Source organism: Microtus oregoni, unplaced genomic scaffold (assembly GCF_018167655.1).
Source record: "Microtus oregoni isolate MIOR12 unplaced genomic scaffold, Mior012 000050F_ref0000143, whole genome shotgun sequence".
Taxonomy (NCBI): Eukaryota; Metazoa; Chordata; class Mammalia; order Rodentia; family Cricetidae; genus Microtus; species Microtus oregoni.
Window position 1 is genome coordinate 1,048,861 of NW_024543256.1, and position 138,650 is coordinate 1,187,510.

At 42.0% G+C, this 138,650-nt stretch overlaps 3 protein-coding genes across 3 annotated transcripts; 1 reads left to right on the forward strand and 2 right to left on the reverse strand.

Annotated features, from left to right (window-relative positions):
* Positions 1 to 21,144: 21,144 nt before the first annotated feature.
* Positions 21,145 to 22,101, reverse strand: LOC121437070 (melanoma-associated antigen 10-like). The gene has a single exon (XM_041636923.1). The coding sequence runs from the start codon at positions 22,099 to 22,101 to the stop codon at positions 21,145 to 21,147; it is 957 nt and encodes a 318-aa protein (XP_041492857.1).
* A 27,826-nt stretch (positions 22,102 to 49,927) lies between these two features.
* LOC121437263 (medium-wave-sensitive opsin 1) lies at positions 49,928 to 70,979 on the forward strand. The gene is made up of 6 exons (XM_041637124.1): positions 49,928 to 50,024; positions 55,119 to 55,415; positions 57,831 to 57,999; positions 60,083 to 60,248; positions 68,606 to 68,845; positions 70,869 to 70,979. The coding sequence occupies exons 1-6, from the start codon at positions 49,928 to 49,930 to the stop codon at positions 70,977 to 70,979; spliced, it is 1,080 nt and encodes a 359-aa protein (XP_041493058.1).
* A 428-nt stretch (positions 70,980 to 71,407) lies between these two features.
* Positions 71,408 to 101,635, reverse strand: LOC121437044 (testis-specific protein TEX28-like). The gene is made up of 4 exons (XM_041636906.1): positions 101,624 to 101,635; positions 99,650 to 100,371; positions 72,877 to 73,012; positions 71,408 to 71,764 (listed from the first exon to the last, which is right to left on the reverse strand). Exons 1-4 carry the CDS (start codon positions 101,633 to 101,635, stop codon positions 71,408 to 71,410), a joined length of 1,227 nt encoding a protein of 408 aa, XP_041492840.1.
* Between the last annotated feature and the right edge of the window lie 37,015 nt (positions 101,636 to 138,650).

The window sequence follows — 138,650 nt, forward strand, 5'->3', positions numbered from 1 at the left end:
CAGTGGACACACAGTGGACACATTGTGCTAGGCTTCAGGTCCCAGCATAGACTTGTGAAATGGGTACCTGTAATTTGAGGCCTGATCCTCAAATGCCTTTGGGCGGCTGCCTTTAAAAAAACCTTTTCAAATTGGGGCTGTCTGAAACCATATGTACATGATTTCTAGATACTGTGCTCCTGCCCCGCTGTCTGTCTTCTCTCACTGTTTGCTATTCGTCTGCACTTCTATATTCCTGGTGTATGATCTGGTCATGCTGGAATTCTCCCTGCAATGAATCAGTTCTCCATGCCCCCCTACTCTGAGCTACATCGGTGTTCTGCCCTTATGTTTCCCTTACAGCATCTTCTGATCTGGCCCTCAATGGGACCACCTCTATTCACTGGCTTTTGCAGCCTACTCCAGGATTTTTATATTGATCAACTGACACAGTTTCCTGGAAAAAGTTTTGTTTGTCTATCTGTTAATATATATGTATAAATAATATGGCCATAGTATACTTGTCTTATGTCTGTGTATGTATGTGTGCTTGTTTTAAAATCTGTAAAACTTGTAACTCCAAATTACAACAGCTCTGGAAAAATACAGACACATGGATAACCACCATTTGGGTTAAGCTCAAAGCAGTAACATCAGCAAGATCTTTAGTAAGGGTTCCCACGTGTGCTGGCCCTACCAAGGAGACATTCCACCCCCAATATACTTTGGCTTACTGAAATATTCCTTCTAATCTTCTTGCCTCTACTGACATTGGTAAGCTGTACCTAATTGGGTAAACTGTATGTCTAAATTTAACTTTTATGTCTAATTTAGATATACCTGACAGGTAACACGGTACCCTGATTCTCAAGTGCTACAGATATGAGAATGGCATTTAACAAAAGAGCTTCTTGTGATAGAGAGATATGCCAACTCCAGCAGCATCTTATAGCTCCTTCAGGGGATGCATGGCTGCAGAAGAACTTCCTCCTGGAGGCTTGCCTTTATATATGGCAAAGCTACTCACATAGCAAAAAGCTGCCTGGACCCTGCCTAAAATGGAAATTACTACACCATCATCTCATCTTGCCAAGACTGGTAGACCGAACCCTACCTCCACAGGAAAATCTGTCAACAGCTTCTTGGGCTTAACGGCTAAAGGCAAGTACTGCTTCTGAGACTGGTGTTTGCCAAAGACCACAGAGAGACTTGGGGTTGCCTGGGTAGCTGGAAGAAAAGCTGTCTCACTTCTGCTCATTTACTTATCCCTCTCACATCTGTCTGATGATATTTGAGATTTAAGGTACTGATAGCTTATTACTACATTAGTTAAATTTCCTGCTAAAAGTACAAACAGATGTGCCTCTTTCACAGGCTTTTTTCAGATGTAACTTCAGAGGTTTAAAAATTTAAATTTTCTTTAACTGTCTTCTAAAATGTTCATGCCTTTTAACCTAAAGCCACAGCCTCTTGCTATGACACCAAGATGTGAATGTGTTCAAGCTGTCTTACAGATACCTGCAGGTTCCTGGGAAAAGTTCTGCTGCTATATCAAGAAATCTGGTCTGGTGAAAACTAACAGTCTCCAGAGCCTATTTTGACCCCACCCATTTGTGAGCATATTTTACAGGTCACTCCTGCTGCCTGGGCCTAGGCCAACCTGCAGAGGGCCCTCCAGATAACACCAGCATTTCTGCACCAGCTCCTGGGACTTCACCATAGGTACCATCTTTCCTGGCTCAAATGGACACCTACCCAACAACTGAAATCTGGTTTTAAAGGGCACATCTGCTCTCATTTCATTCATTCATCCTTGCCTCTCCTGTACAACCAGGGCACTTCTCTGGTCCTTTCATTCTGGCAGTTAGTCACCCTTCCCATGACTAGCCCCATTTATAGGGCCAATAATAGCAATCTATTTTTTCTCCTAGCAACCTGCCTTCTCATCTCTCTCAAGAAACAGATGCCTTGAGGTCTCCAGGATAGTAGTTACCTGGATGTCTCTCCAGCTACATCTCCTGCTGAGTGTGAGCTCACCAACCCCCAACTCTCCCTTCCCCTACATCGCCAATGCCCGCAGGAAGTAGCCAAACTTGAACTGGTACCCCTATACCCAAAGAGTCTGGAATGTTTGGGTGGAAGTTTCACCTCAGCCACTGGCATCCCTATATCCAAAGATTCTGAAATGTTTGGATAGAAGCCACACCCCAACCCCAAGCATCCATATATCCAAAGAATCTGGAATGTTTGGGTGTAAGTTCCACCCCAAGCCCTCTTCCCTGGGAGTTCTCTCAGTCCAGATTCTGCCCCCGAGAAAGCCCACCAAATGATGGCCCCTCCACAGAGATGCTCGAGGCCACTCATACAGGGTATTTAAACTGCTCCCCAGAGAACAAACACATGGTTTTTTGGTCTTCTTTTCCTGTTTCCTCTCTGGGGGGGGGGCTGTAAAGCCCTTTGGGAGTGTTTGTATCCATTAAACCTGGGCTTTTCTAATTTGATTTGATTTGGTCTGATTCAAATTATTGCATAAGCAGAGAGGCTTATTGGGGTGAAGGAATTTTCATTCATATCCCACATTATGGTGGTTAGTTTTTTTATTTTATTTACTTTTTGGTTTTTCAAGGCAAGGTTTCTTTATGTAGCCTTTACTGTCCTAGAACTACCTCTGTATGCCAGGTTGGCCTTGAACTCATAGACCTCTGTGTAGTTGGAAGTTTCTACCCCACCAGTAGCTCCCAAATAAACACATTGAGTTTTATATCAGTTACATATGCTCAGCCATGGGAAGTACTCTACAACACATGGGCACAGGAGACCACTTCCTACGTATTACCCCAGCAGCACAGACATTAAGGGCCTCATTGAATAAATGGGACCTCCTGAGACTGAGAAGCTTCTGTAAAGCAAAGGACACTGTCACTAAGACAAAAAGGCAACCCACTGACTGGGAGAAGATCTTCACCAACCCCGCAACTGACAAAGGTCTGATCTCCAAAATATATAAAGAACTCAAGAAACTAGACCGTAAAAGGCTAATCAACCCAATTATAAAATGGGGCACTGACCTGAACAGAGAATTCTCAACAGAAGAACTTCAAATGGCCAAAAGACACTTAAGGTCATGCTCAACTTCCTTAGCGATCAGGGAAATGCAAATCAAGACAACTTTAAGATACCATCTTACACCTGTCAGAATGGCTAAAATAAAAAAACACCAATGATAGCCTTTGCTGGAGAGGTTGTGGAGAAAGGGGTACACTCATCCATTGCTGGTGGGAATGCAATCTTGTGCAACCACTCTGGAAAGCAGTGTGGCGGTTTCTCAGGAAATTCGGGATCAACCTACCCCTGGACCCAGCAATACCACTCTTGGGTATATACCCAAGAGAGGCCTTATCATACAACAAAAGTATATGCTCAACTATGTTCATAGCAGCATTGTTTGTAATAGCCAGAACCTGGAAACAACCTAGATGCCCTTCAATGGAAGAATGGATGAAGAAAGTATGGAATATATACATATTAGAGTGTTACTCAGCAGTAAAAAACAAGGACTTCTTGAATTTTGCGTACAACTGGATGGAAATAGAAAACACTATCCTGAGTGAGGTAAGCCAGACCCAAAAAGAGGAACATGGATGTACTCACTCATATTTGGTTTCTAGCCATAAATAAAGGACATTGAGCTTATAATTCACGATCCTAGAGAAGCTAAATAAGAAGGTGAATCCAAAGACAAACATATAGGCATCCTCCTGAATATTAACCTTCATCAGGTGATGAAAGGAGACAGAGACAGAGACCCACATTGGAGCACCGGACAGAAACCTCAAGGTCCAAATCAGGAGCAGAAGGAGAGGGAGCACGAGCAAGGAACTCAGGACTGCGAGGGGTACACCCACACACTGAGAGAATGGGGATGTTCTATCGGGAATTCACCAAGGCCAGCTGGCCTGGGTCCGAAAAAGCATGGGATAAAACCGGACTTGCTGAACATAGCGGACAATGAGGACTACTGAGAACTCAAGAACAATGGCAATGGGTTTTTGATCCTACTGCACATACTGGCTTTGGGGGAGCCTAGGCAGTTTGGATGCTCACCTTACTAAACCTGGATGGAGGTGGGCGGTCCTTGGACTTCCCACAGGTCAGGGAACCCTGATTGCTCTTCGAGCGGATGAGGGAGAGGGACTTGATCGGGGGAGGGAAATGGGAGGCGGTGGCGGGGAGGAGGCAGAAATCCTTACTAAATAAATAAAAAAAAACAAATGCTCAGCCAATAGCTTAGGCTTGTTACTAGCTATTTTTATATGTTTTGCCATGTGGATTGATACCTTTTCTCAGTAGGACATACCCCATCTTCTCTCTGCATCTTCTGGCAACTTCTGACTCTGCACTTCTTCCTCCCATCATCCTCTTAGACTGGCTGTCCTGCCTATACTTGCTGTTTAGCTATTAGCCAATCAGTTTTTTTTTTTTTTGGTTTTTTTTTTTTGAGACAGGGTTTCTCTGTGGTTTTGGAGCCTGTCCTGGAACTAGCTCTGTAGACCAGGCTGGTCTCGAACTCACAGAGATCCGCCTGCCTCTGCCTCCCGAGTGCTGGGATTAAAGGCGTGCACCACCACCGCCCGGCCAGCCAATCAGGTTTTTATTAACAATGAGAACAATACATATTTACACTGTGCAAAGAGTGTTCCACAGCATTTCACCCTTGTTGTCTAATTGAAAAAAGGAGGTTTTTAACTTTAACATAGTAAAATTATATGCAACAAAAAAGTTATTAAGTAAGAACTACAATTATATCTTTATGCCATTTGTATCTGACAAAAATTAAAAAAAATGCTCTATTATCTATTTTATTTTTGTGAGTCTAAAGTTTTATACCTAATTTACCTTCTATCATAACAAAGGAAGATATAACTATAACTATCTAGTCTTAGTTCCATCAAAGGCCCCAGAAGGATGAAATGTTACCTAATGACAGGGACATCAGGCTGTCTGGAAAGTCACCCTAGGTTCTTCTGTAACATTGAGGCACCACCTCTGGCCTACAGGCCTAGTATATCTGACAGACATATCTGAGGAGCAGGGAATTTTGAAGGACTGGCCTATCGTGCCTTGGCAAAGTTCGGCACTCAGTTTCTTTAGCATCCTGTTAGTCCAGTTTAGATAGTATACTGTCAGTAATTGAGGCAAGGACTGTTTCTTTGCCCAAATGGCTAGCTTTTGCCATAAAGAAAACAAACTACTATCTATCTATCTATCTATCTATCTATCTATCTATCTATCTATCGTGCTTTGGGGAAAATAGACTCACAAAGCTGGGAACTGGCCATGTTCTGCTTTATGCTACCTGACCCAGTCTTTATAACCCAAGAGAGCATACAACTTCTCTCTCTCTCCTTTTAAGAGATCATGTCCACAGACAAGAAGCCACACCTTAAGGCCAGTACACCAAAGCTATTGGCGGAATGAATTCCCACAAGTTTCTTCAATGTCCATCATCTTCTTTGAAGTTGATTGGTGCTGCCAAGAGCAGATGCATCTCACTGTTAATAGAGATGGCTTAATTTAAGTTTTTTAAAAGCTATCTAGAAACCAGCCTAAGCTAAAGCCAAGCATTCATAATTTGTAAGTCTCTGTGTTATGATATAGGGGCTGGCAGTCCAAAAAAGCCTGCTACAGTTCTCTGGAAATTCAAAGTCAGCCTGGTCTACATAGTGAGGTTCAGGCCAGCTAGGACAACATAGTGAAACCCTGCCCCCAATAAATAACTCTTAAAACTTAACAACAATGACAAACAACCCAAATTGGGTTGAAATGATGGTTCAGCCATCAAGAGCAATTGCTCTTCTTGCAGAGGACCTGAGTTTACTGCTTGCCTGTCACCCATATGGTGACTTACAACTGGGAACTACAGTTCCAGGGGATATGATGACCTCTTCTGACCTCTGTTGGTCCCAGAAATGCACATATATACATGCAGGTATAACACTTATACACATAAAGTAAAAATAAAAATAATAAATAAATCTTAAAAAAAATCCTTCTGCCTCTGCTCCCCAAGTTTTAGAATTAAAGGTGTATGCTGCCAAACACAGTTTCCATTTTTTCTTTAATAGATACTGGCAATAGTTTTTTTTTCCTAGAAATATGTTCATCACAACTCTATTTTCAAATACACTGATAAACAGCTATTCACAATATCCTTGTTTTAAAATCTTGAGGTCTGGTGGTACTGTAGCTCAGTTGATAGAATGTTTATCTAGCACTCACGGAATCCAGGGTTCAGTCTCCAGAACTCCATTAGACCAGCTGTGATTGCACACACCTGTAATCCTAATACTCAGAAGGTCCAAAGTCCACAGTTGTCCTCAGCTAGAGAGAAGGTTTAAGACCAGCCAGGCTACTTCACATGTTTTCCGAACACAAAAACAACAAAACAACCACTCCTCCCTTCATTCCAGTTTCAGGTTATTCATCACTTTCTATTTGCCATTTGATTTCCCTTGGCATTTCCGCTTCCTGCTAATGAAATTTGTAACTAGAATTTAAACTGCCAGGAAAGGGGCTGAAGAGATAGATGGCTCAGTGATCAATAGCACTGCCTGCTCTTGGGAGGACCTAGATTTCTGATTCCCAGCACCTACATGATGGCTCCCATTTGCCTGTAACTCCAGTTCCAAAGGATCCAATGCCTTTTTCTGGCCTCTGTAAGCATTACACATATGTGATACACATACATACTCGCAGGCAAACACCCATACACATAAAATAAAAATAAAATATCAAAAAATTAAAGAATGACACCAAGATTCTATGCATTTCATTCTAAACTTAAGATAAAACACAATTTCCTCCAAAATTAAACAGAACTTCATTATAAGAAAACACTGGGGCCGGGCGGTGGTGGCGTACACCTTTAATCCCGGCACTCGGGAGGCAGAGGCAGGCGGATCTCTGTGAGTTCGAGACCAGCCTGGTCTACAGAGCTAGTTCCAGGACAGGCTCCAAAACCACAGAGAAACCCTGTCTCAAAACTCCAAAAACAAAACAAAACAAAAAAAGAAAACACTGGATTGTCATATTTTCAAAACACTTGGCTTCTATTATTTCTGACAGATGCTAATAGTTATGTTAATCATTATTTCTAATTAAGTCTCCTATACCTTCCAGACATGGTACAACATGCCTATAATTCCAACACTCAGGAGGCTAAGGCATGAAAAGAAAGAGTTCTAGGTTAGTCTGGGCATAGAAAGAAGGGAAGGAGGGAAGGAAGGTAGGAAAAGGAGACGAAAAAACAGAAGAAAGACAAATAACAAAGTAAAGAAGAAAGTTCCCTACATCTGGTGTTTTTTGGAGATGTTTCTGGGTTAAACCCACACACCTCATAAACACAGAGTAGTTTTCTGCTGCTTTGAGACAAGTTCTCACTATGCTGTTTGTAGTAATAAGGGGCGGCGGGGCTGCGTCCCCAGCACCCCAGCCGACCGCACAGCTAGCTTATGCTCCGAAATAACAACACACAAACTGTATTAATTTAAACACTGCTTGGCCCTTTAGCTGTAGCCCTTACAGGCTAATTCTCACATCCCGATCAACCCATCTCTAATAATCTGTGAGCACCGGTCTTACCGGGAAAGATTCAGCATGTCTAACCTGGCAGCTTGCTTCATCACGTGCGTCTGCCTGGGAGCTGGGAGCATGGCCTCTCTCAGGCGTCTGCTCCTGAGAGGAGAGCTGTGGAGTCTGAGCTCACTTCCTCTTCCTCCCAGCGTTCTGTTCTGTTTACTCCTCCCACCTATCTTCTAACCAATAAAATGGGCCAAGGCAGTTCCTTTATTAGCCAATGACCTTCCTCCATCAGTTGTTCATGATAATCTTGAACTCCCGGGCTCAAACAATCCTCTGCTTCAGGCATCCAAGTAGCTGGAACTACAGGTTCTTGCCACCACACTTGACTGGCTGGCAGAGTTTTAGCCTGTGGGTAACTAACCTGTTGTATCTATTAAAGCAACTACCTATGTGCTCCTTTTGTTCTGAATCTTGGGAACTGTACCTTCTGCCAGCTGGCTGCTTCGATGCACTTGGACACATACTCAGTGTCTCTTTGGCTGATATCATAGCTTACACATTTTAGAGGTTTCCCCTAAAGTCACTGGCCTCAGGTTAGATGCTATCTAAACAGAACCTTGGCAGGGCACACTGAAGGGTTCCCGCTCTCTTCCCTAGGCCAAACTGCTGCTAATGTAGCGGCATACAGGAGAGTTGGGGAAGAGTCTTAGCCATTGAGCTGACTTCTATGATTTTTGCCTATAAACGTCTGAGAGCCACTGGTCCTTTCTGGTCCTCTGAAGTTTTTTGTTTGTTCCCCTTGTCATTCAATGAACAAAGCAAAAGCCCTATTTCTGGGGGACTGGAGGGCTGGCTTAGTTACTAAAGTGCTTATCTGAAAGAATGAAGACCTGAGTTTGATAACCAGAACTCAATTAATTAATAACAGCCAAGTGTGGCTGTTTGTATTTGAAATTCCAGTGCTGGTGAGAAAGAGACAAGAAGATCACTGGTGCAAACTGGCCAGACCGTCTAACCTATTTGGAAAGTTCCAGGCCAACAAGAGACCCTGTCATTTTAAAAAAGAAAGTGAATGGCACCTGAAGAATGACACCTGAGGGATGACCTCTGGCCTACACACACACACACACACACACACACACACACACGCACACACGCACACACACATATGCACAAACATGCACATACACGTATACACACACAAAGCACACACAAAGTCCTCTTTCTTGGAATCTGGGCTGTGTTCCAGTATATAAACATGACAAGGTCCCTTAGGATGTTTGTTTCCCAGTTTAAGCTGATGAGATGGCTCAGCAGGTAAAGGTACTTGCTGATAAGCATGGAGAGCTGGGTTTGATCATAAATTTAATCATAAATTCCAAATTGCTTAAATATTGTGTTGTAAGGGAAACACATGAGGAACTGGAGTGATGGATCAATGGTTTAGAGCACCAGCTGCTCTTCCAGACCTGAGTTCAACTTCCAGCACTCACATAACAGCACACAACTGTCTAGGAGTTCAGTTTCAGAGGTTCTAATGCTCTCTTCTGGCTTCTGTGGGCACCAGGCACACATATGGAGCACAAACATACATGCAGGCAAAACAGTGGTACACATAAAAAATGAATGAATTTTTAAAAAACGGATGAAATGAATAAGGCGGCAGATGTAGCTCAATGGTAGAGTACTTGTCTAGCATGCATGAGGCCCTAGATTCAATCCTCAGTAGCTGAAAGAAAAAACTCTCCAAATAAATTTTCTTAATTTCCATTTTAAAGATAGCTTAATGACTTCTTCGAATGTTATTTCAGTTTAAAATATAATGCAAACAAAATGTTTTGATTTTTTGCAAGATATTAGATATATTTTTAATTTCTTAAGGAGGCTTCATTAAATTGCAGCATGAATAATAAAAACCCAGAGACAGATATTGGGGTTCAAGGTAAAGATCAGAAAAGCAAAGTGGCCAACTATAGGCTCTTACCTCTACCTCAGACCAAAATGGGCGATTCTGCCTCCAGAAATTCTCAGACTGACACCTGTCTCCTCCCATCTTACATTCTTCTCTAGTGCTGGGGTTACAGGTATGCACCACCACCACCCAGCTTCTATGGCTGATTAGTGTGGCTGATGGCATTAAAAGTGTGCACCATCACTGCCTGGCCCCTATGGCTGACTAGTGTGGCTGCTTTGTACTTTGATCTTCAGACAAACTTTATTTATTAAGACACAAATAATATACCACTATACTTCCCCTTTTTGTCTAAAATAAAAGAGAAGGGTATAACTAGTATAAGAAAACTATATAAATTAAATACAATAACTATATACAATATATACAGGCAATAAATACATCAACAATGTCTACTCCATTTGCATTGGACAAATTAAGAGAAAATATTCCATATCTATTCTATCTTGATGAGTTCAAAAGGTTGTGCCTGATTCACTTTCTATTCTATTCTGATTTGCATTATCAAATTATCTTTTAATATTTATACACTTTACATCTCTTTAGTGAGTCTCCTTCTGTGGCTCTGCTTAGCACACAGTATTGACTGCTGACTATGGCTCTCTCAAATCTGTCCAGCAGGATACCCTACTAGTTTTGGGATGTGGTCATTGTTGGCCCTTCTATGAGAGCTAAGCCTCATACTTCAGAGAGTGGGGTTGCTAGAAAGGTGTGTCTAGGCTCCATGTGTGGAAATTTTCTCCGCTTTCTCAGGCCCTTTGTTCAGGTATACCTGCCCCCATGTTGGGCACCAAATGTTGTTTCACTGCCAGGCCTTGGCCTGGACTGTTGTGGAGTGATTGCAGAGCCACAGTCAGTAGCTGAAAGTGCAGTAGTTCCGGTGCAGATGCTTTGCTGACGATAGCACAACAGATAAGAGTTTACAAAGAACCAGGAAGAGCCCTGTACTTGTCAGAGATATGGCCTTGGTCTGGTAGGGGCGAGAACTACCTGGGTTACAGGCACATGCAGATTCCTGGTCTCCTCTCAAGCTTCCCATTTGTTAGGAAGAAAACAGGGACATTCCCTAAGGTGGGAAGAGACAGGAGTTCAGGATTCAGTCTGAGGTTTCATAGAAACAGTGTTCAGTCTGAGGACTTGTACAGACAGGATACTTGTAGAGACAGGTCTGAGGATTTCGTAGAAGAAGAGCTAGTGGCTGGCTGCTCTGCTTCTCTGATCTTTCAGCTGTGACTCCGGGTTTTTATTATTAAGATCGAGTAGATTCATGCTACATTTGGCACCCAACTTTAGGGACGAGTTCACAAAAAACCTCTTGCCTATGACTTTGCAGCCACCGGCACAGGCTGAAGCTACACACAGCCAGAGTCCCTGCCCCACTACCTAGGTTTCCTTTCCTCTTTTCCCCAAGCCTGCTGAGTGTGTCTGAATTTTTCTCTTACAGCCTCTCTGTGGCAAAGTCCACAGGCACTTGCTCTCCAAATGCCACAGGAGTTACCTGCTTTTGCATGTTTCCCCAGAGCAGACGGCTGTCTCTTTGGCTTGTTTTCTCCTGGTGGGTTGTGAGCCTTTCCTGGACCCCCTTACTGGGCTGCTGCCAAACTAGGTGGCTGCCTTGAAACCTGCTTGGGCTTCTCCTGTTCTATGCAGCAGCAGTCAGCCTCACACTTCATCGTTATCTGAATTATTATTGACCTCAGATTTCATGAGGCAACTAACTGTGAATTCTTAAAGGGAGGAATTAGCTAAAAGAGAGTTTTTCCCACATCAAAAAATAGGAAACACTATTACAAAGGAGAGAGTTAGGTCTCTGTATGATTATGCAATTTGTGATTTAAAATTGGAACAATTAGATCAATTAAATGAAGGGATAATCAGCTTAACTGGGATTGACATAATGTTAATTATCATCTTGATAATTCTTGGTTTATCTCTATAAAAGTTGGTTGATATGAGTGCCAAGATACAGGCCTTAGAAAAACTTATTAAAACAGATCATAGAGATATTCAAATCCAGGCAGAGGAATTTAAAGGAGAACCAATGCCAGCCATTATAAGGTTAGAGAGGAACAGTAAGTGATGGTCTCATATGGTATGTGTTCACCTTTTGTGAAGCAGGTGTTAAACTCTTGGTCAACTTGAAATAGAATTATCACTCAAGACTGAAAAGACTTGGTTACAGCAGTCTTGGAGCCTCATCCCCAATTACATTGGAGGACCTGGTAGAAAGATGAGGTCAAGACCACTGAGCAACAAAGTAGGACTAGCAGTGTGGAAATCTTCCAAGACCAACTTCTTGGAGAAGGAGGTTATGCTAATTTAGAAAGGCAATCTCTATATGATGGCCACACCCTGGCTTTATGTTGTATAGCAATTTTAAATGCCTGGGAGAGAATTGAAGAAGTAGGAAAGAAAATTGAGTCATTTACTAAAGCCATACAGGGCCAAAAAGAAACCTTCACTGATTTCTTACAAAGATTGACTTCAGCGGGAAATGGAATGATACAAAATTCAGAAGCTGGACCAATAATAATTGAATCCCTATCTTTTGAGAATGCTGATGCACAATGCAAAAGGATAATTTAGGCCTATAAGGGCAAGATCATCAGCACCTTGGAGGAATAGATACAAGATTCAATCAATATTGGATCTCATGACTATGATGATATTTGGATAGGAGAGGTAATTTCCAGAGGTAGAAGAAAAATGGAAATGTCAGATGTTCCAATTGCAGTAAACAAGCTCACCTAAAAAGCTCATTGCAAGCAGGACATTCCTAGAAACAATCTTTTTTCTAAGCACAATTGATAGAATGCCCCTCCCTTCAGGATTATGCAAAAGGTGTGACAAAGGTGGGGATTGGACTAATGAATATAGATCAAAAAGGGACAGTCAACACAACATTTTGCCATCCAGAAACTACTTCAGAGGCCTCTTGCAGGCCCCCATGTGAAATTAGGTTCAGTTGTTTTCTGTCATCATAGAGGAAACTCTTTCTCAGAGCAATTAAAGAACCTAATGCCTATGCTAAGAAACCTCACTGTTCTTTAGAAAATAAAACAAAACTTTCAGGAGAAACCATGAATCAAAATTGATAAAGATTAGATTTAAACAAGAGAGACCTCTTTGATTATATAGGGTGATAGTTCATCAACCTAAACTAACGTATATGATTAACAAATGCTTCTCATTTGTTCGTATATAACTTGCAAAAAGGTATCCTCCCCCAAAATAAGGGTTGTGGAAAGGTTTTGTTTCTGACTTTTCAGGAGAATGAAGGAATCTGAAGACCACTGGACAAATGAGACTTCTTGTTGTAGGAGGACGCTTGTTTGTCCCTGGCTGCTCTACTGTGAAATAACCACACAGCAACTGTTTTAGTTAAATCACTGCTTGGCCCATTAGCTCTAGCTTCTTATTGGCTAAATCTTACATCTTAATTTAACCCATTTCTAGTAATCTGTGTGTCACCACGTGGCTGTGGCTTACCGGGGGGGAAAGTCCCATCCAGATCCAGCGGGGCTACATGGCTTCTCTCTGACTCTGCCTTCCTTCTGCCAGCATTCAGTTTAGTTTTCCCTGCCTAGCCAAGTTCTGCCTTGCTATGGGCCAAGGTAGTTTTCTTTGTTCATTAACCAATAAAAGAAAAACATATGCAGGCGGACCTCCCGAACCAGACTCTGAAGAAAATGGACAAAGCATACAGAAAAAACAAATGTCCCAAGAAAAGAGTAAATTTTCCTATTGGTATATCACATTTCCAACAGGATAAAATTTCATAAATCTTTCCAAATGTTTGTTTCTGTAGGTCTCTACAGACATATAATGCAAATGCCCTTCTTTTTTTAATTTATTTTTATTTTTTATTTTTTTTTAAATTTATTTATTTATTAAAGATTTCTGTCTCTTCCCCGCCACCGCCTCCCATTTCCCTCCTAGTCCCAGTCCAACTCGAATTAAAGCTGGCTTTGTAGTGGGAGTGTGGCTCTCTTCTTCTCTAAAGCCAAGCATGGCTGTTTAAGTAAAATCCAAAATCTCTGTTTCATGTCAGATGAGCCACCTGATATGGAACAGAAGATCAATAATATTTTATTGCCACTAATTTCATAATCCTTTGATTTTGTTTTGACTCTTTAAAGGGTTTCTTAAGGTATAAACATCTCCAAACTAATAAGATTATTATACATGCATATTTTTAAACTAAAAAGTCATGATATTAATGGCGATATAGAGTACTAATTCTAGAAAAAGGCTCCATCTACCTTCCTGTATATGATTTCAGGTTTGAGTCTCTGTCAGTTTTCTGCAGTGAACCATGAGCACACATAATAGTAATCTTTGAAGTCTCCAAAAGAATGATGGGGCCTCACAAACATGATTTCATCAGGACAATGATAGCACCACTAAGCTGAAAAATGTCTCCTAAATATCGGCTTTGGACTACAAACTGCTCAGGACAATTTCAAGGTGGCTAGTTGAGATGGTCCAGGCTCACAGATTACTCTAGCCAGGACTTGGGACAAGCTCTGCACTTTCCCATTATGCAGAGACTGGACAACAAATGATACGGCTACCGCCTCAGGACTTGGAAATTAACCAAAAAATTTCTTTTCAGGATCCCCTCAAGATGCCATTACCCCTAACACAGGAGAAAGTAATTTTAAGAATGCAGCACCAGAATTCCCAAGAGGTCTGGTGGTGATTTTATGCATTCGGGGATTATGGATATTTGTCATTGGTCAGGGTGGTTTTTTTTGTTTGTTTGTTTTTGTTTTTGTTTTTCGAGACAGGGTTTCTCTGTGGTTTTGGAGCCTGTCCTGGAACTAGCTCTTGTAGACCAGGCTGGTCTCAAACTCACAGAGATCCGCCTGCCTCTGCCTCCCAAGTGCTGGGATTAAAGGCGTGCGCCATCACCGCCCAGCTGGTCAGGGTGTTTGGATACAAGTTGTATTCAAATTGGTAATGGTCAAGGAAAAAAATTGAACAAAGGCGTTTAGATTCAGGGTTCTTGTTTTGAAAAGAAAAGGGGAAAAAGGGGAAATAGGGGCTGGAGAGATGGCTCAGAGGCTAAGCGCACTGACTGCTCTTCCAGAGGTCCTGAGTTCAATTCCCAGCAACCACATGGTGGCTTACAACCATCAGTAATGAGATCTTGTGCCCTCTTCTGGCCTGAAGGCATACATGCAGGAAGAACCCTGTATACATAATTAATAAATAAATCTTTTAAAAAAAGAAAAAAGAAAAGGGGGAATAAGGATATGATGAGATATAAGGGAAGATTATTGACTCTACTCTGAATTTAAAAATGGGGCTATAGAAATAGGATTAAAAAGTACATTATTCAATCTATTTTTTGTTTGTTTGTTTTTTGAGACAGGGTTTTTCTGTAGCTTTGGAACCTGTCCTGGAACTAGCTCTTGTAGACCATGATGGCCTCAAAGTCACAAAGATCCACCTGCTTCTGCCTCCTGAGTGCTGGGATTAAGAATCTACTTTTAAAACAAAGATGCCACTACTAGTTTTAAATATTTTACACAGATATGGATTTTTGTATATTGACACAAAGTTAAGATTATGGTCATTAGAACATACTGTACATACATTTCTAATCTTGTTCAAGGTATCGTACTTACACAACACACTTAACAAGGTAATACAATCTTTTAGCTCTTGAAAGCTATTGTTACCAATAATAAGGAAATTCAAGTTAGCAATTAGACACCTATTACATTTGAAATTGTAGTCATGTTAGGCATTTTCTTCAAGATCAAAAAGATAATATTTTAGGTAGACAGGTGGTCTTCAAACACTTCAGAGATCTGCAGAATATGGTATTATAGATGTTTTAACAGCATAGATTTATTTTATGACAAAGATATGTCTGCTCTTGGTTTCACCAATCTACTTCAGAGATGATGGTGGGCATCAGAGAACCTCCAAATGGAGCTAACTTTCTTTGTAGCAAAAGTAAGTCACTGGGCAAGAGAGCACTTTTCCCTCAACTGTTGACAGTTTGCTGTCCAGTTAGACAAGCAGGACACAAATGAGAGTGACTATACCAAACCTTGCCAAGACAAGGTTGGACAGTCCTTCAAAAATACTACTTCATAGAAAAGTCTGTCAAATATTCTAGGCCTATAGACTTAAGATGGATGCCCCAACATTACAGAGAAACCTTGGGTGACTGTCCAGGCAGTCAGCTGTTTCTGTCATTTTTCACAAATTTTGGAAATCACTTGCTTGTACTTCCTGCTTATTACGTTAATATTATTTCCTTCTCAAGTGTCTGAGGGAGTGAAGACTAGATAGTTATAATTAAATTTTTCTTTGTTTACCACACTCAGAAAAGAATTTTACTAAAGGAATGTCAAGTGTATACGGTTGAAAGACATTAAAAGATATTTTTCAGTTGGTAAGGTGTTGCCTGAGGTTTCTGTCCCACCCAGTCCTGCAGTCATTCAGACCAAAGAAACACACAGAGGCCTACATTAATTATAAACTTATTGGCCTATTGGTTCAGGCTTCTTATTAACTCTTATAATTTATATTAGCCCATTGTTCTTGTCTGTGTTAGCAACATGGCTTGGTACCTTTTTCGGAGAGGCAGCCACATCTTGCTTGCTCTGTGTCTGGCTTCCTCTGTGTCTGGGTGAGGACTGCAGACTGAAACTTCCCTCTTCCCAGAATTCTCTTTGCCCCACCTCTACATCCTGCCTGGTTGCCCCACTTATAGTTTCTGATGTGGGAGTGTCATATATCAATCTGTTGATTTCATTGGTTAAGTAATAAACAAACTGCTTGGGCTCATAGTGATTGTGTACATGTAAAAATGTAATATATATAAGTTGTTAATGTATAATCATTAATAATAGTCAAGTTTGTAGTCGTGTTAGTTAGATTTTCTAGATGTGCATAGATATATTTCAGATAGGCATTCTTCATATCTTTCAAAGACTACAGAATATGAAATTTTAAATGTTTTAATAACTTAGGGTTATTCATGACAATGAAACAAGTCTGCTCCTGGCAGCACCAATCTACTTCAAGAAGAAGATGGGCATCGAAGAGGCTCATTATGGAGTTTGATAGCCATTTGGGCAAGAAACTGCTCTTGCCTGGACTGTTGCATAAACTGGACACAAAGAACCCGCAGAGAGAGGATTGCTAAACTTGCCTAAAGGTGAGATAATTTTTTGGGGTTCCTGATTCATGAAAGAGTCTGTGAGACATTCTGCAGGACACAACAGATAGTGACTGAACTGACTTTGAAATGTCTGCTTCATGGAAATGTCTCTGGATACCATGGGTCTGTAGGCCGATGATGGATGCCCCAACGGTACAGAGAAACTTTGGATGACTGTCCAGGCAGCGAGATGTCTCTGTCATTTCTAGAGTTTGAAAGTTGCTTTTTTCTTGTTTGCTTAGGTAATATTGTAGTTAAGAATAGTTAGTTATAGTTATAGTTTTCCTTAGTTATGATAAAGATTATTGTAATTTTTACTTGATAACTGTTTTGTTATATGTAATTTTGCTATGTTAAAGTTAAAGCCTTTTTTTGTTTAAACAGAAAAAGGGGAAGTGATGTGGGAGTGTCATATATCAATCTGTTGATTTCATTGGTTAAGTAATAAACAAACTGCTTGGGCTCATATCTTAGAACATAGGTGGGTGGAGTAAACAGAACAGAATGCTGGGAGGAAGAGGAAGTTAGCTCAGAGACTCGACAGCTCTCCTCTTGGGGGCAGACACCTCAGAGAGACGCCATGCCCCACTCCCAGGCAGACACACGCGATGAAGTTCCGACCCAGGATGGACATAGGCTAGAATCTTCCCGGTAAGACCGGTTCTCACAGATTATTAGAGATGGGTTGATCGGTATATCTGAATTAGCCAGTAAGGGCTAAAGCTAAAGGGCCAAGTAGTGTTTAAATGAATACAATTTGTGTGTTGTTATTTCGGGGCATAAGCTAGCAGGCGGCCGGGGTGCTGGGGACGCAGCCCTGCCTCTCTTATTACTACAAATCAGCATTTACTTAAAATACAAGTGACAGGGAGGGTACAGACTATTGTTCCACAGCAGTAATACACGTTAGAATAAAAAGTGAATTATGCACAACATTTGGACTCACCAAGATGGGATATGTAGTGGAATACTTTATCTGAATTTGTCAAATGCAAATGGAATAGACATTGTTGATGTACTTATTGCATGTGTGTATTTTATATAGCCATTGTACTTATTGGACATAGATTTTCGTATATTTGTTATAATGTTCTTTTTTATTTTAGACACATAATGGGGAAATGTGACAATTTTGTTTGTACTTTAACAAATAAAGCTTGCCTGAAGATCAGAGTGTATAGCCAGCTACACCTGTTAGCCAAAGAAGCCAGGCAGTGGTGGCAGACACCTTTAATCTCAGCCAGCAGAAGACAGAGGCTGAGGGATCCCTGTGAGTTCAAGGCCACTCTGGGCTACTTGAGATTGAATCAGCGTAAATGAGAAACTAACCCAAGCAGTGGTGGCTCACACCTTTAATCCCAGGACTGGGGAGGTGGAAACAGGAAGGGATATACCTGGGAGGAGAGAGGAATATACAGCAGGAGGAGACAGGAGCTCAAGGCATTCAGTGTGAGGACTTGTAGAGAGACGATACCCCATTTAGTATGAGGATTTTGTGGAGGTAAGAACAAGGGGCTGGATGCTCCGCTTCTCTGGCCTTTCAGCTTTCATCCTCTAATATCTGACTAGGGGTTTTTATTGTTAAGACCAATTAGAATCACATGACAATTCCCAATGCTGGAGCCTCTGGGTTCCTCGGATGGTTAATGGAATGCCCATCAGGATGGCCGGATTATCTGTCTGCCAGTAAAGTCCTGGTTCCAAGTGGCTTGTGTGAGAAAAACTATAGTGAAAGGTGGACATGGGATAGCTATGGAAACAAAATGATATTCCATGAATAAATGTCACTAAATCCTCCCACTCACTGGACACATGTTGAAATCTGGGTTGCAACTATACCAAATATAAGTGAGCTAAAATGCAATCTTAAGGCTGGGTAGATGGATCAGATGATAAAAGTGATAGCTGCTCATGCCTGGGGATATCATTTCTTTCCCTGCTACCTGCAACATAGTAGGATGCAGCAGGGTGCACAACTACACTAAAGATAAGTGAGCTAAAATGCAATCTTAAGGCTGGGTAATGGACCAGATGATAAAAGCGATAGCTGCTCATGCCTGAGGTTATCATTTCCTTCCCTGCAACCTGCATTATACTGGGATGCAGCAGGGTGCACCTGTAATCCTAGCACTACTTTGGTGGGATTGTGAGAAGCAGAATGGGTCAGAACCTCGCAGGTCAGCCAGCCTTGACTACACACTCCAACAGCAGCAACAAGTGAGATCTTGTCATCACAAGGTGGAAGGAAGAGCCAACTTGATATATGTCCTCTGGCATCCCCACCAGCACTGAGCGATGCATGTATACACCCTCACACTGTAGGCCCATATTTTTGTATGGCACAAGAGCCATAAGCCTGGTCTGAGCTGATCACATAACTCTGTAGACAAGCTGTCTCTGTTTAATAATAGCCAGGATGTGTTGTTCCTAGTTTTTTTTTTGTTATAAATGTAGATTATCTGAGAAGAGATGTTGGCTGAAGCTGATGACTTAAGAGTTAAGAGATTTGGTGTTCTTTTCTTTGAAATTTGGAGGATGTCTTATAGAGATGTTAATTTATGGCCTACATGACTGTTAACATATAGGTAGATGTGGACATGACTTGAGCCATGTACTTGGTTGTCTAGGAGACAGCCTAATGTGTTTTTTGCTCAATTGATGTGATGATATATAAGGTGTTTGGAGAATAAACGAGAAATTTTTGAGAGAGATCTTGTCCTTTTATGATGACCGTGTAAGCTGTGTCACTCATGTATACATAGACGAATAATTTTATTAACTTAAACTTGTCTGGGGCTGGAGCTTTGACTACGAACTTGCTGTTCTTGCAGAGGACAAAAGTTCAGTTTCCAGCACTTACATGGAGACTTGCAACAATCTCTAACTCTGGTTTTATGAAATCTGGTTTTATGCTCTCTTCTTTCCTCTGAGTGCACCAGGGTCATGTATGATACATTACCATGTAGGCACAACACTAACACACATTATAAGCTGTTAAAGTTATTTTGGTAGTCAGCTCTGTCTCTCTTGACTAGGGATGCAGAAGTGATCTTCCTGGGAGTTCTAGGATTCACATTCTCATAATTGTACCACATGGGTCAGAAATCCCTTGCAGAGGGTGGGGGTAAACCATGCAGTACATGGGCTGTGTTGATCTGTAACTCTAGCACCAGGACATGATTACTCTCTGTACATTTTGAATTTGTTTGAGGGGATGAGGATACAACCCCCCAGTTGTGTTATCCAAGTGTTCAGTATTCATCTGTAACTCTAGCACCAGGACATGATTACTCTCTGTACATTTTGGATTTCTTTGAGGGGATGAGGATACAACCCCTCAGTTGTGTTATCCAAGTGTTCAGTGTTCATCTGTAACTCTAGCACCAGGACATGATTACTCTCTGTACATTTTGGATTTCTTTGAGGGGATGAGGATACAACCCCTCAGTTGTGTTATCCAAGTGTTCAGTGTTCATCTGTAACTCTAGCACCAGGACATGATTACTCTCTGTACATTTTGGAATTTTTTCAGGGGATTAGGATACAACCCCCCAGTTGTGTTATCCAAGTGTTCAATCACTGAGTGACACCCCAGCCTGAGTCCTCCTTGCCAAGTCCACCAGCAACAGTGACCGCTCAGAGGAGTTTCACTTCTCACAGTCCTAAGTCATTCACATCTCCTCCCAAGGGCCTGGTCCTGCCTATTATTTCTGAGACCCATAATGAAATGCCTTGGCTTACACCACTGACTACTCTCACCCTAGGGGACCTCTCTGCAGAGTTCCTGTGCTTACACTTGTGACCTAAGGGGAATTCCCACGTTCTTTCTGACAGGGTTGTTGCTGTTGAACTTGACTTTTTCACAGAAAAGGATGGATAATCCGTTTGTCACGTCTCATTGGTAGCACAGGTCCTTTCACAGAGCAGGTGCTTGCTCAGTGAAGGGATGGGGAAGAGACTGCATTCACCTGATTTTAACTCTCATTTTCACAAGTTAACCAGAATAGGAAGCTAAAACTAGTAAGGCAATCAAAAATAATTTTATTCTTTTTTCATGAAAATCCCAAGTCTTTCCCATTGAGTGGGTAATCCCAATTAGAATGCCACAGTATCTTGAAACATGTTACAAGTTAGATATGAGTCATTCTCAAGTGTTTACAGAATGATAAAATTCTCCTAATCAGCATAAACAATACATGTTTTCCTAATTCCATTTGTAAAATGAAAACATCTCCACCTAATGAACCTTGCAGTAAAAGTAGCAACATTTTGAAATACCAAGAATGCCCAAATCACCCAGTCAGAACAACAAGAAGAAAAGGTTCCCACCTCCTCCGACCTGCACTTCAATGAGGTTACAGCTCTTAGATGTGACTCCGCCCAACCTGATGTTGGTTGGAAATTGCCAGTGCACTAGAATGTGTGCTGGTCAGGGCAAGAGTGCCACTGTTTGGGGGATCGCGGCCTCAGACCTCTCAATCTCATCTCTCTGCATAGGGAAAACGTACGATATGGGATCCTGCTTAACAACTCTGGCAAAAAACTTGAAGACTTCCACCTTGGTGGTTTCAGCATGGGCTCTCGGGCCCCACAGGAACTCATGGCTGAGAGGATCACTATCTGGCACCGGCCTGTACTCCAGATACCCTTCCTGCACAAAATGTTCAGTGATGAGTCTCCTGGGCTCCCCGCACAAGAAATGATCCCTCCCAGCATAGAGCCCCATCCTATTCAATATACGCCACAACACCTCCTCACTGACACAGTCGTCCTCTATGAAGATGATGCACAGTATGACTATTACCAGGCCTGTCTTGGGTATGCCTGGGAAACCATGCTGCATCCCATCATAGGTGATCCCAAGAGCATGGACAAGAGAGTAGGAGTGGACAAGGGGGTTCCCAAGGGGGTTATTTTCTATTATCTCAAGGCCAAACATCAGCCGCATGCAGTCAGCGGCCTTCGTAAAGATCACGGAATAGTGTGCCTCATGATCTCCGATGACCATGTGCAGAATTTCTGCCCTAGTCGTTATCTCCTTCCTCCTGTACTTGAGGAGTAGGAAGAGAACCAAATCCACACTCTTGCTATTGAGCCCATTCTGCAGTGGAGGCTCGGGGTTAGCGACATGGCTAGCTTGATTGCCAGAGGCCTGAGCAGACGGTGCCACTGCAATGAAGCCCATGGCGGTGGGAGAAGAGGCTCTCTGAGCACTGTGGGGAGAACTCAGCATTCCTCCAATGGACACACCCCCTGAGGTAGTGGCAGTGGACTCCTCCCCTGCCTCAGATATGGGGACCTGGGCTCCCACCAGACCCCTTGCCTCCCTTTGGGACTGAGCGCTGTCAGGGATGTGGAGGCCCTGGCTGGTCTCGGTAGGATCCATGCTGAGTTCTCTTGGGAACACAGGCAGGACAGGCAGGTGCGGTTCACAGAGATGAAGACTCACAGACCTGGGGGAGGAAGGGAGAGGATGAGAGGACTCTGACAGTTATTCCCTGGGCAACTCTCAAAAAGCACCTGTCACAGGATTTTGCCTGGGGAGTGCACTTATGGCCAAAGTACTCTGGTACTGCTTGTGCCTCTGAGAGGCTGGAAGCTCCCCAGGTGTGTGCTTCTTCTCGTGTAAAGTCTCAAAACAAGTCTCTGTGTCTCTGAGAGGAACAGAAGGCAGTGAGGACACCTTAGACCTCCTGACACCTGTTCGTGGGGGCAGAAGTTAAGAGAGCTAAAAGAGCTAGGTTGATTCAGTGTGAGTCATTTGGTCTAGAACAGTCTACCAGCCCGATTCTCACCTATACCAATGGCTTGTTCCAGGAGCTTCCCTGTGACCCCTGGGTCCCACGTCTTTAAGGCAAGAGACAATGCCTATAAGAAAGAAAGAAGAATGGGAGAGGGGAAGAAAGTCTCCATTTTCCCACAGCCATCAGGAAGGCAGGTAGGTAGGCAGTCCTCTCTATCTTTGGCTGATGGGACTCTTTCAACTCTCACCATGATTCCTCACAGACCCGAACCTCCCTCTGATGACCCAGGCCAAGGTGCTCTTAGCAGGCACCTCAGCTCCCTTAGACTATTCCCTGGAACCAGGGCAGAAGACTCAGCCCTGCAGCCCCTCCCAGGACTGTCTGTGAGACAGGGCTTCAGGGAAGTCCTTGGAGGGACCACTGTCTCCTTCACTTGCCTCCTGGGATCCTTTCCTGGAACTTCCCAGGGGCTGACTTAACCAAGAACTCGGCTCAGACAAGGTCTCCTGCTCCGGTGAAGTTCCATACCTGGCGGCCCTATAACCATCCTCTCAGGAGAAAAGAGCTGGTGGCACAGCTCATCAACTCCTGTGGGGGAACAGCCATGATGGCCATGTGTTCAGGGCTCATCTCTACAGGGCTCCCATCTCTACAAGGACTCTAGCGCGCTGAAGTATGCAAACCCTTGGTGCCCCTGGGCATCGAATCCGGGTCATACCCAGCCAATGAGGTCCTCTGGCTCTTTCCTTCAGATTCAGTCCTCAGGGGAGGCCCACACTCTGCAGAATCCCGCTGCTCTCCAGACGTGGCTGCCACTGCTGATCTGATATCAACCCTAGGAACAAAACCATCATTCCCGGTAGAATTCTCAACCCAAGTCATGCAGTCCAAGGAAGCCAGGCACAGAAGACCCCACTCGCACCCTCCCACCCATCCCCCCTCTCCCCCCCCCCGCATGAGATGAGGGGTGCCCATGCTTTATGAAGTCTTCTTGTTTGGGGAACAGGGCCCTCTTTGCATGTTCATTTCCGACCGTGACAGCTCACCTGGAGTCCTGATGGAAAATGGATATCACCTCTGGCGATCAGGCCTGCTCCCCTCTGGGCTGTGGTGGTCCCCGACGCTGAAAAGGCTCACAGCCTTGAGAAAGGACACAGATGTGAATTTGTCTCGACTCTGGATATGCCAGGGCCCCGACTGCTCAAGACGGACAAAGGGGGCAGGCCCTGCATTTTCTCACACATTCTGAAGTTTCCTTCCTCCTTGTTCCTCACAACGCCCTTCCTGACTCTCAGATCCATCTTTCAGGTCCAAGCCACTTGTGAGCGTCCACCTCATCCCCTCAACCCCAAGTCAGAGGTGACACCTGCGTTCCACAGTCGACACCATAGCTAGTCTGTGCTGACAGCAAGGGCTGCTTTTATATGTCTTATATCAGAGGTCTGACTGTTTCCTCCTTGATGGCCCTGGATCCTTCCCACTACATCTCTAAGGCCTTATCCTAGGATAAATCCCCCTCCTCCTTCACAGAGTGCAGTAGAAGGAACGGCACAGCGCATACAAGGAGGAAGGAGGGGGAAACAGGTTAATTCCTCCAGGTGCACCACAGTGGAAATACCATCTGGGTACCTTCTAGGCAGAGTGCATTTCTTCAGTCCAGTAGGGTCCCACAGACATGCTGAATGCAAAGCCAGTGTCAGGTTAACCGGACCTCTTAAAAGTCACTCCTTTGAGAGGAGCGGAGGTGGTGGCACAAGCCTTTTATCTCGACACTAGCGAGGCTGAGGCAAGCAGACCTCACTGACTTCGAGGCCAGCCTGGTCAACACAGCAACAATGCGGCATGGCCGTCACCCTTCTAGTCAGGTCAGAAAACGGCTCCAGGCTCCCAATTCCAGGGAGCAGGAAGAGCCCTCTGACCAACTCCCAGGCACCACAGAATAGGACTTTAGCGCCCAAGGTGCCCAATGTGGCACGAGATGCCTGACGGTCTCCCTCCTGGAAACCTCACAAAATGTCTCCAAGCCCCCCAGGCCCCGGATGTAGGAAGCCCAGCCTGATGGTCTCCCTCCTGGGAACCTCACAAAATGACTCCAAGCCCCCAAGGCCCCAGACGTAGGAAGCCCAGCCTGATGGTCTCCCTCCCGGGAACCTCACAAAATGAATCCGAGGCCCCCAGGCCCCAGATGTAGGAAGACCAGCATGATGGTCTCCCTCCCGGGAACCTCACAAAATGACTCCAAGCCCCAATCCCCGGATGTAGGAAGCCCAGCCTGATGGTCTCCCTCCCGGGAACCTCACAAAATGACTCCGAGCCCTGCTAGGTCCCCGGATGTAGGAAGCCCAGCCTGATGGTCTCCCTCCTGGGAACCTCACAAAATGACTCCGAGCCCTGCTAGGTCCCCGGATGTAGGAAGCCCAGCCTGATGGTCTCCCTCCCGGGAACCTCACAAAATGGCTCCAAGCCCCTCAGGCCCGGATAGAAGGAGCCCGCTTTGTCCTTCATCCTTCAACCTTCTAGGCCCTTAGGAAAATGGCTCCAAAGCCCCATTGCCTGATGCCAGAGGCGCCTCGTCCATCCCTCACACCCTTCAGGGCCCTCAGAAAATGCCTGTGAGACCCTCAATGCCTGGATACCTGGAGCGCGATGTGGCCGACACCCTTCTGGTCCCAAAGAAAGATGGCTCCGAGCCCTTCCAAGTCCCCGGATATAGAAGGACGACCCTGGCTGGGTCCTTCTGGAGCCTCACAAAATGGCTCGGAGTCCCACCAGGTCCCCGGATGTGGATGCTGCCGAAGCTTGAGGAGGCTTCTTCCCACAGTCGCTCTCAACTTGGATGGAGGACTGTGAACACATACAGTCGAGACTGTTTGGTCTAGGCCTGTGTGCTTTAGATGTGGCTTCTGGGACCCCACGTCCATTAAGCTGGGCATCTCAGACCCCACGTCCATTCAGCTGGGCTCCTGAGACCCCACGTCCATTCAGCTGGGCTTCTGAGAACCCACGTCAATTCAGCTGGGCTTCTTGGACCCCAAGTCCATTAAGCTGAGCTTGAGAACCCACGTACATTCGCCTGGGCCTTCTGAGACCCCACGTCCATTGAGCTGGGCTTCTCAAACCTCACGTCAATTCAGCTGGGCTTCTGGGGACCCACGTACATTCAGCGGGGCTTATCGGACCCGACGTCCATTCAGCTGTGCTTATCGGACCACACGTCCATTCAGCAGGGCTTCTCGGACATAACGTCCATTCAGCTGGGCTTCTGGGACCCAAGGTCCATTCAGATAGGTTTCTCAGACCTCACGTCCATTCAGCTGGGCTTCTGGGAGCCCACGTCCATTCAGCTGGGCTTCTGGGATCCCACATAAATTCAGCTGAGCTTCTCCAACCTCACGTGCATTCAGCTGGGCTTCAGAGACCCCAGGTTCATTCAGCTGGGCTTCTGAGACCCCACGTCCATTCAGCTGGGCTTTGGAGACTCCACGTCCATTCAGCCGGGCTTCTGACACCCACGTCCATTCAGCCGGTCTTCTGGGACCCCAAGTCCATTCAGCTGGGCTTCTCAGACCCCACGTCCATTCAGCTGGGCTTCTGAGACCTCACGTCTATTCAGCTGGGCTTCTCAGACCCAACGTCCATTCAGCTGGGCTTCTCGGACATCAAGTCCATTCAGCTGGGCTTCTCGGACACCACGTCCATTCAGCTGGGTTTCTGAGACCCCACATCCATTCAGCTGGGTTTCTGAGACCCCACATCCATTCAGCTGGGCTTCTTGGACCCCACGTCCATTCAGCTGGGCTACTGAGACCCCACGTCCATTCAGCTGGGCATCTCAGACCCCACGTCCATTCAGCTGGGCTTCTGAGACCCCACGTCCATTCAGCTGGGCTTCTGGGACCCCAGGTCCATTCAGCAGGTCCTCTGAGACCCCACGTCCATTCAGCTGGGGCTTCTGAGACCCCCATGTCCATTCAGCTGGGGTTCTCAGACCTCACGTCCATTCAGAAGGGCTTCTGGGACCCCACGTCCATTCCGCTGGGATTCCGAACCCCAAGTCCATTCCGCTGGGCTTGACACCCCACGTCCATTCAGCTGAGCATCTGAGACCCCAGGTCCATTGAGCTGGGCTTCTGAATGCCACGTCAATTCAGCTGGGCTTCTGGGACCCCACGGGCATTCAGCTGGGCTTCTGAATGCCAGGTCAATTCAGCTGGGCTTCTGGGACCCCACGGGCATTCAGCTGGGCTTCTGAATGCCATGTCAATTCAGCTGGGCTTCTGGGACCCCACGGGCATTCAGCTGGGGTTTTCAGACCTCACGTCCATTCACCTGGACTTCTGGAACTCCACGTCCATTCAGCTGGGCTTCTGGGATCCCATGTCAATTCAACTGGGTTTCTCCGAACCCACGTACATTCAGCTGGGCTTCTCAGACCCCACGTACATTCAGCTTGGCTCTTCGGACCCCACGTGCATTCAGCTGGGGTTCTGGGGCCCCACTTCCATTCACCTGGGCTTCTCGGACCCCACGTCCATTCAGCTGGTGTTCTGGGACCCCAAGTCCATTCAGCTCGGCTTCTGAGGCCCCACGTCCATTCAGCTGGGGCTTTTGAGACCCCAGGATCTCTCAGCTGGGCTTCTGGGACCCCACGTCCATTCAGCTGGGCTTCTGGGACCCCACTTACATTCAGCCTGGCTCTGAGATCCCATGTCCATTCAGCGGGGCTTCTGGGACCCCACGTCCATTCTGCTGGGCTTCTGGGACCCCAGGTCCATTATCTGGGCTTCTCAGACACCATGTCCATTCAGCTACGCTTCTAGACCCACGTCCATTCAGCTGGGCTTCTCCGACCCCACGTCCATTCAGCTGGGCTTCTGAGACCCCATGTCCATTCAGCTGGGCTTCTGAGACCCCATGTCCATTCAGCTGGGCTTCTCAGACACCATGTCCATTCAGCTGGGATTCTGGGACCCCAGGTCCATTATCTGGGCTTCTCAGACCTCACGTCAATTCATCTCGGTTTCTGGGGCCCCACGTCCATTCAGCTGGGTTTCTGAGACCCCACGTCCATTCAGCTGGGTTTCTCGGACCCCAAGTTTATTCAGCTGGGCTTGACACCCCACGTACATACAGCTGGGGTTCTCGGACCCCATGTCCATTCAGCTGTGCTTCTGGGACCCAGATCCATACAGCTGGGCTTCTGAGACCCCACGTCCATTCAGCTGGGGCCCCTGAGACTCCAGGTCCATTCAGCTGGGCTTCTCAGACCCCACGTCCATTCAGCTGGGCTTCTGAGACCCCATGTCCATTCAGCTGGGCTTCTGACACCCACGTCCATTCAGCTGAGCTTCTGGGACCCCACGTCCATTCAGCTGGGCTTCTCAAACCCCACGTCCATTCAGCTGGGGCTTCTGAGACCCCAGGTCCATTGAGCTGGGCTTCTCAGACCTCACGTCAATTCAGCTCGGCTTCTCAGACCTCATGTCCATTCCGCTGGGCTTCTAGGACCCCACGTCCATTCAGCTGGGCTTCTCAGACCCCAAGTCCATTCAACTGGCCTTTTGCGACCCAATGTCCATTCAGCTGGGATTCTCAGATCCCATGTCCATTCAGACGTGCTTCTCAGACCCCACATCCATGCAGCTGGGCTTTTGAGACCCCATGTCCATATTCCCCAATAAGCTTTTTGTCTCCACATCTCTGGGACCTCAGAAGTAGGCCATGAGAGAGAAGGTTGATGGTCCATGGGGAGGGGAAGAGGCTAGTTTCCACAGGACAACCCTTTTTGGGGCTGCACACACCACACTGACTTCACTAGGCTCCTGGGGACCCACTGACCACAGCTGGCCTTCCATGGTCCACTCAGGTCCTACTTGCACCCTGCAATTTAAGTGACCCTCATTCCCTCAGTGAGTGCCTTCCAGAAGGTGGAGCGTGGGCAGAGCAGTCATGGAACCAGATGGTTCCTGTTTGCTCATGTGGGCCCTGCTTGTGTCTATGCCGTCCACCGGCAAGGGCTGCCTCAGTAGGGACCCGCTTCTCCTCAATGGGCCCATTTCTTGCCTCCTAAAGTGCTCACCTCCACTCTGAAAGTGTGGCATGGCTATCTCTCTTTCTGAAAGCTCACAAAGTGGTCCCCACCCCTAACCAGACTGTACATGGTGAAAGGTGGAGGGGAGACTCCAGTCTGGCTATTGCAATGAGGTGACCCCCAACTTCCAGGTACCTCACAAAATAGCTCCAGCTCCCTGAGGACACGGATGAGAATATAGAGACCAAATCTACAGAGTTCTCATCCTCACAAGTCACCCCCTTTTGGTGGAGGACCACCTGCCTCCACGCTTCTGGTCAGTACTATGAGCATTTCTTCATCACAGGCTACTGTCTCACACATTTCATTAGCAGCTGCTCAGAACGGGGCCCAGTGCCTGGAGCCCTGTCCTTTTGACCCGTCTCTCCCCTTTCTGGGGATTGTTCTAGCCCACCTTTAATTCCAGGAAACAGAGGCTTGTTGATCTCTGTGTGTTCTAGGCCACCCTGGGATCCACAAGATTGAATCATTCTAAAAGAGAAACAGCCAAGTGGTGGTTGCTCACACCTTTAATCCAAGTCATAGGAGATGGAGATGGGAAGTAATATAGCTGGCTGTGTGTTTGGGTATGCTTACATGCACATGTGCTGTGGAAGCCAGATTGAATTTAGGTATCATTATCACCCTCCAACTTTTTAAAAACTGTTTGTATTATTAGTTTTGCCTACATGTATGTCTGTGCACCATGTGTGTGTCTAGCAGAGGTCAGACAAGGACAACAATCATGATGGAGGAAGGTCATTGGCTAATAAAGGAACTGCCTTGGCCCATTTTATTGGTTAGAAGATAGGGGGGAGGAGAAAACAGAACAGGGCGCTGGGAGGAAGAGGAAGTGAGGTCAGACTCCACAGCTCTACTCTCGGGAGTAGACACCTCAGAGAGAGAGACGCCATGCTCCCGGCTCCCGGGCAGACACACGCAATGAAGCTCCGACCCAGGATGGACTAGGCTAGAATCTTCCCGGTAAGACCATTTCTCACAGATTATTAGAGATGGGTTGATCGGGATATCAGAATTAGCCAGTAAGGGCTAGAGCTAAAGGGCCAAGCAGTGTTTAAATGAATACAGTTTGTGTGTTGTTATTTCGGGTAAAGCTAGCCGTGCGGGCGGCTGGGGTGCTGGGGACGCAGCCCCGCCGCCCTTATTACTACACAATCAGTGTTATAGAGGGTTGTAAGATCAAAATCATGTCCTGTGAAAAAGTAGCCAGTTCTCTTAACCACTAAGCCATCTCTTCAGCCCCTCTGCCCTTTTCTTTTTGAAGGCAGAGCCTCTCACTGAACCTGGAGCTCTCTTTTCATTGGGAGTTACATGCATGCCCAGCACTCTGAATCCAAACTCAGGGAATCATACTTACACAGCAAGTACTTTACCCACTGCCCCATCCCTCTAGCGCTCTCCTATGTCCTTTTCAATTAATCATTTGAAGCAGTGTTTCTCTGTATAGCCCTGGCTGTCCTGGAACTCACTGTGTAGACCACACTGATGCTGAACTCAGAGATCCCACCTACCTCTGCCTCCTAAGTGCTGGGATTGAAAGTGACTCTTGGTTTCTTTTAATTTTTAAATTAAAAAAGCAATGAGATTCCTGGATTCAGGAAAGAGCAGGAATGCAACAAAAATCTTAGTGTTTCAATTCTAAAAGCATTTAAACACACACACACACACACACACACACACACACACACACAAACACGCGCACGCACAAAGAGAAAAATGATTCTCTCTCCAAGCACAGTACAATCTACAATTTTCAAGAACCTAGAATGCAGACAACTGACAAACTGCAGATAAGGATGCAGAGTTTAGGACACCAAAAAACCAAACAAAACAAAACAAACCCCAACCAATTCAGGTCACCAAGGTGTGGCAAGGCAACCAGAAGATGCTAAGGGTCTCAGCGATCTCCAGGACATACCAACCCGGATCCAATTTAGCAGAACAATACCCAGCTGCGCTTGAAAACACCTGCATGCAGATGTGCGGGTCCACTCTCAAGGCCCTAGCCACTAAGGCCAGAGGAGCAAAAACTAGGAAAACGAAAGTGGGTTTGGAAGCCCAGGCCCTGCTGCGACCAGAAGAGGGCGCCCGAGAATCGAGGAAGCCACAGATCCTTGGGTTTCCGGGGCTAGCTGGCATCTTGGAGACTGCGTGTATTCAAACATCAACAGTGAGAACAAAAGTAAAAGAGCTGCATTTGCACAAAGGGGGAAAAAGCCCACAAAGCAAACAGTCTAGGCATTAGCAAGCAGAAGATCACCAGCAATGACTTTAAATATTCTCAGCGACCCTCATGGACTCACTGGGCTTGAATCTGTTCTTGTACTATGTAAATAAGCTATAAGGGAAATCCTGGAGTAAACAGCCATGCAGCACTAACATAGCCCTATCAGAGGCCTCAGTGCTAACTAGAATATTTCTTTTTGCTCAGGTTCTCACAGGCAAGAATTAGCAGTACCCTTCGCACTTAAAAGAGTAATTTTTCCCTTGCCTTATTTCACATTCATCATGGGTTGTGTACAGTTTAGTTTTTGTCAACTTGGTGCAAGCTAGGGTCATCTGAAAAGAGGGAACCTCAACCGAGAAAATGCCCCACTAGTCTGTGGGGCGTTTTCTTGATTACTGATTGATGTGGGAGAGCCCAGGCCACTGTGAGAAATTCCACCATGGGCAGGTGGTTCTGAGTAGTATAAGAAATCAAGATGAGGGTCCAGGGAGATGACTCAGCTGGTAGAGGCACTTGCTGCCAAGCCTGACAACCTGAGTTGAATAGCTAGGACCACATAGTGGAAAGAGAGTGCTGACTCACACGAGTTGTCCTCCAGTATCTGCACCTACACAAAGTAATAAAATATGATTTAAGAAAGAAGGCTGAGCAAGCCATGGGGAACAAGGCAGTAAGCAGTGTTCCTCCAAGGTTTCTGCTTTAGTTCCTGCCTGCAGGGTTCTATTAAAATTCCTGCCCTGACTTCCCTCAATGATGGACTGTGAGGTGGTTGTATAAGCAAATAAACCCTTTCCTCCCCAACTTGCTTTAATGCTGTGTTTTATGACAGCAAGAGAAACACTAACTAGGCTGAGATGCAGTTGGCAGTATAATGGAGAATTCTCTTAAGCTGTTTTAATACTAACTGTGATCAATTGAACACTACATAAAGTTCACCATGTTAAACATTTCTAACTTTATAGTTCTGTGGTATCACATATAACCACACAGTCATGAAACATCACCATCTAGCACCTGAACATTGGCATTTTGCAAAGTGAGACTCTGGTCCCATGAATCACAAACCACATGCTGTTCTCTCCTCTCTGGGCCCTGTCATCCATCCTTCATTCTGTTTTTATGAATTTGGCTACTCCAGGGACTGCATAGTAAATAAAGTTCAATTGTGAATGATTTTGGAAAATACACTCTTTTAAAAGATTCTTTGTAAACTAAACAGGAAATACTAACCAAGGGGAAATTCTGTACAGTCTAAGGTGTGACTCTACACTAGATTGTAAAAATGGATTGTTTTGGAATATGACACTTTTTCAAGCAAGAAAGTAAAATATCGAAAAGTTCAGTTTGATGGCATGTGACTATAGCCTCAGTTTGGGAAGCTGGGACAGGAAATAGGCATGAGCCCTGGAGTTTCAGAGCATCCTGGGCAACGTAACAAGACCACTACCTGAGGTTTTTTTGAGATTATAATATAATTATATCATTTTCCCTTTCCTTTCCTCCTCCAAACCCTCCCATATACCCCTTCTTGCTTTCTTTTAAATTCTTGGATTTTTTTTAATTAATTCCTGTTACATGTGTATCCCTAAATATAGCCTGCCCACTCTGTATATTACTTGTATCTATGTTTGGGGGAGCTGACCATATGGTACTGGATAACCAGTTGGTGTGCTATTCCCTGGGGAAGATTATTTCTCCCACCTTCTGTGTTCCTTAGTGTCCTGTAGTTCTTTGTGTAGGATTCAGGCCTCCTGGGATTTCCCCCATCTATGTTAGCATGGCTAGTGTTGTCGCCCTTGTTCTGTTCATGTTTGGGCAGCCATGTTGGTGAGACTTTGTGGGTGTAACTTCAGACATTCCTTGGTGCGGGACAATTGTCTATACTCTGTCAATTATGTTTTAAATAAACGCTGCTTGGCCAGTAGCCAGGCAGGAAGTATAAGCAGGACAACCAAACAGGAAGTACAGGCGGGTCAATGAGAACAGGAGAATTTTGGGAAGAGGGGAACTCCCTCTGGAGTCCTGTCCAGATATAGAAGAAGGAAGATATGTATGTGACCTACCCCGCTGAAAAAGGTACCAAGTCATGTGGCTAACATATACTAGAATAATGGGCTAATGTAAGTTATAAGAGTTAATAAGAAGCCTGAGTTAATGGGCCAATCAGTTTATCATTAATATAGACCTCTGTGTGATTTCTTTGGGGCTAAATGGCTGTGGGACCTGATGGGAGGACAGAAACCCGGTCAACAATTCCTAGGAAACACTATCTCACAGCAAGATTCTCAATACTCTGGCTCACAATCTTTCTTCCCCTTCTTCCTGCACCTTAGGTGCAGGAGTGTTTTGTAGCTATATCCAGTGAGAATGGGCTCCACAATTCTGCATTTTGAATGGGTATAGTATTCGGTAATGGACTCCATCTGTTGGATTTTTAAAAGAAGGCTTCAAACAACCAGGGATGGTGGTGTACGGCTTTAATCCCAGCACTGGGGAGGCAGAAACAGGTGTATGAGTTCAAGGCCAACCTGATTTACATAGTGAGTTTCTGGCTAGGGCTACATAGTGAGACCTTGTCTCAATAAAAAAAAATAAATTGGGGGCCTTAGCCAGAAGTCAAGGAAGGCCTGCCCACCTGCCCCACCTCCACCAGAGTCAGTGCAAGCAGACCCACATCACCTTGAGAAGTGACCACCGGTGACACAGCCCCAGCTGCACCAATTGGAGCAAAAGATGGGTAGACAAGGTAAGAACACACTCAACACCACAAGGAGTAACACAACAGCAGTAAACACTAGTGACCCTACAACAGCAAGACTTGAACATCTCAACACAGATGAAGCAGGGGAAAACTACCTAAAAAACAACTTTAGGAAAACACTTGAGGCCCTTAAAGAGGAAATGAAAAATTCCCTCAAAGAAGTGGAGGAACAGACAAGCAAAAAAATTGGAAGAAATCAACAAATCCCTTAAAGAAAATCAAGAAAAATCAATCAAACAGGTGAAAAAAAAAACAATTCAAGACCTGAAAACCAAAATAGAGACAATAAAGAAAACATAAACCAAGGGAGTTTTAGAAATGGAAAACATGAGTAAATGATCAGGAACCACAAATGCAAGCATAAACAGCAGAATACAAGAGATGGAAGAGAGAATCTCAAGTGCTGACAATACAATAGAGGAAACAGACACACGAGTCAAAGAAAACATTAAATATAACAAATGCTTAACACAAAATATCCAGAAAATATGGGACACCATGAAAAGACCAAACCTAAAAATAATGGGCATAGAAGAAGGAGAAGTCCAACTCAAAAGCACAGATAATATATTTAACAAAATCACAGAAGAAAACTTTCCCAACTAAAGAAAGATATGCCTATGAAGATACAAGAAGCTTACAGAACACCGAATAGACTGGATCAAAAAAAAAGTCTCCTCATCACATAAACATACAGAATAAAGAAAGAATATTAAGAGCTGCAAAGGAAAAAGGCCAAGTAACATATAAAGACAGACCTATTAGAATTACATGTCACTTTTCAATAGAAACGATGGAAGCCAGAAGGTCCTGGTAAAGCCTTCTGCAGACATGAAGAGACCACGGATGCCAGCTGAGACTACTATACCCAGCAAAACTTTCAATCACCATAGAAGGACAAACAAGATATTCCATGACAGAACCAGATTTAACCAATTCCTAGCCATAAACCCAGCCCTACACAAAGTACTAGAAAGAAAACTCCAACCCAAGGAAGTCAGCTACATCCACAAAAACACAGACAATAGATGATCTCACAGCAGCAAATCCCAAAGAAGGGGAAAACACATGATAACATCACCAACAATGAAAACTAAATTAACAGAAGATAGCAATTACTGATCATTAATATCCCTTAATATAAATGGAGTCAACTCACCTATAAAAAGACACAGGCTATCGAATTTGATAAGAAAACAGAATCTATCCTTCTGCTGCATACAAGAAACACACCTCAACCTCAAAGACAGACATCACCTCAGAGTAAAGGGTTGGGAAAAATTTCCAATTGAATGGACCTAAGAAATAAGCTGGTGTAATTATCCTAATGTCCAACAAAATAAATTTCAAGCTAAAATCAATCAAAACAGTTAAGGAAGAACATTTTATATTTGTCTCTGGAAAAATCCATCAAAAGGAAATCTCAATTCTGAACATTTATGCCCCATATCCAAGGGCACTCTCATATGTAAAAGAAATATTACTAAGGCTTAAATCGCAGATTAAACCCCACACACTAATAGTGGAAGACTTCAACACTCTACTCTCACTACTGGTCAGTTCTGCCAAGACAGAAAAATAACAGAGAAATAAGGGAACCACCAAATGTTATGACTCAAATGGACTTAATAACATCTACAAAACATTCCGGCCAAACATAAAAGAATATACCTTCTTCTCAAAACCTCATAGAACCTTCTCAAAAATTGACCACATACTTGGTAACAAAGCAGACCTCAACAGATACAAAAAATTGGAATAACCTCAGGTATCTTATCAATCACCATGGCTTAAAGTTAGAATTCAACAGCAACACTAATTTCAGAAAGCCCACAAACACATGGAGATTAAACAACGCTCACCTGAACCACCAATGCATCAATGAAGAAAGAAAGAAAGAAAGAAAGAAAGAAAGAAATTAAAGACTTCCTAAAATTCAATAAAATGACCACACAACATACCCCAAATTTATGGGACACAAAGAAAGCAGTGTAAAAAGCAAAGTTCATAGCACTAAATGCCTATATAAAGAAGCTTAAAAATTTCCACTTTAGTGAGTTAACAGAACACCTGAAAGCTCTAGGACAAAAAGAAGCAAACTCACCCAGGAGGACTAGACAACAGGAAACAATCAAATTGAAAGCTGAAATCAACAAAATAGAAACAAAGTAAACAATACAAAGAAGCAATGAGACAATGAGTTGGTTCTTCAAGAAAATAAACAAAATAGACAAACCTTTATCCAAACTAACCAAAAGGCAGAGAGAGAATATCCAAATTAGCAAAATCAGAAATGAAAAGGGGGACATAACAACAGACATGGAGGAAATCCAGATAATCATCAGGCCATATTTCAAAAATCTGTACTCCACAAAATTGGAAAACATAAAGGAAATGGGCACTTTTCTGGATAAATATCACTTAACAAAATTAAATCAAGACCAGATAGGCATATTAAATAGACCTATAACTGCTAAGTAAATAAAAACAGTCATCAGAAACCTCTCAACCAAAAAAAAATCCTAGGACCAGATGGTTTCAGTGCAGAATTTGACAAGATTTTCAAAGAACTAATACAAATACTCCTCAAATTGTTCCACACAATAGAAGAAGGAACATTGCCAAACTCTTTTAATGAGGCTACAGTTACCCTGATACCCAAACCACATGAAGACATTACTAAGAAAGAGAATTACAGACCAATCTCACTCATGAACATTGATGCAAAATCTCAGTAAAACACTGGCAAACTGAATCTAAGAGCACATCAGAAAAACCATCCACCATGACCAAGTTGTCTTCCTCCCCAGTGACTCAGGGATGGTTCAACATACAAAAATCTATCAATGTAATCCACCATATAAACAAATGCGGTACATTTACACAATGGAGTACTACACAACAGAAAAAAATAATGACATCTTGAAATTTGTGGGCACATGGATGTGTTGGAGGGAGGTACTTGTTGGTTCCCAGCCGCCCAGCTAGCTTAGACCTAAAATAATCACACAGAAACCATATTATTTAAATCACTGCTTGGCCCATTAGCTCTAGCTTCTGATTGGCTAACTCTTACATATTAATTTAACCCATCTCCATTAATCTGTGTATCACCACTTGGCAGTAACTTACCGGCAAAGTTTTGGCATGTCTGGTTCTGGCCAGGGCTCCAGTGAATCTCCCTAACTCTGCCCTTCCTCCTCCCAGCATACAGCCTAGCTTTCCCTACCTAGTTCTGTTCTTCCCTGCCATAGGCTCAAAGCAGTTCTTTATTCATTAACCAATAAAAGCAACATACAGACAGAATGTTTCCATCCCCAGCCTTAACATCTATTTCAACTTCAGTGTGAATCAAAACCGGAACAGAGATTTTTTTTGGGGGGGGGAGTTGAAATTATGTGTTAGATATTTTTAATAGATAAGATCTCTTCTAATTCTGGTAAGATGTATTTTTCTAAGAATTTGTCTATTTTACCAGCCAAATTGTCTGGAATAAAGTTGCTTATAATTAGTCTCCTTGAAAAATGTGCACAGTGTGCCTGAAGAGACTTAGTGGTTAAGAGCACTTGCTGCTCTTTCAGAGGACCCAGTTTCAGTTCCCAGCATTCACAAGGTGGCTCACATCTATAACTCTAGTTTTAAGGGATTTGATGGTCTCTTCTGGCCTCCATGGGCACTAGGTACACATTCAGTTCACATAATACATGCAGGCAAATACACACAGAAAATGAAAATAAGTTTTTGTTATTTTATTATTTTTAAAAACAATCCTTTTATTTTACATACCTAGTAAATTATATTTTTAACCACACAGATTTGAGACAATGGCTTCTTCTTGCCCTACATATTTCTCCCCTGGATTCTCTATATTCACACCATCCTATATTCACACCATCCTCTGTAGTTTTTATTTTTCTCCTCCCGCCACCCAGCTCATAAATAAATATGTGGAGACTTATTCTTACTTTTGAATGCCCAATCTCAGCTTGGCTTATTTCTAGCCAGCTTTTCCAATTTAAATCATTCTGTTTCTCTTTAATCACATTTTGCCTCTAGGCTTTTTTTTACCTTTCTTTACTCTATGTGCCTTTCTTCCCTCTTTACTCCATGGCTGGCTGTGTGTGGCTGCGCTGCTGGCCCCTGCTTTCCTCCTCTCCACATTTTCTCACTCCTCCCTCTTCTCTCAAGGCTAGATTTCTCCTCCTATTTATTCTCGCTGTCTGGCAGCCCCACTTAATTCCTCTCCTTCCTAGCTGTTCAGCTCTTTAGTAGACCAATCAGGTGTTTTAGACAGGCAAACAGCTAAACAAATGCAACACAAAATAATGCAACACATCTTTGCATCATTAAAATGCTCCACAGCATAAATGAATGTAACACACCTTAAAATAATATTCTACAACACTTCTCACATAAGCTAAAATTGGACCACCTGTGACCTTGAATTCTCCTGCTTATGAGTTACTAGGCCTTAGAGAATTTCTTAGGTCTGTATTTTTTTTCCTTGTTTGTAATTGTTTGTATTTGTTGTTTGGAAGAGTTCATCCCTTCTCACTGCACACCATATCATCTACATCCTGCTTTCCTTACCCCGTTCTCCATCCTGTTTATTGGCACTTCCTTCAAGAATGTGAGATCCCCTCTTCTGTGGTAAATATTATCCTTGACACCATGATTCAGGCATGGCATTCTAGAAGTAATGACTACTTTGCTCAAGGTCACAGATGTGGATGTGGCAACAGTCAGAAAAAAACAACATCTTACAAGGCTTGTATCAGACAGGGTAAAACCATGTGTTCAAGATGAGAATTTTGGATGATACAGAGGAGGAAGCATTGGCAGGTTGTGGGAAAACAGCTGCCAGAGTGGTAAGAAAATCAACTATCTTCAAGTTCTGAGATGAACCATGCAGAAAACACACAAAAATGATGAAATGATCCAGTCTTCACCTTTTTGTTTTTAGAAGTAGCCCAGGCTTGCCTTGAACTGGATATGTTGTTGAGTATACCTTTGAACTCCTGATCCTCCTGCTTTCACCCTCCAAATGCTAGAGGTGCAGGCCACACATGATGCTCTGTGGGTGTCACTCTCTCTGTGTCTATTTATCTCTCTTTTAATACTTTACTTATGGTGTGTTTTACAGGTGTCTGGAGTTCTTAGGGTAAAATAACTTTTTCAAAAAAGTCACAAGCAAGGGGCTGAGAAGACAGCTCACCAGTACAGTTCTTGCCATGGAAGAATGATGTAGTAATATGAGTGGCGGGGCTGCGTCCCCGGCACCCTAGCCGCCTGCTCGGCTAGCTTATGCCCCGAAATAATTACACGGACACTGTATTCTTTTAAACACTGCTTGGCCCTTTAGCTCCAGCACTTACAGGCTAATTCTCACATCCCGATCAACCCATCTCTAATAATCTGTGAGAACCGGTCTTACCATGAAGATTCTAGCCTAGTCCATCCTGGGTTGGAGCTTCATGGTGTGTGTCTGCCCAGGAGTGGGGCATGGTGTCTCTCTGAGGCATCTGCTCCCGAGAGGAGAGCTATGGAGTCTGAGCTCACTTCCTCTTCCTCCCAGCGTTCTGTTCTGTTTACTCCTCCCACCTATCTCTAACCAATGAGAGCCAAGCAGTTTCTTTTTACTTAACCAATGACCTTCCTCCATCATTTCCCCTTTTTCGGTTTAAACAAAAAAAAAAGGCTTTAACTTTAACATAACAAAATTACATATAACGAAACAGTTATCAAGTAAAAATTACAATAATCTTTATCATAACTAAGGAAAACTATAACTATAACTAACTATTCTTAACTCCATCAAAGACTCCAGAAAGATACAATATGACCTAAGCAAACAAGGAAAAAAGCAACTTTTAAAACTCTAGAAATGACAGAGACATCTCGCTGCCTGGATAGTCACCCAAAGTTCCTCTGTACCGTTGGGGCATCCATCTTCAGCCTTCAGGCCCATGGTATCCAGCAGACATTTCCATAAAGCAGGAAAATTCAAAGTCAGTTCAGTCACTATCTGTTGTGTCCTGCAGAATGTCTCACAGACTCTCTCATGAATCAGGAACCCCAAAAGATCATCTCACCTTAGGCAAGTTCAGTAGTCCTCTCTCTGTGGGTTCTCTGTGTCCAGTTTATGCAATAGTCCAGGCAAGAGCAGTTTCTTGCCCAAATGGCTATCAAACTCCATAACGAGCCTCTTCAGTGCCCATCTTCCTCTTGAAGTAGATTGGTGCTGCCAGGAGCAGAGTGTCTCATTGTCATGAAAAGTCCTAAGTTATTAAAACATTAAAATGCCATATTCTATATCTTTGAAAGATATGAAGAATGTCTATCTGAAATATATCTATGTACATCTAGAAAATCTTAACTAACATGAATACAAACTTGACTATTATGATTATCTATTAACAATCTATATTTCTAATTATACATTACATTTTTAAATGAACTACACAATCACAGTTCCTTAATCAAGATCAGAAACACATATACATATAACAAAATTGACCTTAAATTTAAATCACTAAAACAAAATCCATATCAATGTAAATTATTCATATCTCTATCATATCCCCCTTTAAATGAAAAAGAACGTTTATAAACCATATTTGGGAACATGGGCGCAGTTTTTTCTCTACAAACTGCTTCATGCTGAATGGGGGCGTCGTTAATTAGGTCTTTCATGGTATAAGCTGTGTGCTAGTTTCATCTCAGTTGGCAGTTGAGCAAAGCAATTTTTTGAAGGCGTGCACAGGAGCCATTCAGGAGGACGTGGTCTATCATACCACATTGGGATGGAAGCAATCCACAGACTCTCACCCTCTGTGAAAACAAAATAAGAAACTCCTTTCCAAAGTATCATATCCTTAGATCCAAATTCAAAATATCTATGTTGGATTAGTTCAGCAGCATTTATAAATAAATATCTTTTAGCAGCTGTTGCTCCTTCCTCAGCATTCAAATAATTCAAAGAGAGCATAATAGCATACAGTATCAAAATTCTCCGTGTATTTTCCATCTTTGTGCAGCTTTGTTTTAACCTCTATTTTGTTTATTTTTACTTTTAACTCTTTGCTTTTTGAGACAGGTTCTCTGTATCTTTGACCCGAAGTAACTCTGTAGACCAGACTGTCTTTAAACTCTCAGAGATCCACCTGTCTCTACCTCCCGGGCATTCGGGATTAAAGGTGTACACTACTACACCTTGAACTCACAGAGAACTGTTTGTCTCTGCCTTCTAGGCACTGGGATTAAAGGCATATGCTACCACACCTTGAAGTCACAGAGGTCAATCTCCCTCTGCCTTCCAAGTGTTGGGATTAAAGGTGTGTACTATCACACACAACAACTCTCTTCCTTTTTTTTGTTTTTTACTTTAAGAACTTCAACTTTTAGTCTGCATATATTTTTAACACACTGTAAACCATTTAAAAATTTTCTTTGTCTTTGAATCTCTCTTTACTGTATATCTCTCTTTTTGTGACCACATGAGTCTTTAATTTACCAAGCAATCTCAGTAGGATTAAAGGCGTGGCTTTGCCGGCTGGATCCAGCCCATTCCTTAGCTTTCCAGCCTCATGGCTGAGGTACTGGCTGTAGCCATGTTTACTGCCACAGCTCTATGGCATTTCAAGGTCCCTACCAGCAAGCGAGCTTCAGCAGCCTGTGCTTGCAAACCGCACGAACCGCCTGCATAAAAGAGTCAGAGTTTGCCCTGGCAGGACAGCCCAGAAAGCCAGCATTTTTAAACGGCGCAGCTTTTTTCCTGCTACGGCTGAAAACCGAAAAGCATGCGTTCAGCTTTTCGTCAACACCATTTAAGTGTTTCGTGGCAGGACCTCTTAATGAGCTTCAGGGTTTTGCAGCGAAAGCTGAGTCAGGAAGCCTCTATTAAATTGCAGCTACCAAGAAAACATGCTCTTCTCTTTCCCAAGCTTTCTCAGGCTTTCAGTGGATTCAGTTGTCCACACGTCTGGGCACCAATCTGTAGTAATATGAGCGGCGGGGCTGCGTTCCCGGCACCCCAGCCGCCTGCTCGGCTAGCTTATGCCCCGAAATAATTACACGGACACTGCATTCTTTTAAACACTGCTTGGCCCTTTAGCTCCAGCACTTACAGGCTAATTCTCACATCCCGATCAACCCATCTCTAATAATCTGTGAGAACCGGTCTTACCGGGAAGATTCTAGCCTAGTCCATCCTGGGTCGGAGCTTCATGGCGTGTGTCTGCCCAGGAGTGGGGCATGGCGTCTCTCTGAGGCATCTGCTCCCGAGAGGAGAGCTGTGGAGTCTGAGCTCACTTCCTCTTCCTCCCAGCGTTCCGCTCTGTTTACTCCTCCCACCTATCTTCCAACCAATGAGAGCCAAGCAGTTTCTTTTTACTTAACCAATGACCTTCCTCCATCAGAATGAGTTCAATCCCAGAAACACATGTAGTCATACATGCCTATAATCCTTGTTCCTGGGAGGTGAAGGTGAGAGGGTTCCTTGGATCTCTGGTCAGCCAATCTAGCCAAATCAATGAACTCCAGATTCCATGAGAGAAAAACAAAGGTGGGCCAGAGGCCTCCCCACCACAGATGGAAGGCACTATAATGAGCAAATACATAGAGAAATAGGAAAGACAAGTGGAGCACTTCATGTGCCAGTACAGATGCCAGAACTCCATACTGCTGCCTAAAGCCTTTGATGATGTCTGAGGGCCTTACTAAGTAAGCCCGCCCATCACTGGCCCTGGAAGAGCTGCCCCCACCCCTTGCTGGGGCCACGTGCTGAGAAGCTGACCCTGTCCCTTGCATGCTGCATTGTGGCCAAATAGATGGTGGTGTGAGTGGTAGAGCTGACCCCAATGGCCCTGCCTCTCTCCTGAGGGGAATAGGTTCTGATGGAGGCCCAGGATGAGCAATACAGCTACTACCCAGACCCACATGCAGAGTTTTGAGTTGGCCCATCCCAACAACTACCCCATCTATGACCTGCTGAAGCACATAAAGGGATCAGTCCTGCAGAACCATACCCAAAGGCTTTCTATGACTTAGTCCAACAGCAGGATATCTGAGAGGCATTTCAGTGAGGGTCCAGTATTGATGATGTAGCAGAAGCCAGAGGCCTTGGACCAGACCAACAACACATTGCAATGAACATTTGCAAGTAAAGCTGTTTAGGCAAAAGGGTCTACTGTGAGACACACTATTCCCAATGCCACTATGATGGACAAACTACTAAAATAAACAAATAAGTGATAAAGAGGTAGGCAAGATGCAGAAGCAAGTGGCTTTTTGTTTCTTTCCTTTTCTTTGGAGGTGGATACAAGGGTAGAGAGGACAAGCATGGAAGGATTGGTAAATGAATGAGATTGGGATGCATGATGTGAATTCTCAAAAAAACAATTTAAAAATTATGTTTAAAAATAAGGTGAATAAAAACTGAGGAAGACAGACAATATAGACCTCATGCTCAACACAGACATATACACACACCACCACCACCACCACCATCACCACCACACCACACCACACCACACCACACTATTTTTTAAAGCCAGGAAAAGAAATTAAAATACAATCATACTTTAGCATGTTAAAAAAATTCAATAGGTTTGAGTCTATTCCAAATCAAAAGTCAAGGGCAATGGATGATCCTTGCAAGCATGATTCTCAGTGAAAGAAACCAGGTAGCAAAGGACAAATATTGCTAATTTCACTTCTAGAAGGTCACCAGAGCAGCCAAACTCACATAAAGTAGAGGGATAGTTGCCAGGGTTGAAGGGAGAAGGAGCAGGGAGCTAGTGCATTAATGTGTTCTGAGTTTCAGTTTTGTAAGGTAAAAAAAATGTTCTGGAGATGGCTCCTGGGTTTGATGGTGCCTTGGTGATGTGAATATGCTGAACTCTATACTTTAAAACAATTAACACCAGAAAAAGCTACACTGCCTCTTTTTCCTGCTCTTAGGACCCTTTTCCTCTTACTGGGTTGTCTCGTCCAGCCTTAATATGAGGGTTTGTGCCTACTCTTATTGTAACTTGGTATGCTATGTTTGTGTATTCAAAAGCATCACCTCAGCTCCCTAACACCCGTTTATAGAAAAAGTCCAGATTGTCTGGCTGGGGGCTTCACCCCAGCTTCCCTGGGAGTTGCCTTAGTCCAAACTCCACCTCCGAGAAAGCCCACCAAACAGTGACCCCTCCCCAGGAAGGGTCAAGAAAGCCCGCCAAACAGTAACCCCTCCCCAGGGAAGGTCAAGACTACTCCCACAGGCTATTTAAACTACCCCCTAGAGAATGATCACCTGGTCTCCGGATTTCCCATGGCCTCCCTTCTCTTTCTCTTCCCATCTCCATGTTTTCCCAGGGCCACCTGGACACACTCCATTAAACATGGGCCTCTTTTATTCAGTCTGATTTGGTTTGATTGGGATTATTTGTGTTGGCAGAGAGATTTGGCATCTTAAGAAAATACTTAACAGTGTTCAGTTGATATCACTGGGAGGCCTGCTCTTTTCTGAAGGGAAGCAGAGGAGTAGATCTGGGACAAGAGGGGGTTGGGGCAGGACTGGGCAGAGTGGAGGGAGAGGAAACTGTGGTGAGATGTAATGTATGAAAGAAGAATTTTTCAAAAACTTAAAATTATTTTTCCACAAAAGGAAAAACAATGAACACAGCACACACACACACACACACACACACACACACACATATATATATCCACAATTTGGAACATGTCAAAGGAAACTACCAAATGGTTCCTCGTTCTCTAGCAAAATCAGCCACTGACTGTTACTGGTAAAGTCCCTGACCTATTAGATGGAGCTGAGAGCTGAATGAAGGTGACAGGCAGTCCCCAGAACTCCTAATAAGCTCTCCTTTGTACAATCATTTAGAAATAGTCAGATTAGAGACAAGTGTGACATCTAATCTTCTAGACTTCCAGGATACCAGCTGGCACAAGTATGGCAGATAATGCTGGGGTGGGTGGTACAGAGCAAGGATGCTGAAACCCAAGTTCTTTCTCTTTCCCCGACCCATGGCCCTGTTCCTCTACATTCCCATTTTTTCTCCACCTTTGCCATTCATCTCCCTTTCCAAGGCCCCTCTTCTTCCACCCACCCTCTTGCTGGAGCCCCAGAGATCTCACTAGAGCTGGGGAGCTCACATGCTCTTGCACATGTTTCGGGACTTTCTAAGGCAGTAATCAGCTTTAAGCTAAGTCAAGACTTGATCTTCTGTTAGCCTTAATCATCAATTAGCACCCCACAGTGCAAGACTTAGAACTCACTACCTTACTCCACTTCCTCTTTCCCCTCCCACCTCTATACTCCTTCCCCAGGATTTGGGGGCACTACAGTAAGATGCCATCAGCATAATATTACACAAGGTCAGGCAGGGCAAGCAGAGGGCTAGCTCTGGATCTCAAGTGAGGTTGGAAGCTCTCCCAAACACCAAACTCCTCTAAACTTATATAGCACTTTACCTTCACAAGGAGAGTTTACTGGGAGTTCTGAGGGTTTCCTGCCATTTTCATTCAGTTTTTAATTCCATCCAGCAGGTCAGAGACTCTATAGATAACAGCCAGCAGTTGATTTAGCTAGAGAATAAAGAACCCCTTGACCAATCACTTTCCAACAATGTGACAGTCCTGGATGTTCACTGCCAGAATGGAGAGTCAATTTGAGGGATCCTGGAAGAAATTCAACCAAAGCTTATGAAAACTCAGAGCAGCCACACAACTGCCTGGTGTGATTCAGAAAAGAAGCCACAGATCAGGGACCACAAGTTCACAGGGGTCTGGAAAGCTGACCTTCAAGGGGATATTGCTGGGCCCTAACAATCAACTGAAAGATGAGAGAGCATTGTGATGACATCTAGCCTGCTCTCCAAGTTGAAGAGTTAGATGGTCATTGTCATTGTTATTTTTTTTTTTTTCATTGTTTTTTTTTTATTTTTTTTCATTGTTATTTTTTAATCATTCCTAAGTGACTCCACAAGATTGGAATTATTAGGGCTTCTGCTGGATGTCTTTCACCTTCATTCAGCTCTCAGCTCCATCTAGAAGACAAGCTACAATACAAAATACTATTTGACCTTTGCCTTCGACATCTCCAAAATAGTGATAAAACACATAAAAAGTCTACCATTCTAGCCATTTTCACATGGAAAGTCCAATGGGAGTAAGCATGATTCTTTTGCTGGACAACTGTTGGTACCTTCAACTCCAGAACCTGTTCCCCTTGGACAACTAAAAGGATGCACCCATGAAGCACCACCTCTCAACTGCCCTGTCATCTGGTTCCTACCAATCACTGGCCTACTGCTATAAATCTGGCTACTCAAGGGACCTCCTAGAATTCACATGTTTGTCTTTTTTGCCTAGTTCATTTCATAGGGCTTCATGTCCTCACAGCCATTAATGTTACTGCATGTATCAGAATTTTCTCTTTTAAAAAATTTATTGATTATTTGGGAATCTCATATCATGCACCCTGATTGCACTCACCTTCTAGTCTTCCCATGTCTTCCCCCTCCCCTGTGACCTTCCCCCCAAAACAAAACAAACAAAAAGCAAAAACAAACAAAAATAACCAAATACATTTTGTGCTGTCCATATATTCACTGGAGCATGGTCAAATCTCTAGTGACCAGTCCCCCAAGAGAGGATGAATGAGCCTTGCTTCCCCACCAGAAACCATCAGCTGAGGGGATCTCTGCCCAGGTAGGATGGGACTAGCTCTCTCACAACCACAGGCTTCAAAGGGCAGCTCCAACCACAGGCATGCACATGGGCTTCTGTGGTAACACAGGCCACAGACATTAACAAGGCCCTTGGCCTTATCAAGATCACTGACCCACATCATAATTCTCAGCAGCAGCACTGACCACATGCCTTAACATGGCCTCAGGTGGTTTACACATGCCACTCACATCAACATGGCACCCCGAGGCAACAAATCCTGGGGACTCACCAAGACTGCAGGCAGTGGCACAGACTGTGTACATTCACATGGATCTCAGGCTGCCAAGTCTAACTATCCCTGAGACCCACATGATAGAAGAGAACTGACTCCCACATGTTGTAGAATATTCTTTTAAGGTATGTTACATTTGTTTATGCTGTGGGATATTCGTTTAATGATGCAAAGATGTATTGCATTCTTTTATATTGCATTTGTTTAACTCTGTGAAGCTGTGATTCTTTGCCTGTCTGAAACACCTGATGGTTTAATAAAGAGCTGAATGGCCAATAGTGAGGCAGGAGCAAGGATAGGCTGGGCTGGCAGGCAGTCAGAGTAAATAGGAGGGGAAATCTGGAAGGAAAGAAGGAGCAAGAAAAGGAGACAAGGACACTAGGGGCCAGCCACCCAGTCACCCAGCCACGGAGTCAGAGTGAAAGTAAGATTACAAAAGTAAGAACAGGAAAAATCCCAAAGGCAAACAGTAGACAGAATAATTTAAGTTAAGAAAAGAAGGCTAGGAACAAGCCAAGCTAACGCTAGACATTATTCATAAGAAAGAATAAGACTCTGTGTGTATTTATTTGGGAGCTGGGTGGCGGGCTCCCAAAAAAGCCAAAAGAGGAAAAAACAACAACATCACAAGTTTTCCTCTTATCCTCTACATACATGCCATGGTATGTGCTCTCCCTACACATAAACAAACAAATAAATAAATAAATTTAATTTAACATTTTTTAAATATTTATTTTTACATATATGAGTGTTTTGCTTGCAAATGTCTGTATACCACATGCATACAGAGCCCACAGAGACCAGAAGAGGGAATTATATCCCCTGGAAGTAGAGTTATAACCAGTTCTGAGTCCATGATCTGTGGTCTGTGCTTCCATCTGAAACCATGTGGATGTCTGTAATCCAAGTTACCGCTGGAGACCATTTGATGTCCATGGTCCCATGCTGCTGTTAAGGCCATGTTGATTTCTGTGATCTGTGCTGCCAATGGCTGCTATCGGCAAGGAAGTTTCTTTTACAGTGGTTTCTATAACTGCAGACTCATAACTGAGAACGAGAGACATTGAAGGTTTCTGTGACAACCTACCCCCTCCTAAAAGACAAAAAAGAAACAGTCCCAACAGGAAGCCATTGAAGAGAGCTCTTAAAAACTGGGATGGCTTCCAGCAGGGGTTGGGAGGGGTGAAGGAGACTCAGTTTTCTATAAGGGACTGGCCACTGGGAGTTTAACCATGTTCCAGTGAGAATATGGGCAACACAAACTGGACTTGTTGGGGTATTTTTGTGGAGAAACACAAGGGTGGGAGGGTGGACCTGGAGGAATGGGAATCGAGTGTGATGGGGCATATTGTACGAAATTCCCAAATAATTAATAAAAACAGTATGTTGGAGATAAAAACAAAATATAAATCTTTAAAAATATTCTGTATATTGGGAAAGGAGAGGGGTGGGCAAAAGAGGTTGTCTTTGAGCAGTGTGGAACTTTTATATCTAATTCCTCTAACATGTAAATCAATACATACTACTAAGATAGCTTTAATTTTTTAATTTATTTTTATTTCATGCACATTCATGTTTTGCCTGCATGTTGTCTGTTTAAAGATGTCAGGTCCCCTGAAACTGGATTTCCAGGCAGTTATGAGCTGCCATGTGGGTGCTGGGAATTGAGCCCAGGTCCTCTGGAAGAGTAGCCACTGCGTCTAAACACTGAACCATCATCTCTGCAGACCTTAAATTCTTAATAAAAGATTTATCATGACTAACAAAAATCAAAAGATACAGAGCAGTAGTTAGGGTAACTTTCCGTCTACCTCTTAAGTGGTGTTTTCCAAAATCCTGTATCACAAGTGCCCTCCAATTGAAAAGGTAACATCAATTTTGACCCCTTCCCAAAGAATTTAGAAATAAAGATTTAGTGTTTTAAAAAAAATGACTCCCATTTCCCCTCCTCCCGTGACCTGGCAATAACTTAGCCATTTTCTGTCTCAATAGATTTATCTTCTGTTTTTATTTGCCATCCTAGAATCTATGTGGCTTTTGGGGTTTGCATTCTTTTATTTAGCATACTATTTCAAGATTCATTTGCTTTGTAGCATAAAAACCACTTCATTCCTTGAGATGGAGGGATGATACTCCTTTGTGTGACCGATTTGCTCATTTGTTCATAGACTTTTGAGTCTCATCTGGAGAGTGCTGCTATGCACATATGTGTGTGAGTTTTGCACAGACATATGGTTTTCAGACTACAGCTGGGCAAGGCTGTGGCCGGAATTAAATTCCACACAGAGCCCCTAGCTTGGTACTGACACAGAGTGCATCAATTAATTCCAAGAGCCATTCTTGGGAGTGGAGGGGGTTAATTACAGAGATTCTACCTGGCTCCAGCCTTAAGCTTGGAGCCAGGAGTACTGAAGAATGATATCATGGAGGATGGGACATTAAGTCCACTAGCCCATGTGACTTTACTGAGCCCCAAAAGTCAACCTTAAGAAGGTTCCTCAAGGCAGCTGGATTTCAGGACCAAGAAGAGAGGAGCTGGTAGAACCCTTAAGAAGAGATGTGTTTCCTGAGGAGGGCACAGCAGGAAATTGGAAGGCTTTGCTTGTAACTGGCCATGTTCAAGGAATTAGTGGCTCTTGCTAATTGTGGAGCCAGTAGCAGTCACATTGCTATGAGCAAAGGAGGACAGTGAGGTGTCCTGTCTAGACACTGTCAAGAAGCAGGCAGCAGCCAGGTGTAGTCAAAGGACAGGCGTGATGTAGGCACTTTCAAATGCTGTGCCAAGCTTCTGGTAAGACCTACATGGGCCCCTGGTGATGGTAAGACCTGCAGCTGGTAGAGGTAGAGGAAAAGGACTGAAGCCGAAAGAGAGATGCACAGACAGGAACAGTCCTGCTAACACACACTGTGGCACAAATCCCAGAAAACAATCAACAAACAAAAAAAAAAAAAACAAAAAAACCAAAACCTCTATCCTGCAACACAGTCTTTTTCAGGCCTCTGTCTGAAAGGTTTCCAGGGGCTTTTTGGAGCTGCTTTCCTGCTCAACACTCTAGTCTACAAACCCCATCCTAGGGCCTGCCTGGCCTACAGTAGGAGAAAGAAATGGGAGACATACAGACTCCCACAAACTCTACTGCAAGCTAGGGGTGGAATGGGTGGTGGTGTGCATTATCCAGATTCCATTGTGGGCAAATGGCCCTGAGCCACCCCTGTGGGTTGAACTCAGGAACAGGGAAGTGAGGGTAGGAGGGGGTAATCTAAGTCCTAGGCCCAATTAAGAGATCAGATGGTGAAGGGTTTGGGAGCCCTTAAGGTAAGGAGTCCTGGACTGATCCTGCAGGCTGATATAAAGTTCTGTAACCCCACATGCAATGTGCCAACTCTGGCAGATTCCAAGAACAGTGTTTTCTACAGCCATGACCCAGAGGCTTACAGGAGGAGAGACACCAGACCACTATGAGGATAGCACTCAAGCAAGCATCTTCACCTATACGAACAGCAACAGCACCAGAGGTGAGCAACAGGTGCCCTGGAGGTTCAGTCACCAGACCAGGGTGGCTGTGCTAAAAGCTACCAGTCACCCCTAATTTCTCTCTTCTACATAACCCTATCTCCCTCAGCTTTAATGATGATGTCATCATGGACAGATAAAAGAACGCTCATCCTAAAACCACACGCACTTCCCCTAGCCTTTGGAAATCTGTGTCCTTGGAAGGGTTCATAAGATCTTTCTCCTTGGGAAATAACAGAGTCTGTCTTTGTATCCTCTAAAGCCTCAAAGATGTTTAAAAGGTGGTCTGGGGAACATAGATCCATTCAAAGAAATGGGAAAGTTTGGCAGGCATCTGAGTGTGCGGGACACCAGATAAGGAAACTGGAAAGGCTGTAGCAGAAGACAAATGACTATGTTAGAAGACGTTGTGAGAGTTATATTATCCAACCTAGGGCCCAAGGCACACCACCAAAGCTGTTCACTTCTGAGGAGGAGAGCTAACAAATGATCTTTCTATCTTGAGCAGTCCTAGGAACTGAGGACTCATTGGGGTAGCTTTAGAAGCTATGTATGCAAAAAGCTGGGGACTATCAAACGACTGAAGGCAGCCCCATCCACCAGCACCAGGTCTCTCCTTAAAGCTTCCCTAGAACCCTGAGTTGGCAACACCCTGCTCTGGGGTTGCCAGGGCCACCACTGTAGGAACAGGGACTTCAGGTCAGACTAGTTAGGTTTCTGTACCTCACCTCCACAGGGTTGGTGTGATTCCAGGTTTCAGTGAGGCACAACACCTCTGTTCTCTAATGCCAGGGGCTTTGTTTTGTGCAAAGCTTCAAGCATATTCAAAATAATAGGGAGAGTATCATGAAGTCAGGTCCTTGTTATTTAGTTTCCATGGTTTTTATCTTATTTCATCTGTGATCCTTCCACTCTCTTTCTTCCTGATTCTTTTTATTTTAGTTTTGCATTTTATTTATTCATTTGCTTGCTTATGTATTTATTGAGGGGGGAAGAGAGAGAGAGAAGAGTGTGTGTTGCATGTGGAGATCAGAGAACAACCTGGGGACATATGTGTAGAGGTCTGAGGATAACTTGGGGCAGTCAGTTCTCTCTTTCCACCATGTGGGGCTCAGGATCATTCTCAGTTTGTCCAGCTTGGCACCTAGCACCTTTACCTACTGACTCGTCTTACGGGCTCCTCCTGAATCTTAGACACAAATCTTTATGGGCTCCTCCTGAATCTTAGACACAAATCTAACGCATCATATCCTTTCTTTTGTGTGCAATTTGGATGTATCTCTAAGATGAAAGGACTCTACAAAACATAACTATGATGCCCTCCTAATACCAAAAGTTTAGCAATGTTTCCTGGATATTATGCATTATCTTCGTTGTTGTTAGAAATATCTTACTTTCAACTGGTCGTGGTAGCAGATGCTTGTAATTCCAATGCCTCAGATGTAGAAGCTGAAGGATCAAAAGTTCAGTCATCCTCTGATACGTATGGAGTTTGGGGCCAATCTGCCATGCATGAAACCCTGTGTCAAAGACGTAAATCAGCTAGTAGTAATGGTGCACACCTTTAGTCCTAGCTCTTTGGAGGCAGAGACATGTGGATCTCTGTGAGTTTGAGGTCAGTCTTATCTATAGCAAGTTCCAAAACAGCCAATGATATATAGCTCTCAAGACCTTGACTCAAAAAAAGTTTATGCTTTGGTTTTGTTTTACACATAAATTTAGTTATTTATCTGAGCAGGCATATACAACATACACATAAAGGTTAGAACTTGTGAGAGTGAGCTCTCTTCTTCCACTATGTGTGTCGCTGGGACCAAACTCAAATTGCCAGGTTTGAGGCAAGTGCCTTTACACACTGGGTCATCTCCACAGACCCATACTGTGTTTGTTTGTTTTGATTTTGAGCCAGAGCATTCTTATGCTTCTGAAGCCATCCTGGGACTTTATATCCCCCAGTGGCCTTGAATTCATAATCCCCTGACCCAGCTTCAAGAGTCCTGGGATTATAGGCATGCAGTACTATAACCAGAAAAAAAAAGTTGTTTGCAAATAGTTGATCTGAATGTCTAACTGGTAGCAGGGGCAAAATCCTTTGGCAGAAATAATAGAAGTGAGAGCAAGCCCTGGGTTAAGAGCTTCGATAGCAAAACTTTATTGGGACATCAACTCAAGCAGAACCCTGTCAACTTGAATAGAAAGGCTTCTCTCCAGACAAAGTGTAAAAAGCCGAAACGGTCCTGCCCTCTACCATGATCTATATGGTACTACACCTATAGTGCCCAGGCCACTACAGGACCAGTACTCGAGCTTGCGTGAAAAGTAGGATGTATGCTGGATTCTTCCCCCTCAGCTTCTAGGCAGGGTCTCCCTATATAGGCCTGGCTGGCCTAGAATTTACTATGTAGACAAGATTGGCCTCAAACTCATGACCAAATCTCCTGCCACTGCCTCCTGAGTGTGAGATTTTGAGAATGCACCACCATGCCCAGTTCTCTTTTCTTTTATTTCTCCATTCTCCAATAGTGATTTGGTTCACCAATAAAGACCATAGGTTTTACATCTCTCTCCTTTTCCTCCCAATAAGAATCTTGTTATCCAGGAATTAGAACTTAATGTCATATAATTTTACTCATTTTCTTTATGTCAGAACACATACAGACTCATCTCAAAAGAGTGATACCAGAACTACTATAAACAATAATATCTACTGGTCATGGTGGTACCTATCTGGAATCACAGAAATTGGGTGGGAGAGGTAGGACAATCATGTGTTCAAAACCACTTTCAGCTAAATAAGCAAGTCAGAGGCCAACCTGACCTATATGATACTTGTACTTACCCCCCCACACACACACACCAAGAAAAGATGACTAAGGGCTGGAATGACACCTCAAACTTTAGAAGCACTTATTTCTCCTCCAGGGGACCTACCTAGCATCCATATGGCAGCTTAAAAATCATCTGTACTTGACTGAGTGGTAGTTGTACATAACTTTAGTCCCAGCACTTGGGAAACAGAAGCAGAAGGATCTCTGTGGATCTGAAGCCAGCCTGGTCTACAAAGTAAGTTCCAGAACAGCCAGACCTGTTACCCAGATAAACCCTTTCTCTTACAAAAACAAACAAGCACAAAACCTGTAACACCAATTCCAGGAGATCTGCTTCTGGCCTCTCACGTAGTACATAGACATACATCCAGGCAAAACACCCATGCACATAAAAAAGTGATAATAAATTTTTAGGGGACTGGATAGATGGATTAACTGTTTACTCTTCTAGAGGTACCAGGTTTAATCCCCAGCATCCACAAAATGGCTCACAACCATCTGTAAGATCCAGTTCTAAGGGATTTTCTTCTGGCTTCTGTGGACATTACATTAGCATGGTGAATAGACACCATGCAGGCAAAGCATCTACACACATAAAATAAATAAATTTTTTTTAAAAAAAGTAAATAGGATTACTAAAGACGTAACATTTGTACCTGTCCTTTTACACTGGGGATATGTCATTAGGTTGTGTAGTTGAGACACTGTGCCTTCAATCCCTCTCTCTGGAGTCATGCTACTGACTGAATGTGTGCATTTAGGCTCACTTGTTTGGGTTTTGATAACCAGGGGTTCTGATGTGGGATTCCCCTCTGTACGCTGTGAATACCATTTGTTAGTAAAGAAACTGCTTTGAGCCTATAGCAGAGCAGGGCAGAATAGAGCTAGGCAGGGAACACTAAACCGAATGCTGGGAGAAAGAAGACAGAGTCAGAGAGAAGCCATGGAGCCACCAGAGACAAATGCACTGAAACTTTGCTGGTAGGCCATGACCTTGTGGTGATGCACAGATTAATGGAGACAGGTTAAATTAAGATGTAAGAGTTAGCCAATAAGAAGCTAGAGATAATGGGCCAAGCAGTGATTTAATTAATACAGTTTTTCTGTGTGGTTACTTCAGGAGTCTGAATGGCTGGGGAATGAACAAGTGGCCTCCAATAACAGGGTTCCATTTTTTTAAATATTTATTTATTATGTATACAATATTTTGTCTGTGTGAATGCCTGCAGGCCAGAAGAGGGCACCAGACCCCATTACAGATGGTTGTGAGCCACCATGTGGTTGCTGGGAATTGAACTCAGGACCTTTGGAAAAGTAGGCAATGCTCTTAACCTCTGAGCCATCTCTCCAGCCCGGGTTCCATTTTTTTTTAATGACAGACATACACCTCCACATATACAAAAAAATTGGAGTAACCCCCTGTGTCTTATAAGATCACCATGGATTAAAGTTAGAATTTAACAACAATACTACCCTCAGAAAGCCTACAAACTCATGGAAACTGAACAGTCAACTACCGAACCACCCCTGGGTCAAGGAAGAAATAAAGAAAGAAATTAAAGACTTCCTTAAATTTAACAAAAATGAAGGTACAACATATCCAAACCTATGGGACCCTTTGAAAGCAGTGCTAAGAGGAAAATTCATAGCACTAAGTGCCCACATTTAAAAAAAAAAAACGGAAAAAGCTCACATTAGAGACTTAACAGAACACCTGAAAGCTCTAGAAAAAAAAGAAGCAGACTCACCCAGGAGGAGTAGAAGGCTGGAAATACTCAAACTGAGGGCTGAAATCAACAAAATAGAAACACAGAAAACAATCCAAAGAATCAATGAAACAAAGAGCTGGTTCTTTGAGAAAATCAACAAGATTATTTTTGTTTTTTAAAAAACACTCTTTTTTATTTTACATAGCAATCCCAGTTTCCTCTCCCTTGTTTCTTTGATATTGTTGTTGTTGTTGGAGGACAGGCTCACAAAATTCTGAATTTTGCAGAATTCTAGCAAGCATAGGCCTCTGTGTGTACTTTCCTAGTGCTGTGAAACCTTATTATACAGTAGCAGAGATTGGGGCTTGTGACCCTGTCCAATTATTCTGGCAAAAAGCAGCAGTGGCAAATGTCTCTCTTTTATAAGGACACCAGTCCTTCTGAATTAGGGCTCACAGTGCAGGGCTCACATAGAGCAAGGAAAAGTGGGATCAAGATGCTGATGTGGCTGTTAAAGTTTTGTACAGTGCTTCCTTTATTCTGTACCTCTTGCCTCCAGGTCCCTTTGAAGGCCCCAATTATCACATTGCTCCCAGGTGGGTGTACCACCTCACCAGCACCTGGATGATCCTTGTGGTCGTTGCGTCTGTCTTCACTAATGGACTTGTGCTGGTAGCCACCATGAGGTTCAAGAAGCTGCGCCATCCTCTGAACTGGATTCTGGTGAACTTGGCAGTTGCTGACCTAGCAGAGACCACCATTGCCAGCAGTATCAGTGTTGTGAACCAAATCTATGGCTACTTCGTGCTGGGCCACCCTCTGTGCGTATTGGAAGGCTACGTTGTCTCCTTGTGTGGTAAGCTGAAGGAGACACAACCTGGTGTGCCTAAAAAAACCCATACTACAAACCCCAAGATTCACACATGTATGAAGCACAGTATATACTCATGGTAAAAGCTGGATCACAGGCAGCACAGGGGTTGGAGGACAGGCTCACAAAATTCTGAAGGCTTCTTCCACCTGAGCAAACATTTTCAACTGTTTGCTTGAGTCCAACATTGACACAGGCTCTAACTATATGTACCCAGTTTTAGACTGTGGGGCTCATGTGGGAAGAGATAGATCATGAGTCAGAGAATTCCAGAATCATATGAAGAGCAGGCTCTGGGCACCTTGCATGAACTTCTACCCAAATCAGAGATATGTGTGTTTTCATCCTGTCTGATTAATAATAATGGATGATCTGTTCCCAGGGAAAGACGCCAGAGCTTTTGAGATATTGACTGGATTCTGACACCTTTCTTTACAACCATCACTAAGACCTGTTTGTTGGCTATGATTTGCTTAGGTTAGGTAGCTAAAGGCTGATGAGATTATTCAATGGGGAAAGATGCTTGCTGCCAAGCCTGACGAGCTGCGTTTGATTCCTAGGACCCACACGGTAGAAAGAGAGAAACTCCTAAAAATTGTCCTCTAACCTCCACATACACTCCATGGCTACACACACATAAACACTCTAAAAAGTAATGATTAAGAAGCACCAGAGTGCTAGGCTCTGTGCTGGAAAGATCCCGGTAACTAGTTGGTAACAACACAGTGTCTCCATTACCCCTCTCTTACCTTATCTCTAAATGGGTAAGGAGAGTCCAAGAGTGATTATCTAGTCTTGAAGACAGGCTCTGCTGATCATATATGAGGATGGAGGGTTTAAATGCCATGTATATAAGCAGAGACTTTGAGAGGTCTGAACTGGGGGTGGGAAGCCCACAAATAGACCTGGTAGGAACCCCACTTGCGTAGCTGTGTACCCAGCAGGCATCTACCAGTAGCTGACCCTTGCTCTTTGTTCATCACCATTGTTTCTCCTTGCCCCTCACCCATTGGGCAGATTAAGTTCAGACTAGAGAGAGAGGTGGACAATACCTCAAATCTATATAGTAGAGTCATTAGGAAAGATCAAGTAAAGAAAGTCTATCTCCCAGGTTCCAGTGACTTCAATTAGAGATGTGCACCTTAGTGGTTGCATGGCCTTTCCCAAGTGGCATCCTCATATCTGGCTCTGCTTCTACTAGGCTTACCTTTGTCCTACTCATAGAGTGTTCTTTGTTCACCAATATACACAAAATTAAAATAAATATATCTTTTAAAATTATGCACTAAAACCACTAGCAACAGTGTTCTGTACTCGTATTTCAAATAAGGATCTGATATCTGACTACCAATAAAAATCCAGTTAAGTGACAATGAACAGGAATGACATTTTATAATGTCTGCCACCTCAATAGAGTGATGTGAAAACATCTGTCCTTTCTCTAGCGGACTGAGTCAGGAGTATTCTAACACTGCCTAGTTCATAATAGAAGGTAATACAGAGTGTCTTTTAGAAGTGAGGTGAATGAACAATACTTTTCCCCATCCTGGTTCATGGGTCTCTGAAGCCTGCATGCACACCCTTTGGGCATAAGAAAACAAGCAGGAAGGGTACAGATGACATGTTCTGTTTCTTTGAAGCAATGACACCTTAGTGTGGTCACGGCATTATGGATTTGGGCTTCTAGGAACTCTATCAAGGGCATCAGAGGAAGAAATTACCAGGGGCCAAGAGGACAAAAAGCTCTTGAAGGGCCCCAGTGGACACATAAGTACAAGGCCATAGCCTTTTTTCCTTCTTTTGGGGGCTGAGGTGTGCAGGTGAGGTTGAGGAAAGAAAGCTATGAGAGTTCTAAGGTACCAGCCTCAAGAGTCTATGATTCAGACTAAACTGAGAGCTAGGACATTCTGTTCCTGAGCAGAAGGATGATGAGAAAGAGAGTAGGAAGACATAGGGAAAGACGGTATGCCACTGAGTTTAGCAGGGAAGCAAAGCACAAGAGCCTGAAGGAGATGAGAAAAGAAGGTGAGACATACATGTCATAAAAATGGACTGAGAGCCGGGCGGTGGTGGCGCACGCCTTTAATCCCAGCACTCGGGAGGCAGAGGCAGGCAGATCTCTGTGAGTTCGAGGCTAGCCTGGTCTACAAGAGCTAGTGCCAGGACAGGAACCAAAAAAAGCTACGGAGAAACCCTGTCTCGAAAATTCCAAAAAAAAAAAATGGACTGAGAAAAGTCAATTCACCAAGAGGTCCACTTCACTCTGGACCTGAAAACATTTCAAAGGATTTGGTCTGGTAGCTATCAGAGACTCTTGAAAGCTGTTGGCTAGTAGGACGAAGTAGTGTGAACAATCGTTTGTTTGACTTGAAGCCCTGGTCTTTCTCTTCTCCACCATAGGCATCACAGGCCTCTGGTCCCTGGCCATCATCTCCTGGGAGAGGTGGCTGGTGGTCTGCAAGCCCTTTGGCAATGTGAGATTTGACGCGAAGCTGGCTACTGTGGGAATTGTCTTTTCATGGGTCTGGTCTGCTTTGTGGACAGCCCCGCCAATCTTTGGTTGGAGCAGGTAAGGGTGTAATGATGCGAGGAAAGTAGGCCCTGTAGGACCAAGTGGGGAGAGTCAGACTGTGATCTCCAGGAAGGTCAAGCCACTGCTGGTTTCTGGGCCTGTATGGCACCTTGCTTCTAAGGAGAGAGGAAACTCTCCCAGGTTCCCAGTGCAACATACACATGAATTGTAGATATATTTGCTATCAAAAGGGCCCTATGGCCCACTTCCTAGACTATGTAAATGTTTATCTCAAGTGTAAGAATCTCACAAGAAAACTAAGAAAATTAAAAATTCCCAACCTAGAGCTATAGTGTAAGTGAATACAGGGCACATTTAGATTTCAGCGCCCTCTTACAAGTTCTGTGCCACGCCTCTCATATATTTTAGCTTACCACCTTCAGAGGTCACTTGGGAGGTACACCAGGTCATCATATCCTGGCCAGGCGGGGGCTCATTCTTTCTGTGAAATAAGCCTTGTACAAAGTTTGTCTTTCTCCAGAACCACAATGGCTGCCAGAAACTAAGAATGTCCTAGTGCTAACCCTGATGGAGGCCCAGACTGGATCATCTAATTTCATCTCCATGGTTACCCAGTGAGAATGTTCCTTCATTACAGCCCTGGCATAATGGCCTCAGAAAAAATTCAGATTTTCATAGGTGTTTCTAAAAAGTAAGAGAAAGGTGAAGCCTCTTCACTTTCTTTTGAAAATTGTTGTAAGGAAGCCACTTGTTTGTTACCGGCTACCCAGACTTGAAATAACCACACAGAAATGATATTATTTGCAATACTGTTTAGCCAATAGCTTAAGCATATTTTTGGCTAACTCTTATATCCTAAACTAACCCAGCTCCATTAATCTGTGTATCACCACATGGTTGTGGCCTACCAGCAAAGTTTCAGCATGTCTATCTCTGGTGGTGGCTTCTTCTGACTCCGTCTTCCTTCTCCCAGCATTCAGTATAGTTTTTCTCACCTAGTTCTACTCTGCCCTATCAACAGACCAAGGCAGTTTCTTTATTCATTAACCAATAAAAGCAACACATATACAGAAGGACTTCCCACACCATTTCCCCTTTTCTTTTTAAATAAAAAGGAAGGTTTTAACTTTAACATAGTAAAATTACATATAACAAAACAGGTATCAAGAATTACAGTTACAATATTTATATCTATTTTATCTTTTATCATAATTAAGGAAAACTATAACTATAACCATTTATTCTTCAACTCCATCAAAGACTCCAGAAGGATATAATATTACCCAAGTAAACAGGAAGTACATTGTAAGCAACTTCCAAAACTCTAGAAATGACAGAGACATCTCTCTACCTGGACAGTCACCCAAAGTTCTTCTGTATTGTTGGGGCATCCATCTTCAGCCTACAGGCCCATAGTATCCAGCAGACATTTTCATGGAGCAAGACATTTGAAAGACAATTTCGCCTATATTGGCAATTTGTTAGTTACTTTCTTCTGTGTCCTGCAGAATGTCTGGCAGACTCTTTCATGAAGCAGGAACCCTAAAGGACCATCTCACCTTTAGACAAGTTTAGCAATCATTTCTCTGTGGGTCCTGCATGTCCAGTTCATCAAGAAGTCCAGGCAAGATCAGTTTCTTACCCAAATGGCTAGCAAACTCCATAAGGAGTTTTTTCAATGCCCATCTTCCTCTTGAAGTAATTGGTGCTGCCAGGAGCAAATGTGTCTCACTGTCATGAAAAGTCCTAACATTTTAAATGCTACATAGTCTGGAACCAGGTAGTAATGCTAATTGTACAATATTGGAAAAGTCTTCAGTGTCATAACAGCAAATTTTATATTACGCATAATTTGCCACAAAGAGAAGAAAGACGAAATGCAGCATATAATGGACAATGATTTAAAAATCCTACTCAAGAGTTTTAAGGTAATGAAAATGTTCTGAAAATACAGCACTGTGCAGATATGAAATGTCATTGACTTGTTCACTTCTCAGTGGTTAATTTCTTCCCCATGTAAAAACCCTTTGACTCTAATCAGGGGTATGCCCTGGCTGGTTGGGCAGGTTCGAGGTTGCCCCAGCTTGAATTAGGATGGGCTGCTGGCCCTTCTCTTTAGGTACTGGCCTTATGGCCTGAAGACATCCTGTGGCCCAGATGTGTTCAGCGGCACCTCATACCCTGGTGTTCAGTCTTATATGATGGTCCTCATGGTCACGTGCTGCATCTTCCCACTCAGCATCATCGTGCTCTGCTACCTCCAAGTGTGGCTGGCCATCCGAGCAGTAAGCCCTTCACCCTCCTGTCCTCATCCCGTACTAGTAAGATGTCCAGGCAAGCTCAGGGGCACACCTAGTAATTCTCCTGCCTCTACACTGCCATGATCACAAATCATTTTGAGACAGGGTTTCTTCATGTAGCTTTGGAACCTATCCTAAAACTAGCTTTGTAACCAGGCTGGCCTAGAACTCACAGGGATCCGCCTGCCTCTGCCTCCCAAGTATTAAAGGCATGTGCCACCACTGCCCAGCCTCACCTGGGTCTCTTAAACTACTTTTCTTTTGAGAAAAGGCCTCACTCTGGAGTCCTGACTGGCCTGAAACATGCTATGTAGAAGAGGCTAGATTCAAACTCAAAGAGATTCACTTGCCTCTGCCTCCTGAGTGTATACCACCACACCTGGCTTAAACTGTTTTATAATTCCCCCTTGTGTCTTAGTCACTGTTCTATTGCTGTGAAGAGACATCATGACCAAGACAACTCTTATAAAAGAAAACATTTAGTTAGGGGATTCTTATAGTTTCAGAGCAAGTCCATGACCATCATGGTGGGGAGCATGACAGCAGGCAAGAAGGCATAGCTGAGAACTTACATCCTAATCTGTAAATTGGAGGGAGGGAGGGAGAGAGAGAGAGAGAGAGAGAGAGAGAGGGAGGGGGAGGGAGGGAGGGAGGGAGAGAGAGAGAGAGAGAGAGAGAGAGAGAGAGAGAGAGTCTGGCATGGTCTTTTATGATTTAAAAAAAGAGACAGAAATTGGGTTTCAACCTGAAAACCAGAAAAGCAAAGCAGTCAAGCCACTAAAGAAGCCTTACCTTGAGACGCGGCGGAGCGGCGGCGGCCAGACTCGGCGGAGCAACACCACATACAGGAAGAGGCTTTCGGGGACCGGCGCAGAGGCAGACCCAAGCTGCGGGAACAGGCGTGCAATAAGGAGAGCAGATCGCCCTACTACAATCGAATCAAAGAGGTAGGACTTTGGTTGGCCAGGTCACTGGCACAAGGGGAGCCTGGTCCTGTCCTGAAGATCCTTCAGAGGGGTGAGAGGGTTCTTGGCCTGCAGCAGGAACCACGAAAGAGAGTGAGGGCATTTTGTAAGCGGAGCCCTTGGCCAGCAGGGAAACCTGATCCGGTTTTTAAAGGACCCATTGGATAGGATCAATAGGAGGAGATGGGCAGGCGCCAAGGCAAGAATTCTCCCAATAATCCGAAAAACAACATGAAAACATCAGAACCCAATGATCTTACAACAGAAGTATTTGAACAACCTAACACAGAAGAAATGGAAAAAATCGACTTTATGAAGATAATAGAGTCCCTTAAACAACATGTAAAAAATGCCCTTATAGAAATGGATGAGAAGTATAACAAAAAGTTTGAAGAAATGAGTAAATACGTACATGATACCCTGGGAAACCAAGAAAAAACCATCAAACAGGTAATGGAAACAGTTCAAGAATTGAAAACTGAAATGAAGGCAAAGAAGAAAATACAAACTGAGGACCAGCTGGATATGGAAAATCTAGGCCAACGAGCAGAGTCTACAGAAACAAGCATAATCAATAGAATACAAGAGCTAGAAGAAAGACTCTCTGATGCTGAGGACACCATAGAGAAAATAAACGAACAGATCAAAGAAAACAGCAAAGCCAACAAATTCTCAACACAAAACATTCAGGAACTATGGGACACAATAAAAAAACCAAACCTAAGAATAATAGGAATAGAAGAAGGAGAAGAGTCACAGCTCAAAGGCCCAGAAAATATTTTCAACAAAATTATGGAAGAAAACTTTCCCAACTTAAAGAAAGATATTCACTTAAATATTCAAGAAGCATACAGAACACCAAACAGACTGGATCAAAGAAAAACATCTCCTCGCCATATAATAATCAAAACACAAAATATACAGGTTAAAGAAAAAATATTAAGAGCTGCAAAAGAAAAAGGGCAAGTAACTTATAAAGGTAAACCGATCAGACTTACACCTGACTTCTCGATGGAAACTATGAAAGCCAGAAGGTCCTGGATAGAGGTTCTGCAGAAGCTAAGAGACCATGGATGCAAACCCAAACTACTATACCCAGCCAAGCTATCATTCATTATCAATGGAGAAAACAAAACATTCCAGGATAAGAACAAATTTAAACAATACGTAGCCACAAATCCAGCCCTACAGAAAGTAATAGAAGGAAAATCGCAACCCAAGGAATCCAACACTGCCAACACTGCCTACAATAACCCAGGCATCTAATGACCCTTCACGAGCACATCTCAAAGAAGGGAGACAATCTCTACTACCAAAAGCAATAAGAATAACCGGAGTAAACAACCACTGGTCATTAATATCACTTAATATTAATGGGTTCAATTCACCTATAAAAAGGCACAGGCTAAAAGATTGGATACGAAAACAGGATCCAACATTCTGCTGTTTGCAAGAAACACATCTCAACCACAAAGACAGGCACCTACTCAGAGTAAAGGGTTGGGAAAAGGTCTTTCAAGCAAATGGTCCTAAGAAAAAAGCAGGTGTGGCCATACTAATTTCTAACAAAACTGACTTCAAACTAAAATCAATCAGAAGAGACCGAGACGGTCACTTTATACTCATAACAGGAACAATTCATCAGGAGGACGTCTCAATCCTGAATATATACGCCCCCAATATAAAAGCACCTACTTATGTAAAAGAAATATTACTAGAACTCAAGGCAGACATCAAACCACACACACTAGTAGTAGGAGACTTCAACACACCTCTCTCTCCAAGGGACAGGTCAATCAGACAGAAACCTAATAGAGAATTAAGAGAATTATTGGAGGTAATGAAGCAAATGGACTTAACAGACATCTATAGAACATTCCACCCAAATAGGAAAGAATATACCTTCTTCTCTGCAGCTCATGGAACCTTCTCAAAAATTGACCACATACTCGGAAACAAAGGAAACCTCCACAGATACAAAAAAATATCAGTGTCCACCTGTGTCTTATCAGATCATCACGGATTAAAATTAGAAGGCAACAACCACGCTGCCCCCAAAAAACCGACAAACTCATGGAAACTGAACAGTCAACTACTGAACCACACCTGGGTCAAGGAAGAAATCAAGAAAGAAATTAAAGTCTTCCTTGAATTTAATGAAAATAAAGGGACAACATACTCAAACCTATGGGACACAATGAAAGCAGTGCTAAGAGGAAAGTTCATAGCACTAAGTGCCCACTTAAAGAAAACGGAGAATGCATACATTGGGGACTTAACAACACACCTGAAAGCTCTAGAAAAAAAAGAAGCAGACGCGCCCAGGAGAAGTAGAAGACTGGAAATAATAAAACTGAGGGCTGAAATCAACAAAATAGAAACACAGAAAACAGTCCAAAGAATCAATGAAACAAAAAGCTGGTTCTTGGAGAAAATCAACAAGATCGACAAACCCCTATCCAAACTAATTAAACGACAGAGAGAGAACACGCAAATAAATAAGATCAGAAGTGAAAAGGGGGACATAACCACAGACACAGAGGAAATTCAGAGAATCATTAGATCTTACTACAAAAGCCTGTATGCCACAAAACTGGAAAATACAAAAGAAATGGACATTTTTTTAAATAAGTACCACATACCAAAGCTAAACCAAGACCAGGTGAATGATCTAAATAGACCGGTTTCTCGCGAAGAATTAGAAATGGTTATCAAAAATCTCCCTTCGAAAAAAAGCCCAGGACCAGATGGTTTCAATGCAGAATTCTACCAGAACTTCCAAGAAGAACTAATACCTATACTCCTTAATGTATTTCACAATATAGAATCAGAAGAGTCATTGCCAAATTCCTTTTATGAAGCTACAGTTACCCTGATACCAAAACCACAAAAAGACCCAACCAAGAAAGAGAATTACAGACCGATCTCACTCATGAACATCGACGCAAAAATTTTCAATAAAATAATGGCAAACCGAATCCAAGAACACATAAGAAAAATTATCCATTATGATCAAGTAGGCTTCATCCCAGAGATGCAGGGCTGGTTCAACATACGCAAATCTATCAATGTAATCCACCATATAAATAAACTGAAAGAAAAAAACCATATGATCATTTCACTAGATGCTGAAAAAGCATTCGACAAAATTCAACACCCCTTTATGATAAAGGTCTTGGAGAGAATAGGGATACAAGGGTCCTACCTAAATATAATAAAAGCTATTTACAGCAAGCCAACAGCTAACATTAAATTAAACGGAGAAAAACTCAAAGCCATCCCACTTAAATCAGGAACACGACAAGGATGTCCACTCTCTCCATACCTCTTCAATATAGTGCTTGAAATTCTAGCAATAGCAATAAGACAACATAAGGAGATCAAGGGGATTCGTATTGGAAAGGAAGAAGTTAAGCTTTCGTTATTTGCAGATGATATGATAGTGTACATAAGCGACCCCAAAAATTCTACCAAAGAACTCCTACAGCTGATAAACAGCTTTAGTAATGTGGCAGGATACAAGATCAACTCCAAAAAAATCAGTTGCCTTCCTATACACTAAGGATAAGGAAGCAGAGAGGGAAATCAGAGAAGCATCACCTTTCACGATAGCCACAAATAGCATAAAATACCTTGGGGTAACCCTGACCAAGGAAGTGAAAGATCTACTTGACAAGAACTATAAGTCTTTGAAGAAAGAAATTGAAGAAGACACCAGAAAATGGAAAGACCTCCCTTGCTCTTGGATTGGGAGGATCAACATAGTAAAAATGGCAATTCTACCAAAAGCAATCTATAGATTCAATGCAATCCCCATCAAAATCCCATCAAAATTCTTCACAGATCTGGAGAAGACAATAATCAACTTTATATGGAAAAACAAAAAACCCAGGATAGCCAAAACAATCTTATACAATAAAGGATTGTCTGGAGGCATTACCATCCCTGACTTCAAACTCTATTACAGAGCTACAGTATTGAAAACAGCTTGGTATTGGCATAAAAACAGAGAAGTCGACCAATGGAATCGAATAGAAGACCCTGACATTAACCCACAAACCTATGAACACCTGATCTTCGATAAAGGAGCTAAAAGTATACAATGGAAAAAAGAGAGCATCTTCAACAAATGGTGCTGGCAAAACTGGATGTCAATCTGTAGAAGAATGAAAATAGATCCATATCTATCACCATGCACAAAACTCAAATCCAAATGGATTAAAGACCTCAATATCAGTCCGAACACACTGAACCTGATAGAAGAGAAAGTGGGAAGTACTCTACAGCACATGGGCACAGGAGACCACTTCCTATGTATAACCCCAGCAGCACAGACACTAAGGGCATCATTGAATAAATGGGACTCCCTGAGGCTGAGAAGCTTCTGTAAAGCAAAGGACACTGTCACTAAGACAAAAAGACAACCCACTGACTGGGAGAAGATCTTCACCAACCCTGCTGCTGACAAAGGTTTGATCTCCAAAATATATAATGAACTCAAGAAACTAGACCGTAAAAGGCTAATCAACCCAATTATAAAGTGGGGCACTGATCTGAACAGAGAATTCTCAACAGAAGAAGTTCAAATGGCCAAAAGACACTTAAGGTCATGCTCAACTTCCTTAGCGATCAGGGAAATGCAAATCAAGACAACTTTAAGATACCACCTTACACCTGTCAGAATGGCGAAAATAAAAAACACCAATGATAGCCTTTGCTGGAGAGGTTGTGGAGAAAGGGGTACACTCACCCATTGCTGGTGGGAATGCAAACTTGTGCAACCACTCTGGAAAGCAGTGTTTCGGTTTCTCAGGAAATTCGGGATCAACCTACCCCTGGATCCAGCAATACCACTCTTGGGAATATACCCAAGAGAGGCCCTATCATACAACAAAAGTATATGCTCAACTATGTTCATGGCAGCATTGTTTGTAATAGCCAGAACCTGGAAACAACCTAGATGCCCTTCAACGGAAGAATGGATGAAGAAAGTATGGAATATATACATATTAGAGTATTACTCAGCAGTAAAAAACAAGGACTTCTTGAGTTTTGCATACAAATGGATGGAAATAGAAAACACTATCCTGAGTGAGGTAAGCCAGACACAAAAAGAGGAACATGGGATGTACTCACTCATATTTGGTTTCTAGCCATAAATAAAGGACATTGAGCTTATAATTCATGTTCCTAGAGAAGCTAAATAAGAAGGTGAATCCAAAGACAAACACATAGGCATCCTCAGGAATATTAACCTTCATCAGGCGATGAAAGGAGACAGAGACAGAGACCCACACGGGAGCACCGGACAGAAATCTCAAGGTCCAAATCAGGAGCAGAAGGAGACGGAGCACGAGCAAGGAACTCAGGACCACGAGGGGTGCACCCACACACTAAGACAATGGGGATGTTCTATTGGGATCTCACCAAGGCCAGCTGGCCTAGGTCTGAAAAAACATGGGATAAATCCGGACTAGCTGAACATAGCAGACAATGAGGAATACTGAGAATTCAAGAACAATTGCAGTGGGTTTTTGATCCTACTGCACGTACTGGCTTTGTGGGAGCCTAGGCAGTTTGGATGCTCACCTTACGAGACCTGGATAGAGGTGGGCAGTCCTTGGGCTTCCCACAGGTCAGGGAACCCTGATTGCTCTTCGAGCAGATGAGGGAGGGGGAATTGATCGGGGGAGGGGGAGGGAAATGGGAAGCGGTTGTGGAGACGAGGCAGAAATCCTTAATAAATAAATAAATTTAAAAAAATAAATAAATAAATAAATAAATTTAGAAGCTACATTAAAAAAAAAAAAAAAAAAGAAGCCTTACCTTTACCAAGGCTGGGCAACCACAAACTAGACAGACAGCCTCTCTCTCCCCTCATTTTATACTCCCTCTAGTGCTGGGATTAAGAGCATATGACTCCCTAGTACTGGAATCAAAGGTGTAGGCCACCATCACCTGGATTTATTTTTGCATTGATCTTGTGTAGCCCAGAGTAGCCTTGAACTCACAGAGATCCATATGACTCTATGCCCTAAATCCTGGGATTAAAGGCATGTATCACCATTGTCAGACCTCTAGTGGCTTTAGCTTTGCCTCTGGTCTTCAGGCAGATGTATCAAAATACAAATAATAGACCACTACACTTACCCCTCCAATAAGACCAAACCTCCTAAATCCTTCCAAAACAGTTCTGCCAACTAGGGGCAAACATTCAAATATGAGTCTATGGGGCCATTCTCATTCAAACCACTGCTCTCCACTGTCCTGTGTCTGGTGCTCCATCTCAGGAAGCCAGTTTTGTCTGCAGTCCTGTCCCACCAACATCCCTATTCAGACCAGTCTACCACTAGGGATTCCCCTGCAAAAAATGATAGTAAGGGGATGCATGAGCTGGGTACTGTATCTGAGAGCTCTGTGCTCCTCTGTTGGTCTCCATCTCCAGCATAAATTGCCCCTTTATCAAACAATTCCCCTACCATTTACTTCATGTTCCATTTATTCATTGCTGGGAGCCCGTGTAGCGAGCTGGAGGGACTTTCTGCTTTATATTCACCTCTGCATGAACAGGTATTTATAAGCTGTTTTTGGAAAAAATCACAAGCTCCACCAGAAAGCTCTACTCACCTTAGTGTCTTGTGATGAAGGCTACAATTTGGTCCCTGGGTTGGTGGTCCTGTATCAGAATAAATTTAGCTAGCTCCCGTTGAGTTTCTTTCAAGTTTTCATAGAATTAGCTCTTGGCTAGCAAAACCCATCACTGCTGTTGCAGCTCTCCCTGGATTCTAGCATTCATTGTTCCTTTTCCAGCTATCTGCCATCAGCAAGCATTCCACGGCAGATAATATCTGGCCCCTATCCTCTAGAAAGCCTGGGAGAAGTGTGACTTTGGCTCTTGTATTGCCACTGGGCACCCTGCCAGGCCATGTTTAGTTAAAGAAACTTGACTTCTAGGGCTAGTCTCAGGACTCCAGATTCAAACCTGAGCACAAAACTAGATCTTCTTGGAAAGGATTATATAAAGCCTAAGCTTAGTCTCCTTAGTTCTCCTTCACAAGCTTCTGTGAAACTACAGAGAACAGATTCAAAAGTCTGGTCTGAGGGTTGATCTTGGCCAAGCCAGCCACTTGTCACCTCAAGGCCTACAGGAACTCCTACAAAGCTCCAGGACCACTCTGGCTCCCAAGTCAGGTCATTCTCTGACTGAGGGTGGGAGGCAGGGTTGGGATACTGGGTGGACCACTTCCTACTCCCTGTAGAGCCCTAGGTTTACCTCTTCTTGTTAATATCCTGACTCTGTACCTGAGCAATAGCAATAGTCCCTCTAGATCTAGAGCCCTAACTGACTCCCCCATTCACTGCTCTTATCTTCTCTAGGTGGCAAAGCAACAGAAGGAATCTGAGTCCACCCAGAAGGCCGAGAAGGAGGTGACACGCATGGTGGTGGTGATGGTCTTTGCGTACTGCCTCTGCTGGGGGCCCTATACTTTCTTTGCATGCTTTGCTACTGCCCACCCTGGCTATGCCTTCCACCCTCTTGTGGCCTCCATACCATCCTACTTTGCAAAAAGTGCCACTATCTACAACCCCATTATCTATGTCTTTATGAACCGGCAGGTAAGCAAGAGATCAAAATCAAAATGGTCCATAACTCAGTGAAGGTTCTTACCTGGAATCAAGTCATCAATGAGAAAGCCTTGTGGAGAACCTAGGGGTTGGGGTTGATGATGTTCCTCCAAGAAAATGAGTGTGGAAAGGCTCTGCATGTAACCCGCACTCTCCATTCCTCCTCTCAACCATGAGCTCTGGAATCTTTGCACTGTCTCCACCTGAGTCTGCTACTCAGGTGCAGGACACTGCAAGTTCTTCCCTTCTGATGACCCCACAACGATGGGCAGAAATCTTCTAAAGGGGCCACTATAATTCAGATGTACTAAGCACTCAGTGAGCACACAATGACCCTAGCTAGTCCTGTTCCTCTTCTGTTTACAAACTCAACTCTAAATTTTTCCATTTTCAAACTTTGACTTTGGGATATTTGCCTCCTTAAAAGTTTAGACTTTCTTGGCTACACTAGCTAAGAGGTCAAGAGCTTTTATGCTTTTATTAGATCATTAATTATTTCAGAGAAAGTGTGCTATGGCTTTGCCCAAAGTCTTGTCTGATGGCAACCATCCTTAGCTGCCATATTGGACTTTAATACAAGTTGCTCATGACTGTTAGATCCTCCTACTAGATTACAGATAAAGCTGAAGAAGTTCATCACCTCTTGAATGCCATTTGCTTTCCTCTTCCTTGAATTCATCACATGCACTTCATTAAGGGACATTTACTATGTGAGTTATTAGTAATCAGAAGTGTTCACTGGGTTCTTTCATTTCATCAGACTGTGAGTCCTTCCAATTGACTCCTCTTTCCTCTACCGTCTTCCTTCCTCTACTGCTTACGATGGTACACAGGGCCTGGTACATGCCAGGCAAGTGCTCCATCCCAGATATTCTCTGCCAGAAACTGAAAGTAGTCCTAGAAAGAGTTGCTTGTTAAAGACAGGAAACAAAGGTGGGCAGGTGTGCAAATTTTGCTTTCACTCATTCTGCTATATTCCAAGAATATTGGAACAGTGGATTCCATTCTTGTTCAGAATAGAGTCAAGCATGAAGTGAGAACTCGGTAAGTAAATGCTGAATGAATTTCTTGCTTTACTTGCCAGTTTTTCAGCCAAGTCTATGTTGTTATTTAGCCCATTTCTAATGTTGTCAATGTCAACACGTGTTTTCATTTCAAAAGCTTTAATGTTAGAGGGAATGGAGATAGTCACAAATAGAACTGAAATTAAGTGACATTTTTAGTTTGGGCTCTCAAAGCTTTGTTTGTAGTTTGGCCTCCTTAGATGGCATTGGTTTGGTCACTGCCTAAGTATCCTAAAGCTACCACAATAAATTCCACAAGCTTTGTGACTTAAAACAACAGACCTATAGCTCAGTGGCAAAGTACTTGCCTAGTACACACACAAAGTCCTAAGCTAAATTTCTAGTGGTGCAATGAACAAACAAGCAAGCAAAACAAGAAAATAGGAATTAAGTTTCTCACAGTTCCAGAGGCGAGAAATATGGGGTCTAGGAGTCAGCATTATTATTGTTCCTTCTGGGGGTGCTAAGACAGTAGCAGTCTTGTGTCTAGTTTTCCTTGTCCTATGACTCACAGACATGCTACCCCAATATTATTCTTCACATAGCTATTTCTCTGTATGTATAGTGTTGTCTAAATCTTCCTCTTCTAACAAGAACCCTGGTCACTGGACTAATGACAATGCTTATCCAATATGATTTCATATTAACATATATGTGCCAGTTCCAAAAAAGGCACAGTCACAGGTTCCAGTAATTAGGATTTGGTATTTTTTAGGACTGGTCACAATTCAACTAGACTCACCATTAACCACTAAATTAGATAATGCATAACTCCTGCATTCATATGTATAAAGAATGAGCTGAGCCTTCCTCATCCCACTCATAGTATTCTCAATGGGAGAAGGGAAGGTGTACATCCACTAAGTGACAGTACCATGTTCCAAGCTTCACCTTTAGCATGGTGCACTAGCCCTTTCTGCTTTGCTGAATAATGCTTTCTGTCCTTCTAGTTTCGAAACTGCATCTTACAGCTCTTTGGAAAAAAGACTGATGATAGCTCTGAACTTTCCAGCACCTCCAAAACAGAAGTCTCATCTGTCTCTTCAGTGTCGCCTGCATGAGGTCTGCCTCCAACCTGTCCCATCCACCAAGCTTTGGCCTCCCTTCTCCTCCATCCTTGTGAAATAAACATAATTTCCCCATGCCCAATCAAAGTCCCAGAGATGGCCACTACAGTTTGGGGTTATCTAAGCTACTGGGTGTTCAGGCACCAGACCTGGAGATAGTACAATGTAGATAAAGAGACCAGAACATATGGTTTATTTCACTTTAATCCAATCCCCATGTCTACAGATATTATGAAAAGATCATGGAAAACTGGAAGGAGAAGGCAAGTTGGCATCTGCATGTATCACACTGGACAGGTGGTTACAGAATTAAGAAAGTGACAGTAACAAAGTAGCTCTCTAGGGAGGGCTTACTGGATGCCCTCAACATCTGGAAAGAGGGAAGTAATGAACAAATTCAGGTGGATGATACACCTTGCCCATCAGTGTACATCTAATTGAGGCTTAGCATCCTTGAAGTCTGGTCTCCACTTAAAGGGGATCCAGGCCTGCCAGTCCGTGATGGAGATGATATGCCGCTTCTGCCACACCAAGGTCCCAAGGCCAATTAACACTAACAGAGTGAACACGCGCAGGCGTGAATTGAGCAGTGGCAAGGGACAAGAACACAAGGTAGAGACCAAGACCAAGAGGATAGTGGTCAGTGTGAGAAGCAGGCTTATGAATCTGAACAGAAAGTCTTTGGGACGGGTTCTGACACTGGCCATCATCTCCAGTTGGGTAGCTTGCTGTAGAGTTTCTAGTTTGGTTATTCTGCTCTTGAAAGTCTCCATTACATCCTGTAGGTAACAAACATATATTCTCACCAGAAGAATGAACAAAAATGTACTTATCTAATTTAGTAAATTCCTTTGCTTAGGGGTGTTCAAAAAGTACTGTTGAGACACTTCTTTTTCTGCTTTATCTCTCTCTCTCTTTTCTTATTTATTTATTTATTTATTTATTTATTTATTTAAGACAAGATCTCACTGTATAGTTCCAGGTGACCTGAAACTTGTTATGAAGAGAAGGCTATTCTCAAACTCAGAGATCTGCTTACATCTTCCTCCCAAGTCCTGGAATTAAAGGCCTGTGCCATCCCACCCAATGAGTTGAATCTTTTAGGAAAGATAGAACTTCTAGGACATACACAGCAAAGACAAACAGTTACTGTGGAGCGCTAGGCTCAGGGGTCCTGGTCCTTGTCTATTGCTGAGACTGAGGACCTAGGTAGGAGCTATGAGTGTGAAAGGACTGAGTGGCAGGAAGCTAGACCCAAAAAGGAGGTTCCCAGAAGCTTCCCCTCTACCAGCATCGCAAATATCTCAGTAACCCTTGGGCTTGTCAGGCTTTACCCCTGAGCTTTAGGTCACAGACTCCAGGCTATGGTGAAGCATTAATCTAATTAATCTTAATCAATGAAAAACCGGGAGTCAGATATCAGGATAAAAATCTTGAAGATTAAAGAACCAGGAGCAGCTGCCAGTTGTTTCCTTCCTCTCTTGTTCCTCAGTCCAAAGAAGACAAAATCCTTTCTCTATCTCCTGAGTGCGAGGATTAAAGGGTGTGCCACCACTACCCAGTTTCTATGGTTAACTAGTGGCTAGCTCCACCCTCTGATCTTCTGGCAAGCTTGATTTGTCAGTACACAAACAAAATATCACACAACACTATGGCTTAGTAATTTCCCCTACAGGATCAGAAGCAGAGTCCAAAGTTCACAAAGCAGCTTGGCTGCATGGTGAGAAGTGGAGCTCATACAGACATGCAAGGTAGACACTACTGGTTCTAAAGCAAAGGTGCAGGTTACTACTGCTCCATCAGGGCAGGCACAGTTAGAAGATCTTCTCTTGCCTTGGCTTGGGAGCATACATGCCCCCTTCCCCCAGCCCTTTCTCCCCGATTCCCTCACCCATATTTCCTTGGCTCTTTCATAGGACAAATAGGCCATTTTCTCTTCAGTGCATGCCAAATGCTGTTTAAGGTGGCAGATCTCATCCAGGTATCTCTGCAAGTGATCATTCACCTGTTCTTCCATCAGTGATTGTCTAGAAAGTAAGAGAGAAAATAACATTCCCTCTGTAGCTTACTCAGAGCTCATGCTGGCAGAGAGTACACTGCAGCTGGATTTACTACCCCCACCCGCACCACACTGCCCACTAGAACTCAGTCAAAGATGACTGCTTCTTCTACCTCTGCCTGAGAACAGTTACACTATATATTATTTACAATTACTCTCTAGTAACAGTTTTATCAAATGTTCCATAGACTAGAAAATATAGAAAAGAAAATTTAAGCTATCAAATCCCCCAAATTACCAGGAGCAGTGTTGAGGATGCAGTAGTTACTCCATAAATGTATATCTATTATAGAGCATGGAAAGTCACAAAAGATCACAGAGTAAGTTCCATTTGTATGTAATGTCCATAAACATGAACAAATAAGTGGGTGCCAGGAGCTAAGAATCAGGGTGACAAGGAGTGACTGCTAATACGGTTTATTTTTTTCAGAGATAATAAAAAAGTGAGGTTAGATAATGGATTAACTGTGAATATACTAAAACCCCACTAAAACTGTGTACATGGGTGGGAGAGACAGAATTTCACCCTGTAGTCTAGGTTAGCATTGAACTTGTGATCCTCCTGCCTCTGGCTCCTGAGTGCTGGGATTACAAGCATGTATGACTAAACCAAGCTGAATTGTATACTTTAAATGAATGAAATAAAAAGGATGTGAATTATAATTTGATAAAGTTATTCAAATAAAAGCAAGCATTGGATTGTATTAATGGTTACACAACTCAGTAAATTTAATGAAAACCACTGAAATGCAATTAAAATGGTGCATTTTATGACATGCAAATTATATCTCAACACAGATATTCAAAAAATACAAGCAAAAATACTACCTGTTAAAAAAGAAAAAAATACTACCTGTTATGTATACAAACATAAATAAGAAAGTATTATAGCACGCATGGAAGAGATTAGCACCCCACTGAGGGTAGTGAGGTCAGACAAAGGACCTGGAGAAAAAGGTACCAGGAGAAATGATTAGCATCCCATTGAGGGTAGTAAAGTCAGACAAAGGACCTGGAGTAAGAGATACCAGGAGAGTGCCTGCCTCTCTCTCTCTCTCTCTCTCTCTCTCTCTCTCTCTCTCTCTCTCTCTCTGTGTGTGTGTGTGTGTGTCTGTCTGTCTGTGTGTGTGTGTGTGTGTGTGTCTGTGTTACTGTGGATGAAACCTGGAGTCTTGCACAAACTAGGCAAGCACCTGACCATTGAACTACATCCTAGCTCATACAACTGAATCTTTTGAAGTTTTATTTCTTCTTTTTAAAAGGCTTTGAAGGAAATGTGTGGCAAGTGTTAAGATTTTATTTACAACAGAAAAACTTTTTTGAAGTTCCTCTTCTGGACCCCATGAAGGACAGGCCAGAAAACAGAAAACAGGCTACCAAAGAGGACTCCCTGATCCTTTCATTCCAGGCAGATCAAAGGAAAGTCTGATCTGAGTTAGAATTGGTGACTCCTCCATGAAGCCCATAGGAAGGCAGGGTTGCCACCCTGTGAGGTCAGGGAAGGGAGTCATACTCTTGCATGCTAGGCCCTGGATTCTATCTCTAGTACCACAAACAATCAAAACAAAATTTTCAAAAAAAAAATCACTCTGTCTAACACAATTTATTTCAGAAATACAGTCTTGGCCATTTCTGAGAACTGGCTATTGGCATGTTGAATTAGAACCCAGTGGCTTTCACCCTGGAGCAAGTTAAAAACAGAAAGCTAGATACAGAAAGGGCCATGTAGAACAGGCATAGTAGTGTCACTCTGAACCAAGGTCAAAGTAAAGCCATAGGGAGTAAAAGAAAAGTCATGTAAGATAAGAGAGGTCCCATGATAGTTGACTCACCTAGGAGCCCAGGTTAGAAGGTGTCTGAAAGGGTATAATAATAACAAGCATCAAATATAACTGGATAGTGAAATCAGCAATGGACATAGTGCTGACAAGACTAGGAAGAACACCACTTAGGAGCCTGAGGCAGGTGATTATACAGGAGAAGCGGAGTGAAGGCTGGAAAACTGAAGACTGGGGGTGGAGTGGTTGGATAGAAAGTCATAAGGGTGGGTGGAAACAACTCATCAGTAGTCTGTCTGTGGACTAATAGAATCCAATAAAGTATGTGGAATGGCAGTCACATGAAAAACACAGGATGCCTAATATCTCCAAGCCCATGTGGTGTCACACCTCTCCGATTCCAGTACTTGGAAGGCTAAGACAGTAGGATAAATTTAAAAGACAGCCTGGGTCACATAATGAGAATCGTCTCAAAACAAATATATCTCTAAGGAGCCTAACAGGCTCGAAAAGCAGATACTACTCTTGTTACCCAAGGTCAGAGAGAGTCTATTCAATCTGCTCTTCTAGAGGGCCAAGGTTTGGTTCTCAGAACCCACATGGTAGCTCACAACTCTCTGTAACTCCAAATCCATGAGATCTGACACCTCCCTGAAGACTGCACTACATGATGCACGGGAATTCACACAGGCAAAACACCCATACACATAAAATATAAAAATAAAATCTAGCTCCTATCCTTCATTAATGAAGCTTCTTTTTGAAGTAGATTCAGATCATTGCAAAAAGCCACAACTACTCAAAAAGCAGAGATCAACTGATGGTAGGTGCTTGTCCCCAACTAATACACTGCAACACTATCCTTACACTTAAGCCTCAGGGAACATGGTGGAAGAAGTGGCAGAAAATTTTAAGAGTCTGAGGACTAAAACGGGTGATTCAAGATAGTCTCTCCTTTAAAAAGAAAAAAGAAAAAAAAAACAACGGGTTGGAGAGGGAGTGCATCTAGGAAGAGATGGGGAAATAGTGAGGAATGAATATAATTAAGATACATAAATTCATAATAAATAAAAAAATACATAAAAATAAATCGATAGATTTGGAGAAATGGTTCAGGACTGGTTCTGTGATCATTTCACCATAGGATAAAGTATCTCCAACACTTGGTTAGACAAGACATTGAATTAGTTTGTGTTTAGAAGGGTGAGAATATTGATAACAATGTGTAATATTAAGTAATTAAAAAGTTTGCTAAATTATCATTACTATGAAGTGGCAAGATAAAGATCTCAGTGGGTTAATGAAGACTAATGAACAGATAACACAGGGATGAAAAACTCTGGGAATTTAGGCAAGGGCAGTGACAAGATAACTCAGAGCTTGAAGATGCCAGGAAAACGAAACATCATGAAGGGCTGGCAAAGTTTCTGCTGTGACTATGGTGCAATTAGCTAACAGGAATGGAGTAGAGGTCAGGTCCAAAGTGTCTAATGGGATTCTTGTCCCTTCAACCCCATTTGGCTCTGAATAATAACCCTGCCAGACTGTGCTACCTCTCCTTACCCCACATAGGGGTTCCATGTCAACTGGCAGCAGATTAATCAATCCAACCTTCTCTGTTCTCTCTTCTCCCTCATTACTGTCTTAGATGTTCCAATCATCAGCTTGTGCCTACTGAGCTTTGTTTGAGAAATCCAGAATTTCATTAAGCAACATTTGTAACATCTTGAGGTAGTGTGAGGAAGAATGAGCTACAGAACTTGGCTGACATATTCCCACTTGTAAAGGTCATAGAAAGTAGAAGAAATCAGCAAAAGAACAAGAAGAAAACCAAAGGATTCATAGAAAGAACAACATTTAAAAAGCAGGGCTGAAGGTGATTAAAATCATACACAGCATCATCACAGCAAAACCTTTGACCACCAAAACAGAGCAACTTCCAGGATAGTCAGGTCTACACAGAGAAACCCTGTCTCAAAACAGAATCCTGTAAACTCCAAAAAAAAGATCCTGGAAACAACCTAGATGCCCCTCAACCGAAGAATGGATAAGGAAAATGTGGTACATTTACACATTGGAGTACTACATAGAGGAAAAGAATGACATCTTGAAATTTGTATAAAAATGGATCGATCTAGAAAACATCATATTGAGTGAGGTAACCCAGACCCAGAAAGACAAATATCATATATATTCACTCATATGTGGCTTTTAAATATAAAATAAAGAAAAACCAGCTTGGAAACAAGTATTGCTATTTTAATCTTTGACTAAAGCTATTCAGCTCTAGCAGAGAGGATGCTAGACCTGACCTAAATCCAGGATCCTTTCCTGAGTGATTGGGGATCTCAAATTGCCTATCTGACAGGATTAGTATTTATAAAAAGATATAAAGAGCTCTTATAATTCAACAAGAGAAAGACAAAACTATACAGCCTGAAAATAAGCTAAAGACTTCAATAGGAATTTGATAAAGAAAAATGTACAAATGGCCATAAACAGATAAAAAAGGCTCGACATCACCAATAACTAGAGATTGAAATGTTAAGTTACAACTTCTCTTCTCATATACTTAGGGTAATGGCTCTAGGAGGCAATTTGTTCCTCATGTAATACTTACTTGGAAATGTCTGGAGAAATCTTTGCTTGTCACAAACTGAAGAGAACTGGCAGGCTAAAAATGGTTCCCTAAAAGATAGCCATGTCTTAATCCCCAAAAGAGTCCTTCTAGAAATTATATAGTTAAAGATACTGAGATGTGGAAATTATGTGGGTGGACCCTAAATGTAATCATGAGAATTCTTTTCTTTGTGTGTAGCACTGGAGATGGAGTCCAAGGATTATGTGTGATGTGCAAGTGCTCTACCATAAAGCTAAACCACTAGTTCACATGCAGTCTTGGGAAGATAGAGATTAAACACACATAGAGAAGGTCTTGTGAAGACAAAGAAATGAGAACTTTGAAGGGCTATGTGTAGCGGTATTCTCTATTCCCAAAACTTGGCAGGCAGAGGCAGGAGGACCAGAAGTTTCAGGGTCATCCTCAACTACATAGCAAGTTTAAGAGCAGTCTGAGAGATGTGAAACTGTGTCTCAGAAAGTCAAAACAAGGAAGACAGAAAATGAAAAGAAAGGAGAGGAGGGGAGAGACATAGAGAGGGGAAACAGAGAAATGAAGAGTGATTCCAGTCTTGGAGATATGACCACAAATTAAGGTATGTAGCACCACCAGAAAGCAGAGAAGGCAGTGCAACCTTGCTTAGTAAAACTAATTTTAGATGTCTAGCCTATAAAACTGTGAGAGAATAAATTCAGATTATTTAAAGCACCAAGTTGGAGCATTATGTGATGGCAACAAAAGGAAGCCAAGGTAGAATGGTGCTATTGGCATCTGGTATGTAGAAGCCATGTGTAGTACCAATCAGCTTACAGTGCCAGAGAGGGCACAGAGGGTCAGGGGCTGGCTCCCTGCTACTTCCAGCCAGTACACCTCACCTATGTGTCATGAAATTCCTCTGCTTTCTGCTAAATTTTAGTTTCATCTTCTCTTTAGGTATTCCCTGACACAAGAACCCCAACATCTCCTAGAGAATGGTTATTTTAGCTTATTGCCACTCTTGGTTTTGTTTCATTTTGAGTCTCGCTATGTCAACCCAGTTGGCCTCAAAGTCATAGTGATTATCTTGCCTGTGCCCAAGTTCTAGGATTATAAGTGTGAACAACCACACTTGGCTTAGGGCAACACTTAACAGATACCTTAATACCAAATTATAAGAGGAAAAACAACTACAATGATAAACATTACTGTAGCTGCAGTTGCCTGTGGTGTAACTTCAGCACTTAAAAGGTAGAGATGGAGGATCAGGAACTCAAGATCATCTTCAGCTACAAGTTTGGGGCCAGTCTTAAATACAGAAAATCCTTTCAGACAATAGCTCCTTTTGAGTACAGATTTAACTTTGTTAAATGTTACAGAACTTTCAGTTTAAAAAATTTTAGTTGGGCTGAGTGGAGCTGGCTCAATGGTTAAGAGTACTAACCACTCTTCCAGAGGATCCATGTCCAGATAGCCAGCACCTACATGGTGGTTAACAACCTAGTTCCAGGGGATCTGATGCCGTCTTCTGGCCTCCATGTCCACTGCATATATATGGTGCACAGACATATATGCAGACATCTATTCACATAAATTTTTTAAAAAAGAAAAAGAAAGCCAGTGTAGCATATAGCATAAGTCTTCAAGCAAGTCAATGAGCAGCATTCTGGTGTGGGAAAGGGGTCTGTATTCTGTCAATTACATTTTAAATAAATGTTGATTTGCCAGTAGCCAGGCAGGAAGTATAGGCAGGACAACTAAACAGGAAGTAGAGGCGGGTCAATGAGAACAAGGGAATTCTGGGGAAAAGGAACCCCATTCCTCTGCATTTGTGACCTCACCACAGAAGAAGCAAGATGTGACTGCCTTGCTGAATAAGGTACCAAGCCACATGGCTAGCATAGACAAGAATAATGGGTTAATATAAGTTAAAAGAGTTAATAAGAAGTCTGAGCTACTAGGTCAGTTTATAACTAATGTAGACCTCTGTATGATTTCTTTGCTACTAAACGGCTGCGGGAACTGGGCAGGACAGAAACCACAGACAACAGCATTCTTTCATGATTTCTGCTTTAAGCTCCTGTTTGAGTTCCTACCCTCACTTTCCTCAATGACAGATTGTGTCTAACCTGGCAATGTAAGCCACATGAATTCTTACTTCCTCTAGGGTAGTTTTGGTTAGAATGGGTTTTTTTTATAGCAACAGAAAATAAACTAGAACACAGGGTCTGTCACTGAACCTAGAACTCACTGATTTTGTAACACTACCTGGTCACCAAGCCCTAGTGATTCTTCTGTCTCTGTTATCCCAATACTGGGATTATAGGAATGCACCACCATGCCCAGATTTTTATCTGATTGCTGAGGATCTGAACTCAGGCCTTCATACTTCAACAGCAAGTACTTTACCCACTGAGCCATCTCCCTGGCCCATTAAATAAACAATGTCATTATTTATATGGAAGTATGAAAGACCCCACATAGACAAAGCAATCTTGATTTAAAAAAAAAAAGAATGTTGAAGGTATCACCACACCTGATTATAAGGAATGCATTACAGAGCTATAGTAAGAAAAACAAGATGGTACCATATAGAAACAGATATCAATGGAATAGGATAAAAGACTCAGATATAAACCCATGCAGTTATAGACATTTGATTTTGACAAAAATGCAAAAAAAATCTTATGTTAGAAAAAGAACCTCTTAGCCTGGCGGTGGTGGCGCACGCCTTTAATCCCAGGACTCGGGAGGCAGACACAGGCGGATCTCTGTGAGTTCGAGGCCAGCCTGGTCTACAAGAGCTAGTTCCAGGACAGGAACCAAAAGCTACGGAGAAACCCTGACTTGAAAAATCCAAAAAAAAAAAGAAAGAAAAGAAAAAGAGCCTCTTCAACAAATGGTGCTGTGAAAATTAGAATAATGAAACTAGGTTCCTATCTCTCATACAGTTTTTAAAAAGTCAATCTCAAATAGATCAAAAACCGTAATATAAGACTAAAACTACAAAAGGAAAGGGTAAAGAAAATGCTTTAAGACATAGACATAGGGGGGACTAGAGAAATGGCCTAGTGGTTAAAGCACTGGCTGTTCTTACAGAGGACCGGGTTCAATTCCCAGCACCCACATGGTGTCTCACAACTGTCTGTAACTCCAGATCCAGGAGATATAATACTCTCATGCACATAAAATAAAGTTAAATAAATTGTTTTTAAAAAAGATACATAGTCGAGGTCTTTCTGAATAAGACCATAATTCTGGAAAAAAATAATGTAAACAAATGACAAATGGGACTTCTTAAAATTAAAAGGCTTTCTATACAGCAAAAGAGAGAGTAATTGAGTGAAGATATAGCCTGTAGAATGGGAGATCTTTGCTAGATATACATCTGACAGATGATTAGTATCTGTAATAAACAATGATTTTTTTTTTGGCTTTTTGAGTCAGGGTTTCTTTGAGTAACCCTGGCTATCCTGGCACTAGCTCTTTAGACCAGACTGGCCTCTAACTCACAGAAGTCTGCCTGTCTCTGTCTCTCAAGTGCTAGGATTAAAGGTTTGCACCACCACCACCCAGCCTACAATGAATTTAAAAAAAAAACTTAGAAGAAATCAAACAATTCAATCGGTGTTGATGAGGGCGCTTGGTAAACAAGCACTCCCCTATTGGAGCTCTGGGACCTACATGGTGGAAGGAAGAGAACAAACTCTTGCAAATTGTCTTCTGACCTCTGCTGTGGAACAATCTTTTTCAAACTATGACTATTATTCTCACTGGTTAAAAAAAAAAAAGCTGACAGCATCCTCCTGCAGCTTTGGTGGAACTCTGACACAGCTTGCTCCAATACTGAAGGGACTTAAGAGGTGAGTAAACAGCCACAGGACAGGATGCCCCACTCTCTAGGACCTACACAGTGGGACAAACCCCCGGGCTCCTCCCCCACCTCCCTCGGCTTTTCTAGCCAGCCAGCAGAGAGTTTCCTACAGTTGGGCTCCCCCAAAACCGAAACACATCCAGTGTCCATCCAAACTACTAGCCACACCCCACCCCAAACCCACCTATCCTCCTGCAATCTCTCTCCAATATTGTGGGGACTTTTTTTTGTTTGTTTTTTCAAGACAGGGATTCTCTGTGGCTTTGGAGCCTATCCTGGAACTAGCTCTGTAGACCAGGCTGGTCTCGAACTCCCAGAGATCCGCCTGCCTCTGCCTCCCAAGTGCTGGTATTAAAGGCGTGTGCCACCATCGCCCGGCTTGAGGGAACTTAAGAGGCAAGTGAACAGCCACACATCAGGACACCCCACTCTATAGGACCTTCACAGTGGGACAAAACCCCAGGCCCCTCCCCAACTCCCTTGGGTTTTCTAGCTAGCCAGCAGAGAGTTTCCTGCAGCTAGGCTCCCCCAAAACCCAAACCCAATCAATGGACCCCCCAAGTGACTAACCACACCCCGCCTAAGAGCTGAGAGCTTGCTATAAAACTGAGGAGACCAATAGCTATAACACTGAGGGGATTAAGAAAGAGCACCAAAAGAGCAAACCAGGAGAGAAGACCAAGAGAGCAGGCCTATAGAGACCTCAGAAGCTTTCTGAAACAGATATTGACAGTACAGAGCAGACCGGGGGGGGGGGGGGGGGGGGGGGGGGGGGGGGGACTCCCAAACACTCAGACAGCCACTGCAAGGATTGGACCAAGAATCAAAGACACTGCTCACCACATTTGAAGGAAGACATGGGTAGGTGTCAATGCAAGAATTCCTTCAGCAACCTAAAAAACAACATGGTAACACCAGAACCCAGTGGTAACACAACAGGAAGACTTGATCATCCTAACCCAGAAGAAGTAGAAGAAAACAACTTCAAATGTAAATGCTCTGCGTCCCCCACCCTGCGGGTGGCTTAGTTCGGCCTTGGCTATGCCGGGCTTCCTGGCCTTCCCCCCCAATTGCTATTTATCAGCCTGGTGTCTGCTCCAACTTTCGGTTTTGAGTCAAGTGTTTTGGACTTAGGACACGTGGACTCAAGTGGACTCTTTTGCCACCACTGGCAGGAACCGGTCATTGCAGGTAAAAAAATTTTTTCTTTTATAAATAAAATGTCTGAAAAACGTTACTATTCAAGACTTTAACAGCATTTTTGAGTGTACCATGTGGGAGATTTTACAGGAGGTGTCTGTCATCCCACATCTATGGATCTTTCTGGGATTCGTAGTTTTCCTTGGTACTATGTGGTTTGATAATAGAAATATGATAAAGTCTTTACAAGACGAATCCAGGATTCTTAAGGCAGAGGTTGAACGCTTAAAAACAATTGAGAATGACAACAATCATCTCAAGAATCAGTTTGAAGTTCTCCAGGAAGAGAACAGATCTTTGTTTAACATGACTTGGTCAACTGAGCAAAATTTAGAAAAGGTACAGGCTGATGTTAAGGAGAAATTCATTACTATGGAACAAGGAACAGCTGATTGGGATCGTAAGCTTCAGTCCCTTTCTGTAGGAAATGAAACATTAACTGAGAGAATCAAAACTGCTGAATGTGACAATCGAATTTTGTCTAAAGCTTATGACAGATTGGCGGAAAGATTGTCAATACAAGAAGGCACGGTTTATGCCATAAAAATTATGGCCAAAGATGAGAAGTTATCTCTAATGCACAAACTTCATACTTTAAAATCCTCAATGAAGGCTTTGGAACATAATTCTGGACAGGAGATTCAGACATTGCAGAAGGCAATGGTGAATAAAATTGAAAAGATTGAGGAATTTCTAAATTCTGATGAAGAAGAGCAAAGGGTAGAAAGGCAAATTTTAACTACATCTGTAGGTAAATCCCTCCGGGACAATTTCCATAAAGCTCTACCTACAGCTCTACCTGCCTTTCCCGTAATAACAACAGAGAAGGTGATTGGTTCCAGAAACCCTAGGGTCATCAAGGAAGATACATGGGAGCCTGTCCGTATGAATGATCTCAAAGAAATTAAACAGGCTGTCATGACTTTTGGGATGCAAGCCTCTTTTGTTAAAGAGATGCTAAAATCTTGGGCCACAACAAGCAGAGCAACCCCCTCAGACTGGCTTCAGCTGAGCTCTGCGGTACTTGAGAGTGGACTGCAATTGAAGTGGAAATGCTTATTCAGGCAAGAGGCTAGACTCTTAGAACAGCAGGAAAAAGCGAAGGGAATTGACATTTCCCTAGATAAAATTTTAGGTGAAGGGCTCTTTTCCGACCCTCAGGAACAAGCTAATTTGGATGAAAACACACTCTCCATGTGTACTACAGCAGCCTTAAGGGCTTGGGACAGGGTACAAGACCCAAGACAGAGAATGGAATCATTTGTCAGAGTTAAACAGGGTCAGAGAGAACCCTTTAGTGACTTTTTACAAAGACTAACTAAAGATGTACAAATAGGGATATCTGACCCAGAAGCAAGACGTATAATGATTGAGTCTTTGGCTTATGAAAATGCAAATGTAGAATGCAAAAGGATTTGGGGGCCTTTAAAGCTCAGATCAGCGCCCTTGGAAGAATGGGTCTTACATACACTGAATGTTGATACATTTGACTATGGCACTGAAGCATGGGTAGAAGAAGCAATTTCCAATGGTAAAAGGAGACACCAGAATACCAAATGTTTTAATTGTGGCAAACTGGGTCATATGAAAAGGATCATAAAGAGAACTTCTTGGAGCCATGAAATGGGACAGAATAAGAATAATTATATACTTGATAAACTTTCTTTCCTTTCCTCATATCTGTGCCTTTTTTTATATGTCAGTATATGTCCTTGTTGTTAATGTTTAAATTTCCCATAACAAGCAACAACTTTCCCTACAGTAATCATTAAGGTTTCCAGGATGAAGATGGGGCCCCACGACATCAACTCAGTCTGGTTTTTATGACGTCATGAATATTTTTTAAGCGCTAAAATTAGACCTGTTTTTTGGTACCAGCTGCACCATTTCGAATGGTGCACATTTTTGACAACACTCTGGCCAGACCTTCTCAAAACTCTCAGAGACTAGTTATAATTTTCTTAGGTCAAAGGTTAATTTGGGAATTTACCATCATTTGCTTTCACAGGAGCCCCTAAGAAGAACGTCACCCCCATGTCAGCTAGAAGCAATTTTAGAGGACGAAGTCCCTTCTCCCAACAGAGTTTGCCCTCAGGGTTAGGGACATCTTTTAGTGGTTGGTTCAGGGTTGAGGGGATGGAGAGATATTTTATGGAATTAGGGGTATTTTCGAAAAAAAAAAGGGATTAACTGGTTTGATGGGAAGATTGGTATTTGTGAATTACTGTTTTTAGAAAATTGTATTGGTACTGTTTCCTGTATATTGATATAGTAAATATTGAATGTGAGTGTTCCTACCTCTATTTTTGTGTAAGAGTATGCTTATAACTTTGTCTATATTGTATTGATACATCTACCATATTACAATGTACATTTCTACCTCTGATATTATTTATATAATAACATTGTTTACAGTTGAAGATCATGTCTTCATATATTGCACAGTTGTTTATTCCTTTAGTCTTCAAGTTAGATAGGTATTGAGAATTATATGTTTGTCATATTTATTTTTAGGTTAATCAGGTCTTTTAGATACATAGAGATTATATTTAGTATAGATAGTATAATCTTCAGCCTCTTCGAAGAGCTGTAGAAAATGGCCTTTAATCTAACCTAGAATTCTGTGCCAACGAGACACAATTACTCCTGGCAATGCCACTCTACTCCCGAGAGAACGTTGAGCACCAAAGACACTCTACTGGGAGCTTGTCTTCTTGGCAGAACTGGCCTTTGGGTTAAGAAAAGCCCATACCTCAACTACTGACAAAGATATGAAACAGGATTGTCTTATCTTGCCAAGACAGGGTAGGATAATTCTAAGAAAGTTCTTTGCATTTATAAATGGTATGTCATTTATGTTAGGCCTTAGCCAAAGTTGGTTGACTCAACATTGCAAACGAGACTTTGGGTGATTGTCCAGGTAGTCAGTTGTCTCTTTCAATTGTTGCACATTTTGGATATCTCTCGTTTGTTAAGTAATATTTATTCCCTTCTCAGATCTTTGACGGAGTTGAAGATTATATAAGTGTAGTTACTCTCTACATTATTTAGACTCCTTGAGATAGAATGTCTAGCAAAACTTTTGTTCTCAATATTGTTTGTTATATTTACTATTTGTTATTATTGTATATAGTTGTATTTGGTTTAGTTCTGTCTTATTTAGACAAAAGGGGGAGATGTAGGGTTAAGCCCAGCCTTAGGGGGCGTGTTTGCCTTGGGCTAATGTTTACCTATAAATCTGCTGGGCATGTGCCCAGCTGCCCCTCTGCTTCCTGTTCTCCGCGGGAACCATGGTACTGTAAGTCTATTTCCCCATTAAAGCTGTGTATATTTTTTACAATCTGTCTGCATTCATTTACGCCGCTACAAAGAGCACCCACATATGTGAAAGAAACTTCACTAAAGCTTAAATCACACATCAAAGCCCACATTCTAATAGTAGGAGACTTCAGCACTCTTCTTGAACAGGTCAACCAAACAGAAACTTAACAGAGAAATAAGAGAACTAACAGATGTCATGAATCAAATGGACTTAACAGACAGTTATAGAACATTCCACCCAAACACAAAAGAATATACATTCTTCTCAGCACCACATGGAACCTTCTCTAAAATTGATCACATACTCAGTAACAAAGCAAACCTTCACAGACACCAAAAAAATTGGAGTAACCCCCTGTGTCTTATAAGATCACCACGGATTAAATTTAGAATTTAACAACAATACTACTTTCAGAAAACCTACAAATTCATGGCAATTGAACAGTGAACTGCTGAACCAACCCTGGGTCAAGGAAAAAATAAAGAAAGAAATTAAAGTCTTCCTTGAATTCAATGAAAATAAAGACACAACATACCCAAACCTATGGGACACTATGAAAGCAGTGCTAAGAGGAAAGTTCACAGCACTAAGTGCCCAAATAAAGAAAATGGAGAGAGCTCACATTATTGACTTAACAGCACATCTGAAAGCTCTAGAACAAAAAGAAGCTGACTCACCAAGGAGGAGTAGAAGACAGGAAGTAATCAAATTGAGGGCTGAAATCAACAAAATAGAAACAAAGAAAACAATCCAAAGAATCAGTGAAACAAAGAGCTGGTTCTTTGAGAAAATCAACAAGATAGATACACCCTAATTCAAACTAATCAAAAGGCAGAGAGAGAACATCCAAATTAACAAAATCAGAAATGAAGAGGGGGACATAATAACAATGAGGAAATTCAGAGAATAATTAGATCATACTACAAAAAAAAAAACTCTGTACTCCACAAAGTTGGAAAATGTAAAAGAAATGGACAAATTTTTAGATAGATTCCATATACCAAAATTAAATCAAGACCAGGTGGGCAATTTAAATAGACCTATAAACTGCAAGGAAATAGAAGCTGTCATCAAAAACCTCCCAACCAAAAAAAGCCCAGGGCTGGATGGTTTTAGTGGAGAATTCTACCAGAACTACCAAGAACATCTAATACCTATACTCCTCAAAGTGTTCCACATAATAGAAACAGAAGGGACATTACCAAACTCTTCTTATGAGGCTACAGTTACTCTGATACCAAAACCACACAAAGACTCAACCAAGAAAGAGAATTACAGACCAATCTCACTCATGAACATTGATGAAAAATTCTCAATAAAATACTGGCAAACTGAATCCAAGAATACATCAAAAAAAATTATCCATCATGATCAAGTAGGCTTCATCCCAGAGATGCAGGGCTGGTTCAACATACAAAAATCTATCAATGTAATCCATTATATAAATAAGCTGAAAGAAAAACCATGTGATCATTTCATTAGATGCTGGAAAAGCATTTGACAAATTCCAACAGCCCTTCATGATAAAGGTCTTGGAGAGATCAGGGATATAAAAAATATATCTAAACATAATAAAAGCAATATACAGCAAGCCGGCAGCCAACATCAAATTTAATGGAGAGAAACTCAAAGCCATCCCACTAAAATCAGGAACAATACAAGGCTGTCCACTCTTTCCATATCTCTTCAACATAGTTCTTGAAGTTTTAGCAATAGCAATAAGACAACAAAAGGAGATCAAGGAGATTCAAATTGGAAAGGAAAAAGTCAAATTTTCATTATATACATGATAGTGTATATAAGTGACCCCAAAAACTCTACCAGAGAACTTCTATAGCTGATAAATACCTTCAGTGATGTGGCAGGACAGTGATCTGTAAGTTTTTTCCCCTTTAAATAAATACCACTCTATTAATCATAATTCCAAACTGGTGTGGCATTGTTTGTGACTTACGCCTTCAGTTGGCACCCAACGTTTGGTTTTAGAACCTCTCCTTTCCCCGCTCGGCTGCCGGCCGCGAGTTCGGCTTGGCGCAAGCCTCCCTTCCTCAGCCCTGGCCTTGTTGGCAGTGGCCTTGTTGACGGCAGCCTTGTGGCCTGTGTCTTATGCATGGAGCCAGCAGCTTAATACTTCCAGTCCCCATGCACCCTATCGTCTACCTCCCCACGTGGATTTAAACTCCACAGGCCTACGTAGTCTCTGCCCACGTGGTTTGCTCTTTTCTGAGTCGTTTTTAAATCTCCCTTGCAAGCACAGCTCTTAAGTGGCGTGAACCAGAGCACGCGGTTGCTGAAAGCTGCAACCTCCTCAGGGTGACTCTGTCACGTGGAGGCATAAGCGGCTTCCAGGTTGCTCTTCTCTACCCCTGGATTCTGGGTTTCTGGTTCCGTCTCTGGAATTGATTTAATTACTTTGTTGAGAAACTTGCATTTTCCAGTTTTTAACATCTACTAAGGCACTGAAACAGGACCCCGTTTTCATCGCGACTCGGCAACAGCGCCACCTGCTGGATAATAGGTAATATTGCAGTTTTCATTTCTAATGCAAATTTTACTGCTTTGTTTTCACTAATACAATGGATTAGTAAATTTATATTTACTAATACAATGGATTACATCATACAAGGTTTATATGATTATGGGGATACCTTAATTTGCTTGTTACTAGGTTTCAGTTTTCTTTTCCATATTCTATCATTAAGGAAGAATATGGCACTCCTAAGAACGATTGAATCTTTACGTACTAATAATGAACAGAAGAATATGGCACTCCTAAGAACGATAGAATCTTTACAAACTAATAATGAACAGAAGAATATGGCACTCCTAAGAACGATAGAATCTTTACAAACTAATAATGAACAACTAATTGACAGGATTAAAATTATTGAAAATCAGAGGTTATCTGAACAAGTGGATACTATGACAGACAAAATTGACTCCATATCCAAGGGTATTAGAAAGTTACCTGAAAGGGTTCAGGCTGTTGAATTTGACGTTCAGACTTTAACACAAAGTTTTGATAAGGTAACAGACAGAATGTACCTCCAAGATGGGAATCTACATGATATACAAGAAAAGTTTAAGGAGGACATGTTATCTTTGAAGAAAAAAATTAAAGCTTTGGAATCACAGGTGCAGAATGGGGACCAAAAAATTGATGCCTCAGTGAAATCACTGGAAATATATACAGGTCAGGAGATTCAGGATTTAAGAGAGACAATAATAAAAAGATTTGAAAAGATTGGAGAAATTATTGCAGCTGGTGAACAGAGTAAGGAGGCACAAGGACAGGATACAATGCCTCCACCAGCTATTAGAACTGGCTTACCCAGAGTTTTAGCGACATACCCTATACTTAATTCTTACAAAGCATCAACTTCTAAAGGCTCAAAGGGAGTCAGAGAAGCTAGATGAATGCCAATAGCAATGAATGATCTGAAAGAAATTAAGCAAGCTGTTGTTAATTTTGGCTTGCACAATGCATATGTAAAGGAAATGATAAGGACTTGGGCTTCTAATGCTAGAGCTACCCCCAAGATTTCCATCAGTTAGTGTCTGCAGTTTTAGATAATGGACCTTCCTTGATGTTTGGAATTTATTTCAGAGAAGAATCCAAACATATGGAACAGCAAGGAAGAGCAAAGGGTGTTGAGGTTTCCCAAGATCAAATTCTTGGTGCAGGAGAATATGCTGATCCACAGGTCCAAGCTCTTTATGACGATGAAGTACTGTGTCTATGTCACCAAGCAGCTTTAAATGCTTGGAATAGGATACAAGATCCAGCAAAAAGGGTTGAATCATATACCAGAATAAGGCAGGGACAGAGAGAACCCTTTATTGACTTTTTGCAAAGATTAATTAAGGCTCTGGACATAGGGGTAACAGACCCAGAAGCTAGACGAATACTTCTTGAATCTCTAGCTTTTGAGATTGCAAACATAGAATGCAAAAAGATAGTTGGGCCTTTAAAGTCTAGATCAGCACCTATGGATGAATGGATTCAGCATATGATGAATGTTGAGACGTTTAGCTATAATGATGAATCTTGGGTAGGAGAAGCAATTTCCAAAGCAATGAGGAGACGTCAAACTGCCAGGTGTTTTAATTGTGGTAAATTAGGACATTTGCAAAGGTATTGCAGGCAAAGAATTTCTAGGAATAATATCTCTTCTGGGAATGACAAAAATAGGAGACCTCGGCCTTCAGGTATATGTAGGAGATGTGGTAAAGGCCAGCATTGGTCCAACGAATGTAGGTCAACAACAGACAGACGGGGCAATCCGATATCATCGGGAAACTCCTTGGAGGGCCTCTCGCAGGCCCCCAAGCCAACAGTGGCCCAGTCATTCCCAGTCACAGTGGAGAACGTGCCTCACCAAGAAAATTAAAAGCTCCAATTTCTGCTGTAAAAAGTAATACTGGTCTAAATGATGAATTACGTGTGGAGGATGAGTCAAAAAACCCAGTAGGACAGAGTAAACGTATATTTTGGCAGACTTCTATTAATGATCAAAGACCAAAGCTAAGAGTCTGTATAAATGACACTTTTATTGAAGGCTTATTAGACACAGGTGCGGATGTAAGTATCATTACCCCAGAATCTTGGCATCCAAATTGGCCTCGTCAAGAGGTAGATGTTCAGTTCCTGGGAATTGGAACCCTATCTCGTGTAAAACCAAGCACAAGATGGGTTGAATGCATAGGGCCCGAAGGGCAAATAGGAAGACTAAGGCCATATATAGCCAATATTGCCATAAATTTATGGGGCCGTGACCTGCTACAGCAATGGAATACCCAGATTAACATTCCTGTAGTTCCAGGAACTCATAATTCTGGGAAAGATATGATGAGGTATTATGGAAAAAGGTCACCAGCCATTCAGGCTGTACAAGAACATACAGCAAATACCAAACCTTTAGAGGTACCAACAGCCCTACCTTTAAAATGGCTAACTGAGAAGCCAATATGGATCAAACAGTGGCCTCTAGCTGAAGATAAATTACAGGCATTGGAACAGCTGGTGCAAGAGCAACTAGATGCTCACCATATTGAAGAATCAACCAGCCCTTGGAATTCTTCTGTGTTTGTTGTAAAAAAGAAATCTGGTAAATGAAGAATGGTGACATATCTAAGAGCTGTCAACAAAGTAATTCAACCTATGGGCCCACTACAAACTGGAATTCCTTTGCCTTCTCTGTTACCAAAAGGATGGCCTCTTATAGTTATTGATTTGAAAGATTGTTTTTTCACTATACCATTACAAGAAAAGGATAGAGAAAAATTTGCCTTCACAGTGCCTACTTATAATAATTCTCAGCCTAATAGGAGATATCAATGGACTATCCTCCCACAGCGTATGCTCAATAGTCCTACATTGTGCCAATATTTTGTAAGTAAGCCATTGGAAATAATTCGTAAATAATTCCCCAAGTCCATAATTTATCATTACATGGATGACATCTTGTTATCTGATTCAAATAAAGATACTTTAGAAAGGATGTTTGAAGAAGTAAAGAAAGTCTTCATCCATTCTTCCATTGAAGGGAGCCTAGGCAGTTTGGATGCTCACCTTACGAGACCTGGATAGTGGTGGGCGGTCCTTGGGCTTCCCACAGGTCAAGGAACCCTGATTGCTCTTCGAGCAGATGAGGGAGGGGGACTTGATTGGGGGAGGGGGAGGGAAATGGGAAGCGGTTGCGGGGAGGAGGCAGAAATCCTTAATAAATAAATAAATTAAAAAAAAAGAAAGTCTTGCCTAGATGGGGATTACAAATTGCCCATTAATTACCTAGGTTACAGAATAGGGTTAGAGAAAATTAAAACGCAAAAGGCACAAATTAGGAGAAATCAGTTAAAGACACTTAATGACTTCCAAAGATTGTTAGGAGACATTTCCAGTCTACGACCAGCTGTTGGGATAACACCTGATCTAATAGTTCATTTAAACAAAACCTTAGATGGTGATAAAGATTTGAATAGTCCAAGAAAACTGACAGCTGAAGCAGAAAAGGAACTGACAATGATTGAGGAAAAATTACAGGAGGCACATGTGGATAGGGTGAACCCAAATCTTAGCTGCATCCTAGTCATATTGCCTTCCAGAATTTCTCCTACAGGGATTCTAATGCAGAGGGAATATATTATTTTAGAGTGGATATTTATACCTAATAAACCAAGTAAAAAATTAAAAACTTATGTGGAAAAAGTCTCTGAATTAATTATAAAAGGTAAGCTGAGACTTCGTCAACTAGCAGGTATAGACCCAGCAGAAATTATAGTGCCTTTTACTACTGAAGAAATAAAAAAAGTTATGGGAAGACAATGAACCGTGGCAAAGAGCTTGTGCTAATTTTTTGGGAGAAATTAATAGCAACTATCCCAAAAGTGGTAGACTTAACCTCATAAAAAGAACTTCTTGGATTCTTCCTAGAATTGTACGTGATGCTCCAATAACTGGAGCCCGTACGTTCTATACTGATGCAAATAAATCAGGGAAAGCAGGTTACAAGTCAGATGAATTGAGTAAGGTGGAACAAAGCCCTTATAATTCTGTCCAGAAGGCAGAATTATATGCCATTCTTATGGTGCTAAGGGATTTTAAAGAACCTCTTAATATAGTTACAGATTCACAATATGCAGAAAGAGTTATCTTGCATATTTAAACCACTGAATTTATACCAGATGACACAGAGTTGACTTCATTGTTTATCCATGTACAAGACATAATCAGGAACAGGCTTTGTCCGATGTACATAACACACATCCGGTCCCATACAGGTCTGCCTGGTCCTCTAGCCCAAGGCAACGCTGAGATTGATCAATTATTGATTGGAAGTGTGTTGCAGGCCTCAGAATTTCATAAGAAGCATCATGTCAATAGTAAAGGCCTAAAGAAAGAATTTTCCATTACTTGGCAACAAGCTAAGGACATTATAAAGAGATGTCCTACTTGTTCTTTCTATAATCAAACACCGTTGCCTGCAGGGAGTAACCCAAAGGGTACTAAGAGAAATGAAATCTGGCAGATGGATGTGTTCCACTTTATGGAATTTGGTAAATTAAAATATGTACACCACACCATAGACACGTATTCAGGTTTTCAATGGGCTACTGCCCTGAGCTCAGAAAAGGCTGATTCAGTAATCACAAATTTATTGGAAGTTATGGCCATCATGGGTATACCTGCACAAATAAAGACAGATAATGGTCCAGCATATGTATCTAAGAAAATGAAACGCTTTTTTGATTATTATAATATAAAACACATTACAGGTATACCAAATAATCCTACAGGTCAGGCAGTTATAGAAAGATCAAATCGTACTATAAAGAATATGCTGAACAAACAGAAAGGGACCGAAAATACCCCCAGAAATAGATTACATAATGCTTTATTAACCTTGAATTTTCTTAACGCTAATGAGAAAGGAACTACAACAGCAGAAAGACATTGGATAATGGAAAAGTCTGCTGAACTAAATCAACCGATTTATTTCAAAGATGTGCTGACCTCTCAATGGAAGCCAGGAGATGTGCTACGTTGGGGAAGGGGTTTTGCTCTTGTTTCCACAGGAGAAGAAAAATTGTGGATACCATCAAAATTAATAAAGTTTCGATTTGAAGAGGAGAAACCTTTTGGAAAGGAGAAATGACAACTCATCCACAATGATGATATTCATACAGGTGATAAGAAAAACATATAGAATGGGGGCAGGGTTCTGTTCTTATCTCCACAGGAAAACACTCATCTTTGAAAAATTCAAGGGACCCTGGATGTTTGGCTACTGACAGATGGAAAAATACCTGCCCAATAGGAAATATCAAGAAAACTGAATGGGTTGTGTAAGTAATATTAAACCATATTTCTAAATTTATAAAGCTGGTTTTGAAGTTGGACTCTGGCTCAGTCCCTCTCCAATTCCAAGCCTGTTAGTAAGAGAAAAACCCAGAGTTTCTGGAGTTTCTGTCTCATGTCAAGAGCCATGATATGGGACAGAAAGAAATATGAGTTTAGAAAACATCTTTGCTTTTCTTCATATCTATCATACTTTTCATTGAATATATCTATCATGCCTTTCAGTGAATATATACATATATGTCTATATATGTCTATATGATTAATGCTTAAGTTTTTCACAATGAACAATGAGTTTTTCCTGAAGTGACATTTGAAGTTTCCAGGAAGAAGATGGGGCCCTATAACAACAACTCCACCTGGTTGATATGACGTCATATACTGATAGTGCTACTACAAGACCTGCTTTGGGTACCAGCTGCACAAGACAGTTCCAACTTGGTTAGCTGAAATGGTGCACATCTTATACAACATTTTGGCCAGACCTGCACAAAATACTCAGAGACTATTTGCAATTTTAAAAGACATTGATCTTGAAATTTAACCATCATTTTACTTTCACAGGATCCCCCAGAAAGAATGTCGCACCCAGAACAGCTGGAAGTAATTCTAGAGGACGACGTCCCCTCTCCCAGTAAAGTTTGCCCTTGGGTTAGGGACATCATTTAGGGGTTGATTATAATTAGTATATGATTGAGGGTTGGGGGAGGAATTTTATAAGCTCAGGGATCATTTTGAAAAAAAAAAAAAGAGGGATGATGGGATAATAGATTTATAATTGTGAGTTACTGTTTTTAAACAAATATATTGGTATTGATTCTTGTATATTGATACAAAGTTAAATTATATTGACTATTGTATGCATGCATGTTTCTACCTCTATTTAAAACATTTTTTATGTATTGACATATATTGTATTGATATTGTAAATATTTACCATATTGCAGTGTACATTTCTACCTCTGATTAAGATACTTATATAATGTTTGTGTATTGATATATATTTACCTACTGCAATGTATATTTGTACATTGTTTATATTTGGAGGTCATTGTCCTCATTTGTTTCACAGTCGTTTATTTTCTTAGTCTTTAAATTAGATAGATATTGAGAATTATATAGATTAATAGTCATCTAAGTTTGTCATTTATAATTAGACTAATCAGGTTCTTTAGATATATAGAGATTATACTCAGTATAGATAGATAATCTTCAATTTCTTCAAAGAGCTGTAGAAAATGGCCTTTAATCTAACTCAGAGTTTAGTGGTAGTGAGACACAATTGCTCCTGGCAACACCACTCTATTCCCGAGAGAATGTTGAGCACCAAAGACACTCCACCTGTAGCCTTTCTTTTAGGCAGAACTGGCCTTTGGGCAAAGAAATGCCCATACCTCAACCACTGACAGAGATACAGAGCATGCATCAATGGATAAAACAGGACTGTCATATTCTGCCAAGACAGGGTAAGGTAGTTTTGAAAAGTTGCTTGCCTTTGAAAATGGTATGTCAGTTATGTTAGGCCTTAGCCAAAGTTGGTCGCTTCAACGCTGCTAACGTGACTTTTGGTGATTGCCCAGGTAGTTAGTTGTCTCCGTGATTTGTTGCATGTTTTGGAAGTTGTTTTACTGAACTTCCTAACTACCCAGGTAACATTATTTCCCTTCTCAGATCTTCGATGGGGTTGAAGACTATATAAATGTAGTTACTTTCTCTCATGACTTGGCCAAGTTATTTATTATACAAGACCTAAGCTAGTTAGAATAGGATATTTGTACTTATTGTATATAATTTCATAGTAGGTTTAGAACTCTCTTATTTAAACAAAAGGGGGAGGTGTTGCGGGGAGGTCCTCCCACTCCTCCAGCCTATAGCCGCTGAGATACCAGCCCATTGGGGCGTGGTCTCTCTCCCTTTAAAAAAGCGGCCACTTCCCTCTCTTCTCTCTCTTCACTTCCTGCTCTGCTGGCGACTCGACTCCCTTCCTGGTTGTGTAGAGGGCTGTTGTCTGGGACGGCGATCTGTAAGTTTTTTCCCCTTTAAATAAATACCACCCTATTAATCATAATTCCAAACTGGTGTGGCATTGTTTGTGACTTACGCCTTCATACAACCACTTTGGAAATCAATATGGCTGTTTCTCAGAACATTGGGAGTCAACCTACCTCAAGATCCAGCAATACCACTCTTGGGCATATACCAAAAAGATGCTCAATCATACTATAAAAGCCTTTGTTCAACTATGTTCATAGCAGGATTATTTGTAATAGCCAAAACCTGGAAACAACCTAGATGTCCTTCAACTGAAGAGTGGATAAAGAAAATGTGGCACATTTACACATTAGAATACTACTCAGATAAACAAAAAACCAATGACATCTTGAATTTTGTGTGCAAATGGATAGAATTAGAAAACACTATCCTGAGTCAGTACCCAGACCCCAAAATATTGTATGTACTCACTCTTAAGTAGATACTAGCTATAAACAAAGGACATTAAGCCGATAATTCATGATCCTAGAGAAGCTAAGTAATAATGTGAGCCCAATGAAAAACACAGATAGATCCACCTGGAAATTGGAAACAGACAAGATTGCCTGAGAAAATTGGGAGCATAGGGGTGGGAGGAGAAGGAAGGGTTAGGGGAATAGGAGGGGAGAAGGGGAGGGTTGAGGCGAACTTGAGGGAATGGGATAGTCGAGTTGGAGGAAGGACAAAGTTAAGAGCAAGAAAAGAGATATCTTGATTGAGAGAGCCATTCATTATAGGGTTAGCAGAAACCTGGCTTTAGAAAAATTCCCAGGAATCCACAAGGATGATCCCAGCTAAAACCCTAAGAAATAGAGGAGAGGGGTCCGATCTTGACTTGCCCTCTAGTCAGACTGATGATTATCTGAAATATTACCATAGAACCTACATCCAGCAACTGATGGAAACAGAGGCAGAGACCCACATTGGAGCACTGGACTGAGCTCCCAAAGTCCAGCTGAAGAGTGGAAGGAATGAGAATATGAGCAAAGAGGTCAAGACCATGATGGGTTCACCCACTGAAATAGTTTACCTGAGCTAACATGAGGTCACCAACTCAAGCTGGACTGGGAAGGAAAAAGCATAGGACCAAACTTATGAATGTGGTTGACAGTTGCATGGCTAGCCAGAGTGAGAGGCCACTGGCAATGGCACCAGGATTTATCCATATTGCATGTACTGGCTTTTTGTGATCCTATTCTCTTTGGATGGATACCTTGCTCAGCCTGGATATAGTAGGGAGGGCCTTGGACCTTCTCCAAAGCAATGTGCCTTACCCTCTCTGAGGATTTGATGGGAGTGCGGTGGGAGGGCTGTGAAGGGAATGGGAGGAGGGGGGAGTGGGAACTTGGGTTGGTATTTTTTTAATCTAATAAATTTTTAAAAAGCTGACAGGCCAGTAGCTTGGCAGGAAGTTAGGTTGAAAAGCCAAACTGAGAATTCTGGGAAGAGGAAGTGCAGAGTCAGAGAATCAGCAATTGCAGAGAAGCAAGATGAGAATGCTGTACTGAGGAAAGATACCAAGCCACAAGACTAAGCAGTGATAAGAATTATGGGTTAATTTAAGTGTAAGAGTAATGTGGAATACTCTTTTGTACACTGTGAAGATTTGTTGCTGTTATTGGCTTATAAAGAAGCTGACTGGCCAATAGATGAACAAGATTAAGTTAGGCGGGAGAGCCAAATTGAGAATGCTGGGAAGGAGAAGAGCAGAATCTGGAGTCACCAGGCAGATGTAGAGGGAGCAGATGAACGTGTCATGTTAACAATATACTAAAACATGGCAGATTGTAAATAAGGAATACTGGTTAAATTAAAATGTAAGAGCTAGTTATTAATAAGCCTGAGCTACTGGCCAAGCATTTATAATTTATATTAAGCCTCTTAGTCAATTATTTGGGAACAGACAGGTGGGACAGGGAACAATCTGTTTACAGACCTCTACTTGTGTGCTGTACACACATGCACACACCCACACACCCACAAATGCATAAATTAAAACATTAAAAACAACTCAATAAATTGGTTAATGAACAGATGGTTCTCAAAAGATAAAACATAAATAGCCAAGAAACATATAAAAGGTATTCCACCTCAAAGCAAATAATAAGTACACTGAAAGCCCCGAATGACTGTCAGAAGAACAAAACAAATAACAATAGATTCTGGTGAGGATGTGGACAAAAAAGGACTCTTTTTATATTTCTGGTTGGAATATAAGACTAGTCCCAGCTACTATGGAGATCATCAGTTAGGAGGTTTTCAAAAAAAAACTAAAAACAGAGATGTATATTAGTGTACACCTTTAATTCCAGCACCTGGGAGGCAGAGGCAGACAGATCTCTGAGTTTGAGGCCAGCCTGGTCTACAGAGTGAGTTCTAGGACAGCCAAGACTACACAGAGAAACACTGTCTCAAAAAAAATGGAAGAGAATAAAAACAAAAAATAAAGAGCTAAAAATGCATAAAATCACATATGTATATGTAAAATTAAAGTAGAAATATGTGTCTATGAATAGACACAATAAAAATAATAATAATGAAACCTGTATTTCTCAGTGGCTAGTTTACTTACTTAATGATAGGCTTCTTTATGACACTAATTTTCACTCACAGATTCTTAAAATATATAAATTGGTGTGGGCGAATTGTCTGCATTCTGTCAATCATGTTTTAAATAAATGCTTATTGGCCAGGCAGAAAGTATAGGCGGGAAAACCAGACAGGAAATAAAAATGATACAATAAGAACAGGAGAATTCTGGGAAGGAGGAAGATGACTCCTCCCACTTATGCCCAGACCACTGAAGCAGCAGGATATGATCTGCCCCACTGAAAAAAGGTACTGAGTCACATGGCTAACATAGATCAGAAAAATGGGTTAATCAAGATGTGAGAGTTAGCCAGTGAGAGGCTAGAGCTAATGGGCCAATCAGCTTTATAACTTACAGAGATCTATGTGTGATTTTCTTTGGGGCTAAACAGTTGTGGGGTACAGGGCGGGACAGAAAACCCCAACAACAAACAAGCCAGGCTTGTCCATGTTACAATAAATGCTCCTAGTAGTCCTTGAGAAAATTCAAGACAATGGTTCCATTTGCATTTTCCTCCTAATGTGCGTAGGCACTAAAATGACAACAGAGTCCTTATTTTCATGAATATGCTGAGACTCTTGGATTATTGAACGCAACCTCTCCCTCTCTTGCTAGGATGTTAAGTGTATTTGAATTAAATTGTCATTGACTATGATAAATGTTTTGACAGTGACATCAGAGGGGTCAAGGTATCCAAGGCTGGTTGGGAACCAAAGAAGGAGTACAATGGGAGTGGAATGGAACCATTGAAAGTCTACATTTATGTTTTGTTGTTTGTTGTTGTTTTGAGACAGGGTCTCACTATGTATCAAAGGCTGGCCTTGAAAGCACAAGATAGCAAATTCATAGTTTGCATCTATTTTAAAATGTTAAATCCCTTTTTTGTCAGAGGTAAAAATAAATTCAAGCCACACCATACTGAAGAGAAAGCACCCACAAAAGGTAGTCACTTTCAAACTGAATATCCAATACATCCAGTGCTTGACATTATACTCCAGTTTAGATTTAAGTCCCAACAAAGTTTTCTAGCAAATGGGACCTAGGGGACATTACCTCTCTAATACTAGCAGTCTGTCAGGCTCCCACTGCACATGGATGCCTCTATTGTTCCATTGCACCAAGCAGACTGCATAGCAGGCACCCTAGCTACAGCCTATTTAACCAGCAAGGGGTAAAGGTTGGTGTGGGGCAGGAGGCAAAAAGAACCACTCATTCCACTATAGGTAACAGGCATCAAAGAGAAGCACAGACCTGCTTTTCTCACCTTCTCCTTCTCAACCCTTCTTAGGTGGATCTCAGATTATCTTGACTGTTTCATGTCTTGGGAGTCAAGGTGTAAAAAGGGGTTTTCCTCACCTGGTTTTCTTTTCCTGGAGGGACTCCAGTATCTCCCGAACATCAGTCACATGACTTTCCTTGAAGCTTTGATGGGAGACCTGAAGGCCAGCATGGACCTTCCTCGCTTCTGTCAGTTCTTCTTTCATCTTCTGCAACAGTAGCTTTCGTTGCTGAGCCACATACGTTTTGTCTGAGAATTTCCTCTGGTGCATGCCTGTCAAGTGACTCTCCAGAGTGGAGGGCCTAGCTATGTTTAGGGGCAGGTTATCTTTCCCACCTGTCTTGGACAACTTGGAATATGTGACCTTCTCACCAGGCTGCTTATGATTGTCCACAGCATTTTCCACTTTCAGCACTGAGCTTGTAGGGTTGCAGCCCTCTTCCAGTTCCTTCAGCTGCAGGTGGCACTGATAGAGCTTCCGTTCTATGTGAGCAATGGTGGCAGAGGTGCGCTGGTTCACCCTCTCAAAGGCCTGCCGGATATGTGGGGCCTGGTGTCGGTCAGCTTTGGATACCAGCTTGAGGTAGCTCATGGTATTCTCATCCCTACTGGCCTTCTCCACTCTCAGCTGCTCTGAGAGGTAGAAGATTCGATGCTTGACACCTTCCGTCACATTACGGGCAAGCTCACCATCCGAGAAGCTGGTGTGACTGCTAGGGCAATCCTCACGGGAGGACAGGGACTTGTAGGAGGGCATGTTCGGAGGGAGGGTTGCACTTGAGCTCTTGTTGCTTTCCACCTGCATTGGGAAACAATAAAATATGCAACGGGTCCTCTGTGAGCTTCAAATAGAAGATTTGAAAATGTATGGAGTCACTTCAGAAAAAAATGCATGTGTGCATAGACAGTGATGTGTACAAGGCTTGTGTATTCAAGATGGACCAAACACAGACTGTGTGGAAATGGAGTTCATTTCTTAGGCCCTGAACTCCTGCCTTTTAAACACTTAACTCCTTGCCCATAACTTACTACAAACTCAAATGGGTAAAATTTGTCCTCTACATCTGCCTCACCTGGCCTTGAACCTATCTTCCTATTATCTCTTCCAAGAATTATGAGTTACGTCTCTCACTAATTAGGGGCTGTTCTTTTAAAGTAGCAGTAAATTTCTTCCCATTAATCCATATGGCTTTCTGTATTGCTACTTCTGAGGAAATGGTAGTTAGAAAAATTTCTATGCTAACAGGTTTATCCACTCTTAAAATCATTTGCCCCACACATTATTTTTTGAGCATTAATGAGACAAAATATCCAGGGAGACAAATGAGGGCAATACACTACACAACAAAGGAAATAAACTGCATCCTTGAGAAACAGGAAGGAATCTTAACAAGCATAATGTTGAATAGAAAACCACATTGTGCTTTGTTCTATTTGGATAAATTTCAAGAACATGCAAAATGCAGTGAGGTTGTATAGGGATGTCTACATAGACGACAAACTATAAAGGCAAAACCTAGTCGTGAGGAGTACAAGCATCAGGAGGAAGAATTCCCTGAAGGGGATTGTGGCTGTAAGGCAGGTGGAGACTGTGGTGGTTGATAGCAGTTACTTATTATTTCTTAAGATACATGTTTATGTTTTCTGCACCTTTGTGCGCATATGCCAGATTCTGCGATTTTAAAAAAAATGTTTTAAGTGTTCAATAGATGGATTTAATAGCAGATTTTATATGATTAGATAAAGTTGCTAAATAGTAAAACAGAGCTGAAAAAAAGTATCTGGAATCCAGCACAGAGATATAAAGAAACAGAAACTTTTTGAAGTAGAAACAGAAGACAGGATGGGGAGGCCTAATAAAAATCTTCTCACTGTACCAGAGTGAGAAGATAGAATGAATATTACAAGGTAATCCATAAAAACTTTCTAGAACTAATAAAGGTGACAAATAAACACATTAAGAAGCTTAGTAAATTCCAAGTAGAACAAAACAAACTCAGAAATAGATCTGTATCAAGAGACAAGGTATTAGAGAGGTAAAAACATATTACCTTTAAAACCATGACGTTTAGCCTGCAATCTGACTTCTTAATAGCATCAGTAAAATCAAGAATATGGCTGAACAGTTCTTCAGTACCGTAAGAGATATGCTGTTGGAGAAACATAAATCAAGTCAGATTCAAAGAATTGGAAATCAGAATGTCTTCAGCACAACCACTAGCCAATGAAGAAATGCCTTCAAAGCTTGAAAGGTAAATGATTTTATAACAAAGCCATTCTCTGAGTTAAGGAGTCTTCTTTTCCCTTTTCCTTCCTTTTCTCCCTTCCATTTCCTTTGCCTTCTTTTCTGTTGTCTCTCCTACCTCTACTTTCCTTCACCCTTTCCCATTCTAGGTATTGAACCCAAGTCCTCAAATGAGGTAAAACTTGTTGCTCACATTCCCAACCCTAACTGTGAATGTACAGTGAAACATTTTTAGACATGACAGAACCAAAGTAGTTTACTTCCTCTTCAATCTTTCTCCAGATTTTTTCTGACACATATAGTGAACCACTACAATGAACAAGGGATTTAGAAAACAGGGTACTAGATGAAGGGATGGAGAGGGGAAGGAGGAAGTAGAAAAGCAAACATTTTTTATTTCCCAGATGACAAAAGGAGAGCCTGTGTTCATAATTGGGCAACAGGCCTGGAAAGCAAATTAAAGGCTCCTTTGGGGCTGGGGAAGTGGATCAGTGGATAAATTGAGGGCCTAAGTTTGGATCCCCAACATCTGTAACCCCAGTGCTGAGGGGTAAAAACAGAAGAATAGCAGTGGCTCATTGGTCAGCCAGCCTAGCCTAATTGGTGAGCTCCAGGTTGAGAGAAAGACCTTGTCTCAAAAAGGAAGGAAGAAGGAAGGAAGGAAGGAAGGAAGGAAGGAAGGAATTAAGAAGAAGTCGGAGGGGCTAGAGATGGCTCAATGTTTAAAAGCATTTGTTCTTTCAGAGGACCAGGGTTCGGTTCTTAGCACCCACATGATAGTTTACAAATATCCATAACTCCAGTTCCGGGAGACCTGATGCCTACTTCAGCCTTCTGCTGGTACCAGGAACGCACATGGTGCACATACATACAAGCAGGCAAAACATGCATATACATAAGGTAATTATTAAATAAAAGTTATAAAAAAATATAGGGGAGAGATAGAGGAAGACATCCTGACATCTACTCCTAGCCTGCACACATACAAACAAAGTTCCTTCAGAGAACTACTGGGAACCAAGTGAGTAGAATGTCAGAAAAATTTTAATACATAGGTAGAAGATTTTTGTATATACAGTTGGTGGAAGTGCTGAACTCAATACAGGTAATAGGGGACAAGCAGAAGGGGGTACAAATATTGACTCCAAGGAAAAGAAAATGTTAAACAAGGAAAGAAAATAAATCACATGCTGGAGAGATGGCTCAGAGGTAAAAAGCAATGGCTGCTCTTCTAAAGGTCCTGAGTTCAACTCCCAGCAACCACATGATGGGTCATCTATAATGAAATCTGGTACCCTCTTCAGGAGTGCAGGCATACAATCAGGCAGAACACTATAAATAAATAATTCAAAAAAAAGCTGGCAGTCGTGCCACATGCCTTTAATCCCAACACCCAGGAGGCAGAAGCACAGGCCAGTCTGGTCTACAGAGTGAGTTCCAGGACAGCCAGAGCTACACAGAGAAACCCTGTCTTGAGAAAACAAAAAGGGAGGGGAGGGAGGGAGGGAGGGAGGGAGGGAGGGAGAGAGAGAGAGAGAGAGAGAGAATAAATCACACTAATTATTCATTTCTAACTAGTATCCCCTTGAATTTGAAGATTTGGCCATGTAAATCCCAAGAAATGATGCACCTGAAATCATCACTGTGTACTGTGCAGGAAGGAAGGCCAAAGATGAAGTGTGTGTTGGATAGAGAGAAGGTATGTGAAAGAGCTATATCATCATCTTTTCTTTAAGAAGTTAACATCAGTTCCTAAAATACAAAAAGACAATTAAGCAGGATTATATCATCAAATTGTTTAGGTAACTTGAGGCAAGTGACAGGTAAAACAGCAAAAATGTTGAAAATTGTTTGATTCTGAAGAGTGGACAGGGTGTAGTTGGAGCCTTGATGTTGCTAATTTTTAATGTTAAATGATATCATCCTTTAATTAAAAAATCAAGTTGCTAAGTTTTGGTTAATAAGCTTAGTAGAAATATTTAACTCTAGCACCAAGAATTGACAAAATCTACCCTATAGGTCCACTACCTGGTTTTTAACGGCATGCATACCCTTTTTTTTTTTTTGAGATAGGTTCTTTCTATGTAGCCATGGAACTTTCTATGTAGAACAGGCTAGCCTTGGATTTACAGATATGTGCCTGCCTCTGCCTCCTGCATGGCTCATATTTATACCTTTTAAATATTTGAAAAGAAATGGGACAATTCAGAACATATAAAAATTACATGGCATTGAAACCTCAGTATTCAACTGGATAGTGGTGGCACATACCTTTAAGCCTGGCACTTAGGAGATAGAGAAAGCAAATCTGAGTTCGAGGCCAGCCTGGTCTACAGAGCTAGTTCCAGGATGGCCAGGGCTACATTTAAAAAAAAAAGAAAATCAAGAAAGAAACCTCGATATTCATAAAAAGAAAGTTATTTTCCCAGAGCCATTTTATTTACTTCCCCACAACCTAAGGCTCCTAAGTTTTCTATAAATGCTATCTGGCTATTTATAGAAAACTTTGTTGACCTACACTTAAACTATGTTCATGTATACCTTTGGCAAGTGAACAAACTGAATAATTTCTCAAGGAGCGAGTTGTAAATATGAAGAATAAAAATTTGCTTATAAACTTTTCTAGAGGGAATTTTATAGACACAATATAAGACTCAAAATTGAGAAGAAATATGTTGGTGTAAAAAATGCAAAGTAAGGGACTGGAGAGATGGTTCAGTGGGTAATTACAAAAACATGAGAACCTGATTTCAGATCATGGTACCTATGTTAAAAAGTGAGAATGGCCATACTTGTACCTGTAACCCCAGTGCTGTGGAAGAGTGGAAATAGGAGGATCGCTTGGGCTTACTGGTCAACAGTGTAGGTTCAGTGAAAGACCTGGTATCAAAAAAGAAGGTGAAATTTCTGTCCGGTGCTCCCGTGTGGGTCTCTGTCTCTGTCTCCTTTCATCGCCTGATGAAGGTTAATATTCCTGAGGATGCCTATGTGTTTGTCTTTGGATTCACCTTCTTATTTAGCTTCTCTAGGAACATGAATTATAAGCTCAATGTCCTTTATTTATGGCTAGAAACCAAACATGAGTGAGTACATCCCATGTTCCTCTTTTTGGGTCCGGAGTAGCTGAACATAGCGGACAATGAGGAATACTGAGAATTCAAGAACAATTGCAGTGGGTTTTTGATCCTACTGCACGTACTGGCTTTGTGGGAGCCTAGGCAGTTTGGATGCTCACCTTACGAGACCTGGATAGAGGTGGGCAGTCCTTGGGCTTCCCACAGGTCAGGGAACCCTGATTGCTCTTCGAGCAGATGAGGGAGGGGGAATTGATCGGGGGAGGGGGAGGGAAATGGGAAGCGGTTGTGGGGACGAGGCAGAAATCCTTAATAAATAAATAAATTTAAAAAAAAAAAACAAAAAACAAAAAAGAAGGTGAAGAGTGATAGAACAGGAAATTAGACAGCCTCCTCTAGCTTTGCGTGTATGCACTACTGTATGCACACATATATGCATATACACAATGCATATGTATATATGTACCACACATGCTACACCACGCACACACAAACTTAAAAGTAATCACTGACTACTAGAACAGAAACAGAATATATAACATCCAAACAATCAAGAAGGAAAAAAATGGAACTTGCTTGGTCCAGAAAAAAGAAAGGAACCAGTCATGAGGTACACACAGTATAGTCCCAGCCCCTCAGTTGTCTAAGCCTAGAAGTTTAGGGGCACATAGCAAGACCTTTTCTCAAAAAAGCAAACAAAACAGAGGCCAGCAAGATGGTTTAATGGGTATAAAGCACTTGCTGTACAACCTGACAATCTGAGTTCAATCCCCAGAACCCACATAAAGGTGGAAAAAAAGAGCTGATTCCAATTAATTGCTCTCTGACCTTCGTACATACTGCCACACACACAATAATAATAAATTTATATTTAAAAAACAGGCTAGTGAGATGGCTCCTAGGGTAACAGTGGTTGCCACCAAGCTGATAACCTGAGTTCCATTCGTGGAACCTACATGGTGGAAGAAGAAAACTAATTCCCACTGAGTTATCCTTTGGCCTCCACTTTGTGTATGACATGCGAACACTCACATGACCCCACACACACATACACAAATAAGTAACTAAAAGAAAGTGCTGGGAATGTTGCTCAGAGGGCCCATCTAGCACACTAAAGGCCTTGGGTTAGATTCCAGCATTGCTTAAAATGAGGTGATACAGGCACATAGGCCTTTAATCCCAGCACCTCCAAAAAGAGGAAGCTGGAGGAGCAAACTTCAAGCTCAACCTTGGCCTCAGCCAGCTTGAGTCCCACCTTGACCACATTAGACCCTGTCTCAAATCAACAAAAGTAAAGTTCAACCTAAATGTAAACAAACAAAATAACAAAACACAAAGAAAATAAAACAAAAAAAAGGAAAGGAATTAAAACTTTATTTGCTCTGCCCTGCTTCCTCTCCCTTGGAAGTATACTGTCTCTTAAGAAATTGTCCCTGCTTCTATAATTTAAAAAGCAAAGAAAGGAGGCTGGAGAGATGGCTCAGTAGTTAAGAGCACTGGTTGTACTTCCAGATGACCTGGGTTCAATTCCCAGCACCCACATAGCAGCTCACAACTGTAATTCCAGGGGATCTAACACCCTCATAAATGCAAGCAAAATACCAATGCACATGAAATAAAGAAATAATTAGGAAGAAAAGTAAAAGCAAAAAAAATTCAGGGTAAGGATTGGCAGAAATGCCTTAGTGGGTAAAAGTTCTTGCTTCAAAGCCTGACAACCTAACTTGGATCCTCAGAACTTATAGTAGAAAGAGCCAACTACTGAAAGTTGTCCTCTCACACCCGCACACATGCACCATATATGTGTGTTTGTGTATCTATATATTCCTGCATTTGTATTCAAATGCAAGCATGTACACATGCATCACACATGCATCTCTCTCTCTCTCTCTCTCTCTCTCTCTCTCTCTCTCTCTCTCTCACACACACACACACACACACACACACACCATACTACTAATAATAATAAAGTGTAAACCAAGCAGTAGTGGCATACACCATTAATCCCAGCACTACAGGCAGAACTATGTGAGTTCGAGGCTAGCCTGGTCTACAGAGGAGTTTCAGGAGAGCCAGGACTGTTGCACAGAAAATCCCTGTCTCTAAAAACAAAATAGTAATAGAAGTAGTAGTAGTAATATCACTGTAAATAAAAATATAAAAAAGAAAGCATAGCCTAGTGGCACCTGTAACCCCAGCAATTGGGAAACTGAGAAATGAGGATCTCCAGTTTCAGGTCAGCCTAGGTTACTGAAACCAGGTGTTTAAAAAATCCACAAGAGGAGCCATAAAGACAGCTCAGTGGGTGAGGTTGCCTGCCATGAAAGCCTATAGACCTGAGTTCAAATCCCTAAACTCACAAAAAAGTAGAAGACAGCTAACTCCATAAAGTTGTCCCCTCACCTACACACACATGCATATACATACTAAATGGATTTTTTTAAAGAGCTGGAATGTATCTTAGTAATAGAGCACTTACTTGGGATTTATGGGGCCTAATGTTTGATCTCCATCACCACCAAAAAAAAATATAAAATAGGATGTTAATAAACTGTAATTATAAATAGCTATATATCATGATCTTGGGGAGATTACTTAATATTATAAATATCCCAGCCATTTACTAATTTCTACATTCCATGAAATGACAATTAAAAATCAAATGGTATCATGTATAGTGTATACCATGTATAGATTGCAGGCACATACCTGCAATCCCATTACTTCGAAGGCAGCAGAAAGAATTCAAGGTCAGCCTGGGCCACACAGTGAGATCCTATTTCAAAAAAAGAAAGAAAGAAAGCCAACCAAATAAGCAAAAACATCAAATGAGAATATCTTGAGAGTTAAATTAACTGATTTCAAAGTTTAGAAGAGAAAATGCAAAGAAGCTAAGAAAATTGGGAAAAAATACTGAATTAGAGTCTTAGGCTACTCAAGAGTGCTACTTATAGTACAAGAATATAATACAGAAAGAATAAAGAACTAAACATAATAAACACAACCACTAAGGTATTAAAAATATTTTTAAAGAGGTGGGTGGAGGGATGCTTAGCAGTTAAAAGCATTTGTTGCTCTTCCAGAGGACCTGGGTTCAGTTCTCAACACCCACATGGTAACTCTTACAACCATCTGTAACTCCAGTTCCAGGGGATCTGATCCCTTATTCTGATCTCCTTAGGCACTAAGCATGCATGTGAAGCAAACACATACATGCAGGCAAAACTCTCATACACATAAAATAAATTAATTAAATGGATAATTTAAAAATAAAAGTATATAATAAACATTTTACAATTTTTGAATAGAGAAGACCTTTCTAAGCAATGTTCAGGCCTAAATGTCATGAAAAAAGATTTACATATTTTATTACCTTAAAAACTCTTAATAACCTACTGTATGGAAGGAAGAAAAAAGATAAAATTTAGGGTTTTTTCACTTTTTTAAAAAAATAAAATATCTACCTTACCATTAAAAACTAAAAACAGATATAGATTGAGTGACAAAGATTAAATATATGTAGTAAAGGATTAATTAACATCATATTTAAGGAAATCATACAAATTAGTAATCTAAGAACAATAAAACATCAAAAGATAGTACCACATACTTCAGATAGGCTGAACTTCGGATGAAAAACAAATACTTCACAAAAAAAAAATAATAAGGGGGTTGGAGAAACTGTGCAATGGTTAAGAGCACTTGCTACTCTTACAGAAAGAAGATCTTGGTTGGATTCCCAGAACCCAGAAGGTGGCTCACAGCCATTCATAATTCCTGTTTCAGGAGATTCAAAGCCCTCTTCTGACTTCTTCAGACACCAGACATATATAGGGTGCACATACACATATGCAGGCAAAACATTCATACACAGAAAAAATAAAAAAAATTAAAAACACTAAAAATTGATTAGCAATTTGCAAATCAAAGCATTAATTAAATACCATTCACTTATCCATGAGGTTGCCAAAAATTAAAAGCACTAATAATATCCAGTAGTTATGAGAATGTAAGGAAAAGAATACTCACATACTCTGAAAATAAGATCAGTTCAGATTCTTTACCATGCTAAATAAGGCAGCATCTACTGAAAATTAAACGCAGGAATCTTTTAACCTAGCAAGAACAGCAAAGTCCAGTGGCAATCGGGTGATAACTTTGGAGCTCTTACACCGGAACTCATAACTTTTGTTTCAAGATACTGCATTTGGACTCCCATGTTACTGAATCTCAGCACACCACTGGGTGCCATGCTGGTGTGAAAGAGACTCGTCCCAAAAGTTCACAGAAAAAGTGTACACAGTCTACTATAACGGAAACTCACCCAAGTCAGGCTCCACGGTCAAGTTACAGGACAGATTTGGACTAAACAGTCACTATGGGATAAATCCGGACTAGCTGAACATAGCGGACAATGAGGAATACTGAGAACTCAAGAACAATGGCAGTGGGTTTTGATCCTACTGCACGTACTGGATTTGTGGGAGCCTAGGCAGTTTGAATGCTCACCTTACGAGACCTGGATAGAGGTGGGCAGTCCTTGGGCTTCCCACAGGTCAGGGAACCCTGATTGCTCTTCGAGCAGATGAGGGAGGGGGACTTGATCGGGGGAGGGGGAGGGAAATGGGAAGCGGTTGTGGGGACGAGGCAGAAATCCTTAATAAATAAATAAATTTAAAAAATAAAAAAAAAACAGTCACTCCGGGCTTGTTGGACAGAACGTTCTAAAAAGGAAAATAGCTCAGAAACATCTTAAAGTCTTATGATGGCCAGCTCACATCACCAGCTAAAAAAACCTCTTGGAGGCTGGGCTACTGTATGTGAGGAGTGACCACCCAAAAATGTTGGCATTTCGAGGTGTACTTTTTAATATGGTGATAAATTGTGAATATCGAGTTCACAATTATAACTATTTTAAATTGCAAGCTTCAGTTTTACAACGTTCACTATGTTCTCTACATCTCCAGTCACAACTATCCTCTAATTACAGAACTTTTTTCATCACCCCCGAAGAAAAACTCTACCTGAACATGGAGATAGCCCCTTTGAAGAATTGATAACACAAAGAAAAATATTTTTAAAAAAATAGAATTAGTCTGTAGAGAACTGAAAATTCAAGTGATAGATTTCAAAATTCTTTAGAAATGGCCACACAGAAGCAGCATATAGGCGTGTGGCGGAGGGATAAACCTACAGTGAAAAGCAGACGCAGCTGTGGAAAGCGGAAGGATACATGTGATGTGGTAATGCACGTGCAAAAACAGAAGACTACACGTGCAGTGCGGTAGAAGACTATATGTGCAACAACAAAAGAGTACATGTATGGTGGAGGGATATATATATATATATATATATATATATATATATATATATATATTTGGAGGGATAGATATATAACCTGGATAGACTTATAACTGAGTCACAGACTTGTGGCGGAGGAATGGACTTGTAGAGTTGAGGCATAAGCCTATGGCATACGTGCGGAGGGATCAGCTAGTTCCAGAGAGTCACAGGCTGAGGCAGCCATTTAATGCTGCGGAGCATGATGCTTTGGTAGTGTGTCAGAAGCTGAGGCCGGTGGTGGGATGGCCCGCGATGCTGGGACATGGCCAACCGCCTGCCAATCTGTTCCATCAGGGCCATAAGTCCCTCTACCTGCTGCCTGGGAGTACCTTACCATGCAGTTCTTCCGGTCCTTATTGAAGTTGTGAGGTGAATGGAACCTGCCGTTATCCTCCATTTTCTGCCTTCTGGGATCACCTACTGCTGCTAGATGCCCATGAAGTACTGTCTTCTTCAGCCCTGGTCGCAGGAGCACTCCCCTGACTACTTTGTGGCCAAGGTTCTGGAAGCCTACAAGACCTCCTTAGTAAGGAAAAATCTAGAACTCGGTTGACTGAGTGAGCAGTATTTCCTGGTATTTATTAGGGTAGTTCTAATTTGGCATTTTAGCAGGGAATGGAGTTTTGTGTGTAAGTTGCAATGGAATTGGGGGTGGTCGTGGTCGAGCGGACCCTTACTCAGGATATTAGGGTGAAAAACAAACAAACCATGCTCTGTGGGAAAAGGTAGTGCTCCAAGAGGTGAGGAGGGAGAGGAAATATGAGAGGCAACACACAACAGGTGTGCTTTCCAAAAGAAGTAGTTGATGGCTTGAAAAAAAAATTGGTTAATGGATTTGCTGGTGTTTGTTGTTTGTTGAAGGTAATTTTGCACCGATATTGACAAAGGTTAGGGAGGGGTCTATAGTCCAGACTGGTACTGAAGTGGATACAAGGAAGTCTCCTGCCTCCCCAAAATTTGGAATTAAGGACTATAAAGCTGCTTGTCCACAGTTCTCTCCTTCTCTCTCTTTTTGAGGCTTGTTTGTTTGGGGGTTTGGTATTTGTGTTTTGAGATAGATGTTGCTCTACATAGCCCTGGCTGTCCTAAAATTTGAAGTGTAGGCCAGGCTGACTTTGAACTCACAAAGATTCGCTTGCCTCTGCCTGCTGAGTGCTGGGATTAAAGCAAAGCATGCACAACTATACCCAACTTCTCTACAGTTTTTCAATGACTAAACTACTAGCTGTATGTCTATTCAGCTTCCTAATACTGATTAGGTCCTGTTAGATTTTCTCTTTATAGAATTTTCTCAGTTATTTTGATTAACAAGATTTTAAGATACAATTGTCCACATTATTTTTTAAAAATTCCTTTTCATTTCTTTAAGGGTGACAAGAATAGCCTCATTTTTATTTTCTGGATTATTTCAGTCTTTTCACAGCTTTGCCTGTCTAGCTAAAGCTCTGTTAATATTTTGCAAGAGCCAACTTTGGATACTGTGGGTTGTACTTCAGTGCAAATCACTTGCCTAGTATACCTTGGCCTTGATAATTATCACTGCACAAAAAGGAACTAAGTTTAGTTTATTAGACTTTCTACCTCTTTTGCTACACTCTTTTTTATTTCTGCTATGATCTTTATTATTCTTTCCTTTCTTTTTTTTTTTTTTTTTTTTTTTGGTTTTTCGAGACAGGGTTTCTCTGTGGTTTTGGAGCCTGTCCTGGAACTAGCTCTTGTAGACCAGGCTGGTCTCGAACTCACACAGATCCGCCTGCCTCTGCCTCCCGAGTGCTGGGATTAAAGGCGTGCGCCACCACCGCCCGGCAATTCTTTCCTTTCTTAAAGGATTTTGGTTTAGTTCTTTTGTAGTTAGGTTGTTGATTAGAAATTATTTAAAATAAGTTTTAGCTTTACATTTTGCTTAGAGCTGCTTTTGCTGCATAGGTTTTGGATTTTTGCTTTTATTTTGTGCATCTGTTTCTGATTTTCCTTGTAATATTTTTCCTTTAGTTTGTATAAGAGTTCATTATTTAATTTCCACAAGTCTGTTGGATGTTTTATGTAGTGATATTTTGTTTGTGTTTTAACAAATAAAGCTTGCCTGAAGATCAGAGTGCAGAACCAAGCTACTAAAGGCCAGACAGTGACGACTCACACCTTTAATCCTAGCACTAGGAAGGTGGAGACAGAAAGGGATATGGCTGGGAGGAGAGGGGACTATAAGGCAGGAAGAGGCAGGACCTTGGATGCAGCCTGGGGTTTGGTGGAGACAGATACAGTCTGGAGATGCAGTCAGAGGATGGGATTGCCCCTTTGGTCTGAACATTGGTAGCAGTAAGAACTCTTTAGTGGCTGACCGCTTTGCTTTTCTTCTGATCTTCAGGCAAACTTTATTTGTTAAAACACAAACAAAATATCACTACAGTTTTCTGTTTTTCTGTCCTTGTAGTCACAAAGTACTTTGCATGGTTTTTCCTTTTTATTCTGCCTTGGTGTTCAGAGTGCAGCTCAGTAGTAGACTATTTGCCTACCATGGGCAAGACCCTAACCCCCAGCACTGCAAACTGAAACCTGAACTATGACATTAAGAGGACAATGTAGTTGCATTTTAAGACACAAGATTGAGCTAGGTGGTGGTGCCAAACACCTCTAATCCCAGCACTTGGGAGGCAGAGGCAGGTTGATGTCTGAGACGGTGGCCAGCCTGGTCTACAGAGTGAGTTCCAGGACAGCCAGGGCTACACAAGGAAACCCTGTCTCATGGGGGAGAAAAAAAGACACAAGATTTTGTTTTGTTTTATGGGTCTTAAATACAGTCACATTGTCATCTTAATGTTATTCACCACCACCCCTGCTGAGGTTACAATTACAGGGTATAACACCAGGCTTTTTTTTAATGAAGCAAATAATGTTTATTTATGTCTTTTAATTTTATCAAATACAGAGAAGCAGATTTAAGAAGACAAATATTAGCAGAGCATACTGGCACATGCCTTTAATCCCAGCACTTGGGAGGCAGAGGCAGATAGATCTCTGATATGGAAGGCAGCCTGGTCTACAGAGTTAGTTCCAGGACACTCATTTTAAAAGAAATGCTCAGTGAAACTCTGTCTCAAATAAATAAGTAGATAGGTAGATAGACAGAAATGCTTGTTACAAGTCTATTTTATCTTTTCTTTCTTTCTTTCTTTCTTTCTTTCTTTTTTTGGTTTTTCCAACTGCCTCTGCCTCCCAAGTGCTGGTATTAAAGGAGTGTACCCATCACTACCCAGCTTGTCTATCTTACCTTAAAGTAGATAGATCATTAAATAAAACAGAAGTTGCTCCAGTTTTTTTTTGTTGTTGTTTTTTTGGTTTGGTTTTGGTTTGGGTTTTGTTTGTTTGTTTTGTTTTGTTTGTTTTTTGTTTTTTAAAGCATGGGTTCTGGTGGTAATTGGCAAACTCTTTACTGATAAAAGTAGATCCCAAGTTCCGGCTTTGTTTTTTTTGGCTGAGGTGAGATGGTATTTCATCAGAGTTGTTTGCTTGTTTGATTTTTGTGATGGTAGGGATAGATCTTGATCACCCACCTGCTAGGCAACACTCTATCACTAAGCTGGCTTCCAGCCTCAGCCTCTTGAATCCTAGGATTACAGGTATCAGTCACCATGATTGTAGTTTATATTTACATGTTCTTGGTAACTAATGATGCTATTTTTTTTTTCACGACAGGGTTTTGCTGTGTAACCCTGGCTATCTTGAAACTCACTCTGTAGAACAGGCTGATCTCTAACTCACAGAGATTGGCCTCTCTGCCTCTGCCGATATTTTTATAAACTTGTTGGCCTTACACACTTCTTTCTTTGAAAAATCTGTTTAGATTATTTACTATTTAAATTAGATTATTTAATTAGTTGCTGAAATTTTGAGTTCCTCATCTTTCAAATGTTAATGCTTTGTCAAATGAATAGTTGGGAAATCTTTTCAGGGAGTAGGTTCTCTCTCCCCTATAAGAAATTCATTTTAGAGCCAGGCAGTGGTGGCTCACACCTTTAATACCAGCACTCAGAATCTCTGTGAGTTCGAGGCCAGCCTGGTCTACAACAAGAGCTAGTGCCAGGACAGGCTCCAAAGCTACAGAAAAACCTTATCTCAAAAAAGAAAAAAAGAAAGGAGGGAGGGAGGGAATGAGGGAGGGAGGAAGGAAGGAAGGAAGGAAGGAAGGGCAGGAGAATTCGCTCAGTGGTTAAGAGCACTGACTGCTCTTTCATAGTTCTTGAATTCAATTCCCAGAATCCACATGTTGGCTCACAACCATCTAACTACAATTCCATGGGATCTGATGCCCTCTTCTGGTGTTTACATGTACATGCCAACAAAAACACCCATATACATAAAGTATATAAATAAATAAATCTCTAAATTCATTTTAGGTAGTAAAATGGAATCTGTGTGATGGTTCTGATAGAGTGAAGCATATGGAAGTTCTGCATATGATAGCATATGAGGAAGAGAATACTCAAATCAATAACAAATTGAACTAAGCCCAAGTGCATGATGCTCCTCTGATAGAAGAGTGTATCACTGTGTAGAGAGAAATATTGGGAAGTCATTGGCCTCTCAAATAGCCTTTAGTGCCTCAGGCATAAAAAGCCATGACGCAGCATCTCTGATGCTTGGTTGAATTCAGTCAGGGTAGGGAAATGACTGCTGCGTTTAGTTCAAAGACACAGTGTTCTTTTGCTATACATGAAAGTACAAGGTACGGGCCTAGGCCTGAAAAAGCATGGGATAAATCTGGACTAGCTGAACATAGCGGACAATGAGGAATACTGAGAACTCAAGAACAATCGCAGTGGGTTTTTGATCCTACTGCACGTACTGGCTTTGGGGGAGCCTAGGCAGTTTGGATGCTCACCTTAGGAGACCTGGATAGAGGTGGGCGGTCCTTGGGCTTCCCACAGGTCAGGGAACCCTGATTGCTCTTCGAGCAGATGAGGGAGGGGGACTTGATCGGGGGAGGGGGAGGGAAATGGGAAGCGGTTGCGGGGACGAGGCAGAAATCCTAAATAAATAAATAAATAAATAAATAAATAAAATTAAAAAAAAAAGTACAAGGTACGCACATTTGCCTGTGAGAAATGACTTGTGTTTGCTTTTCATGACAGGGGAATACTGCTGCTTGTTGTTGTTTTTTTCAGGGGTGGGGTTTTTCTTTGTTTTGTTACATTCTGAGACAAGGGCTTGTGTCGCCCTAGCTAGCCTCCAACTCCATGTAACCCAGACTGACCATAAATCCTTATCTTCCTACCTCTGAGTTCTGGAATTAGAGTTGTGTACCTTGCTTGATGCTTGCTTCTTAAACTACACTTTAAAGGCACCATATGGCAATAGATGTCTTTTGAAATGGGCCCTTAAAATGGGCCATTTGCTATTTTGTTGTCTTTTTTTATTCACAGTACAGAATTGTTCTAGTGAGGCCCATTTGGAGCCATATGACATGTACGGCACGAAGGACTTTTCTCTGTGCTGCTTTGAGAGGTAGGTGACTTCAATAAATCTGCCTTGCTGAACTTGCAGAAAACTAAAGATGACTTAGGAGAAGCATCAACCCAAAACTGAAGAGCTTTCAGTTTCACAAGTTTTCTCTTTTTTTGTTTTTATTTTGTTTTTGTCTTTGTCTTTTTTTTATCTAAGCAAGCCTGAGGAGTAGCCAAAAGATCTTTGTATGAACAACTTCTTGAAAACTACTTGGTGCTGGAACAAAGATAAGCACTCCCTGGAAGCAAATTCTTCCCCGTGGGAGTGTCCATACCTTTATTCTAGTTGCTACCACTGAGTTGTACCTCTCAATGCATAGTACTTGATAAGAAAAAGAAAACCCTATCTGGATATGACACATACCTGTAATCTATACACTCTGGCAGCTGAGACAGGAAAATTACCAAGTTTGAGGCCAGCCTAAACTGTGTAGCTCCAGGCCAGACTGGCCTACAAAAAATAGCATATCAAAAAATGGGGGGTAAAAATCCTTTTTGGACCCTTATGCCACATCAGGCTTCTTACTGGCACCACACCCAGTCTCAATCTGTCCTATAATCTCCTACTCCTGAGTGGGGGCTCTGACTCCATGCCAAAAGATGAAGTCCTAAGACTTATTTGCCTTCTTGCTCCACAGCTAGGAGGAAGCAGAGATATTGTAGGTCTGTGCTCCAAGGGCATGTAAGACATCTGGAAGCCAGGGCTTCTTACTCGAGCTGTTTTTCTGTTGCTAATGAAATACTCTGGCCAAAAACAACTTCAGGGGAAAGGATTTATTTGACTTCAACTTCTAGGTCACAGCCTATCATTTAAAGAAGTCAAAACAGAAACTCAAGCTGCTTTACGGGCTTGCTTTCCTCTCTGACTCATACACAGATAGCTTTCATACACAATCTAGATCCCCTTGCCTGGGGATGGTACTGCCAACAGTGGGGTGCAGCTGGGCCTTCCAAAATCAATCATCAATCAAAATAGTCTATATCAGACATAGAAATGGGTCAGTCTTACTGAGGCAATTCTTTAATTGAGGCTCCTTCTTAGATGACACTAAGTTATCAACTTGACAATAAAAACTAACCAGCATGCTCCATCTCTTAACTTGACACAAACATGTCACTGTTAAACCATAACTTTTCCTTTCTTGTTTGTTTCCTAGCGTTCACGTTAATATCACATTATAAAATACAGTACAACTTTACAAGTCACCTTCCAACACTTTACAAGTTCAGTGTCTCTTTAAAAGATCAATGTCTCTTAACTGGGATCCTACAAAGTAAAAAAAAAAAGGTATATACTTTCTTCCTCTAAAAGGGAGAACCAGGACATAGAAACAGTGAAAACAAAACCCAAAATTAAAATTAAGCAGTATACGTCAAATCCTGTAGCTCAATGTCCATTATCTCAGTCACTCATAATACAATCCTCTGGCTCCAGAGGGCTTGGGTAGCTCCACCTCCTGAATTCTGGCATCTGCAGCACTTGCAGTTTGTCTCCTAGGCTCAGGTTTACACCACTTCACATCTGCTCCTGTCCTTGGTGAATAGTGGCAACAAATAAATTTTGTGTGTCTGGAAGCTTAGGAGCAAGGTGTCTCCCACCAAAGCAGCAGCATTTTGGCATGGATTTTCATCCTGTAGGAGAATACATTCTCCCCATGGAATACTAGTAACCTGCTGTATATAGAGTGACAGATATTAGCCAAGGGGAAGTAGAGTGACAGAAAGTTAGTCACAAACATTGGCACTGCCTAGAATACTCAAATGCTTTTGTGTTTATAGTTAAAAACCCATATTCTCAAAAAATTTAGCATCTGACTTGTGCACAGGTAGACCAAAGACTATAAAAATGCTTTATATTTTCTGTTTTGCACTTAGGTTCCTTCCTCTGTGTTCTAAAAGCTCCACTTGCCATCACCATACTGTGGATTTTGTGGCAGTGGGTGTCATCCTTATCTTTGTCACCCAATTTCCAGTTCAGCGAAGGCCCCAGGCTTGACCCACGGCCATCTTATTACATTGATCTGAGACACATACATCCCAGAATTGCTTTCTGTGCTCTGTTTGGTCACAAGCTAATTGGAATAAGCAACATGCGTAGAGAGAAGGGAAAATTGTGACCAGCTGAACACACATTTAGTTTGAAGCAGAGCAGAATTGCTGTTCCACCTTTTTGCTTTGTGCAATGGGAACCTTTGAGGAATATAATGCAGGAAATTATGCTAATGAAAACTTCATTCTAGTATCAGTAACCTGCCAGGGATTGTTGGAAACAGGAAAGTCTAAGATAGGATTGAAGAAAAGTGGGAACTAGCAAGAGAGTAGAAAAGCAAAGGTGGTCCTGAAAGAGTAAGAAAAGAATAAGTGTTGCTGACTACTGGAAGGATCTGGAGTTAGATAAAAAGAAAAAAAACAAGTATCCAGGAGTTTCTCGGTTTACAGATGGCAGGAAATCCTATTCATGAATTACAGAAATTACGTGGGAAAGATGATTCAGCTTGTGGGCCAAGTCATCTAGAGAGTTGGGCAGCTTACATTTGCAGCTAGAATGCTGCTGATGTACACTCAGGAACTGCACAAGTGACTACCTCAGAGAACTAAACTGTAGAAAGTAGCTCTGGCTAGAGCTGGCTGTGAAGATAGCTAAGTGAATGTGAAGTGAGACACAAACAGTAGTCCAGGGAACAAGTATAACTGAAAGACAAGTCAGCTGAGACATAGCAGCACTTTAGTTTGGGCAGAGATAGCAGCCTGAGAAAGTGCCCTAAAATCTTTAACCAAAACTGGGTTCATTGAGAATTTGAAAATCAGGACAGCTACAGAGACAAGTGTATCTAATGTAGAGAGGATCTGGACTTCTGAGATTAGACAGTTGTCCTAGGCAACACGGTGTACACAGGACACTCCTCCCAGGAAGAGATAGACTCCCTCTAGAGTACATTGTGATTTCTATACACTGAGCCCACATACTCAAAGCATTCTTAGTCACAGCAGCATCCTAGGGTATACCAAAAGTATGTTATCTGGTACTTGAAAGGCCTGCCAAAATGAATAAGACACTTCAATCTAGAAAAATCTGTTTTCTTGAGGATGAGAAGTAGAATAAATGCCAGAAATGCCTTAGGGTGCTTTTAAGAAGAGATGGACACAGGATCAGAGACTGGGCAGGGCTGACTCCAGCCAGTAACATTTAGGGGAAAAAAGAGCATTGGATTAACTTGAACAGTACTACTACTACTACTACTACTACTACTACTACTACTACTACTACTACTGTGTGACCAGCCAACTGAAATCTGATCTGAAAGATCATTTGATAGTCTAACCTAGAATATTTTAGTGAGCTTTCAAGGAATATTGTTATGCAAATTACAGCAAGGGTTGAACCATGCAGGACTTTGCTGTAGTACAGGGTGCTTTGGAGCAGTAAGAGTAACAGCTTCTCAAAAATGATGGAGTTGAAGGTGGGTTCCTGATAATGTTGTGTTCATGTTTTGTTGGTCTGTGGTTTTTTCAAGGGGTGACAACCCTTACCACGTGGCCTGGAAGACCTGGCCATGTTCTGAGCAATTCCTCACTGCACTGTTTTCTATCCAAGTGATGCCATCTCCACAGAGCATGCTGTTTGGGCAGCCAATCCTAAGATATGTTTAAAGAATGCCAAATCAGAAAATGCTTCTGGGCTTTACTACTAGTTTTGAACTGATGAGAGTTTTGTCTGTTTGTTTTCCTAGCATAAAATATAAAATTTGGTTCTAGATGCTGAGGGTGCTAGTGTATTTACCTAGGATGCATGAGGCCCTGGGTTTGATCCCCTGCACCATATAAACTGGTCATAGTAGTACACACCTAAAATCTTAGCATTTAGGAGATGGAGCCAGGAAGGTCAATATTTCAAGGTCACCTTCAGCTATATTAATAGTTTTAAGCAAGCTTAGGATTCATGGGACCCTAACAACAGGTGACTGTGCACGTGAATGCATTAGGATTGTAAAACATGCAAAGCTTACCATAGGGCTAGAGAGATGGCTTAGTGGATAAAAAGCTTGCTACACAAGCATGAGTACTAGAATTTAGATCTCTAGAATTCACATAAAAATTGGACAGGGAGCCAGGTGTGTTGATAAAAACCTTTAATCCTAGTACTTGGACTTGAAAATGTACCCATTCAAGTTGACAATAAAGTTATATTTACACCTTCTCTTTGGAAATGGCTGAGCCACTTCATATTCACATATTTAAAGTCTTTCTAAGGGTGAATCATTACAAACTATATTGTGGTAGAATTAATTTTTAATGTGTTTTTGGTTTCTTGTCATCATGAGTCAGTGCCCCTGCCCTAAATTTTTGTTCCACGAGGACAGGAATAGTCAGTGCATATTTTAGAAATCTTCCCAAATCAAAAATGGGACAACATGGCGAATTTATCACTGAGAATATCACCAGGATCCTGCTTGAGATATTTCTCTCTCAGTAGCACAGTCAGGTGTGTAACCTGTTCACTGGTAGTTGAGCTTCTCCCTCACTTCAGAGAATGCATTTTGTTGTTAGTATGAAGAATTCTTCACTCCTCTTTTCTAATGTTTAATGACTTGTTACTTGAAAAGTTATGGTTTGGTTTAATTATCTTTTTTAATTTTTGAAATTATAACATTTCTCCCTTCTCTTTCCTCTCTCCAAACCTTCTCATATGCCCCTTCTTACTCACTTTCAAATTCATGGCCCCTTTTTCCATTAATTGTTGTTGTTATTTGTAAACCTACACAGTCTGTATAATGTTACTTGTACATTTATGTTTTCAGGACTGGTCATTTGGTATTGGATAGCTAATTAGTGTGCTCCTCCCACTCTCTGCATTCCTTAGTTCTTTGTGTTGGGTTGAGGCATCCTGGGCTTCTCCACCCTCATTCACATTAACTCATCTATAGTTGTCCTTGTTCAGTTCATGTTTTGGCAGTCATGTTGGTAATACTTTATAAGTATAACTTGTGACATTCCTAGGAGACAGTCTCATAACACACTGTTCCTCTGGCTCTTACAGTCTTCACACACACCCCCTTCCTTAATGTTCTCTGAAGCTTACATTTGGGAGTGTTTGGTAGATGTATCCATTGGAACTAGTCTCCACAGCCCTGAATTTTGTTTGGTTGTGGTTTTCTGTAAAGATCTCCATCTGTTGCAGTTTGATTTTTCTAACTATTGTTCTGGTTTTCACTTATGCCACAGGAAATGAGTTTCATTCATACTAGCCAAGCAGAAACTGTAGTTATTTACACTACTCAAGAAACCTTTCAGATTGGACAGGCCAAGGTAAGGGCATAAGTTTTCCTGTGTTGTCCAGTATCCATTATGTAAAGAGAGCCATTCTAACTAACCCTTGCAATTTTTTGGTTGCTTTTTCTTTACTAAATCTGTTGTGATCTTTGCCTGATAGATCTGTACTTCTTTCTAAATGGAATCTCTTTTGTTGTATTTTTTCTTTTTTTCCTTTTTATTATTTTATTTTTTTAATGAAAAAAATTTCCGCCTCCTCCCTGCCTCCCATTTCCCTCCCCCTCCTCCCACTCATTTCCCCTCCACCCACTCCTCTCCCCCTCCCCCCATTCCTTTCCCCCTCCCTCTCCAGTCCAAAGAACAGCCAAGGTTCCCTGCCCTGTGGGAAATCCAAGGTCCTCCCCCCTCCATGCAGGTCTAGGAAGGTGAGCATCCTTCCACAGTCCTCCCAAAATCATGATCAGGTGTGTCACAGTAACATCCCACTATGCTGGTACCAGTTTGTCTTAGTTAGGGTTTCTGTTCCTGTGACAAAAACACCATGACTAAAAAGCAGGTTGGGGCGGAAAGGGTTTATTCAGCTTACACTTCCACATTGCTGCTCATCACCAAAGGAAGTCAGGACAGGAATTTAAACAGGGCAGGATCCTGAAGGCAGGAGCTGATACAGATGCCATGGAGGGTGCTGCTTACTGGCTTTCTTCCCATGGCTTGCTCAGCCTGCTTTCTTATAGAACCCAGGACCACAAGCCCAGGGAATAGCAGCACCCACAATGGGCTGTGCTCTCCCCCATTGGTCACTAATTGAGAAAATGCCTTACAGCTAGATCTTATGAAAGCAATTCCTCAACTGGGGTGCCTTTCTGTCTGATGACTCTGTGTCAAGTTGATGTACAAAACCAGCCAATACATAGGGATACATAGACCTCTCTCAAAAACAACTGGATCCTTTCAAACAAAAGAGCAAATGGCAAAATGTAAGTGTATTTCAGGGAGCTAAGGCTTGGGCTATATTTGGGTCTAGAAAATAGGTAGGAGACAACATTCTGATTTTAATGACACAAGGCCCTAAGACCACATCTCATTGGGTATTTCTCTGGAAGGGCTCCCAGATCCAGCGTGCAAATATGGAAACCTCTGGTAGAGATGGGAGAAATACCTATCCCCATGAAGGTCACAAAGAACACTTCCCACAAAGTCCATGTCTGTCCAAGGGTACATATAGACTGGACACCCCATGATTCTGTTGAGAGCTGGTAGTGTTGGCATTTTCTGCCAGACATTTATACCAAAATCCACCTGACTCCTGGCAGAAAAGTGGACATATGTCATTGATGTGGGAGTGTCATATATCAATCTGTTGATTTCATTGGTTAAGCAATAAAGAAACGGCTTGGCCCTGTGGGTGGAGTAAACAGAACAAAATGCTGGGAGGAAGAGAAAGTGAGGTCAGACTCCACAGCTCTCCTCTCGGGAGCAGATGCCTGAGAGAGACACCATGCCCCGCTCCTGGGCAGACACACGCCATGAAGCTCCGACCCAGGATGGACTAGGCTAGAATCTTCCCGGTAAGACCAGTTCTCACAGATTATTAGAGATGGGTTGATCAGGATATCAGAATTAGCCAGTAAGGGCTAGAGCTAAAGGGCCAAGCAGTGTTTAAATGAATACAGTTTGTGTGTTGTTATTTCGGGGCATAAGCTAGCCGAGCAGGCGGCTGGGGTGCCAGGGACGCAGCCCCCCGCCACTCTTATTACTACATGTCATAGTCTTCACTGTTTGTACACATATTCTAGGCACAAGGGCTACCCCACGAAGAGAGAGAGGATACTTGTACCAGCCAAGAGCCACCCTATCAAGCTAGCAGCCTGTTACTTCTCTTCAACATGGTTCATTGTGTTTAGTGCTTTTCAGATCTCTGGAAACTTTAAGAGTCTTAGTTTCCACACACACACACACCAATTTACTGGAGACCAGGTCGAAATTATCCCCTTGCTGTGTGTGTGGGGGGGGGGGGGATTAGGAGATGTGAAATTAGGAGTGAAAACTTTTTAAGCCAGTTGGAGCATGACAAGTTGGCTGAATCAATGACTAGTGAAAGTACTTTGCCCCAAAACCAGCAGATTTAAAAGTATATCACAGGACTTTTAAGGCTTACTAGCCATTTGCAGAAAAGATGCTAATATTCCTTTTTTCCCAGGTGGCATTGGGGAAGCTGTCTGTGCAGTGGTCTCTATGAGCCTAACATCATAGTTCATCAGCTGACAGTGATGGGGGTGCCTCAAACTGGGAGATCCAGTGAAGCACTAGAATTTTCTGGAATCAATGTCAGACACATCAACGTGGCTGTAAAATGTATCTTAATGAACCAAATTGGCTGTTGGTTTTTGTCTGAGAAGAGTAGCCTCTTTTCTGTGTATTTATGCTCATACCAAAACCATCACTTAGAAATGATTCACTCAGGTGGTGGTGGCGCACGCCTTTAATCCCAGCACTCAGGAGGTAGAGGCAGATGGATCTCAGTGAGTTCGAGGCCAGCCTGGTCTACAAGAGCTAGTGCCAGGACAGGCTCCAAAGCTACAGAGAAACCCTGTTGTAGTAGTAGACAACACCCTGTCTCTAAAAAACCAAAAAAAAATCACTTAGATAAAAATGATTCTGCTTTGTCCTCCTTAAAGGAAAAAAACAGCTAACATCTTTATTACTCATTCAGAAATTCTAATTTCCCTTTAATATTTGACTACATATATGAATATCAAAACGGGTTATATTTAAAATGGCAGAATAGCTAACAAGACAACCACCTGATACTGAACTTTCTCATAAAACTGCATATAAGTGAATTAAGGATCTTGTAGAAGTGACAGTTTAAAAGTATTTCCCTCATAAATAAAGCAAATATGTGTTGAATTGTAGTCCTCAGCCCAACTTTCATAACCCTAGACCCCTGTAATGCATAGTGCAGTTCGACTTAAGTTACCATGTATACTGCCTTCCTACCTGCAGCTTCCTGAGTAATGTGTAACTTCAGATGCTCTTGAATTTTCTCTGTTGTTTCCCTTCATATCCCCTCCACAGTTCACAGGCTGGTTAGGATGTTTTGTATTGTTTGTGATGACTGTTCTGTGAAGACACGAGGACACTAGTCTTGATCTCTACACTGTGCTATTGATGTTAATAAAGCATCTCAAAAATCAACTACTGTATTCATTTTGTGCCTTCTATTCAATTTGGTTCCCCCTTGCAATATTCCTAAGGGAGAGACATCTATTTCAACCAGACTAGGTGTCATGGACTGCAAGCAAGCCACTCACTGTAAAATAGTATAGCCTTGAAAATCTACACTAGTCAAATCCTTCCATCAGCTGGAATGTAAGAAAGATGTCAAACAAATAAAAATGGTACTGAGTTTCAAAAGCTCACTGGATGAGCCAAATATGTCACATTTCTTATTACTTTCATTAAGTGGACATCATAAATTTGGGTAGACATGACCACATTGCTTCTGGAGTTGTGCAACAATGTATGGTAGAGATTTAACCTGGATTTGGTGTCATTAGAGCCTGCTCATTCTACTCCTACTCTTAGTCTACTGATTGGGTTTCCTGGCCTGTAAAAAGAAAATCTTCATAAACACTGCAAAATTGGGCTGCAGAGATGTCAGTGGTTAAGGGTACTTGCTTCCAGGTTTGGTTCCTAACACCCACATCAAGTGGCTCACAACTGACCCCTTCTAGCCTCTGGGCACTCTCACACATGTGGCAAACATTCACAGACATACCATACATACACAGACATTTTTTAAATAAAATCTTTATATAACTGGGTGTGGTGACACATGTCTTTAAACTCAACACTTAGGAGGCAAAGGCAGGAAGTGTTTGAGTTTAAGGCCAGGCTGGACTACATAGTGAGGCACAGGCCAGCCAACATTAAATAGTAAGGCCCTATCTTTAAAAAAATACTTTTAAATTATTTTGTGATAATCACAATAGTTTTGGAAAACAAACTTTTCTGGGTATGATGACACTTGTAATCCTAGTACTTACAAAGAGGAGGAAGGAGGATTAGAAGTTTGAGGTCATCCTCAGCAATGTAGTGAGTTGGAGGACAGTCTATACTATCCAGTACCTTTATCAAAATATTTTTTACTTCCCCATCTCATGGTAATCACTTTTCCATTATACAATTTTCTCATGTAAAGCATGCAGTTCAGAGTTTTTTATGTACTCAAAAGTTAATTTTCCAACACTGATATCCCCCAAATTCCATTCCCTGTTTCCCCTCCCAGCTCTTAGCAACCACTGATTTGCTTTTGTCTTTTTAGAGGATATTTTTTGAAAATAGAATTGGAATATATGAGCTTTTTTTGTCTGGCTTTCAAAAAGCATAATGTTCTTTGTATGTATGTGCATGCACGTGGAAGCCAGAGGGACAACATTTGGTGGTGGTCCTCTGGTACCTGCCATCTACCTTTCTAGCCTGGAGCTCACCAATTAAGCTAAGATGGCTAGCCACTGCGCCCCTAGGATCCTCTTGTCTCTGCCTTCCCAGTGCTGGGATTAACAAGGTGAATCACCTTGCCTGATTTGTATTACATGAGCTCTGGGGAATCAAACTCAAGTCCTTGTTCCCAAAAGGCAATCACGACCTACTGAACCATCCCCAGTCTTGAGTGTAATGCTTTTGAGGTTCATCCATGTTGTCTATGTTCATATCATTCCATTTTTGAAGGAAAGGAGTTTTCTTGTAAGCAAGGCTGTCCTTGAATTTGCTCTGTAACAAGGCTACCTTGAACACTTGATTCTCCTGCCTCTCTCTCCCAAGTGTTCACTACGTTTTTATGGTCACACAATATTCTTGTTTACATAGACCCTATTTTATTTAATCTTTGAACACTTGGTTTGTTTACATTTTTGCTATTGTAAATAGTGACATATGCAGATTTTTGTGTAGATAAGTATTTTCACTTAGTGTGTATGACTGCCTGGAATTGCTGGGTTCTATGGTAATACTATTTGCTTCTTAGTATGTAGTATGAGTGTGTGCTTAAACACAGTTTATGAAAGAGTAAATGAAATGGGAAGATGATCAGCAATCTGGAAAGCAAATATAGAAGCCATTAATACTGGAAAGCCACATATGAGTGGCTATACATTCATCTGGAAGTGCTAGATTCAGAATATCTACAACTCAGAGTGCACATTTACACTGGCAGTATAAATGAGTCAACAAATATGCCCAATGGAAGTATAATTCCAAAAAGCAAGATAAAAGTCCCAAAGTTCTGGCTTCTAGATGATGCTGGGCAGAAAAAGACAACTAAAAGCCAGAAGTGGTCGTTCATTCCTTTAATGGCAGTACTCTGAAAAGCAGAGGCAAGCAAGCCGGGAAACATAGTGAGACCCTGTCTCAAAATTAAAAGACAAAAGAAAATAGGACAGCTGTGGTAATAAGGACTCAAGAGCCATGCTCATAAAGAATAAAATGAGTCCCATTGCCAGGGGTTCTCATTGTTGACACTGGGTAGCCAAGTGACAGGGGCTGGTGCGCTAAGCATTTGAGGCTGAAAGTTTCTTAATTCAAAGTCTGGCAGTTTGTAGGCTCATGAATACCCCCTGAAAGATGCCATGGACCTTTAGCACTTGGAACCAGTCCCTGAATCTAATTCCCTCCCATAAAGAAGCACCCGTTGGAGTTTTGAGCCAGCTCTCTGGTTTTAAATCTAGACCTGTTAGTGGGAGGTGATTGCCTAGGTAACCTTTATGCCTAGATTGTTTTCATCTCTAAAGGGGATAAAAGAACTGGCAATAATGTAAGTTTCCAGACCATGGCCAAAATTTTACAAAACTAAAATATCTCTCTTTAGGCTTTTCCTGCCCATCTGGTGGGTTCCTACTTCCCCTCAGCTCCAGTCATATCCCAGTTGTCCCACCATGTCAGCTGATCCTCACATTTGCCACCCTCCCAAAATTGACGCTGTTGGGTAGCTTTTCCTCCCCTTTGCTGGCCCCGCCTCCTCCACAGCCCAGTCTGTTCACCTGCCCCTTCATTCTCCAGTTCCTTGCTGGGATACCCTCTACCCACCATTTGACTCTGCCCAGCGCTGGAATGTTGGGCCTGTCAGCGCCTGCCTGCGCCTGCCCGGGCCTGCCAGCGCCTGCCAGTGCCTGCCTGCGGTACCCTCCAAGCCATGAGCTGGTTAGCGTTTCGTCATTGGGTTTTGTACGGTCACTCACTTAGCCACAGCCAATCATCCCCCAAGGACCTGAAAAACGCGCTGGGCTAACAACGAGGGTTAGCACCATGACCTCACAATTGTGTGCTCCCAAGTGCACTAGCACGGTACCTAACCGCTGAGTGGCCACGAACAGCGGAGAGAGGACCGAGCATAGGGGCACAGGAGCCAGTTTTGGACAGCTATGCAGTGCAGCTGGGTTTGACAGTGGAGTGTTTGAGATGGTAGACATGTGCTAATCACAGAGAGCAGTGAGTTCCTTTCAACACTTGAACCTCCATAGCCATTAGAATCTTAGGGCAGAACCCTCCCTACACACCACATACGCCACAGAAAAAGAAACTAGGAGTGGCCGGTCTTACCGTGGAAAAACATGGGACTTTTATTGGTACTGTAGCCATCTTTTTCTGCCAGTAAGAAAACTTGTGGCTTTAGGATTCAGGAGCGAGTAATGATAACAAATGTGATCCCCAATCTAGTTGAGGAAGACAAGCAACTAGCCAAAGAAATACGTGGAGCCAGAACCCAGGAACAGAAGAATTAGGGCGGTAGTAATTCCAGCAATCTGAATGCTGAGACCAGACAATTATGAGTTTAAGGTCATTTTGAACTGCATAAAATTTTTTGGGGACTAGCTCTTGCTATGTAGCCTTGGCTGACCTGGAACTCACTATGTAGATAAAGATGGCCTACAATCTTCAGCAATCTCCCTGCCTCTGCCTGCCGAATGCTGGGATAACAGACATGTATCACTAGGCCTGGAGTTTTTTTCCCATGGTGGAATGGAACCCAGGGCCTTGCATGTGCTAGGCAAGCAATCTAACACTGAGCTAGATGCCTCAGAAACCACTGATGATTTTGGGGATTTGGGGTGGCTTTGCATCAGAATTTGTAAACATCAATGGTAACTGCTCTCATGGAACTCAAAGGAAATGTCAATTGTGATTTATAAAGTTCATCCTGATGAAGAAGGTGAGAAACTGAGGAGGGTAAAAAGAGAAGCACCCTTTTCGTCTTCATCTTCCCAAACATACCTGCTCGTGTAGGAACCTCAGGGAGAAAGGGAGGGAGGGAAGATGGGGAAAGTCAGAAGAGCCAGATCCAGCCCTGGAGACCAGATTTTTTTTAATTTATTTATTTATTTATTCATTAAAGACTTCTGTCTCTTCCCAGCCACCGCCTCCCATTTCCCCCCTCCCCCAATCAAGTCCACCTCCCTCGTCAGCCCAAAGAACAATCAGGGTTCCCTGCCCTGTGGGAAGTCCAAGGACCACCCACCTCCATCCAGGAAGAAAAAAGCCACATGATCATTTCATTAGATGCTGTAAAAGCACTTGACAAAATTCAACATCCCTTTAGGAGACCAGATTCTTTAAGTCACACTCTGCCTCTACCATGTGCCAGCTTGCAATGCAGAACAAGCTATACTTGCTTGTTCTTCTGCATACTGTTTCCTTCATGTCTTCCCCTGGAAAATAGGGGTATCATTAGCACCAACATCTAGGGAGGCTGCTGAGGATAAAAACAGATTAGGTCCTTGGGAAGTACTTGAAACATCCCAGCATATGTAAAAATATTCAGTCATTAGTGCTTACTATATTATTAGGTCTCTGAGAATTATGCTTTCAGAGATATGACAGCCCTTGTCCTAATCTTTGACATACTTCCTAATTCTCAGGGACAGTGACAATCTCTACTGCTGTCAGTTGATCATATTACTAGGTCTCTGAAAATTATACTCTCAGAAATATAACGACACTGGTCTTGATCTTTAACCTACTTTTTAGTTCCCAAGGACAGTGACAATCTCTACTGCTGTTAGTGTAAGACTGTGGACCCACCTTCAGTTTCACTCCCTGGAAGTTCTGTGTGTGAATCTGTTCTGCCAGGATCTAGTAGTATGACTTTACCTATAGCATAACTAACTTCCTGTCTTTCCAGGGTTTCCCCCAGCCTTCTCCCTAAGCTGTGGCAAGGTGGACTTAGCTCCTGGGTGCTCAGAGGGGCTTCCTCAGCTACTGATATACCTCAAAGCTAAAATGGACCTACTTCCTCTTAGAGCCTTATGCTGGGGTCAAGTTTATGCCCATCTTGCATTTTCATCCTACAGTAAGCCATCAAAAGCAACAGGTGAGGATCTTGGTCATACTCACTAATAGGCTGGAAGTTAGAAACCTTCTGCCTCAAAGATCATCAAGGCCAAGTACCAACTGGGCATGGTGGTGTACACTTCTAATCCCAACAGTTGAGAAGCTGAATCAGGAGTATTGGTATGAGTTTGAGGTCAGTCTTGGCTACATAGAAAGCACCAAACCACCTAGAGATACATACCAAGACCCTTTTTAAAAACAAAATGGGGGGGGGGGTCATTTTGAAGAGCTATCTCAAGGAAGGTTGCCCTCAGACCTTCTCTATTTTCTCTTGCTGTGGAACTACCTTTGGTACACTGAAATATGTTTTCATTGGTTAATGAAGATCTGACTGACCTATAGCTGGGCAGGAAGAGATTGGGTGGGAGAGCCAGACTAGGAGAATGTGGGAAGAAAAAGGGCAGAGTCTGAGGAGTCACCAGGAGACCTAGAGGAAGCAGGACATGAATATGCTGCACTGAGATAAAGTACCAAGCCACAAGGTAGAACATAGGTAAAATATGTGTTAGTTGAAAATGTATGAGCTATTGGCCAAGCATTTATAAGTAATATTAAGTCTTTTGTGGTTATTTGGGAGAAGCTGCCAAGACACAGAGAAACTCCACCTACATTCTCTGTTCCCCCAGACTCAAGGTTGTCCCTAGCACTGCAACAGAACTCCAACTAACACCTAACAGCAGCCTCTGTTGAGATAAAACAGAGAAAAGGTACCCTTGATGGGTCTAAGACCTAGGTGTGCTGCTAAGAGATCATTCCACTCAACATATATAATGCAAGAGGTTTATTGGGAGAGAGGGATAGTGAAAGGCTGTCACAGAGTGGGGACATGGGAAAGAGACAGACAGAATAAACAAAACAGAGAAAGCGATCTGGGGTGGCCATGGCCTTTTAAATGGGGTGTGCAGTGACACACCTGGCAGCATCAGGTGATGACATAAGCTGCTGCCACTGAGTCACTGAAAGACAGGCTGGTGGAGCACCAAATTTATAACATTTCTCCCTTTTGTTTATTATAAAAGGTAAGAGGATGGTGGGGCAGGAATGAGAACACCATGCTCTTTAGACTGCTTTCTGTTGTCTCAGGGCAACATCTTTGGGAGCTTAAGAAAGCTGGGATGCTGGCCAAGTCCTGGGAGAGCTAACTGCTGTCCAGGCTCTGTAGGACCATCTGGGGCTAGGAAAGTACAGGTCTAGGTGAAGTAGTCTGTGAGGCTGGACCACCTGGAACTTTGAAGCTGTCTGGGATTCAGATTTTGATGGGACACCTGGACCTGACGGGATGCTGAAAATAAAGTTATGGGCAGAAGACAAAGTTAAGAAGTTTAGAAGGAAATTTCTTCTTAGGTATACATTTGAAACTTTTAGGCCCATGGTCCTAGTAGTTGAGGGAGGGGAGTCCCAAGACCAGGGAATAGGTAGTAGACTGTTTATTGACAGGGGTACTTAATCTGGAGTCCACTTGACCCACGGATGGATTCAAGTCAATTTTTGAAGCTGACGAGAATTTTTTTTTTTTGAGACAGGGTTTCTCTGTGTAGCTTTGGTGCCTGTCCTGGAGCTCACTCTGTACAACAGGCTGACCCTGAAATCACAGAGATCCTCTTGCCTTTGCCTCCCAAGTACTGGGATTAAAGGCATGAGCCACCACTGCCCAGCTTTTTTTTTAATTAAGATTTTTTTAAGGGCTGGAGAGATGGCTCAGTGGTTAAGAGCATTGCCTGCTCTTCCAAAGGTCCTGAGTTCAATTCCCAGCAACCACATGGTGGCTCACAACCATCTGTAATGAGGTCTGGTGCCCTCTTCTGGCCATACACACAGACAGAATATTGTATACATAATAAATAAATAAATATTTAAAAAAAAGATTTTTTTAAATACAGTCTTTTCTCATTTTACATAGCTATCCTCGTTCTGACTTCCTCCCCTCCTCCCACCGCACTCTTCTCCCACCCCACCCCCTTCCACTCCTCAGAAAGGGTAAGGCTTCCCATGGGAAGTCAACTAAGTCTGTCAGACTTCGAGGCAAGACCAAGCCCCTCCCTGCTATATTTAGGTTGAGCAAGGTATCCCTCCAAAGAGAAGGTGCTCCAAGACGCCAGTTCAAGCACTAGGGATAAATCCTGGTCCCATTGCCAGTGGCCCCACAAACTGCCCAAGCCTCACAATTTCCCCCCACATCCAGTGGGCCAAGTTTGGTCCTATTCAGGTCCCCCCACTACCAGTCCAGAGTCAGTGAGCTCTCACCAGCTCAGGTCAGCTGTTTCTGTGGGTATCACCATCATGATCTTGACCCTGTTAGTCATATTATTGCTGCTTCCTCTCTTGGACTGGACTCCTGTAGCTCAGCCCAGTGATTCACTGTAGATATCTGTTTCTGCTTCCATCAGTTGCTGGATGAAGTGTCTATGATGACAATTAAGGTAGTCATTGATCTGCTTACAGGGGAAAGCCAGTTTTGGCATCCTCTCCACTGTTGCTTAGAGTCTGGGGTCATCCTTGTGGATTCCTGGAGATTTCCCTGGTGCCATGTCTCTTGCTAGCCCCATAATGGCTCCCTCAATCAAGGTATCTCTTTCCTTTCTCTCCCTCTCTGTCCTTCCCCCTTCTTGAGCTTTCCTTTCCCTCATGTTCTCTTCCTCCCTTCCTTTCTCCCCTCCCCTTCCCCTTCCATTCTCTTTCCTCTCCCCCATACTCCCAATTATTTCAGGAGATAGTGTCTGTTTCCCCCTCCCAGGGGGAATCTATGTATGTCTCTCAGGGTTCTCCTTGTTAGCTAGCTTCTCTGAGGTTGTGAACTATAGGTTTGGTATTCTTTGTTTTATGTCTAATATCCACTTATGAGTTAGTACATACTATGTTTATCTATCTGTCTGAGTTACCTCACTCTGGATGGCTTTTCTAGTTCCATCCATTTACATGCAAATTTCAAGATGTCATTGTATTTTATTGCTGAGTAGTACTCCATTGTGTAAGTGTATCACATTTTTTTTATCCATTCTTCGGTTGAGGGGCATCTAGGTTATTTCCAGATTCTAACTATTACGAACAATGCTGCTATGAACACGGTTGAGCAAATGTCCTTGGAGTATGAGTGTGCAAACTTTGGATATATGCCCAAGAATGGTATTGCTGGGTCTGGAGGTAGGTTGAGTCCCAATTTCCTGAGAAACTGCCACATTGATTTCCAAAGTGGTTGCACAAGTTTGCATTCCCACCAGCAATGGAGGAGTGTTCCCCTTACTCCACATCCTCTCCAGCATAATGATAGCTTAAAAGAATATTTAAGTTTACAAAAAGAGATATTTTAGATATGTTAACGTTACCATTGTTTGTAATCTGTACTGAAATCCACATTGTAGAAAAGATAGTAGACTCACACCTTTGCATCACAGTAGAAGCCTGGGAAATAATTTTGGGTTAAAAGCATGAACACTCTTTAAGGTGAGCTTAGGGAGGACAGAAACCATCCATGGAGAAGGGGAAAAGCTGGCTTGATCTTCATTTTTCAGTACAAATACACGAAAGAGGGGCTTCTTCCCTATTTAGAAGACTGTATATATGTAAATTAGACAGATTTTTTTGCACATTGAGAAGAATTTTAAATCTATATTTAAAAGACAACCAAAGGAAATTTAAAATTTTGAGCTTGTGACTATGAATTAGTAGGCAGTACTTCTCAGAGCTAGATAAATACCTTATCAGAATTCCATTGATTAATGTTAAAACTCTGAGCTTTTGAAGTCTTAATATAACAACGGCATAGAGGGAAAGAAATCTGAAACATTTTTCATTCTTTTTACATACCTTACATCACTTTTATCATAACTTCTTTCATATCCTCCAACCTTTATGACTTGCATCTACACACATTAAAACACCTTCTTAAAACCTAAAATTTTTTTAGATCCTCACAAATTAAGCTTTTATATCCTCAGACCTTACAAAAACTTTACACTTTTTTCTATCCAACTATGAGACACAGGTGGTTCTTATGGGATAATCTTTTTGTACACTGTGAAGATGTGTCTCTGATGTGGGGTGTCCTTCTGTATATATGTTGCTCTTATTGGTTAATGAATAAAGATGCTTTGGCCTATGGCAGAGCAGAATATTGCCAGGCTGGAAGATATATAGAGAGAGAGTAGGCACAGTCAGGGAGACTCCATGTAGCTGCCAAAGGAGGAAGACACCAGAACTGTACTGGTAGGCCACGGCCTCGTGGTACTACATAGATAAATAGAAATGGATTAATATAAGATAAAAAAGCTAGCTAGAAATACACCTGAGACATTGACTAAACAGCATTGTAATTAATGTAGTTTCTGTTTGATTATTCGGGTTAGGGAAGCCAGTAAATGAACAAGCAATCTCTGTTTATATGTCACTGTTAAAGCGCCCTCTGATTTGTTTAATAAATAGCTGAATGGCAAATAGCTAGGCAGAAAAGACTAGATAGGAATTCTGAGCAGAGGAAGTCAGGGGGATGAATCTAGGCTCACAGAAGACACCAGTGAGACATTTAGGGAGGGAGTAAGAAATACAGTATTAAGGAGAGATAAAAAGTCACAAGGCAGAATGTAGATGAATAGAAACAGGTTAATTTAAGTTATAAAAGCTAGTTGGGCTGGGCGGTGGTGGCGCAGGCCTTTAATCCCAGCACTTGGGAGGCAGAGGCAGGCAGATCTCTGTGAGTTCAAGGCCAGCCTGGTCTACAAGAGCTAGTTCCAGGACAGGAACCAAAAAAGCTACAGAGAAACCCTGTCTCAAAAATTAAAAAAAAAAAGCTAGTTGGGAACAAGCCAAAGCTAAAGGCCAAACTTTCATAATTAATCATAAGTCTCTGTACGGACCGTGCTACTATGTGTACTATGGTCCTTTAGCGCCTGTACTATGTGTACTATGGTACTAAACCTGCACCATGGGCCCTTTAACGAGCCCTGCAAGGGGCTGGAGATTTAAATACACAGACTCAGAGAGAGAGAGACATGGGACAATCTTGAAACAAGAATGCCCACTTTGTTGTGCTCAGGGGCAGCTTATATAGGGTTCTGGTCACACCCCAGCTCTCGGGATCTTTCAGCTGCAAACCCACCAGCCTGCCATCAAGGTCTTGTGCTCAGAGCAGCTCCAGGCTGCTCAGAGCAGAGGAAAACAAGTTGTTTACAAGAAATTCAGGGTCTGGTGGCCTGCAGTCTCCAACAAGTCTCCATGTTATTATTTAAGGGATGGTGGTCCAAAGAAAGTCTTATGAGAAAGCCAGGGCTACAGGTGGTTGATTACTGACATCAGTCATTGTAAAGTGAGTTCCTTTAAATAAAGAATAGTAAAAGTTACTTTGAAACCTGTTTTGTGAGTTTATCTCTTTTTGGAATCTGGTAGTAAGGTAAACTATGTCTAGACCTAGTAGTAGGAGCTCTAGGAAAGTGAGGCCTATGGCCTGATTTTTTACACATGAGGACAACTGAGAAAGTAGCTGAAGCCTTGATTGTAGGTGTTAAACTGGCAAAGCTATCACCATCCATCAAACATCTGAGAAGGATGAATTCACCTGAGTAAACAGGAAATGCAGACCAAACAGCCTCTGAATCTATTAAAAATGGCAGAGACTTACTGGCAACCTAGACAGCTACCCCGGGTTCCTCCAGGGTTATCACAGTCATTGGGGACAGAAGTCCCAGGGCAGCATCAATTTTAGACTTCCAGGCCCAGAATATCTGACAGACTTTCTGTGTTAGGGGAAAATTGGGAGGACCAGCCTACCTTATCTAGGCAAAGTACAGCAATCAACTACCCAGTGTCCTGCTTCTTGAGAATTTGGACAGCGTCCTAGCAGCAGTCAACAAGAAAGGCAGTTTTTCTGCCCAGTGGCCAGCTTTGCCACATTTAAAGCAAGCTCCACATGAAGGTTCTTCAGTGCCCATCTTCTTTGAAGGAGATGAGGGGTGTTGCCAAGGGCTATCATGTCTCTCTTTCTCAAAAAAGCTTTTTATTAAACACTTTAAATGCCATATTCTGCAGATCTCTGAAGCATTTGAGGACCATTATCTACTAATATATCTAAATTAGACAAACTTTTCTTGTTTCTGTTACTTGTTTTAAGCTTAATTTTAGAAGTATATACAGCATATACAGGGGGCTAAATAAATCCTATTCCTATAATACATTATTACATTAGTACTTAGCATGACTACAAGTATAGTTCTAAGACATTAAAGAATTTGATCATCTATAAGGTAACTGATCATTAACTTGTGTGTGTTAATTATCCTTAACAGTTTATAGTAAGTTAGTAGTTTTCATAAGAGTAGGCCTTTTCATTACATCCCTACTAGGTTTAGCCTTAAAATAACAATTTTTAAATTGAAGCTCTTCTGATATCAGAATAAAACTTTTAACCATAAATACAGTCCAGAGATCCTTTTATAGTGCACTATTGTAGGCCTTTATAGTTTTTTGTATAGCTTAGTTTATCTGAATAGCTAAAGCTTAAAAGACCAAGAAGCTAGAAAAATATCCCTATGAACATGAGTGGATTATAGGAGTTTATAAATCTTGATTGTTAATATACCTTATGTATCAAACATGTTATTACTTATCTAAATTTTCTAGAAGCTTGGTGTTGAACAATTAGCAAAGAATTTGTTAAACATACATCTTAAATTAGCTTTTGTTAATCTCAATTGTCCTTTAACCTTAAATTTTCATTGCCATAAACAATATATTCTAAACCAGAGTCAAATCACATATACAGTATGTTGTAGTAATATAACCTTAAATTTCTATTGTCATACAAAAGTCCATACCAATCCAAAATATTTGAAACCTGTTGCTGCTTCCTTAGTCTAATAGGAGCCAAAATAGTAAACAGAGAGTTCATTAGGACTAAGAAGTTTTACAATTGTTGCTTTATACAATTTGGTCATTGTTATAGAATATTATCTTAAAATGTGTTACATTTGTTTATTCTGTGGAGCATTTGTTTAATGATGCAAAGACGTGTTGCATTCTTTGATGTTGCATCTGTTTAACTCTGTAAATCTGTTACTTTGCCTGTCTAAAACATCTGATTGGTCTAATAAAGAGCTGAATGGCCAATAGCTAGGCAGGAGAAAGGATAGGTGGGGCTGACAGGCAGAGAGAATAAATAGGAGGAGAAATCTGGGAAGAAGAAAGAGTAAGAAAAAGAGAGAGGAGACCAGGGGTCAGTCACTCAGCTACACAGCAAGCCACGGAGTTAGAAGTAAAGGTATACAGAATAAAAGATAAAAGCCCAGAGGCAAAAGGTAGCTGGGATAATTTAAGAAAAGCTGGCTAGCAACAAGCCAAGCTAAAGCTAGGCATTCATAAGTAATAATAAGACTTCATTTGATTTATTTGGGAGCTGAGGGGGCGCCTCCCCCTCCCCAAGAGTAAAAGGAGAAAAAAAAACTACAAGTCATCTTTACATGCTGAAGTCACATAGCATGTACTCTTTAACCTTAGTATAAAGATGGTTTCCAACCATGTGGCTGCTTACATCCTGATGAGGTCATCAGGAAAGATGGAGGAAAGCTACACGGTTGTGATTTTAAAACATTTGTTTTTCACTTGGGAGGCAGAGGCAAGTAATTTCTGAGTTCGAGGCCAGCCTGGTCTACAGAATGAGTTCCAGTACAGCCAGGGCTACACAAAGAAACTGTGTCTTGAAAAAACAAAAAACAGGGAGCTGGAGAGATGGCTCAGAGGTTAATAGAACTGACTGCCCTTTCAGAGGTCCTAAATTCAATTCCCAGCAACCACATCGTGGCTCACAAAGCATCTGTAATGAGATCTGGTGCCCTCTTCTGGTAGGCAGACATACATGTTTTATATTTCAAATCAGAGTTGGATCCAAGTTACATAACACATATATGGAGTTAAATCCAAGTTATATACACAACCAAATAGAGTTGAATCACACACACACACACACACACACACGCACACACACACACCCATATATAGATTTTTAGTTATGAGCCTTTCACTATAACTGTAAAGCTGAATTTTGTACAAATTATATAGATTTTAAACCATGCCTAATGAGCAACTTACAAATTCTGAAATAAGACTTTTCAGAATAATCTTAAAAATTTTTTTGAGAGAAGAGTGCAAAGAAAGTATAGAGATAAGAGACTTTTAAGATCTGGGAAGTAGAACCTTAAAGTTAAGAGACTTAAGAAGTGTAGAGCTTGCTTAGCAAGTTTAGGTATAAGAGATTTGACGATCTTTTGTTTGTGGCAGTAGCAGTTGTTAACAATTCGTGAGAATTTAGAAGTCAAGGGTTTTTTTAATATTTATTTATTTATTATGTATACAATATTCTGTCTGTGTGTATGTCTGTAGGCCAGAAGAGGGCACCAGACCCCATTACAGATGGTTGTGAGCCACCATGTGGTTGCCGGGAATTGAACTCAGGACCTTTGGAAGAGCAGGCAATGCTCTTAACCACTGAGCTATCTCTCCAGCCCCTCAAGTTTTTTTTTTTTTACTTTGATTTGTACTGAGGCCAAGCTGTTGCTGGATACTTTACTCTTTTTACTTTTTTGACTCTTTTGGGGGCCCACCGCCCAGCTCCCAAATTGATCACACACATGGTATATTCTTACTTAGCTTGGCTTGTTTCTTGTTATCTTTTAACAAATTAAATTATCCCAACTACCTTTTGTCTCTGGACTTTTTCCTTTTCTTACTTCTGTACATCTTACTTTCACTCTGACTCCATGGCTTGCTGTGTCGCCAGGTGGCTGGCACCTGATATCCTTCTCTCCTTGTTCTCTTGCTCCTTCTTTCCAGATTTTTCTTTCTGTTTATACTCTCTGCCTGCCAGCCCCACCTATCCTTGCTATTGACCGTTCAGCTCTTTATTAGACCATCGGGTGTTTTAGACAGGCAAAGAATCACAGAGTTAAACAAATGCAACCTAAGCAAAAGCAGCACACCTTAAAATAATATTCTACAACACCAAACTGTTGTAATAAGTCCGTGGAAGAAGAGAGAGAGGGTCACAAAGCTGAACATTGTATAAGTGTATTCCTACAGATTCCAGGAGGGATCTGGGAGCTGAAGCTATGGGGCTGCAGTCTGGAGCTGAGAGATAGCACAGTGGGTCTGAGGCTGACTGTAAGGCAAGAGAAAGCCAGCAGTCTGCAAGAGCCAGAGCCACTATAGAGGACACAGCAGGCTAGAGGGGAACAGCAGCTGAAGAATCATCAGAAATGCACCACACCTGGCAGTA

What these genes read in the sequence shown, in the direction of transcription:
- LOC121437070 (XM_041636923.1), bottom strand. Translation starts at nt 22,101, where the DNA reads ATGGATCCTACCGAGACCAGCCAGGGCCTCCACATCCCTGACAGCGCT.
- LOC121437044 (XM_041636906.1), bottom strand. An exon ending in CTCCAGGAAAAGAAAACCAG is followed by an intron (nt 73,013 to 99,649) that starts GTGAGGAAAACC and finishes CTTACTTTCTAG; the next exon opens with ACAATCACTGATGGAAGAAC. An exon ending in AAAGAGCCAAGGAAATATGG is followed by an intron (nt 71,765 to 72,876) that starts GTGAGGGAATCG and finishes TGTTACCTACAG; the next exon opens with GATGTAATGGAGACTTTCAA.
- LOC121437263 (XM_041637124.1), top strand. Translation starts at nt 49,928, where the DNA reads ATGACCCAGAGGCTTACAGGAGGAGAGACACCAGACCACTATGAGGAT. An exon ending in CCAATCTTTGGTTGGAGCAG is followed by an intron (nt 58,000 to 60,082) that starts GTAAGGGTGTAA and finishes CCTTCTCTTTAG; the next exon opens with GTACTGGCCTTATGGCCTGA. An exon ending in TGTGGCTGGCCATCCGAGCA is followed by an intron (nt 60,249 to 68,605) that starts GTAAGCCCTTCA and finishes TATCTTCTCTAG; the next exon opens with GTGGCAAAGCAACAGAAGGA.